This window comes from Glycine max, chromosome 6 (genome assembly GCF_000004515.6).
Source record: "Glycine max cultivar Williams 82 chromosome 6, Glycine_max_v4.0, whole genome shotgun sequence".
NCBI classification, from domain to species: domain Eukaryota; kingdom Viridiplantae; phylum Streptophyta; class Magnoliopsida; order Fabales; family Fabaceae; genus Glycine; species Glycine max.
The window spans coordinates 2,878,247-3,010,699 of NC_038242.2; the positions used below are offsets into that span (position 1 = coordinate 2,878,247).

The window sequence follows — 132,453 nt, forward strand, 5'->3', positions numbered from 1 at the left end:
TTTTAATTAATATATTTTGTCTCTAATTTTTTAAAAAATTAAAATTTTAATTTCCTTGATCAATTCCAGAGTTGTTGATTATGTATTTTTTTTAAACTTTTTAATAAATTAAATTTGTTAGAAATTAAATAATTTTAAAAAAAATATTTTTTACGTGCATAATAAGTAAATAGTTATCGGTCAATGTTTGAAGTTGATTATAAAAATTAAAATTATTGATTTTTTAAAAGTAAAAAATGAAATATCTTGATTAAAAAATAAAAAACTAAAATTATAAAAATTTTAAAAATGAATATAAAACTTCTCAATTAAAAAATATAAAAACTAAAATTATAAATTTTAAAAAAATAAGAAAACAAATTATATTTTAACCTAAATAACACTAGTATAGTATTACTATACCCACTATGCCTATCCTGATTATACGTTTCTGGTTCGAAAACCCAACTGGCTTTTAATTTCCTCATGGTTGGGGGGGGGCCTAGGCCTGGCTAGATTCCAAACTCTCATGAAGTTAATGGAAGTAACTGTGCCACTATTATAGGACAGGAAACTCATAATGAATTTTTATCTAACTTTTCGTAAATATTTGATAGGTAAAATTTTATCAAAATTTATAGTATAAATCGTTTTAAATTATTTAATAATTTTTTAAAACCTTTTTTTTCTAAACAAAATTGTTGAATACTTTGTATATTTATAAAATATTAACAAGATTAATATCAATAATTGTTTCGAATAGTGTGGCATATGAGTAAAATTAGAGGACTTGTCTTATTACGTTCTTCCTCATAGACTCTCTTCTTCCACTTACCCCATAGTTTTTTTTAAGGCAAAAGTAGGGATTGTTGCGGATGAAGGTTCTTGATATCCCCAACTATGTTGATACTTATAACCCCAAACCAAACCAGCAATCCCCTGAAATATATCAAATCAGAACGATGGAAGTATAAAAAATCATCCATGGGGGACCAAACTAGGACAAGAGTCCTACCAAAAAACTTACCCCATAGTTTACACTAGCGATTAGCGAACATATTAAAAAAATAATTAATCAGAAAACAACTGCATTAATCAAACAATTTTGAAGGAAAACTTGACCATCTTGCCGATTGTTTGATATAATTTATTTTTAAAGAGTACTATGATAAAGAAAAGAAAAATAACCAAGTCATAAACAAAGTTACATGAGTCCAGACTCCAGACCTTATTCTTAATGAAGTTAAGTTCAAGATTTAAATTTAATTATTGAAATGCATGTTTTTTTTAGACAATTTGAAATGCATCTTATTCTTCAAGGCACCCTTAAATTTAAAATACTTACTCACTTTAGCTAATTTTCACTACTAATTAGTAAGACGTTTTTGAGAAAAATAGAAAAAGCCAACCGCACTAAAATGTTGTAACGAGAGTCTGACACAGGCCCTATCCCCACCCCCTCCCCGGCATTTATATATGTCTTGATATGTTATTAAAAGTGAAGAGGATCTTGACCAAATTAAACTGCGCACTAAATCTGGAAAACAATTGCTAGTAAAAGAAAGGTGTATAACCATTTGAACCCCACTTAGATCCACTCGAACCTTTTTGTTATCACCGTTGAAAACAATTTCCCAAGAATTAAAAACGTTTAGTCAGATGAATCTGATGATTTTTAGTCCTCAACTTGCATATGCGTTAGGGAAAATTTTGAGAGGTTCTTGAAAATTTGGGTTGGCTCCTCAAGCTGGGGAAGTTGGTGGACAGAGACCACTAAATAGCGAAAAGATCGATATGTTCTCAGCAAAGAGCATTATTTATCTCGGTCACGTTATATAGTTTATTCCATGTTTAAAGAAAAATATTAAAAGTTGTTGAGTTGTATATATGATATTCTATAATAAATATCGATATCGATATGTGCCCAGTTGCCTGTGCAACGCAAAAGGCACTTATCTCTTTTAATTATGTCCCCGACGTTGCTAACATTGATTTATAAATTGTTCACCAAGTGGTTCATAAAAAAATATTCCAAGTTGATGTTTTATGTAGGCCTCACCAAAATAATTTATACAGTTATCTTTTAATTTTAAAGCGAGTGCTAGATCTTCAATATCTGACCATACTAAATCAAACCATTCTTATCTGGTAATTAATTAGATTGATAAAAAAAATTAGAAATCCCAATTTTGTTCCATTACGCTAGTTTTCTTTTCTTCTAAAAGCGACACAAAAAACGCTTGCAATAATCTTATGCCTAGTCAAAACAATTTTCATATGGTACAAGCTATATATATATTGTAGGAGCACTAAATGTAGGTCTAATCTTGTGACAAAATCTGCTACACTACTACACTCGATTAGTCTTTGAGGAGAAACCTTTGGTATGGCGTCCCTGCGAGCGATTCCTGGACCTCATCCCAGTTTTCAATCTGCTTCGATAATGCGGCTGTATGTATCTTTACTTGACGGCTCTCCAGATCTCTGTATGGCACCCTTAGAAATTCTTGAACATCCTTTAGTTTCTGCAAGATAATTGAAACTTTCAAATATGCATAGAAAAAAGTCATCAGCAACGACACATACACAAACACCCTGTTAGATTAGTCATATGACAAACCGGATAAATATTTTGTACGAATAACGTGATAACAAAAAAAAAAAATAGCCAGTCTTAAAGTGCGGTTGTTGACAAGATCCTCGTAATAGAGAACAATGTGGCCAGTGTTCTTAAAGTATGCAATGGCTTTTGCAGCTGTCTCCTTCGTTTGATTTAGCTCTGGTATCAATAATGTGATATTGAACCGCGTGGTCTATACTTGGCAAGAATGTTAGCCTGCATGCACAAACATAACTAAATCAGTTTTGCAATCAACACAAATTATATGAAGGAAGGAAGAAAAGGGTAGAGAGAGACCTCCACTCTAGAGTGCACGTGAGACTTGTGAGTTCCATTCAGTGGCTTGGCATCTTTGTCATAGGAATTCGCTACCACTGATATCATTCTACGGAGCAAGTTCCTTCTGAATAGGAATATCACAGAAACTCGTCTTCGTTCAAAGTATTCTACGATTTCCTCATGATGCTCCATCAAACCCTGTATTGAGACAAGTCATGAGAAACTAGGAAATTGAAAAAAATCATGTTAATTTACACAACAGAGATGCTCTAATAGTACATGGTTAACTTTATAACAAAACTTAATACAGTTCTTTAAGTGTTTTTGATACTGATGTTAATCAGAATTGAAATTTTATTTCAATAATCTACATAATAAATGCTTGCATTACAGATCAACGTAGGTTACCATGATAAAATTCCATTTATGATTAAAAATAACATAAAGTACCTAAAGAAATACATTTAAGTTTTTTTCTTTAATATATTGGTGTCTACCTGATTAAGCATCAACTTGAAGCCAACAGCCGCAGTGCACTCATTCTTGGAAGCACTAGAAAACCAATCAAGATTATATACACTTTATCCATTGTCTCCAAAATTGAAGAAACGTTAGCCCTTCTTTTGCCCACTGAAAATATTTCTCCTTTAGAGCTTACATTAATATGACTGTTCAAAAATGTTTCAAACCAACCGCTCCCAGATCTTTGCATTGACACAATGCAGAAAAACAGAACAGGATTGCAAGCACACTCTTCTCTGCACAATGTAGATTCGTCAATCACTCTATGTACATAATCAAACCAACCCGTAACTAGAAAAATTAAAATTAAAGACCGAACAATCAACAATCTATATATAATTTTTTTATAAAAAAAATTGACATTAAAGTATAGTAACCCCAGAATTACTAATGAAAAAACAATTTTCTGTCACTAAATTTACCAATTCGTTGATTTTAGTATTAATTGAATAATTGGACACAGATTGATTCTCCTCAGCATATACGTATATGTTACCTACTATAGATTTTGGGTTCTGGATAATGCAAGTAAGGCAGTTCCCATTCTTCCACACCAGAATGATTATAACATGGCTGCTTGAAGACAGTGATGCCTAACAACTTGGCACTTGTGTGTACACCTTTTTGCTCTAAAATAATTGTGCAAATGTATATTCCACAAAGCACGACCACGACTAAAATCACCAACCTCAATGTTAATGGGAATTTCTTGAAAGATTTTATATCCGGAGAGTCCTGTAAAGAGAAAAGTTACCGGATGTCATTCTCCAAGGAAAAATTAAGTAGTTACGAGGGTGTAATGTAAACCATGCACGTACGGGTAACTTTGACAGAAACAATGCCTAAAAGAGATAACCAGAAATTACTTTGGTTTCCATCTAAGATCTCCGTAAAGAAAATAGAAAAGAACCAAAGCAAAGAAGAGGATATTGAACGGCATTTGGTTTCATAAATTTTGTTTGAATGCTTGAGAGATGCATGGCGAGAGAAGGGGTCAGAGGGTTTAGCTGGCTAATTTCGATTGAAAAAATCAGATTAGCCTCCTAAGCAAGCAACTGCGCATCTAATGTATTTGTGAAGTTAGTAAAAAATGAAAGTAACGTAAGGGTAAGAAAAATATACACGGTAAATAAAATGCACACGTTTTTGGATTATTGAAGAAATAATATTTATTCCTCAACATGATGTGAGTTAAGCCAGAATATTTTAGCATTTTTTTTAGCAGAATATTATTTATAAAAATGAATACATGGTGATGACACGTAGTTGCATGCACATACTAACGGCAACATACTATACTATTAGTGTATGCTGTGGTATCAAGACTATATGTGTTGGATTATCAACTCTATTTGAGTGTCACGTCTTTACAAATATGTCATATTAATAATTTTTATTAAAAAGTTAATGACAGACTAACCATGGATTTAAATTGTTAAATTTTAAACACACGATAAATCAAATATGTAACAATATTTTCGAGGACAACACTTGCACAATCATAAAAATATAGAAATAAAAAATAAATTTAAACCTTTTCATTTTCACAAACGTGATTAGGATGTACGAAATTTATGCCAGCATGTTTGGATATACATTATTTTGGTTAAAAAATCACATCCGTTTTTTCTGTAAAAAAAAAATCGAAAAAATGATATTAAAAATAATGTGGCATGAAAATGTGTTGTGGTTATCTTTTGCAGGTATGGTTTTCATCTATGGAATAAAATACCAGATCTTCTCTCCTAAAAACATCTTGTTTTTTCCCATTAATTAAATCAAATCCAAATTGTCCTTTGTGGTTCGTATTAGAATTGCGTTTACGTGTAGTTCATATAAGAATTGCGGTGACGATATTAATTACGAATTTGCGAATTTAATTTTGAAATTATTACTTGCAATAAGGAAGTGCATTTTGGATTAAAGTAAGTTTGCAAAAATATCACAAAATTAGGTTCCGTTTCGGTGATTATAAGTTTTTGGTTTTTGATTTTTAAATGTAATTTTTAAAACAAAATATGTTTGACAAAAATAGAAATGAATTATTTTTAACTTAATTTCAAAATATTTTTATATTTATTATTAAAATCAAGAAAAAATATTTTATGAATTTGATTTTTAGTTTCAAAAAACACATTCTAATCATCATCATTCTACCACAACCATCATCCTCTTACCATCATCACAGTCTCCACTTGCTATTATTGTCTTCACTGTGATCATTCCATTGCAACCATCACACTCTATTGTTGTTGCTTCCACCACTACCATTGTTATCGTTTCTATGATTACACCACCATCATCACTATGATTGTCGTCACTATTTTGTCACTTTTATCATTGTTGTCACTCTCGCTATCACTATTCTAGTTCACCACTATTGTTGTCACCACTACCACCATTTTATTACTGTTATTGTCACTACCATTGACAATGTTATTACCACCATCACCACACTATTGTCACTATCATTGTCATTTCACCATTACCATCACCACCACTGTCACCTCCATTTTGTTACCTCCATCATTATTGTTGTCATTGTTGTAACTATTCGACCCCACCACTACCCTTAGTTTTAAATATGAAATTAATGTTTGACCTGATCAAGATATTTGATCACTAGGTCAATAGTGAAACAAACATATCACCAATTGACTCGTATGACCCAACATGTTTCCTTTCTTAGGCATGACTCTGCCTAGGTGAGTGAGTCACTGGTTTAATCACAAACTCATTCGGATCATACTAGGTTCAATGCATTATTAGTCCAATAGGCAATTCGATCCAGTTAGACCTCTCGATCAATGGATCATAGTTAACTCATTTTATTTATTTTCAATTTGTAGTATCTTTTTAAGAATTAAAAATAAAGAATAAACTAAAACCGAAAACTAAAGTTGATTTTGATTTTAAAAAAATTCAAAATTAAAAACAAAAAACCTCCTCGAACAAGACCTTAAGTTTTGTTTCTCCAAAACTGAATTCTCAACCAAAATTTTACTCACAAGCATATTTTTGATTGGAAATAAAACATGATTTCTAACTGATTTTAGCCTGAGCATACTTTTGAAACACTCATTCAAAATTCAAACATATCCATAGAGGATGAGACTCAACGCGGCCATGCTGGAATTCTTTAAATTCGTCGACATAACGATTCACTGACATTTTTAGACGTACGTACGTTTAAAAGTGAATAATAGTAAATCATTAATTAGTTTCTCCTCAATAAACCTCTTCATTATTCATTAATATATTAATTTAGGTCCGCGTGATGAATTGAGTTGAATTACTTGAGTGGGAAGACAAGACTCTGTCGTCAGCTACAGCAAGTTGCTTGGCATCATATTTGCATCTGGACGAACTAAAAGCAACGGATTAATGTAGTTCTATAGCATGTACTGTTACTCCAAGAAAAGTCATAATGGTGATGACAACAATCCTAAGTTGCGTGTATATTAAATTATATTAGCGCATACATTAAATTATTACGTGTGTGCAAGTCAGAGACCAAGTCCTACTCCACTAGGCCAAACCCCAGAAATTAATCTGCTTTAATCTTCCAATAAATGCTCCCTATTTGAGTGTTAATTTGGACCGTTTCTCCTTCAAGCTGGCTTCAAACCTGGATTTCAGGACGCGGGGAAACACATCAAAAGTTCCAATTCAAATTAAAATAGTGCAATGAGGCGATAGTTAATCCGTATGGTTTTTGCAAGTTCAATTCAGAACATTTTTGCATATAGCTCCCACGACAATAATTTGGACACTCTTAAAATATAGTATTGTCTAAAAATGAAAGGTGTGATATTTAAACATCAAATTAAAATATTCTTCCATCCATAAACTAATAGAGTGTTTCTATCAATTAGTAATTAGTTATTGGCTTTTGCATGTCCGTGTTTTACACTTTTACTATCAAATTTTTGTCATTTTTTTATTTATAATTAATAAATCAAATTTATGACATTATGGTTTTTTTTTTCAGATTTATGACATTATGTTTAGAAAAGATACTTCGGTGAATCAGGGTCGTGCTAAAAAATTTAGAACATTTCCTAAAATTTACATGCAAGGCCTAATTAATTTAATATAACTTATCAGTTTTTATTTTATTTATCTAAACTTGGTGAAATTTTATGTTTCACCCAAATCAAAAGTCATCATGACAGGTGATTCATATATATCCTTGCTGTATTCTAATTAGTTGATAGTTAATACAACTAAATGGTGTTATATATTAGAATATACGTACGTGAACTCCCCCAACTTTAAATTTTAATATATATATTAAAAATAGATAGAATTTATTTCTTAAAAAAATAAAAAATATTTTTTTTATAAGAAAGAACATTTTAAACAAACATATAAAAAACAAAAATTTATTTAGCTTATTTAAAAAATAAACTCAAACAAACAAGCCCTATGCCATTGCCGGTTTTAACTAAAAAGAAAATTTCTGACATCAGACAACCTAACATACATGTGCTAGCTCTAACCCATTGAGTGCAAATAAAGTCATACCACAAAGCAATTCCTACTTAAAAGACCCAAGCGATGGAGTGCTTGTTTTGTTACCTAAAATCAATTTTACAATACGGATCCATTATACTTAACGTAAAATTTATTACTAAAATTAATTTAGATGCATACTTTAATTATATTTAATTAATTCTATTAAAATTAACTTTATTCTACCAAAAAACAAAAACAACTTCACCAAAGTTTAATACAAACAGAAGAGGAATACTGGAATATGAATTATATATGAACCAGAAGGTGAAAATGCAACACAGTTCCGTATACACATCACCACATCTACCTGGCTAAACTGGACCAGTACGATCAAATTATCAATTGATTTATCAATAAATTTCTCTTTAATGCTTTAACTTTCTCATTGTTGAATTCAAAAGCTCCTATTTTAGATTAGAAGAATCCTTCGTAGCGTCAGGATTAATGCATTATAGTTCATTGACCCAAAAACAACCAGCATGATCTTTTATGTACGAAGATCAGTTCCAACTTCCATGAAGGTTCAAAAAATGGAAGATCAACTATTATATTTATTGCTTTTTAAGAACGTTGGACAGATTAAGTTTCTGACCAATGCATTAAAATTATGTACTCGTTCGGCCTTCATAATCTTCGTTCGGTTGCCTAAATATGTAGCTCGCGAAGCCATCTAATCTAATGTTCCGGTTGCGTGTCCAGCACATTAAACATGGCATATGTCACATGCACTGGGGTAATTTGCTTGTACTTATCATTTGGTAGAGTAAAACAAAATTGGGTTGATGAAAATAGAAAAGCTAAATGGAAATGAGTAAAAAATAAAGTGAAAAATAAAAGACAAGGTTTTGGTTTAAAGAGAAATAAAAATAATGAAGAAAACATATAGATAAAATAGAGTGAAAATAATTAGTGAATGCCATGTTTTTTAATTTATTTCTCTCCTCTCTCATTTTCCTGTTATCAAACACACTTTTTTTTTCATCCATTTTCCTTCTATTAAACACAGTATTTTCAAATTACTAAAAAAAAAGTAGCATAGGGATGTGTCACTAAAGCTTTTTCTTAGAAATTAAAATTGATGTACAAGAGATCATTCAATTGTTAGATTTTAAGTGAGGAGAAGCCAAATGCTACGATATCAAACTCATTTGTGAAACACATGTTTCAAAAATATTTTTGTATAATTTAAAATAAATATTTTTTTTCTTAATCAGTTTTTTTTAAGATAAAAACTATTTCTTATCTATTTATTCCTACTTTTTTAGAAATTGTGTTTGACTAAGTCTTTAATCTTTTGATCAGTTGGAGATTTTTATATATAATTTTCTCTCTCTCACGGAATACTAATAAAAAATGAATAGGCACATATACATCAAAATATCCTTTGTCTATTTTCCTTTTTTTATAAAATTATATTATATTATTATAATTATATGTTTTGGAGCATAATATTTTTTTGATTTGGGATTCGTTGAATTAACGGATTCTCATATTTTGAGAGATAGATAGATGCATATTAATTTATTCGATCAATGTGCAAGTTTCTCTTTAAGAATAATGCATAGTGTGTTTTAACTCAAACTTTTCTAAATTCTCCTTTATTATTTTATTTATTTTTAAATATTGTTATAAGAATTATTTGTGTACTAATTATATGTGAAATAATTATACTTCTATGTTTGTAATTTTAATTTCCTAATTATTTTTCTAACACCACATTCGTGGAAATTATTCGTGGGATAATAGTAGTCCTTTATTTGTCGTCGATCAACAGGAAATTAAATGCATGCAAAAGTCTACGGAAAATGCATGCAAGTCTCTAACTCATTAAGACAAAGTTTGGACCATAGAATATTCAACTCGGGACCTTAATTGACATGGTTTGGATTGGAGACATTCAACACTTTTACCGAGCCAGATACTGAACATCAACTATAGCCTTTGGCCTTTGCACGCATGACATCAAAATTCCCCTATATATAGGACCTTAAGGAAAGCCATCAAACAATATCGAAAAACTTAGAATCTACAATCTAGCCTTCATTGACACTCTTCAATTCCTCTGTAATTGCAAGTTTTCCACTGTGCAAACAATTCATAAGCTTTCGGCTTTTCTTTGGTTTCACCTTGGAAAAAATAAAACAAAAACTGAATCAAGCATATACAGACGAACTTTCAACTTTCCAAATATTCAGTGAAGTAACTTTGTGATTTATATATATGGAGAGAACATTGTCATCCCTTCTACAGATTCAGCCTCCAACCTATGGAAATTTAGTCACTATTCTCAGCATCGACGGAGGTGGTATCAGGGGCATTATCCCCGCAACTATTCTTGCTTTCCTTGAAGCCCAACTTCAGGTCTATATGCATCTATTTACATTGATGTGTGTGTGTCTATCTAAATTCTAATTATGTTTAAGGGCTTTGAGTTACCATATATACATGCGCAGTTTTTTGGCATGTATTAAAAAAAAGAGAGGCATGCATTAAACCAAATTAAAAATTGTTTGAAGTAAAAATGGATATTTAAAACCAAATATATCAAACAGCAATTCTTTTCTACACCATCAGTTTCTTAAAAATAATTAAAAACAAAGCATTGTGATAATTAGCATTTTCCTTTCTATACATTCATGGAAAGAAAACCAACAAGAATCAAGGATATATAAACCACATTATATATCTTATATGTTAATTATATAACTTAATGTAGTCTGTTAACAATTAACGATTTATATATACATGCAGGAGTTGGACGGTGAGGATGCAAGGCTTGCAGACTATTTTGATGTGATTGCTGGAACAAGCACAGGTGGTATTGTAACAGCTATGCTAAGTGCTCCAAATGATAATCAGCGTCCTCTATTTGCAGCCAAGGATATCAAGCCCTTTTACTTGGAACATTGCCCAAAGATTTTCCCACAACACAGGTATGTTAATTGTATACTCTTTTTTTTTTTATCGAACAAAAGAATTTTTATTAATCATAGACATATATCCTCATCCCTTTAATAACAGTAAATTATTGACAAATTTTAACTTTTTATCACGTGTCGATATTCACACACAATAGAAAATCTCTTGATAATATATGTATATTTACAAATGAGAAAATATTGTATCTGTACAAATTTTGTATAATAAAGATAGAGGGGAAGATGAGAAATAGTAAACTAGAAAGAAAGAAAAATGAAATATAAAGGAAAGTTGTAAAATTATAGACTATATAAAATTATAAATGTTAGGATTTTACCTTAACAATAAATATAATTCTTTACAAAATACACCATATATTATAGTTTAACTTGTACTCATTGAACACAGTGGCTTGTGGGGATCGGTAGGAAAGTTGCTGGGATCGTTGGGAGGACCAAAATACGATGGAAAATACCTTAAAGAAGTGGTGAGAGAGAAACTAGGGCAGACACGTTTGCATGAAACGCTGACGAATATAGTGATTCCCACGTTTGACATAAAGACATTGCAACCAATCATTTTCTCCTCTTACCAAATCAAGAGGTCTCCTTGCTTGGATGCTCGACTCTCTGACATATGCATCAGCACTTCTGCCGCACCTACTTATCTTCCAGCCTACCACTTCAAGAACCAAGATTCACAAGGAAACACGCACGAATTCAACCTTATTGATGGTGGCGTTTGTGCTAATAATCCGGTACTTACAAATAACTCTTTAACTAGTATTTTTAGGTTAAATTAATTTTTTTAATCTTTTAAATTATTAATTAGGTTTGATTTAATTCTTTATTATTTTTTTACTTTAATGATTTAAAATTATTTAATAATAATTTTAAATTGTCATAGAATATAATTTTTTAATACCATTAATTTAGTTTAATAGTCCCATCAAATTAAATTGATTTTAAAAATTAAAGAATGAAAATGAATAAAAAAAATCAAATTAACAAATTGAATTAGAAAAATAAATTAGAGGTCGAAAAACTTATTTAAACTTTTTTTATGAAATTGTATTTAGGAATAAATATTCAAATTTTAGTCTCTATTTTTTTTTAAATTAAGTAAAAATGAATTTTAAAAACATCATATAATTATTTAAACTATTTAGTAATATATATGTATTGTAAGCATCAATAATTATTTGGTTTTGGGACTTCTCGTGATCCAGACTTTAGTGGCGATGAATCAAGTAACAAAGCAGATAATTAATGAAAATCCGGACTTCTTTTCCATCAAGCCAATGGAATATGGTCGTTTCCTGATAATCTCTCTAGGCACTGGAACCCCTAAGAATGAACAGAAATTCAATGCACAAATGGCAGCAAAATGGGGTCTGTTGGATTGGTTAACCAATTCTGGTTCTACTCCCTTAATCGATGTGTTTACTCAGTCCAGCGCAGATATGGTTGATTTTCATCTTGCTACCGTCACTCAAGCACTGCATTCAGAAAATAATTACCTTCGGATACAGGTAATTAGCTATAACTCTAATATTATTTCTCCTTTATGTTTATTTAGAAGAGAAATGTTAGTGAGTTTCTTTTTTAATACATTTTTTAACATATATGTTTTCTGATACTGGTCAAAATTTATTAAAAATTATAATTTTTTTTAGTATTATACTTGTTATTTTATCATGGGCTTTCAATTTCGGTACTCAAAAAAAGAAAAATAATCATTTTTTTCCTTTAATTTGGGAAATTCAATCAACGTGCAGGATGATACATTGACCGGTACAGACTCTTCAGTTGATATTGCCACAAAAGAGAATTTGGAAAAACTTAGCCAAATTGGTGAGAGGTTGTTGAAGAAACCAGTATCTCAGATCAATTTGGAGGATGGTCTGTTTGAATCGGTAGGAAATGGGGAGACCAATGAAAATGCTCTCAAAAGGTAAGGTTATAATTGATGGGTCATTCAATGATTATGCCTAATGTACTTTAGTTATTATCACTATTTATTTTTTTGAAATCAGATTTTTTTTTTAAAATATGAAAATAAAGCCATGAGAAAGAATGCATGATGCATGTATCACTTAGGCTAGAGATACCCGGAGTTTTAATTAATTCCTAACACTTCAACCCAAGACAAATAGCAAAATACATGATGAAGATCCTGTCCAAAATGAAAACTTAGCAACTCACATAAATAATCCCAACAAATATATGCCAGCAAAGAAATCTTCGTAAAAGCTACCACATTCATATTCTTTGCCAGACTTATATTATACATATAAGTAAAGCTAATATTGTTGTTAATCTTTGTAGGTTTGCGAAAATACTTTCGCAAGAGAGGAGGCTCCGAGAATCAAAATCCCCTCACACTAAGAAGGTCCCAAGCTACTTTGCTCGTGAATTCTGAGTTTCCTTTCTCAAGCTAGCTATACGTTTGAGTGTTCTTCTAATCAATAAAATTAATTGTCGATTTCATGTATATTTTGTAAGAAAAATTATAAATTCTTCTTTTACAAGCAAAATTATAAATTAACATATATCGGTGGTAAAAAAAATCAGAATAAATTGAATCAAAATTATATCCAACTGTTGTAATAGTAAAACTTGTCTCTTATTATATGGTGCATTAGAAATCTTGAATGTGGAGTTCAAGGACCAACAATTAATATAGATAACTATTTTATCATTAAAAATACATTTAGTAGTCATTATCATTATAATTATAATGATAATTATTCAAAATCTGACCTTACAAATCCAAAACATTTGAACCAATACATGTTCCATTTGATAAAATAGGAGAAAAAATAGATTTGAAGGTTTTAACGAATAATGAATATGCTGTGTAAAATTAGATTTAAAGAATAACAAAGATGGCTGCAAAATTAGGATTCAAAGAATAATGAAGATAGAGGATAAAAAAGTAATGAAGGCAGATACAGAAATAGATAGGGATTCTGTTATTTTTATACAAAATTATATTTTTTTACGATAAAAAATATAAAAAAGGGGGCGTACTTAGTAAGTTGAGAAGTGAATAGCAAAAGTAAAAAATTATTTGAGTTGTAAGTTGTAACAAGATATTTTGGGCTATTAGTCTGAGGATTGAACTTGTTAATACGGGCTCTTAATGGGCTGTATTAACGTAACTGTAATATTAACACATACAATAAAAATCGTTATTCACGTTTTTCAGAGTTAAGATGCTCGAAAAGATATGCTCAAATAGTTCCAATGCCTTCTTATTTTATTTCTTATTCTCTTTTATTTTCCTTCCTCTTGGAAATGTTGTCTCAAATTATGTAATTTTTTTTAATCCACTAAGGTAAGTCCAGTAATGATGGGTTGAAAATTTGAAATAGACGCATAAAGATTTAAGTTTAACCTTCATTGCTATTATGCTTTGTTTTTTAGTTTAGAATTATGATATAGTTGTATCCATGAAAGGATAATTATAAAGATTTACTTACCTTTTTTTATAAAAATAAAATAAAATCAATTCCATCTTGTGTCCTTTCTATTTTTTTTTCTTTTTTTTTTCATCATCTCACTTATTAGTTATTATATATATTTTTCTTTGTATCTCTGTTTTCTCCATCTCAATCTAGTTTGAAATAAGATGCATAATTATAATTTCCTTGACGAAAAGATGGTAGGAGTAAATGAATAGAATGCAAGCCAAGGAATAAAATGAAATTAATTGTCCTTTTTGAAATTGTTTAAGATTTTGTGATAATTAAATAACCTAACTAATTGTTTAATTTCTAATTTGCTTCCTTTTTTTTCTCAAAAGATGGAATAAAAAATTAAAATAGTTCTTCACTTTTATCAAAGAATATTCAAATAATGATTACAATTTTATCTATTCCATGACATTTTATTTGACACGTCACGTCATGATCAGTGGATATCCTAGTAGGGCCTCAGTGATCAGCGATACAGTCTACAGATAAATGGCAACTCTTCGTTCAAACAATGTGGTACTAATCTTATGTATAATCTGCTTGTTTCTTTTGTGTATTAATGCAGAGTTATGAGGCTTTAAATCAAAGATCTGTGGTTGTGGAACCTATACATTCAGTGTTATATTAAAAGCAAGGTAATGTTGATGCTTAATTTTCTGTTGATTATAATCATCAACAAACTATGGTGTTGGCTAGGAAACACGACAGACAATTTCGACCTAGCCATCTGAGTAAACTGTATCTATCTAAATCGAGGTAAGGTTTGTGCAAATTCCATTCTAAAGCATAGCTTTTGCACTGTTTTAACTATCTTTTTTTATGAGTTTATCTTGACTTTTGTTCTTGTCCCTATTTTAGGTCCTAAATCCTGATCCATGACTTTAACCGACATCATTACTCCATTATACTAATTGATGGAAATCACGATGCATTATTGTTTAGCTTTTGTACCTTAAATGGGTGTTTGAACTTTTGTTTAAACAATAAAAAAAACGTGAGTTTACTATACGCTACAACACAAAACTTCTGCGTTAACATAATTTAAAGACACACTTTCAAACACATTGTTGTGTTAGTTGACAACTAAGTGGTACCATCTAGCAATATTCTTATGTTCTATTCTCTTCTCCTGACCCACTCTAGCTCTTATTACTGTGCCAAAAAAGCTCTGACCCTTATAAAAATTTCAGACAAAACTTAACATAATTAATTTTTTAAAATAAATATTAGTTATACATTTTCTGTAAAACACTTTATTATTAATTAAAATATAGTAAAAATTAAAAAATTATAAAAAATAGTCATAACATAAGAAATAAAATCTACAAAAATCTATGATTTCCAATAAATTTTAATTAATAATAAAATTTGTTAAAGCATAAATGATTACATGGTATAGGACTACCTCTGTCTCTACTAATATCAACGTGACACATGATTTAGTATTATTATTATTATTTTGTAAATTAAAAAACATAGATTTATACCAAGTAGAGATTGGTTGGAACTATAGTCATATACACACATGTGTTCTTAAATTATCTAATAATTTCACTTTCTAATTTTTTACTTCTTATATTATTTTTTAGTCAAAATTAACTCTAACCCCAGTAAAGAGCTACCTTTATGAATCCATGTTTGAGATTGCTTCTGCTTCACCTGTATCTTTGTTGCATGTTTAGATTACTGTTTGTAAGACATGATTTGAGTTTATGATTGGTTAAACATGATTTTTGCATTAAACAAGATGTTTGGATGTGTTAGAAACGTAATTCTAAATTGTGAACTCAAATCTCATTCAAGCACTTGGAAGTAATTTTTGCATCACTCTTAACTTGAATCATATGGTTTGTTATAAGTATACCTCTATTTAATATTGTTATTGTAGTTAAGCAAGATAAAACACAATTGGTAATTATATACACAAAATTAATGTTGATTATAAGTTTTCAAATAATACTGTGTGACAAAACCAATTTTTGAATATTTGTTATCTAAACAGAAGTTATGTTACTATAAACCCATGTTTACTTAAAATCAATTGTATAAAGTCACGTTAGTTCAAAATTAATTAATTTTACAAATGTATATCGAAAGCACACATTGATAAGATGCTTGTGCTCAGTATGACATTCTTCTCAATTCTCATATGTATTTAGTAAAATGTAGAAATATAGTCTTCCAATTGGCTCTGTTACTTTCTGGCTTTTCTGCCTCTCTGTTTCAAACAGGGATATTGTGGGCTTATGTCACGCATGCCTTATGTTCTTTTTTGACTGGAAATGATTCCTAATTTCCCTGACACTTTTGACATGTTAACAGAAATTGCGTACCTTTACCACATTTTTTTTTTTGCTTCATAACGTGTAAACTAGATAATAGAAATGAAAGACCGAGCTGCATGCCACTATGATTCTTTCTATACTAGAATTTACAACCTGGGGAGAAAATTGAAGAACGGATAATAACATTAACAAAGCACGAAGCCCACATACAAATTTATTTTATAGAAATTACAACACTGTCAGATAGTAATTAATAAAACACATGACAGTAATTATAAACAGGGAAAGAAAACAAGTTGTATGGATTTCCAACAGTGAAATACATTAAAAGAAGAGGCTTCCCAACCTTTGTTGAATTTTATTAATGGATCCACACACAACACAACACAAGAAAAAAGAACAAAATGACAGTAAACATTCAATGTTCATTAATGAAATGAGCAATGCGTTTAATCAAACTCTTTGCTTGCTCGCAGTTGGGGTTGAAGATGTGAAACACATGATCCTCCCCTGGAGTCTCGTGGAACTCAGCAGTTCCTCTCCAGTCACTGTTGCTCAACATTTTGTGATAAAGCTTCCCCCTTTCCCTCAGTATGTCTTTCTCCGCAACAGTAACAAGAACCCTATCGCAAGCAACCCCTTCAATACCCGGAGCCTCCTCCACAAAGGGGTTAATCAAAGGGTCATCGTTCCCTTTATCCGAAGGACAAACAAAACTCCACCACTTATCCACCATCTTCTTCCTCTCCGGATCAGTAATCTCCACTCCAATTGCTTCCTTTCCCCAGAAATAAGGGTTCACCATGATAAGACCCGCAACCTTGAAATCGAAACCATCATTTGTTGGAAAATTATTATTCAATTTTAAGGCCATGTAGTGTCCCAGGTTGGCACCTGCGCTGTCCCCTGCTAGGAAGACTCTGTCAAAGTCAACGTTGTCCCTGATCCAATCTTCTTGGTGGTGTTGTTTAGCACGAGAGGCGTCAGCGACCCATTGAATCGCGGACCAAGAGTCTTGGTACGCGGTGGGAAGAGGGTGTTCTGGCGCGAGCCTGTAATTGACGGAGAGAGCGACAACGTTGGCCTCGGCGACGAGGTTGTTGAGAGAGGTGTGGTAGAGAGGATCGGAGGCGGAGGAGATGCAGAAGGCGCCGCCGTGGAAGTAGACAAGTAAAGGGAGCTTATTGGCGGTTGGCGGGGTGGAATTGGGACGGTAGAGCCTGCCAGTGACGCCGGTTTCGGGGACGACGAGGATGTCTTTGGAGACAACGTTGGTGTCGGAATCGAGGCCTGCGGGAACGACTTGGGTGCCGGCAATTCTCTCGACCGTGCTGTCTTTGTGCACTCGAAGGTAAGGAGGAACATCAACCGAGATTTCCGGGCTGTTTGGAACATCCATGTGGGACTTGCCTCTCTCTGTACCGCAGTGTCCACTCGCACTAGACAACAACCAATTTTATGTTTACAACCTCATACCATTGATCTTTTTTCTTGGAGTGAATAGTGCAAATGGTTTTACAATTTCAACTAGTAAGCTGTCAATTGTTGTGGTTGTTTTCAATGCATCACACCATAACTTATTTAATTCATTAATATTAAAAAATAGTTAATTTTGTTGATAATAATAAATTTATATATTTTTTAAAAAAATATCATTATCTTTAATATTTATTTTTCTAAATACATATTAATATAATGTTTTTCTTATTTAATTAGAAGTATTTTTAGTTTAAAAATAATTAATGCATAAGATAATATAAATTAAATTTTATATAAAAGAACGAACAAATTTTAAAAATTTGATCTTATAAATAAGAAAAGGATAATAATATTTTATTATTTATATATTTTTAATATTTATAAGAATGCAAATTAAAAATATAAATTAATACCATAAAATAAATCAATATCTGTTCTCATGGAGTAGGAAAAAAAAAAAAAAGACCAAAGAGGTTTTTTGTTTTTTCTATCATGTTCCGCGTTTTATTATTAATTTAAAACAACTCTTATTCAAATCATTTAAATAATTAATTAGAAACAAATAACAGAGTGTATTGCATGATTGATTATGCATAGGCATTATTGAAGCTATAAAAGTTGGGACAATCTCATTATTTTTTCACATCACTTTAACTTTCTTTAGTCTATCTAATTAATTAACTACGAAATAGATTAGGGGAAAATTAAATTAATGAGAAGAATATACAATATTATACTATTCTATAAATTATAAAAAAATAGTATAGGATAAAGAAATGTCAAGTAAATTTTATTCAACATAAGGAGACAGGAACAAAATATATCCTAAAAGCTATTAGAAAGATTGATTAGGCATGCTTAATTTGTTTAATGAATGGAATCGTAGCCCCTCTTCTTATTCGCCGGAAGGTAGGCCCATCATTGATCCATGGGCTGTCTGAGCGTGATGATGTAAGTCACAAAATATTTGATCATTTGATGCATTTTATTTTTCTATAGACTCGTGATTCATGAATCTGGTTAATGGTTATACTAATGCATAATTCCATACGCTCACCTAACAGACATCATATTAAAGAGCGGAAACGAATAAATTTTGAAAAAAAAAACGAAATAAGAAGAAATGACAATTATTTTATATATAAAGTAAATTCTGCAAAAACAATGTTGGCAATACTCCAAGTCTCCGAATAAACTCTTATGTTATAAATTGCACACAAAAAAAACTCTTATTTTATGAATTTAAATTCTTATTTTTAATGCAATAATATTAATTTCCTTTTCTTTTTCTCCTCAAAACACTTTTATTATTATTTAATGCTTCTTTTATATGTTTTTTAATTTTAAAAGTTGTTAATTATTTTTTAATATTTCTTTTACCTTAAAATTCTGTTTTGTTTCTTTAAATCTCAATTTAATTATTTTTAATTTAAATTTTTATCTAGAAAGTTAAGTATTTATGCTCTATTTTTTATTTTTTTTGAAACGGTTATTCTTTTCTCCTTAAATTTAAATTACATAGACTTTTACTCATTTAATTAAATTATATATATCTTCACACACTACTGCAAAAACGACATTTTAAGTCGGTTAAGTAATTATTTTAACGTCAGTTTTGAACCGTCGTAATAGCCGCCGTCGTAAAAGGTGCAAGTATTTTAAAGATGGTCTTCTAAACCGTCGTTGTAAATAATATTTTTTACGACGGTTGCCATAAAACCGTCCTTATATGTATACGCGTTTTACGACGGTTGCCATAAAACCGTCTTTGTATGTATATGCGGTTTACGACGGTTGCCATAAAACCGTCCTTGTATGTATACGTATTTTATGACGGTTGCCACGAACCGTCGTTGTATATGACATGCGAAAATGAATTTTTATGCCGGTTATAAAATAACCGGCGTAGTAGGTGTAACATACTAAGACGGTTATACAATAACCGTCGTAGTATTGCTTTTTTTTTAATCTTTTTTTATTTATTTTTTGCTTGACTTTTTTTTTTGCCTTTTTTTTTAAGGTATTGCATTGGCTTTTTTTTTTAATTAATGTATCTATGAGAATTTTTAAAAAGCAGAAGTATAATGGAGAAACAACAATTAGAATAAAAAAAATGAGTCAAGAGTCAACACTAAAGAATAAAATACAAATTGTATACAGGAATCAAAATGGCCTACTAATTGATAAAAAGTGAAAAGTATATGCTGGATAAAATGATCAACAAGGTAAATATTAAAGCATTTTTTTCTTCTTGAGTTAAAGACCAGTCAAGCTTGAAGCCAAAAGGAAAAAAGAACTTGTAGCTGTTCAATGTACTCTGCATAATAAAGTGTGTTCAATGCAAAGTTACCACTCCATTCCATCGAACCTTGAGGATTGATAAAGCCATCAAGATAAGTCTTCATTAAAATTGTTCTTGAATATTGCTTCCATGGTCTTCGAAGATAAGTCCTAACCGGGTTTTGAAACAACAATATTCCAAAAAGTTCCTCGCATATCGTGATGGATGCTTCATAGAATCAGAAGCCTCTTGATTGAAGCTCTCCAGAAGATCACTTGAAGAGGTCCTAAGGATTCTGCATTATTTGTTTTATATTACAGTTGAATTTCCAATCAAAAGTATGACCCATTGTGTCAAACAAAAAGGAGTGAAAGGTCCAATATACCAAATAAACTAAATCCAACAAGACTGAAAATTGAAAACTGATTATGAAGCAATAATTTCCAAGAAAACATGCTAAGATGTACAAAAATGCACTTACTTTGAGCATCTACGAACAACTAGGTTTGCAACAGGAGAGAGCTCTCGTATAAAGTTCTTCCCAGCAGAAGGAGAATTTTCCATCTCTTCAAATTCTTCACCAAAGTAACTCTTCTTGCCAAGCAACCATTTCAATGATCCTTCTTTTACCAAACCTTCAAGCATATTTCTGGTTTTGCTAGCGACGGGCATATCTCTTTCCTCCCCACTATCTTATTGAGTTGGAATACAAGATACCCAGTACCTAATCTTTCTTAAAGTTGTTGCATTTACTGAAACATAAAAAGTTCACAAAAAAATCAGTCACACCAAATTGAATCCTCAAAACTATAAAATCAAACTACCAGGTACCAACCAAAAAGGCTCAACCTATCCACTCCCATCTGCATGACATATAGGTATTACAGTTGGAACTGAGTGATCAGACCTATAACTAATAAGCTAAAAACAATTCTTACAATTGTAAATAAACTTGTTAATAACCACTTATGGAAGAAGAAGAAAAATGAAGTAAACTTCTCAAATCAGATAAAATTAATTTATACATCTCAGCTTTTGGAGAAGTAGAGCGAGATAGTTTTTTTTTTTTTATAAAAGTTGAAGAACATAAGTTGAATTATGAAACTTTTCATAATCCTGCAAATTCTAAGATCTAGTACTGCATTATATTTCATATTGTTCCCTCTCTAGCTCTCTTTCCCATCCATGAAGTTCATAACTTGAAAAATACAATAAACTAGATAAACATAGCTTGAAACAGGAACATGAGTTAAGGAATTAAAGGTTAGGTTAAGCGTATACTTTTACTTTTCTGAATTCATGTCCATGTGGGTTACATTAATTTCTTATGATATTATGTTACATGCATTGTTTGCTATTGTGTTCCAACAAATATAGAAAATTGCACAGGCTGAATACGATTAAATAATCACTAATCTCTCTTGACTATGTCCAACACATGAGTGCAGACATTAATTTCAAGATCACTACATATCTATTAACTTTCCATCATGTAAGGTTAAATGAGAAATCAGCCCAATCATTCACAGATACAAGTTTGATACCCTCCTCACTCTAATCTGCATATAACTACCTCACGGTCTCTTTCTAAAACTAACTCGTACAGGGTTTTTAAGCTACTGATGGCAATTTTTAAAGGGGGGAAATTATCTGAAGGTAAGAAGAGATATGAAGAGATGTTGAGGAAGATAAAGTGTCCATTAACAACATACAAATGTGTTTTATGTTAAAAAATAGCAAACATATTTTTATTATATAGTATTACTTATTGTATTGACTGGATATCACATATAATTAAATTAAACAATATGATTTATCATCATATATGATGAACTCATCACATGTGAACTCATAGGGCTGAAGCAACTCTTCCAAGAGCTAAATTTTGTAAAGTAGGCCCTATGAATACCATAGGTGATAATCAGGCATCCTTGCACATGTGCATTTAGATTGACTGTCACTACACAATTTGTTGGTTCTATTCTATTGATTAACCAGCAGATCTTCACTAAATCTCTTTGTGGACAGAGGATATCATATGTATCAAGATAGATGAATATGAATTATAAGCATCGAGTTGGGGGGGAATATTGAGATTACAATAGGATTGTTGAGGTTATGATAGCATTGCATTGAGATTTTCAGATATAAGCTGAGATTGTGCTACAATATTTGATTTCATAGTAATTAATTCCCCTTTATTTTCTGTACATAATTAGCCAATTAGGCTGAAAATCTTGCAGATCTTTTATTCTTTCCCTAATTATGGGAAACCCATTGTATATTGTTTCACTGTTTCTATATATGATATGGATGACATGCTCACTCCCAAGCAAGTTTTCAAACAATCTCATAGTTTCCTTCAGATTCAAGTGATAGAACACACAACACAAAATTATGTTGAAGTGACAGTGCAAATAAGATATACCAATAATGTTTAACAATCTACTTCACACATGGATGCATACCCTAACAAGCAAATTACCTTTTAAACATAAATAAACACTTCTAATCAGGTTTGGCCATTCATACTTCATTTACATTATTGAGAATTTTTTAAAACCTAAAAAATGGCTACTTTCCTGTTTCACATTTAGCTTCCATTTATAACTTGGACATATGGAAAAGGGGAAAGTGAGGATTAAAATCAAAGCTAAGAATATTAAAAGAAGTCAATTATAAAGGCATTATTCTAAGTTCTAGAGTTGGTTCTAAATCACTAAAATGGGAGATTGAAGAAAAGTAATAATAACATAAGAGACTTACAAATGCAATGAATTCATGGTCTTTGCTCCTCTTTGAAGAGTTATTTCATAAGTGCGGTCACAAAGATCTTGCAAAAATAGTTCTAGAGCTTTAGCTGTAATGCATTCAAGAGCAATGTCAACAACATGTATATGACAAACAAACAACCAGCAGCCTGAAGTTAACAACAGAGTAAGTCAAAGCAACTCACAAACTAAAACAGGCACAGCGAGTGCTATCTTTCCAACATCCTCATCAGCTTGCATTATCTTCTTTATCCGAGCCTGCAATTTGAAGATCTCATCACATCAAATAAAGTGTTCTTTGACAAGAGCTCACTCCTTATAATACTTAATAAACAAGTAGAAGAATTTAACAGAGTCCAAATTACAAACTAACACCCTTATGAACATTATATAATTCAACTTAAAACTTGATTAGAAGTTTATAGAAGTGGTGTCTCTCTCTGTCTCCCTAAATTCTCCCCCCTCTTGAAGTAAGGAAAAATCATTATGTCTCCCAACTCTCTAATAGATGGTAGTTACTGTAAGTATTTTATTAACTATACATGATGACTCTGTATGCTGTGAAAGTATAATGGATTAAATTGCTAGATAACTGATAAAAGCAACACATTTTATTAGAGAGAAATAGGTATAAACCCCAATTACAAAGATCAGAATCACTCAGAAAAAATTACTGGAGGTTAGCCAAAAGAATATAACCAACTCCAGAAACATACATGTAAATAATTTTCCTTTTCCCCTTTCCTCTCTTTTTATTGCATTTAAATAACAATACTATATCTCAGGGCAATTAAATATCTTGTTTCTGCTGGCAAATAACAATACTATATCTCATGTTTACTTCCTACCTTGACAGAGCTTCCAACTTCCTCTAGTTTCTGCATTAGTAGCAGCTCCCCAAAGGATTAGGATCATGTTTCAATGACATTGATGGAGACATCTAAAAATCAAAGAAAACAACAATGGGTGAGAGAGAGAATGAGACAACAAGTAAGCAGCAAGAACAATGAGTTCTAAGTTCTAAGCGATATAAAGGTACATAGTCCTATTTTTTTATTTTTTTCCCACTCACCTAGTCTTATTAGAGCAAAACTGTAGGCACAATCCTATTTTTTTTTATTTTTTTTCCAACAAGAGCAAGTTAAACACAAACTAAAACTTAACACATTCAAACAACTAAAACATCATGTGTTTTCGTACTGTGGGGAATGTGTTGCTGGTGTAAGAGATGAGCAAAATAGAATCCCACCACTACACATAGAGTTTGGTCCACGCTTCTTTCCGAATCCCACCACTACAATCAAACAAAAAGCAAAATTAAAACCCATTTCACGAAATCCCCAAATTCACAATCTCTACTATTCTAACACAACAAAATCGAATTTTTCAGTAGAAAATGGGAAAAAAAAAGAAAAACTAAGGATGTTGAACATTGTGGGTATAGGCATCTGAACACAACCCTTACCTCTTGGAGCAGCAACAATATTAGGGTTAGGTGTTTTCGTTCTCACAAAAACCCTACCCTTCACCGGAGACGGGTCAGAGCACAGGTTGGGAAATGTCCACGACGAGCTTGTGGAGGTCAGGGCAGGGTGAAGGGCGAGAGTGAGATGTATGGAGGTCACGGCAAGGTGAAGGGTGAAGGGCGAAAGGGCATGCGCGTACCAAGACTGAAGCATAAATAATTAATAAAAATAACTACAAATGAGACAAAGGCGGTTTTCGTATAAAACCGTAGTAATAGGCTAACAAACAAAGGCGGTTTTTATAAAACCGCCTTCGTAATGTTTGTATCAAAAGCGGTTTACAAGACCCGTCGTTAAGCTTTATAAAAAGTTGGTATTAATTTCAAAATTGCCACCGCAAGCTATATTACATCGATTATTTCATAACCGACTTAGATTCAACGATGTTGAATCACACTTGTGTAGTAGTGACAATTTTAAAAAGTGTTATGTATTTTTTTACTCAAATTAAAAAATATTCATATAATACACAATATATATATATATATATATGTTGAGTTTTTAAAATTTGGATGGAAAAGTTCAATTCTTTATCTAGCCACCTTTCGGGTCTGAATTCAACCAAGCCTTCTGTAGGCTAATTTTGTCGATGGATGCAACCAAGCTTATATAAGTAATTTCTTGTCAAGCATATGAGAAATATATTATTGATATTTTATAGTTCATTCTAAACAAATGACCATGCTTGTTTAACAGGTATGTGTATTTATTAATTGGAGAAAGTATATCCAATGTTTAACAGGTGATTAGTTGAAGTATATGCCATGCTATAGTTTATCAGTATCATCATTATGAAATCAGCTTCCCCTTCCGCATTTTTGTTAGCTGTGAGATAAATGACAACTTTTAATGATTGTACTAATGACGCCATCATCTATTTACATACCAAGAAATTAATTGAAGGTACTATTTGCTTGATTCAGTTATTAGAATGATTAAAGAAAAAATAATTCCAAATCCTCCAACAAATCTTTCTACTAGCCTTTTATGATAATTAAGTAATAAATGTATTTTATATTTTCAATACATTAAATGATTTATTTTTTATTCAATACTTACTATTATAAGTGGTAGGATGAGGATTTATTGGAGGATATAACATTACTCTTAAAGAAATAGTTCGTGTCTAAATTTGTAGGTCGGTGTCACCTTTTATATCAGAACTGCAACACAATGTTCATCGTATTTTTGTTGACAATTTCGTGTTATAACAAAGCTCAGAAAACTGATACCTACTGTCATTATTTTTTTTTTTCGGAAACAGCATACCTACTGTCATGTGTTATTATGGAATAATAATATAAGAGTTCTTCATTTTAAATACGCACAACTATATGAAAAAAAAACCATCATCTATAAAAAATCCTATAAAAAGTAAAAACCATTGTGCTTCCGCCTTTCAATATTGATTACTCTGTGTGGCAGTTACAGTTCCTGAAAACAAAGATAAAATAAAAGTACTAACTTATCTCAAGTAAAAAATGGTTAAATAACCTCATAAAAGATAATTAGTGTAATTAATCATATACTATAATTCAAGATGGTCCAATCATATCTTTTATAAAGTTGTTTAACCTATTTTTACTTGAGATAATCTTATAAAGTAGCATAAGAGGTGAACAAATATATTCATGGTTTGTTAGAAGTTGGTTGCATTTTAAGCGACAACCATGACTCAGAAGGTGACTTGGGCAGTGGTGGAAGCAACACAGCTCTGCGGCAAAGACCAAAAGGCCATCCCTCGCAATGACAAAACTCCTGAATCACTGAGGGCCTCCTATATTTGGACAAGTCAAGTTCGTTCAAGCTTGAACATCGTGAAAGGTTTGTCTTCACAGAATAGAATGCTTCCCCCCCACTTGGCGAACTTGAACAGCGTGAGAAATAACTTTTAACTGACAGAAACTCTTCTCCTTCATCACTTTCTTGATCACTCTCCACCTTTTCTTGTGGTGCCACTGCCTGAGTAGTGAAATAAAGTTCTTTCGTTGCTGGAGAGTATACCCAAGAAAAGTTGTGTCTCAACACATTTGGCTTGTGCTTCTGTTTCTCCATGGTTCGGCTTATCACTGCTGAGATAAACAACTGGGGATGCAGATGAAAAGAACAATATTCATGATGGTCTTCCATAAGTGAAAAATTAAGAGTCTAAAAATCTGATTTTGGTTCAGGTTAACTGGTATTTAAAAATCACATTAAAATATTAATTTAATGTTGATCTCATATTAAAGAATTGATTTTGAATTAAAATAATTTAATATAACTTTTGCTTTAAATAAAAAATTTAAAACTAATTTATTTTTAGAATAAAAACTTTAAAAAATTAATTTTAAATAAAATTAATTTTATTAACGCTCTATGATGGAGATACTTACTTCTTGTTCCTCGTCAAAATCGCTCACTGGGTACTCATCCTCAAAACTTGAAGTTGAAAGCCGTGCTGCAAAACTCTGGCAACTGGAGAAAACTTCCTTAATAAAAGTTGCCACAAGGTATTTGCATCTCTTGGGATGGTTTGGTGGCTCTTCATGGTAGAACACACCCATGTGGAAATTAATTATCATCAATTTGTCAGATAGGAGCACATTTATATATCCATGGAACCATCAAATTCTGTAGATTTGATGTTCGAATTGACCTGCTTCGTTGATAGTGGCCCAGCAGCGTACTGGGAGCACTAAAAATGTTTTCTGTTCTTTAAGGTAAAGACAAAGTTAAAATGGCTTAAAGACATTTTAACTAATGGCTACAATATTCAATTTAGGATTCAAATGTTTATTTGACAACGGTTAAGTAATTTTGGTTGGAAAATTTTTATGTGCGCTAGGAATAATGGCATCAGATCAATATATAACAACGTGGCATGTGACACGTCTTTGTGTTTTGGACGTATTATGTATGCCTGTGGTACACATAAGAAATGTCTCCACCAGGTAACCTTCAAGGATTTGTTTATTTCTGAGCGTAGAGATAGTGCTTAATGAGTGTTACACTTTAAGTTAAAGTCATCGTTAACGGGACGTGCCACCGAATAAATACTGCTATTTGATAAATCTAATTGTATTGGTTATCCTCCAAATGAAGTTATATCGGGAAAAAACACAGAAAGGGACAAGACCTTCGGGACATGTTAATCTAAAATGACCCCTTATGGTATGCCTTGAAATTGACTCACATTCACATGGTATAAAGATGTTATAAAAATGTCTTAAGAAAAAAATGTTAGTAGTAATAAAAAAGGATTTCGAGTAAAAGAAAAGAGAAAGTAAAATTATTTCTAGAATTGATTCATTGCATTGCAAAACAACTAATTAGGGATCAGATTCACGTGCACGAAGTAGTCTTTTTTTTTTTTTTTTTTTTGCGATCATGCACATGTAAAATTTGGAAGACCCAGTTAAATTATTTAAAGTGTGTTGAGCTTAACTCTATTCAACATGTCAACCTAGTCTTCCTAGATGGTTTGGGGGCAGTTTGAAACTCAATTTATGAGCTTCAAATCGTAAATATGGGCCAGAGAGGATACAGTTTCCTAGTTTAGTTCATGGTTTTCTTCTGAGTGTTTGCCACTAGAAGTTAAATCGATCAAGTATTGAACATTTTGTGAGTATTCTAACAGTTTTAAATAAAAGTTTCACATTGAATAAATAAGAAGAAATAAATATAATTTGATTTTAAAATCAGAAAAATTGTTTTATCTGAAAATTATTGGATAAGTTTTTGACTTCGGATACCAGTTTCACTTGGTCAAACCATATCTTTTATAAATCACTTCCCTCTTTTTTCTTAATTCACTCTTATTGAAGCATATAGTCCTTCCCGATAATTAAGCGTAGGGTGCATTTGCGTAATTGGGGGTCTCTCAAAGTCTCACCATGTAAAACACCTCTTTTATGCATTATAGTTGGCAAGTATTATGAGTTAAATAAAAAGGTGAGATCAGCCAAAACTCATGTTTGACACGTGTTAGTCAAGACTCTAGAATAGCAATAATGGCGGTTGAACAGTTAAGCCTAAGCAGCGTAAGTTGCAAACTAAACCTAAGTAGAAAACAAAAAAGTAGGCTAGGCTCAAGAACCATATTTAACTCCAGCTGGAAAAAAAAAGGTTTAAACATGACAATTTTTAAGTCCAATCCTAACCCATTTTGATGGTTCTAGCCACAGTTATTAATTACCTATTCTGCTTGGTAGTATTTCAATCTTAAGTTGAAAATCTCGAGGATCGGGTTGACAAAATAAACTGGGTAATATAACTACTAAGTGAGACATACATAAACATTTTATTATACATGTATAATTGTAGGTATGATTATGATGGATAAAAGGAAGGGAAGCGGACAGAGAAGATTGATGATGAATTGATGATCATCAACATCACGAACAAGAATGATACTATGAGTAGGATTCTAAGTCCCACAGATACAATGAATTATGTTATCAGATAGCTTACAACAAAACAACATGCTCATCAGTTAAAAGTCACCTTTCCTCAGTGTTAGACCCGACCTTGGTGGAAAATCCTTGGCACTGAGGTGAGTCTGTCAAAAACCGCATTTTGACCAAAACAAGTCATAAATGAACATAGGGAAAATTCTTTGCTCCCCAGTTCATTTCTTTTACACAAAAAACATGTTGAAGAACAATGGTATATAATCCACGAGCATGCAAAGGCTTTGCTAAGCTAGCTTTGCACTCTTGTGTAGTCTACAAGGTAGCTCTGGTTGATCTCGTCACATTTGGTATTTGGTTATTTGACTCATGAACTGATAACTCCAGAGACCCATGGAACGATCACTGGTGCAGAAGGATGTGAATTTCGATATGATTCAGGATACTTATCCTTAAAATTTAGTCGAGGTTTCTCAGCCTGGATTCAAAATATCAATTAGAGTATATTAGCCAGCGAGAAGGAAAGATAAATGATCACAAGATGAAAATTTTCAAACCAGACAAAATATAAAACTCAATAGTATTTTCTCAGACCACAGAGAGAATAAAAGTATCAAAAGCCATTATGCAAGTACATAGAGAAGTTCTTACATATTTCAGCCAACATTCCTGATGTTTGTGCTGGTAGATATCTGGAGAATGACACCCAAACTCAGATGGGCAATAAACCCATATATTGCATTTCTTTTCCCCTTCTTTGGCATGTTTCGCATGGTCCAAGCAAGCCTGACAGCAATCAGCTGCACTATCTTTGTGGAAGGTAAGACCCCATCTTACTGCGGCGCCATCATAATCTGTGTGCAGTTCAGCATGGCACTCGGGTGAAACGGGTCTGCCAGGAAGGACCTCCTCCTCTGGAGAGAATGTATACTTGGTAAGTCCAAGAATAAATTTCTGCAAGAAATCAATATACATGCACACTACTTCCAGATTCTATCATGCATAATGCATTGTTCACTGATTCCGGGAAACCACTCAAGTGATGCATAAGGGGAAAACTACAATAGAAAAAGAAAATGGATATTACGACTGAAGAAACTGATATTACCAAACTCCTCTGCACCCTCAGGTTTGTCGTCATGTTCTTTATTAGAAACTTGAGCAGGTATCCAGAGGCCAATCTCTTCACAGAGCACAGCCCAATCAGACTCCAAAGCTCTTACTAGCATACCTAGGAAGTTGAATACAAGGTGTGAAAGGTTTGTAAAGCATCCATTACCAGTTTGCAGAGCATTATCTAAAAGCATCACACAATCTGTCACAGACACAACAGAAAATCAATGATCATACCAGCTTCTTCATGGGGGATGGTTGAATTGGAAGTCCCCTTCACAAGAGCTGACTTGACCTCTTCCAGTTTTTCTTTGCGCCAACTCTCAACTACTTCTGTATTATTGAAAATGTAATATCACCAAAATGAGCAGAATAACTTGTGTTACAGATAAGTTAGGAATACTTCCAAATTCTTTAAATTTTTTCATTTAAATGACACCACCAAATTTAATGTCTAAAATAGTGTAGCTTATAGTAACTCATTAAACCAGGGGACTAGACTCCTCATTCTTGGGATGAACTTTTTCCTCAGCACATTATAGAAATGGTCATGCAGTACAATATTAATCTTCACTAGAATGGTCATGCTATGTTACAAGTCACCTTTATCTAAGCTATGCCTTAAAATGACAATTAAATCATGAAAGCATAAATAAAACAATTCCAGATGGAAAGTTTATCCCCCTCCCCAGGTGAGAAAAGGAATAAACCAAACATTATACACCCAATGCAACCAAGACATTTTAAGCTGTTGATTAGTATCTCAAACAATGTAAGCCCCCTTTACATTTAAAATTACACAAGGCAAACTGATGGTCTCTCTCTATGATTCGGGATGACAAATAACACATTTAAAATACCAAGTTATGTGATATTGTGATGTTCAGAGATTTTACCAATTAAATACAAACTAATGTTAAGTAATTTACTTGATCTCTCTCTCTCTCTCTCTCTCTCTCTCTACTCTCTGGATATGGATACGATGAGCATTTCATACTTTCAATTTGAGTGACTAAAAACTCAGTCAATGTCTGCACTTCTTACTCAATATACACAGACAGAGGGATCAATTCAGTCAAAATCACTCTTATCCCCTTCAATAACTTTCTACTGGATAAATATATCCCAAACCCTACCCTTGGATTGGAAGTTTTTATCATATAGAACATATCAACAAATCTTAAATTAATTCAAAATTATTTGATACCGCATTAGCATGAATAAAAAATAATGTAACATTTACTTTCAAAATATTTTTAATTAAGAACTGTACAATTAGATTCTTATTGTTGCTTAATTTTTAAAAGATTGGCACAAACAACTAAGGTGATTAAATACAGTTATGATTTATCAGTTGGATTGGCAGAACTAATATTCTACATATGTTAACAAGTTATTGAAGGATGATGTGTGTTAAGTCTTACATCAGTGTAAAGTGTAAACTGATCTCTCCTCAGCTAAAATTAACTGCAACAATTTTCAAGTTCCTTCCTTATTGTCTCTAAAGTTATAATAGAATCTTCCACTCTCATTGATTAACATAAACAATTATAATTTAGCAAAGGACTTATTCCTGTAGCAAAAGAGAGATGCATCATGATAAGAACCTTAGAGAGCCACACCACAAAAGCTATTTGTTGTAGTTGGAGAGCCTAAAGCCTTACAAACTCCACACCAGAATTCCCATACTTCCAATGTGGGATTCAAGTCCTACATCCCACCATGCTCTACAGCCTTGACGCCCACATGGGCTGGATGTGCACTAACCCTTTTACTAGGTCCCAGAAGAACACTACAATGCTAGCGTCATCACCCACGCTGCTCGTTTGCAGATGAGAGACATGGCAGAAGGCTCTAATTCCAATTGATAAGAATCTTGGAGAGCCACACAACAAAAATTAGTTGCTGTAGTTGGAGAGCCCAAAACCATATAAACCCCACACTAAAATCTCATACTTCCAGTGTGGGACTCAAGCCTCATACCTTACAATTGGATCCTAACACATTATATGGACTGATCTAGATTAATGAGAAAACAGCAAGAACTTAAACGAAATTCCTTATCATCAAACTCTCAATCAGGAATAAAAGCTTAGACACAGCTATAAAACCAGCAGTTGGTGCACTTTTGTGATAGTAATGAGGTGAGCACCCGACGGCTAACACTTGCAGTTGGTTGCAAAGCTAAAAATTATGGTAAGGTGGTGGAAAATGCATTTTTATTACTGAAAAGCCAAATGCCAGAGTAGCAATACAAATCATATCTTATCCTATGTCAGCTTAGCTTGAATGTAAACACAATATTTAATAACTAGTGTTATCAATACACAAGATGCTTAACAATGTTCACAGAGATTCTTATCAGCAAAATTCACAAACATGCATTCACATTTACCTCGTTCCATAGCAATATCTGTTCTACTGGAATTCAAGCTCCTTAGTCTCTGCAAGATCTCATCAATTATGTTCTGTTTCAAATGCCAGGGCAACTTAACTGCCTCAGTTTCACTCGAAAACTCCGCTTCTAAAGCCTTCACCTATATTAGAACAACGATTTCACAACATTAACTTCAGCAAGTGACTAACGGAAGCAGATACAATACAAATGGTTCACACCTCTAAGTTCTTACCCACTTAATTAACTCCACAGGTTTAAATTCCCAGCGGATTTGGATTGATTCCTCCATTTTCCGAATCTGATCTGGGCTATACAACGCAGCTGAAAAAGAAAACCCTCATGCAGCAACCGTTATTATTAGTGTTAAAAGGAAACATAGAGAGGAAATTGATTGGTGTTAGTTAGTAACTTACCGTTGCGGGAAACGTTTCCGGAGTAGATGTAAAGAGAAGCATAGAGAGAGCGAAGAACGTAGAGAGCAACAGCAATGTTGAAGAAGCAAACTAAAAGAGTGGTTTTCTTGTAGGAACAAACCCACTTGCCTCTCGCCATGTTCCTCTCTTCTTCATCCCACCATTGCACGCTTCCTCTTTTGTTTAGAAAAGCCTCTTCTTTCGTACACTTTAATCTGAGATCGAAGAATCGAAGCAAACCTCAAGTGACAAGCTTGCGCTACCAATTTGAGATTTGCTTTTCCTATTCGAAGGTGATTTTATTTTTATTTAGCTTTCGGGGTTGTGTAGTTTTCGGCGGTGAATGTGATCAGCCTATGGACCATGGAGACATCGAACCTGGGTTGGTTCTATCGTACGCTTTTTGTCTGAGGTGGGAATTAGACGGAACACCTAATCATTTCGGTGATTCCACGATTATTATTCATGGTGGTCATGCTATACTGCGCACCCCATTTTAGACTAACGTGCGCCCTAATTTTCAATTTTTTTTTACTTGGTAGGAAAGTAAATAAAAATCATATAGTTTTTTCATGAGTGATAATGTACAAGAAACAAACTTAAATATGTATTTGATTTCTAAGTTTGTGTTTTTTCTATGCATGTAAGTTTATTATTTTAATTTTAGTTTTTATAAGTTAATATTTTTAAAAATTTTAGTTCATGTATATTTTTTAGTCATTTTTAGTCTTATTAACTTTATATTTTTATAATTTTAGTGTATTTAAGATTTTAATTTTTATTTATTTATAATTCCTATAGTTTAGGCTTATAAAGATTAAAATTAAAAAAATAAACTTACAACAAGTAAAAATAAATAAAATATCTTATAATGATTAAAAATTTTAAAAAAATATAAATTAACAGAAAATAAAACTAAAATACGAACTTAAAAAAAATAAAAAAATATTAACTTGTAAAAACTAAAAACGTATTTAAACTTACTTAAAATTTATAGGAAAATGCTTAAAGATACAAAATAGTTTTTGTTAAAATTATATGAGCAATTTTTTTCTCAAAATACGAAAAAAAGTTGATCCCTATGATTTTATGATTCGTATCTTTTAGTTCTTATAATTTGAAAGTATTTTTTTTAGTCTCTATCACTTATATTTTAATTTTCTTTTAATTCCTTTAGTTTAAAAATGATCTTTTTAATTTTTATAGTTTGTATTTTGATTTTCTTAGTTGAAAGTGATATTTTTAGTTTCCATAATTTGTATTTTTATTATCTTTTAGTCCTTACTATAAAAAATAAATAAAAATAATCAACCACACATTAGTTATAAATTATCAACTATTTTTTTATTACAAATTATCTTGCGATAAATTAGTTACGAATTACTTGTTAATATTTTTATAGTTAATTGTAATTGATAATATTATTCATATTTTAATAGTAAAGACTAAAATAAAATTAAAATATAAAATATAAACTAAGGGACTAAAAAAATTACTTTAAAACTATAAGAGATTAAAAAAATATAATAAATGATGAAATTATAAGGATCAAACAAAAAATTAAACAAAAATAATAAATAAGAGTATGAGGATCCGATAGGGATCTCCAAATTCTATTTCGCGAACACATCACTAGGGTGTCTTTTGCATTGCTAATTAGATGTGTGTCGGAGCGTATGTCCCCGCAAGCCAAAGACAAACTCAAACATGCATTAATTAAGAGTGGCATTGTCCCAAAGAGTTCCAATGACCCGCAACAGAACGGCCCAGACCTTAACCTTATACAATGAACCAAAATTATGAAAAGCTATACCCTGCATACAAACCCTATAATCACTACGTGAGATGGTGCGGACAGTATTGTGGTTGTATATTATTCCACACGTACAAGGATAAATCGAAGTTGTGGAATTTGGCCTTACACAATAACCATGCTTTGTATTTTATTGCTTCAGTGATAGCCTCTGAATCAATAATCTTCATGTTGAATATGATATCATTTTTGTGCAGCCAAAGTTCCCACACCACAGCTTCCCACACGGATCACCAAGCTAAGGTTGGCTTGTTCCTCTTGAGCGTGCCCCTATGTTGCCAAAAATGCCTAATACAATTTGCAGGCAGCACACGTATATCCCCTAACCACAAACAACAACACTTCCAAATATGTACGTTGTGCAAACTTGCACTCAAATAACAATTGCTTTGATGATTCAACATGCTCATTACAAAAATACACAATCTGAATTTGCATCCCTGGGAATGATGTTTCTTTTTTTTTTCAATTTATCCATATTTTGGATTCTATCATGTGTCATCCTTCAAATGAAACCTTTTGACCTTTGAATGTATTGGTAATTTCCATATTCAATTATGGAAACCCCCCTCCACCAAGTCTTCCACAGTGAGCAATTTAACATGTACCTCCTCGCCACATATTCCTTTCCCCATTGAGTTTCCATTCATTACACAATATATTTCATCAATCATTTTTTTTTCAATTAATATTTATTTAAAAAAAGGTCAATCATCTAATATTACTATTCGTGCTAGTTTCGCGTGAAAGAACGACTCTCTAATATATATACATTTTTTATATCATATTTTTCCTTAAAGAGCTGTTATTTCGTACGAAACTTTTTATTATTTTACGTTAATTCAATCTAAATATAAAAAGTGATTGTTGTGAATTTATGCAATGTATTTTATTTTTCAGAATCAATGAAAGAGCTCTACCATTAAATTTGAGTATTTCTAAGATATATGTCATCCATTCCTAACACCACAAATCTACAATCAGAGTGTGTTAATAAGGCATCTATACTCTGAACAATGTTATTCAAAATGTGAAAAATTACGCTAAAACAATATGCCAAATTATGCGAAATTACTTCAATACACAAAACATCATGTTATTACAGCACAGAAACATGTATAACAATTGGTTAATTCCGTTTTTACTTTTTCCCTACCTTTTTTCTTTATTATTTCCGGGCTAACCAATCAAATAGACCCAGTTCCTCCCACGAAAAGCTAATAAAAACACTTTGCATAAATATATGCAGTGCATACATTTCCTAAAGCCCATTTATATATATTGCTTAAAAAAAGCTCATTTATATTGAAAAGGCTAAAAAAAAAAAAAAAGACACTAGCCTTAACAGGTAAAATGGATAATTACTCCGAAATAATTTATTGGAATTACACAGTTGAATTGATGCTTGAAAAAAAGCTGAAAGTTTTTTGATACTGACAACTAGTGTAAGTTAATCCAACAAAACACCAACAAAAACTAGTATAAAGTTTAAATAAAAAATATCACCCACTATTATACCGCCACAATATATCAATTATCATACTCTTATTGTGCTTATTGATCCAGATTTGGCCGAGTTTAATAATCTTGGCTTTAAGTCAATTATTAAAGCTTAAAATCTTCCATGGAAAGCTACCAATCGAATAATGGACCTGGAATGGTGGAGGATAAGGACAACGATCATCAAACTCGACTTGTATCTATCTTCAAGCATTCTCATCTCATGTGCGTAATGCTTAGAACAAATCGAAAGGAAAGAAAAAAAAAAGTAGTGAAAAACAATTTTTGTGTTGAGAGAAAGACAGGACAATCGAGGTAGAGACTTGAGAGAATTACGAACGTATGTTTTGATACATTTTTTAAACACATTTTCATTTTATAGATTAAAAATTATTAAGATTTATAAAACTATGTGACGTGACTTGTGAGTCTGAAATTCTGTTTAACTATTTTTGTTTATCATTTTAAGATATTTCTTTGGTACAATTTTTTAGTACCATTTTAAGATATATAATAATTTTTTCAGTACCATTATAAATCTTGATCAACACTAAACAACATATATATTTAAAAGAATATATGTGAGAATGAATAAATTTTCAGCTTAGTTTTGAAATTATATGAATTGAAGATATATTTTTTTCAGTTTTATTGTTTTTCAATATATATGAATTGAATATTTCAAGTTAGTTTTCAATTTAAAAAATAATTTTAATTTTAATTTATTTTCCATTAAAAAAATTAATAATACGTTGATTTGAATGAAAGTGAATTCTAATTCATTAAGTCTAATATTCAATTCAAGTTTTTTGATAGAAAAAATGTAACTTTTAAGAAAATACTCAAACAAAGGTGGTCACTGAGATGACAAATACTTTGCAACTAGTAAAAAAAAATAAATTAAAACGAACATTAATTTATAATTTCGGTATAAGTACCAGAATAAAATCATAGGATGAAGATTAGATTACTCAAATTACAATATTATTTTTTATAAGCAAGTTTTTGAATCTTGATTTACCGATTCTAATTTGCTGATTGGATCATCGAATGCTTGATTATCAGTCTTACACTGTCGTAACCAATCCAAATCCCTTAAAAACGTGTTGAGAACTAATTAATAATTAATGACATTAATAATATCTCTCGTGGAAGATTTTGACTTTTTTGGGGTGAATCCCAAATTCTCGCTTCCCATCGCCACGAGTTGAACGCAACGCAACAAACACAAAATAAAAGGTGGGCAAACCAATAGAAATGTCCTTCTGTGTTGTGATCTTCGAACAAGCGTGAGCTCAAACACACAACAACACCTGCTTCTGGTTCAGACAACCTTAACTTTGGTCGCTCTTCGGTTCTTTCCAAGTTCCAACCACGGTGTTTGTGTTTTCCGCACGAGTGACGGGAACAGAGAAAAAGCTCAAATTGCACGTGCCTCTCTCCCTTCTCTAGTAAACTTTATCCATTTCTTGTTCGATTTTGGGCAAATTTTAGAGTTTTGTTTCCCCTTGTTGGTTCTCTGGAAATTAAGTGTTCGGAGCTCTGTGGTTTTTGTTGTGGCTAGATTAAGAAGAAGAAGAAGAAGAAGAATGTGGGGATTTGGTGGTAGATATTATTGGGAAAGAAAAGTGGCTTGTGAAAAAGTCGATGGGATAGTTGTGGTGTTCGCGTGGATGTCAAGCGAGGAGAAGCACTTGATGAAATACGTGGACCTCTATTCCTCTATTGGATGGAATTCACTCGTTTGCCATTCTCAATTTCTCAATATGTGAGTTCTATACTTAGTTCGTTATTGGGTGCCCCTCAATTACTTTTTTATATTAATTAATCATCTTTGTAGTCACAGACACTAATAGGTGATCTCTAAGTTGTGTCAGTCGACAGGATTTGATTCCTAAAGTGTACGGTGATAGCTTGTCAATCGACATTTGTTATCCATGTGTGTTCCTAGCACTCCTCTTTATCACAATTTCAACCCTTGATTTTCCAATTAAGAGGATTATCACTCCACATTTTGTCCTCTAAAGTGTACTTTAGAGACGTCCAACCGAAGAAGATAAGGTGTTACCTTATTCCACTTTAATCAACTCACCTATTTCAATTATAAGTAGTAACAAATATGATTTCCGCTCCTTAAATTTTGGGAGACCTGCACACCACGTGGATAAGTTCTGTTCGTAGTGATGTCTCACGCTATTTTTGTTCATGATCATTTGACCTTGCGAGTTTGAGACTGGGTCGTGGTTTCTGGTTTGTGATTATGGACAGCTAAAACAAAAAAAAATTCCTCCCCTTAAATTTTTTACCTCCTTAGTAAGAAAACCACTGATGAGTGACTAGTGAACCTCTGCCAGCAAACATACTGAAGTCTTGTTGTCTTGGCCATACATGGGATCAAGGACTAAAGACAAATAGCAGCAAGAGGATACATACTGTGAAGGGTGGTGTTGCAGAGGTAAAAACAACTCCAAAGCTAAATAGAAAACAGGAGTTACTACTACTAAAACCATATTATCCAATAGTGGGACTGGGGAAGGGCGCGGGGGGGTAAGTGTGGACATTTCAAACCAAATGATCTCAAAGCAGAAAAGAGAATGAGAGATTCCAGACTAAGAATTAGTTGTATGAACTACTAATACCTGGCCTTATAGTTTACAGGTATAATTGAATATTGAAGCCTGATTTCAGTTTATACTTTCCAAAAAATTGAGGTGGGGGGAGGGGGTTCCCTCCATTCAGTGTACCACTGTTTGGTTACTGATGGAACTGTAACATATTAGCTTCATGAAGTGTAATGAGTAGGAGTAGTGCCTTTGTCTTTTAGGACTCTAAAATAGACAACAATACCTGGTGTTAGCTGGTTGGCCTGAAGCATGAAATGCCACAATAATCTTATCTATGTATATGAATGTTGTCTTTAGCAGCTAAGCTTGCCTTGAATTGATCAATATGGTTATCATGACCAACAAATTAGGTGAAGTTTCTATCAATTTTTTTCTTCTACAAATTGAATTTTAATTTAAGCTTTATAAATTGAAGCATTTTAGATGGAAGGGGTTCTTATTCCAATTGTTGAAAGTTTGAGTGAGCTAACTATTATGTTATAACCTCGGCATTTAATTGATGAATCTCTGAAGGTCAAAGTTGTAGCTGTTTATTTGTATTTTAGTTGTCTTTCTTTTTTACAAGGTGCGTGAACACTTTGTTTAAAATTTTTGCTTCTATTATTTAGAAATTAGACTGGTGATGGGATAAGCTTGAGTAGTTAATCTTCAAATCTCTTCTTTAAGGGGTTTATTGGGTGCATGATAAACTAATGCTAAGTACGCTAAATTATTTTAATTGAAGTCTTTGTTTGGTTGTTAGATAAAATGATCTACAGGTGTTTGGGATTTTATTTATTTTCCATGAGAAATGAGGCCATTATTGATACTTTAATTCTTTGCACATCTCAATGTATACTAAATGATGATTATATCATTGCTATTATTTGCAGGTTCTTCCCAGAGAAAGCCACAATTCTTGCTGTTGATATTCTTAATGAACTTGTTGAGGTAAAATTTTTGCTGTAATCTCGATTTTGTAGGTTAGTCAGAATGACTTTATGTTAGTTGAAAACCTCCTTTAACTTATGAATTAATTCTGAGGTGATCTACATTTCTCTGATCTTGATTAAGATTTGCAACAAAATGAGTCTGGATGAGATAAAGAGCATTCTTGTAACACCCATTGTTCTTTTATATTCCATTGTGTAGAACCTATGTAAAGTAGTCTGAAGTGAAATAAACTTATTATATTTGTAACTACTGTTGAATTTGTAAAAAAAAAAAAATTGTCAAAAGTTGATCCATAGGTTCAAGCTTACAAATACTGCCTTTTATTCAATATACAGGTGCTGAAAATCAGGCCTTGCCCCATTGTTTTTGCATCCTTTTCAGGCGGTGCAAAAGCTTGTATGCAGAAGGTTCTTCAGGTATTCTATTATAGACTGTTTTTTTATGTTTTGACCATCATGCTATACAATCTTTTAGTTCTAATATCTGATGACTCTGTTTTCCTTTCATCCAGATAATTAGTGGCAACTCTGAAGCTCATAATATGGTATGTTTCCTGCCATTAGCAGTTCAGAACCAGAAGATGGCTGAGATACATAATTGTATAATTGATAAACTCATCATTGTCTTAAATTTTCTTAAATCATTTTGGTGTGTGAAATGAGGCATACAGTGTAGAGTCCATACCCTGCATTCTGTTTGTGTTCCATGATGTAATTGATCATATATTCCCTTTTACCCAGTGTTTTGGTCAAGTTCTTGTTACATGAACTTATGTACATTGGACAGTATTTTTTGTCCTTGTAACTCCTGTTCACACGCACAACAAAAAAATCTGTTCACTTATATTTTTGTCTTTTATTTTCTTTACCACTTCTAAACTATTTTCATGGCACAGGATGACTACCAGATAGTTAGAGACTGTATTTCTGGCTATATTTATGATTCAAGCCCAGTTGATTTTACCAGTGATTTGGGTGTTCGATTTCTTCTACAACCAAGTGTTTTAAAAGTGTCCCACCCTCCAAGATTTGCTTCATGGATTGCAAATGGCATAGCTTCTGGTCTTGATTCTCTTTTCCTCAGTAGATTTGAATCACAGCGTGCAGAATATTGGTGGACACTTTACTCCACCATTGTAAGTAGCTAAGAATCAATCAACAAATTAACTCTTTTTCTTTTCTCAGGTCTCTTGAATTATCTTCTTATCAAAAAATATTTTGCAGAATATGCAGGTCCCGTATCTCATTTTATGTTCAGAAAATGATAATCTTGCTCCTTTTCAAGTTATTTCAAATTTTTTCCAAAGACTAAAAGACCTTGGTGGAGATGTCAAATTGTTAAAATGGAGTGCTTCTCCTCATGTAGGTCAGTATCTTGACTATTTGATTCATTTAGCGAAACAACAGTCATTTATGTGCAGTCTTGGTAAAGTTGGTAACCTCTTTAACCATAAGATCTGCATTTTACATTCCAACACTAGTTTGCATGCTAGGTTGCACCTGAAGTTCCAATTACTTAAGTCTGCTAGCTGAAAATATGAATGATTTTGTTTCCTATTTGCAAGATGACAGGTATGCAATTATTTCTGTTGCATGTGTGTACAAAGGGAAAGAATTGGTAATTCCTGATATTTAAGTAAAATTGGAATGAGTATTGTAACCAAATCATTTTTAGTGCAATGCCAGTTGCCATGTAATATAAGTATGTTTGTAGATCAGGGATGAATGTATTCAATTTTTCACAGGTCATTTTCGGCATCATCCAATTGATTACAAGGCTGCTATCACTGAGATCCTTGGCAAGGCAGTTGCAATTTATCATTCCAAAAATAGTCGAATTGAAGACGAGAAACAGGGTATAGAAGGAACAAAAGATGAGATCACAGATCCGTTCTCTGAATTGAGGAAAGCAGCAATGTTCTCAACTAGTTTTCAGGGTTTTGCTCTTGCTCCAAGTGATAATTTGTCTTCTAGTTCAACGGAGTATTATGTGGGTAAAGGTGTTGGCACCATAGCAGATGAACGCAAAGGAGGGTTTATTCATCTCCCGAGCCGTCCTAGCATCAATGCAAATGGGGTTCTTGGCCAAATATTGTTTGATGTTTGTGTGCCCAAGAATGTTGAGGATTGGTGTATCAGGTCAAATTCCAAGAATGCACTAGTAGCAGGTACAAGGAAGCATGTTCCATTTAATCCGATAAAATGCATTCGGCGTTCAAGGTTGTAAGATTGTTGTGTTGACTGACAGAAGCTTAAGGAGAATTATGCTTGGAAGGTTGTGTTGTCTTCAAGGTTCAAAATTTTTAGGGAGATCTAATGGGCAAAAGAGATGTGTAGTAGTATTAATACCTGAAATAAGAGGCTAACGGACTATATAGGTTACCACCTAAGCTGTTCTTTTAGCACTGTGGACTTGGTAATGTGATTGAGCAGTTTGCCTTTTTCTTAATGTAAAATTGTACAGATACTTCAACAACAACAACAACGCCTTATCCCACTAGGTGGGGATAAAAACAATGTTTTGACTGAGATCACCTTGATAAGATTATAGGGGGAATTATAATTGTAGCCCCAAATTCTGATCGTAAAGAAAGTACTAATGACTGCTTCTGAGCTCAATATCAACCTCGCTCGTTCAGAATCAAGGGTGGTTGTTTGACGTGTTGAATAAATGGAATGCTCCTCGGTCTTGTACTGTAGGTTTTTTTTTTTTTTGCTGAATTTTCTTGTACAGTAGTTAGTACAACTTATTAATAGCACATGTGAATAGTATTGTTCCTCATATATATTTTTGATTATATTTTAGTATATTAAATTTCAAAAGTTTTATTTTAATAGTTTATGTTTTTGAAAATTTGATCGTAGTCTTTTATGTTATTTTTCGTTAAAAATGATAGGTTTTTTTTATTAATTTTAAAATAAATAATTTAAGATAATGATAACTAAAAAATGCTACATTTTTTAAAAATAAATTATACAATTCATCATCCAAAACAGATGCGATTCAATCGAACAATACAAATATGTTTCTTACATAATTTTTTATAATTCTTAAATAATACATCTGTAATAAAAAATAAAATAAAATAACAAATTAAAAATTTTAAAATATAATAAAATGCCCGTTTATCATATCATACTATTAGAAACTAAAAATAGTCACTTATTATTTCCGATCCATATTTATGCAGCAATGAGGAGAAACAAATTTCTTGTGAAAGCCACACAAATTTTTTAGACTTATTTCTATTCTGTCCCTCTCCTTTCAAATTTATTACTTTGGAGGTCAACCAAAACAAACAGTGTAAGACTACAGCGAATGCTTCAAGAGTTGAATCTGGATTAAAAGCATTGACCAGACCACCCACTAGCGGCGAATTGTGTAGCAAGGAAAGAAGCAGAGGCTGAGGAAACAATGAAGATATTGGTGACCGGCGCATCCGGTTTCCTCGGTGGAAAACTCTGCGACGCCCTCGTCCGGCAAGGTTACTCTGTCAGGGTTCTCGTAAGATCCACCAGCGATATCTCCGCCCTTTCTCCGCACATCGAAATCTTCTACGGCGACATCACCGACTACGCCTCTCTCCTCGCCGCCTGCTTCTCCTGCACTCTCGTCTTCCACCTTGCCGCCCTCGTCGAACCCTGGCTTCCTGATCCTTCCAAATTCTTCTCCGTAAGTTCCCCCAAACACTCACTCCTTCATCGCCCAAACTCAATTCCCGATCTCATTTCTCTTTCTCAATTAGGTCAACGTTGGAGGATTGAAAAACGTGTTGGCGGCGGTGAAGGAGACTCGCACAGTGGAAAAACTCCTGTATACGTCGTCGTTTTTCGCTCTCGGACCAACTGATGGAATCGTCGCCGACGAGAATCAAGTACAATTCAGATTCCTCTAGATGCTGTGTTTGGTGTGTGTGTGTGTGTGTTTGTATCATCAAGTCCAATTGCAATTGCAGGTCCATCACGAGAAATATTTCTGTACGGAATATGAGAAATCGAAGGTGGCCGCGGATAAGATTGCGGTGCAAGCTGCGTCGGAGGGGGTGCCAATAGTACTACTGTATCCCGGAGTAATCTATGGGCCTGGCAAGGTCACTGCAGGAAACGTTCTTGCACGAATGGTAATTAATGTTATGTTAAGTATGGTTTATGGCAATTTATTATATGACATTTGAATGAATTTGATAGATAGTAGAGCGGTTTAGTGGTCGATTGCCTGGTTACGTGGGGTATGGAAACGATAGATTTTCGTTCAGCCATGTGGAGGATGTGGTGGAAGGGCACATTGCAGCAATGAAAAAAGGAGAAGCTGGGAATAGGTATCTACTAACGGGGGAAAATGCGTCCTTCAAGCATGTTTTTGATATGGCTGCTGCGATTACTCATACTAAAAAACCACTGTTCAGCATCCCATTGTGGCTAATTCAACTCTATGGCTGCCTCTCTGTTTTCTTCTCTAGAATCACCGGAATGCTACCTCTCATCAGTCCACCGGTCAGCTCTCTTTCTCTCATCTTACCACTTTTTAATTCTACTGCGCATAATATATCCTAATGGTTTTTCTTTTTTTCATTCTTTGTTCTTATTACTGTGCAAATCTTGGAGCAGACAGTACATGTTTTAAGACATCGGTGGGAATATTCCTGCGACAAAGCTAAAAGGGAGCTTGATTATAGGCCCAGAAGCCTGAAAGATGGACTTGCAGAGGTACTACTATGGTTGAAGAACTTGGGCCTGATAAGATATTAGCCAGAACATTCTAATACTTTATTTCATTTTTTTGAGACGTCGTAGTACTTTCTGGGCTTCAGTGTTTCACCTTGTGGAATATCAATCAAAAAATAAATACTGTAATAAAACCACGATAAGACTTTTTTGGTAGAGAAAACCACGATAAGATGTAACTTTTACAATGAGTAAGTACCTATTCAGTCCTGCTAGTTATTGAATGATTGAATCATTTGGTGTGCGTTTGGTTTACGGCAATCCCACTTTTCAATGCCCATTAAACTGAACTTTATCTCACAAGTTCAAAGTAGAAAAAGACGTACGCAAATACCAAATACCCCCTTGATGGTAAAGGCTACCGAGAGTTTGCTTCACGTATAAATGAGTTAGGACGACTTCAGCGGATAAGCTTATCAAGTAGAGTTTATAGGATAAGAGTTTATCTAAAAGCTCTACTGTGAAAAACTCATTTTGTATAAATTATTACCTTCCTATTAATAATTTGATTATCACCTATTCAATTATTATAATTTATTACATACAAAATATAGTAATATCATTAGCCATTAATATAATTAATAATAACTTTGTGCAGGAAGATGTAAAATATAAGAATAAATATCCATTTCAGTTCTTGAAAGTGTCAGGTAACATTTCAGTCAATTCCTAAAATATAAAAAATTAAATTTTAGTCATTGATTGTTAAAAAAGTACAACAAAATAATCCTATCATTAACTCTTTAGTGTTAAACTACACGATTTTGATAGCACTTGTCGGCATTGGCCAGAACATAGCACTTATCGATGCTCCTAAGAAGAAAGATCTTGTTAAAGCCATGGAGGATGTTAATGTTAAGAACAAGTGGAAGAAGAGTTCATAGGGGCAGAAAATTCATTTTCAGAAAGAGAAGGGCCTCCCTCAATGATTTTGATAGGTTCAAGATAATGTTGGCCAAGATCAAGAGGGGAGCGGTTGTAAGGCAAGAACTTGCTAAGCTGAAGAAGAGCGCTTAGACAACTTCACATTATAGTCTTCAAATTTGTTATGAATTTGCATCCCTTGGATGTTATGAGATTTCTTGTATCATTGAACCACTTGGTTAAATGTTAGGGATTTATGTCAGTACTCCAAGTTTCCAATACTTTGCATTTGCTTGCAGATTTTTATAATATTATTTTTAAGATTAACTTATATTCTCAAGCTGTAAGTGAGAGTTGCAACTGTTTTCCCCCATAATTTTATATTTACTAAGTTGGCTTTGTGATTAGAAAAAAAAAAGACACTTGCAATTAAAATGGCTTTGGATGCAAAGGGCCTCTCTTCAAATGTCTATGTTGGGATGCGATACTGGTACCCATTCACGGAAGAAGCAATCTAGCAAGTAGGTTATCATGCTTTTTGGTCAAATGTAGCCTTTCTGCATCATTCTCATCATACATCCATTTTCTCCTCTCATAATTAAACGACATACATGACAATAAATCGTGAAATATATTATTTATTATGTGTTCCACTGTATCACCTTAGACTTGAGCCCAAAATCAAAAGCTTGTCTTGTGTGACAGATTAAGAGGGACGGAATAACAAGGCTTGTGGTACTACCCCTTATCCCCAGTTTTCTATATCCACAACTGGGTCAAACATCCGTGTTCTTGAGCATGTATTCAGGTACTGCTTATTGGCACTTTGTGAATACTCTTAGGTGATTCAAGGATTACTCTTAATCAACTGATATGATTTAATTGTCAGGGAAGATGCCTATTTTTCTAAGCTTCCTGTTTCCATTATAAACATTGTTTCGTCGAAGTTTGTAGCGACGAACTCGGCGCCACCGGCAATGTGGTCGACGACCTCGCGTGCCACTATGGGTTCTCCAGATGCGTGTGGGTAGGTGGATGAGGAAGGGGAGGGCATAATGGGAAAAGAGGAAGAAAATGAAAAATAAATATACCTTAGGAACAAATTAGTCTATTCTATTCATATGTTTAATTATATACTTGTTCATTTCTCATGATAATGTGATCTTCTCTGATTTCTTTAGCATGAACCATTCTTTTTCTTATAGCTTCCAAAATTCTCCTATTCTTCCTAAAAAGACTTGCTTGGAACAGCAAACATGAAAAACACCCTGACAGGTTCAAAAGTAAGAAAATCTAGCAAATGCAATGACCTAATACTAAAATACAAATAAAATGCATGCAAAACTCAACAAAATGCTATGCAAAACAAAGGCGAAACTGTAATACATCACTACGTTAAAAGTGTTTTATTTTTAGCAACAATTTTAATGGGTTAATCACTGTGCAATCGTTGACAACAGGGCCTTCCAGTTCATTTCTGCAAGAGCAATCTTCCAAAGGAGGACGAAGTGATGACTTTGATTGATGAGGATGGGAATGAGTATCCAACAATATATTTGGCACGGAAAACAGGACTTAGAGGTGGATGGAAAGGTTTTGCGGTTGCTCATGACCTAGCTGACAGAGATGCTGTAATTTTCAATTAAGTAAGCGCACTGCATCCAAGGTGATTAAATATTGATCATATTGGCTCATTCATGCTTTTTAGTGTTTATAACATTCATCATATTTTTGAAAAAGAAAAAATGTGATGTGACTAATAATCAAATCGTTGACTCTTTTTTTTTTTCTTCACAGAATCAAGTCGTTGATTCTTCTTTTGAACGTTAAAAAACATGCTGGCATATTTCAGTTCATGTGCTGTGGTTACTACTTATACACCATTATAGTTATTCAGTTTTCTTTTCTGTTGTTACCAACTGATTCCTTTTGTCTCAATATTGCTATCTTCTGCCATTTGAATTCCGGAGTTTATCATCTCCCGGTGCCACAGGTGTACAGTTTTTTTTTTGGTACAGAGGTGTACTGTTTGAATTCGCTAATCAAGACACTTACTGCGGTTGCTTTCAGGTGTACATTATTAGAGCGAATAACCCTTCAGATAAAAGTGGGTATAAAGGTCGATTCGATCCATTTAAGGTCTCACCCATAAAACTCGCATTTTAAGCAGATTGAATAAATCTGTTTCACGAAATAAATGGATTTTTTAAGTCTATATCCGATCTGTCTGTTATGTCGCCGATAAATGGACTGACCCACGGGTTCAATTACTAATTAAAAAAATATGTTTTTGTTTGTTTGACACGACCCAAGCAAGAGAGATGTGCGATATGGTGGGAGGTACAACGTATGCAAGTTGAGGAGGAGGAAGTGACCTTCTTACAAGGTGTTTGACCAAGGTAAGGGAAGCGTGGTGTGATGCTTGCCGAGGTAAGGAGGTCGCACGCAAGCTAAGGAAAAGAAAGAGATGTCGTGGGTCTCACAGTAGAGTAAGGGTCAGGGGGAATGAGATGCACGACGGAGTGAGGGTTTAAAAGGAGAGAATATGAAGTCTAAAGTCTTAACTCTCAACAAAAATACTCAATTTGTATCATTTTTATTTTAAAATTAATTTTATCTTATATGGAATACCCATGAGCTCATGAATAAAATTCATTAAGTATGCAAACTTAACAAACCTAACTCAAGTGTTGCTTATAATTATATGGATTTATAAAAAAAGACTTGTACCCCATTTAGTCTGTGACATTTTGGGATTGAGCCATTTTGGGAGTCGAGAGAAAATGAGAGAGGATAAACAACTTAGGTGAAGTGCAATGGGAGATTAGAGCTAGTAAAGTTAATCTAAGTATTATTTTCTACGGCATAACCAAATTATAAATTACATCAAGAGTAAATATACTTCTGTTTGGATCCAGTGATTTGGGAAGAAGAAAAATGAGAAGGAGTGAAATGGAAATGAGATGAAGAAATTGTGATTTTTTTTAAATTAAATATTTTTTATAACAAGAAAAAATTAAAATAATTTTATGTTAAGCAAAAAAATAGTATTTTTTAATTATTATATTAATATTTTTTTATATAATTTATTTATTTTCACTTTTTTTTGCTTTCCACTCATCCAAGCAAGTAGAGAATTTTTTTTCCACATTTTTTTTCTCATTCAAACAACACATATTTTTCACTCTATTTCATCAATTTTTATCCTTATTTATTTTCCTTCTCATTTTTGTATTCTCTATATTACTCCTAATTCAAAATATTAGAATAATTTTTTTGTTTGGAAACTTTTGATCAAGTTAAGGTTACAACTTGGGTCACTTTTGTCGGTCACTAGACAATTACTTTGTGCACCAATCAAATTGTTAATACACCCAGCACAAGATGGACAATTTTAATATTGTTCTTTCGTAAAACTGATATAGATTGATAATTCGTAAGTTCATTACGGATTGACAATCCGTATGTCATACAGATTGACAATCCGTAATGGGCTTTCGGATTAACAATCCGTTGGGCCACATGTGACTTTCGCGTTTTAATATGACCCTCTAATCAACTGAGCTAATAGTCTAATTATATTATAAAATAATTAATGTCGTTATATATAACACAAAATTTTTTAATGTATATTTAACGCACATATAAATTTACATAATAAATTTTATGACAATTAATTTTGATCTAATAATTAATTTGTTTACATATATAAATTATAAATAAAAATCATAGGTTTAATAAAAATTTATATATATAAAAAAATACATTATTAACATAAATCTACCAATGTATAATGCCATGGAAATTTGGTTTGAAACTTTAGTTATGAAAAATTAAGCAACAAGTCCGTAATGTTAGAAAAGGATATGTACATACAAATGACTAAAAAAATGCCTACAGGGGAAGAATAGAGACAATGATCCTTTAGAAGTTCAGGATGAAACAAAGACACATGATCCCTGGGGCTTTTGGACATCAATGCCATAGAAATTTGATTTGAAACTTTAAGAGATGAAAATTAAGCCACAAGTCTGTAATGTTGGATAGGATATGTGCATGGAGAACTATACAAATGACACAGACTGACTAAGAAAAGGCCTACAGGGGAAGAATAGAAAAATAAACGATCCTTTTGAGGTTCAGGATGAGAGAATTGGCAAAGCCAATCTGCTGCTCATTTAACAAGTGGTCTAGAATGGTTAAGTATTGTATAGCAATGGTGTGTGTATTGGAGAAACTATTGACATTAGTTTCTAAAAGAGATCATTGCCATTTGATAATTTTGGAAATTCAAAAAAAGGAATAAATAAATAAATCAGAAAAGCAAAAAATCTGAACGGTTGATTTAGAAAACGAATAAATCCAACGGATAATATTACTTTCCCACTATGGGAGACCTAACAGTCAGGTCTCCTATGCTAGCCAGCGTCGATACTTAGGTAGAAAGAATTGAGTGGGTTATGTACGGTAAAAAATGGATTTTTCCAACCTGAAAACTTCACCCAATTTGTTCTTTTGTTTCTTACAAGAATAAAACAATTTTTTTAATATGTTACTTACATGAGAATTTCTAAATCAATGGCAAACAACATGAACTCAAAGCATGTAGATGGAAACATACTGAATTGCATACAATCCGTGACACGTTTCAATATAATAATTTGATTTTAAACTATATTTGATCGAAACACAGAGTAACAAAATTCTTCAATCAATTTTAAAATTCACAAAACAAAATGAGAAAAATACATAAATAAGATTTTGTTAAAACAAAATACTTATATATAATTGAAACAAAATAAAGTTATAAGAACCTAACAAAATTAAGATGTCACATAATGAAACCAATTTGTTTAAACTTAAAATAAATAATTTTAAAATAAGTACTTTAAAAAAAATGCTTATTAAATAAACAAATAGAATTTTTTTTAAAATAAACAGAAAATATTTTTTTAGATAGAAACAGTTGAAATAAATACAAAATAAGTTTTTTCTATCTGTATATCTAAATCCAATTAAACCACCCCTTCCAGTAAAAACGAAATTCAAAATCAAATAGCATTTGCGGCTAAAGTTGATTTATGAATGAATGTAAATTCAAGGGCGCAAAACAAAGAACGGTAACCAAACTGAAAGAAAACATGGATATAAAGTGGTGTCGACAATGGTCTCAGAGAGGAGGTGACAACCACGACTGTCAGCGGTGTCTACCATGAGCTCATAGAGATATAATGCTAGTTTGATCATTAAGAAAAAAAAATTATGAATTTTATTCTTCTTAATAACATAAATTAATAATTAATATTTATTGATAAAAAAAATGAGCCCACAATTTAGAGAAGGTAGCAGGGCTAGGGTGATCTTTGGTGATTTTGATACGGTTGCTATGGTGTTTAGAGATGGAAGTGGTTGAGTTTGGTAAAATAATTGATTTGAGAGGAATTCACACAATCCGAGTTGGGTTTTGGAGAAAGGATTTCTTGTATTTTTTTAAATAATTTGTCATGATTTTTAATTTAGGAAAATTATATTTTTAATAAAAATTAAATTAAAAAATTATCATATATGTTCAGATTCATTTAAACCTACTTTCCATTAAAAAATAACATCATATAATTTTACAAAAAGAAAAAAAATAAATAATTTTTTTAAATGAACTAAAAATAAAATTTAAATATATTTTAAGGTAAAATGTGCAATTGTAACTTTTTTAACTGCAGAAATGAAATGAGGAAGCAAGCTGCAAGTGTCGAGGAAATGATGCAACGCATTGAGAAGTGGGAATGCAACGGTCGACTGCAATTGCAATACCATTTCAGTACACAACACAAACACCAAACCACATTTCTTCTATATAACATTATTCTAGGGATTGTTGTTGTTGTTGTTCTCTTGTCCAAAAAGAAAAAAAATGGTGGCAGCAATAGCATACGAGGAGAGTCGCCGCAAGAGAGTGGAGGAGAACAAGAAGAGGATGGAAGCCCTCAATCTTCCCCTCCTCTCTCAAGCTCTTCAGAAATCATCCCCTTCTCCCAAATCTTCACCGGTAAATAATAATAATAGTCCCTCATTTTATTTATTTATAATTCATGATCCATTTCATAAGCTTTGGTTGCATTGCAGCTGAAGCAGGTAAAACATCGCGCCATTCAGAAAGAGGTGGTTGTCGTCAGAAGGTCAAGTCGTGTGGCAAACTTGCCATCTCCTGTTTACAAAGAAGTCAGTTTTTTTTTTTTTTTTTAAATCTTCCTTCCATCAGTCACTTGTGGGGTACTTTTCTTCATCTTCCTTTCCCCTCCTTTTTTTTTCTGTTTAATAGATAGTTATTGATCGCGTGACAATGCCTAGAAGGTTGGACTTGGACTCTCTCGCTGGCTCGCCCTAAGTAATTTACATTTTATTATTTTATTAAGAAGAGAGGATGGATGACATGTTTTTGCATTGGTGTCTGTAGAAGCCTTTGTAGGAGTTATGATAAGTACAGGGATTATGCGAATCGGGTCTATGCCTCAGATGAGGCCAGAGAGGAAGCATTGGAGAAAGCAGAAAAGTTAATGTCCGGTTTAGAATCAGAATATCCAGCCTTCATAAAGTCAATGCTCCAGTCCCACGTGAGCGGCGGATTCTGGCTGGTAATATACTATAAAACTATTATCTTATCTACAGTTTTTTTTTTTATTGTTCCATCTGCATCCTCATTCATTCATGACTCGCCATTTTTGTGAAGAATAAGTAATTGGATACAGTTATTTTTGGGGTCAATAGTTGAGTGAGTTTGAGTGCACCATTGGAAAGAGAGTTGTGCACCATTTTTGGGATTAAAACACCTAATTAAATTTCTGAGGATAGCATAGAATTTTTCTTTTGTGATTTGTGTTTATACTTATTTTACATTAAATGGGTAGCTTGATTTCAGTGAAGCTATGCCCCTCTCGTTCAATGGGATGACTCGTTCTCTGCCTCATTCAAAGCGTCTCTTTATAATAGAAATACTAATTCCTAGTTATGTTGCATTAAATTCTAGGATTTCTCTCAAATTCCTAAGATTTTTTGTTGAAGGTGGGATTTAAACTAAGGTGAAAGGAAAATTGTTAGATTTATTCAAATGACTGTGTTTTGATAATCTTGGTTGCTTTCTTATTTATTTGCACTTTTCTATTTTGAATTGGGCACCAATTTGAATGAGGGAAAATGGGTGCAAAGTGTATATATAAAAGAATGGGTACTACTAGTATTTAAGGGGTGTTTATCTCGGTGTCAAAGGTTTCAATAAGAGAGTTATAATTTTGTTCATTCAAAAGTTTTATATTATTTATGTGTAAACGTAAATATATTAAGTTGAATCCAGATAAAATTTAGGGAAAATTGCACTTATCTCTCGTTAGATCTTCCTAAATGATTTTAACATCTCTAGTTTTTAGATCAATCTTACTTCTCCTAAATACTTGTAGCACCAAAGAAGGAGTGTGTGTCACTTTAATAAATAATAAGTAAAATAAGGGGTGTGTGCCACTTTATTAAATATATAAAGAAGGTGAATGGCTTGTTTAAGGTGTGAGTATTATTTAATAAAAAACTCGCAGGTGAGTGTAATTTCTCCAAAATTTTATATATAGTTTGTTTGTAATTACTTAAAAGCATTGTTTAAAACACACAAGGATTTGGGATACGTAATTCCTACGAAAAGTTGATCCCCTTATGACACCACCAAATTGGCTTAGCTGCAAATGTGTTACCTCGATACTGCTAAGAGACCCAGTTAAATGCATTTTGTTTATAGCCGCAATTTATAATCACCGTGCAATCGTTGACAACAGGGCCTTCCAGTCCACTTCTGCAAGAGCAATCTTCCAAAAAAGGACGAAGTGGTGACTTTGATTGATGAGGATGGGACTGAGTATTCGACAATATATTTGGCAGGAAAAACAGGACTTAGTGGTGGATGGAGAGGTTTTGCGATTGCTCATGACTTAGCTGATGGGGATGCTTTAATTTTTCAATTAATTAAGCGCACCACATTCAAGGTGATTGAATATTGATCATATTAGCTCATTCATGCCCTTGTGTTTAAAACATTCATCATGTTTTTCAATTATGTAAATGTGACTGGTATTTATAGGTTTGTTAAAAAGATAAAAGAAATTGTGATGCGACTAATAATTGAGTCCTTGACTCTTCTATTGTTACCTGATCCTTTTTGAGCTACTTTCTGCAACTTTAGTTCATGAATTGAGCTTCTTCTAGTGCCACAGTTGTACTGTTTGAATTTGAATTCACTAATCATGACACATACTGCGGTTTCTAATATTTCCTTTCAGGTTTACATTGTTAGAGCAATTTGTCCTCCGGATGATAAACAGCTCGAGTGAATTGCAGTTGGAGATTGGAGCCAGTAAAATTAATGTTGGTATTATTTTCTCCACAATCATAATCAATAATCAATCATAAGTTACATCCAGAGTAAACATAACCTTTAAATGAAGTGTGAATTCGGATGCAGTAACAACTTGAGGCACTTCTGATCATCAAATGCAGGTTTGTTAGTCCTGGGGCTTTTGGACATCAATAAGACTTTAGGGATGAAAAGTTAAGCAACAACTTTGTAATGTTAGAAAGGATATGCACTTGGAGACCTATATAAATTAAATGACAAGGATTGCATAAGAAAAGACATACAGGGGAAAAATAGAAAACAATGAATCTTTTTTGAGGTTCAGGATGAGAGAATTGGCGAAGCCAATTTGGTACTCTGTTGGCCTTTACGATTATAGGCATGCTAGACACTATGCACCATCCATTGGTTAAGTCAATTATATATGTGTATTGTATAGACTCTAGAATGGCATTATATATGTGTAGACTCTAGAAGATGTCTAGACTCTAGAATGGACTAGGTATTGTATAGCAATTATATATGTGTATTGGAGAAACTAATGGCATTAGGTTCTGGAAGAGATCATTGCCATTTGATAATTTTTAAAGGTAAAGCGATGCCTATGAATATACACTGGGTGAGAAAATGTCAAGGGGATGATGCTTAAGATATACCTAAGCAAGGCTTACTATGATACTTGAAAACATTAAGATTGTAAACGGTGTAGTTTTTTAACCACATTTATTTTCTTAAATTGGGTTTTTATTGAAGAAGTGAACATATTGTAATCATATATTGAGTTTCTTAGTTGCTTCCGAGGGTTAGGGGGCTAAGGTTAGGCACGCTAAATTCCAACTTTTTCCAATCACATTCTGTCCGGTGGTTGCAATCATAGTCATATATATTAAATTTTTTTGTTTGTCGTCTTAATGAGACATGTGGGTCTTATGCTTATGTCAAAGGGATTGTTATAGATGGTTCCATTTTTGTCTTAAATCAACGTTGTTCGTATTTGAGTCTTGAAGCAGTGAAAGTTTTCTTGTTTCAGCTTTAAATTAATTCAATTATTTCTGCTGGGATACTGCCAGAGTAGCATTTGAGTGCAGCTTTATTTAGGCTCTCTAATGAATGCATTATTTATTTATTCTTTTGCAGGTTCTCTTATGTGATGGAAAGTGGAAGGAACGTTTTGGGTTCAGTTTTTGGTCAAGTTTTAATTAAACTAATGTGAAGGGGAAGTACGTGTTTATATCTGTATGTGAAGGGAACTTCTTCAGCATCTATACGTACTAGTAAATAATGAATTGAATGATCCCATGACGGACTTTCTTGAATCTCATGCTCCATTGTTCTATACGTAATTCTTATACAGTACCCTTTTTTTTTTTTTTTTTAAAGAAGCGTTTGATGCTTTGTGAGGGAAACGGTTGGGATCAAACTTGTTGACTCTTAACAAATAGCTGGCCTTGCCCGAACTCCCGGCTAAAACAGGAGCACAAGGGCAGAAATTAGTCTTGTCGCACATGTGGCGATGCAAAAACATGTTACAATCATGTGTTTTCTCTAACTAAATTTACGAGTTGTTTATTTTTTATTATCAAAGTTCCAATTAATATTTTAATAAATATAACATTTTTCCCTCTATAATTTTTTATAATATGTTCACTAAAAACTATTTATTTATTTGATATGTTATTAAAATATTGCATCATTCAAATCATTCCATAAATCATAATTTATTTTATTTTGTGAAGATAAAAAAAGTGCATATATTTATTATTGTTTTTGTCATTTCCTTGTATTTCATGCAAAAAAAAAAGTAGACTTAAATAACTACTATTTTTGTTTAACAAGTTTTAAAAAGTAAAAAAAAAAAAATACAATTAGACATTAAAATATAAAGGAATACTCGAATCTTTTAAGTAAAATGTTAAGTTCAAATTTTGTGAATAAAAAATGTAAGTCTACTCAAAGTAATTTAGTCAGATTTTTGGTAGAGTAAAAAAGTTAGTTACCACCAAAATTAATAAATATTTTATGTAAATATGATGGTGAACAATACGCGAGTTACTTATTAGATATAATGAATTAACGCATGTTTGACAAGTTCATTTACCATCCAACTTCAGCTCTTGTTCGAGGATGGAAGACAAGTCTAAGTTAATTGTTGCAAATCGTAATAGGAAGACAATGTAGTGATTTTTGGCAAGTTGCATGGAAATAGCGCATGTGACGGAGGTGCAGTGAATAGCTGTGGTGGACTACGCGTATTTGAATTTTGATATATATATTATTTGACGGCAGCGCTTGGTTGGAAAGGGCAGGGTGGGGTGTTTACAGCTTGCAAAATCATGTACAACAACAATAAGTTCTCCTGGCTTTGTACTAATTTACAAGTTAATTAGCATCTTACTCACTCAGCCATGACTGAGCTGAGCCATCATTTTTATATTGATTTTTTTCTAGTGGCTGATTAGATTATGCACTATAATTTGACTACTTTCACGCGGACTTAAACTGTTCCATAACCACCATGTCTACCTGTTCTATTCTCAAACCCTCCTCACTCACGCTCACACCATTGCTGAATCTATCAAACAAAAAAATTAGGGTTCGTTTGCCTTGATTTCGGCGATGGTGTGGTGTGGACGCGCCCATGATAGTGCGGCACGGCACGGCACTAGTTTTGTTTCTCGGCTATACATACTATAACAAGTGCCGATAATTGCGGGTTCTGCGCATCAAATTCAAAGCTCTCTAGCTTCAGCCTTTTAAATTGCTTGGATTTATTTTTCGTCTAGGGATAAAATTATGTGTGGTCTCCAAAAATAAATAAATTATATATCGTAAATTTTTTAATTTTATAATAATTATCTTAAATATTATATTAATCATAATTTTTAACTAGTTATAAGAGTTATTTAATATAAGGATAATTTTTTCATATTTAAAAATATGATTGTTGCAATAATGAATCTTAATTTTTAGAAAGAAATTATTTTGGTAGTTATAAAATCTCATATTAAGTTATGAATTAGTTATAAATATCTTGTTCTCTCAGCAACCCACAACAAAGAAATCACTCTTATCCCTTAATCCCAAAGTTCCATAAATATTCTTTAAAATATAAAATAAAATGAGTAATATAATAGATTTTTCTATTTGGCATGATCTTCTCGCTGCATTTCCAATTAGGAGGAAAACCAGGAAGATAAAGATGTGCTTAGCAATTTGTGTGAGATGACTAGCTAACCACATTGTGCGGATAAGGAAAATCCCAAAAATAAAATGTAGGGCCTTCTGATTGTGGGCGAATCCGATGTTAGCAATGTATTTTTGTGTAGATGTAGGCTGGACCAGACCAGACTAGAGTTGCTTTTTGACGAAAGGGAAATTACTGTTCATACATAAGTACCCCAAATTAAACTGCGTCCTATATGGTGCAGGAACATAAAATACGAGGAGTTTGCTGTTCTGGCGTGAGTAATTATTTCAAAAAAAAGAATCTCAATTATTAAACTTAAAGAATAAATTTTCATAAATCCATAATATATTAATCACAATTTTATTTCTCTCTTTCAAATAAATCACTGAATTCGGCTTGGCGGAGGAGTTAGAGCGGCGCAAGAGTCAATAAAACGTTGACATTGACCTTGCCTGGCTGGCTCCAAAGGAAAATGGCTGGCGCCGAGCGAGCATATGAAACGATGTCGTTTTTGCCATGTCATGTCATTCACCGTCTTTGAGGGAAAGAAAGAAAGAAACGGTTGATTCATTGGATTTGTTTTATGCTTTATTGTTGTCTTGTGTTGTATGCATTAACCAACAAACCAATGCAAGTTCTGCAGAACGCCGGGATCCGCGTTTTTCGATCACTCCATTCCACCCTATCTTAACCCTCAAAACCTCCCTCCTTCTTCTAATTACCCACATTAGCACCTTATTATTATAAATGCCGAATTGCCGTTAAGGTAATTAGTTAATGTGTGTGATTGTGTCGTAATTTAGGATTCTGTTGCAACTAACGAAACAGTTAAACCGAGGATTAAAAAGCAGAAGGCGTTGGTTGGTGTGTGGTATTCGGAGAAATTGAGGTTGATCGGCGCCAACAATGTCTGCTCGAAGTGAACACCAATCGGTTCCTCTTTCGGTGCTGCTGAAGCGCGAGTTGGCGAATGAGAAAATTGAGAAGCCCGAGGTTGTTATTTTGCACGGCCAAGCTAGTGAGAATAAGAAAGGAGAGGATTTCACGCTATTGAAGACGGAATGCCAAAGGGTGCTTGGAGATGGGGTTTCTACCTATTCTGTTTTTGGGGTATGTTCATGTTATATTTCTTTCTCACACCATCACAACTTCTTCTTCTTTTTTTTTAAAAAAAAAAGAAATTAAATTTGGATTTAATGAATTGTAAATTTGTAACTCATAAGTGGATTTTAATGTGACTGTGATGCATCAGAAGTCAATGTGTGTGTGCGTGATGTGTTATTTTACGTATGATACTGACATGGCATTATGATAGGGAAAAAGTGAACAAGCTATGTCAGTGAGTACAATGCGTTCAGCTTGTTGACTAGCTACTTCTTGTTGAGTTACTTAGAATTTAAAGCCAATTATGTCTTAATTTTGCTTATATCTGATGTTTGGATCCATATCTCATGATGTTGTTTTTGACATTTAATGAGGAACTAGTAGTTAAAACTTCCTCATCTCCAACATGATTTCTTACTTTTCAACAGGTTTCTAAACCTGCTCTTAGACCATCAAAACTCGAAAAGTTTTAGCAATTTGCATATTGATGTTCGTAGCAACTAGGAAAACCATATTACTGTCTTGTTCGTTGACAAGGTTTTTTTTCCCCAGAAATGATTTTCCCAAGAGTACCCCCTCCCAGAATGATTTCCTAGCAAATTGAAATGATTGTTCACTGGCTATTTCTTGACAGCTAGCTTTTGTTTGTGTATATGTGAAAACAACTAAACTGTGTTTTCTTTCAAATTCACTTGTATTAGTTGAATGACAATAATATTTTTGCGGTTTATGCAACAAAAAACGAATGCTTATGTTATAACAAAATAAAGTAGTTTGTTTTTCTTTTCTTGGTTTTGGCTTTTTCTGTATTTTTTTCCTTGTTGCATTTGCATTCTCTGATGTAGAAGTTTTACAGCTATTCGATGGACACAATGGATCTGCTGCCGCTATTTATGCCAAGGAGAATCTTCTAAATAATGTTTTAAGTGCAATTCCTTCTGATCTTAACAGAGATGAGTGGGTAGCAGCGTTGCCTAGGGCTTTGGTTGCAGGCTTTGTAAAAACTGATAAAGATTTTCAAGAGAAAGGTATAACTAGTTACTTCCTTGTAGTGTTTGTTCTTGCCTCTATTAATTATTAGGCCATGAGGCAAAGTTATGTGTTCCTTCTGGGATCTTCATAGTAATAATGTAATATTACCAAAGAGTAATGCTATATCTCTTATGTAACGACCTCCTTCTACTTTATAAAGAAAGTATTAAGTGGAAAAGAAATGTATTTAATGTCTTATAAATATAAAAAGTATTCATACTTTTTCATCTAGTGTGTAGGGGGATTAATAGGAAAATATTGTAGGAGATTTTAGAATTATTTATTACAAAAATAACTTGTCAATATTCCCAATTCCCATAAGTAAAAAAAATTAAAGAGTAGAAGGTAAAAACATAGAAAACAGGTGGAATGCATGCTGAGCATGTTGACTATATCGGGAAACCTTGGTAATTTTTTTCCAACCTCTGTTGGCACATTGCTACTAGCCTAGCTCTTTTTGAGCTGTTTAATTGGATGTGCCAAGAAAATTTGAAAAATGTACTTATATTTTCATCAGCTTAAGCTTAATTTGTGTAATGCATACTGGGAACAGTTTAATATTGTTTAGCCATATAGACAGTTGAGTTAATGCAGCTATTTTATATATATAGTTGCTGGGAAACATACATTTTCTAATGAAAATTATTAAAGTTTTTGTAACTGAGCTGTGACTGGTAGGTCTTATATTTTTGAATTACCCGAGTTTTTGTTATATTTTTCTCAACTTGTATGCTGATTTTATATACATTATTTTCTTTGCTTGTACAGCACAAACATCAGGAACAACTGTAACCTTTATGATTGTAGAAGGATGGGTTTTAACAGTTGCATCAGTTGGTGATTCCCGTTGCATACTTGAGCCTTCCGAAGGTGGGATTTTTTACTTGTCAGCAGACCATAGACTAGAGAGCAATGAAGAGGAGTAAGTTGCTACTGGAATGTTTTGTTTGAACAAAACTGGTTGGAATTGCTTCATTTCATTGCAGCCCAGTCTCACCCTCTATTTTTCTGTTTCTTTCATCAGGAGGGTCCGCATCACTTCTAGTGGAGGTGAGGTTGGTCGTCTAAATACAGGAGGAGGCACAGAGGTATTTTTCCTTTTAATTGTGGTCCCTTTGAGTATGATGCTTGGCCAGTTAAACTACAAAAGCTGAGATTAAGAAATAAACTAGGTCAATTATACAATGGAGAGTTGAGAGGCAAGATAATTGATGCTAGTTATATGGTCATATCTTTAACTTAACAGTACTCATCCCATATGTCATTAAATTTTTATAATATTTTGGGAAAACTATTGCTTACATTTGGTGTTATACTGGTCATATGTGATGATATTTGGATTATCATCCTTTGCAATTTACTAATATTCTCTCTAGAAGAAACTTGCATTTGAGTTGTATTATGCCTGACTAGATTAATGATATTTGTAGGTTGGTCCTTTGAGATGTTGGCCTGGTGGCTTGTGTCTCTCACGATCCATTGGTGATATGGATGTTGGTGAATTTATTGTCCCTGTACCACATGTAAAGCAAGTGAAGGTCAGTCACTGCTTTCCTGTGTTTTATGTTTATTAGTTGCTTTTCTCATGCTTCCCTTGATTTTACTTTGGTGTATATAATTTGTTTATCTACTTAAGTATAGCTTCTTTTCTATCTCTGTGCTTCATAGGCAGAAATGGTGTCTACATTGCATGATTTTCTACCCATTTATAAAGAGCATTTGAATTTTCTTTTTTTCCTCTCTTAAGATTATCTATTGCCTTTTAAAAGTTGAAATGAATTTTTCTTGCTTCGTTTCTGTAAATCCTTTTGTATTTTTTTCTTCCCAAAGTGCTTAAATCCTGCATTTTCCACTCGTGTCTGGTTTTGCAGCTTTCCACTGCTGGAGGCAGGATTATTCTCAGCAGTGATGGTGTCTGGGATGCTCTAAGTGCAGAAATGGCCCTTGATTGCTGTCGTGGCATGCCACCTGAGGCTGCAGCAACCCATATTGTGAAAGTATGAACATCTTTTGCATAATTTTTTAATGTTATAGTTTCACCTAGTAATTTGTAACTTCTGTCATTTTGTGGTATGCAATATGCATTACTTGTTTCTGTTTCTTCCATTTATTCCTGTCTCTTTTCTTCCTTCAGGAATCTGTGCAAGCAAAGGGACTTAGAGATGACACAACCTGCATTGTTATTGACATATTACCCCTGGAGAAGCCACCTACTTCTGTGCCAACACAAAAGAAACCGGTGAAAGGAATGCTTAAGTCTATTTTTCGCAAAAAGTCCTCTGAATCATCAACTTTTATTGAAAAAGAATACCTGGAGCCAGATGTGGTACAGGAACTATACGAGGAAGGGTCTGCTATGCTTTCAGAGAGGTTGGTTTTGTAGCAAGTGTTCTGAATGTTAGCATATTGCTCTCCAGTTATGTCTTCTGACATGGAAACATCTTTGTCTGAGATGCAGGTTAGAAACAAAATATCCACTTTGCAACATGTTCAAGTTGTTCATCTGTGCAGTGTGTCAGGTAGAGATTAAACCCGGGGAGGGTATTTCCATACATGAGGGTCTGACTAACCCAGGAAGATTGCGTCCCTGGGATGGGCCTTTCCTTTGCTCAAGTTGCCAAGAAAAGAAAGAAGCTATGGAAGGGAAGCGAACATCAGGTATTTTGATAATTCTTGCTTGTTTTTATGTCCATTGATGTGTTAAGTTATGCATGTGTATAATTTAATTCTATCTTTCAACCTTTTGCTTTCAGATAGACTTAGCAGCGGGAGTGACTGATGAATTATCATGTACATTTGCATTTTGAGAATGACAGATTGTTTTAATGGGAAGGTCAAACTTCCACGCAACAGTGACCCCCCTCGATTACCTTGGAGGCTTCTCAGGATACGAATCTATTTTGGAAATCCACATGATAATCAATATGGAGTTTTGTGTTGTTCAGTCAAGAGATTAACCAACAATTGAAGCTTGTTAGAAGAATTCTGACTTAGAAGAGAGGAATATGAACCATCCAAATGTTGTAGTAGGTTGTGTTAAAAGTGGGAATGCACATTTGTATATAGGTCTTCGGAATCTCGAAATGTACCTTTAATGGAAGTGGTCTTTGTTGTTGTATTGTTCTACATGGAGGGTTTTCAATTTTTTGGGGGTCCATACAAGTAAGTTTATTTAGACGTCATATAGATCATTTCCACTAAGGCTTCTGAACGATTTTTTTATTCTTGTAGCCATTCAGTTTTGATAATTTCTTTTACCATTCCAATATTAACTTTATGTAATTGAAAATTTGAAATGTTCGGAAACCCCCACCTTCATAATCCCTTTATTTTCCCGAGTAACTGATCCTTTCAATCCATTTCATTGTTTTTCTTACGACTGTTAGATGCATGATCAGGAACTAAGGTGTGAGTTACTTGTACTGGTAGGGTTTCCATTATTGCATGCGCAAGAACTGAAAATTAGTTTTGCAAAAACTCTGAAGCATGTTACTTCTAAATGCCGAGCACGTACTAGAGATGTACCCGTATTTGGTACTCATTGGATACTTATGGGTACGTACTAAAAATATTTTTCAGAAAAAAAAGGGTGCATACATGAGTACTTTTTGGCGTACGTACTCATGTTGAAGAATTTAATTTTCTTGTATATTATACTTGTTTATGTTTGGTTGAATGATATCATACAACTGTTTTTTTTACTGTCCGTGCATAATATTTTCTCTATATATAATTCCTATAATAAAAAAGAATAAAAAAGTGAAATATGTGATTAATGATATGACAAAAAGAAAAAAAGGTTAAAGAGAAGTGGAAGTACTGTCTAAATATGGATATCATTGTTATCGTTGTATGAATATTAATATATTATTGTTTTTTCTTTGAAAATGAGTTAGATTTCAATAAGCAAAAACAATTGTCATCAGGGGAACCAAATAATTAGTGTGATCTTTGGTTATGATTCTCTTGTTGGGAAGGAATGCATGATAATTGATAAAGATAATTCAGTAGTCACTTCAACTGCTAAATCTAATTGAAAACCAGCGAGCAAACGGAGGACAATATGTGTTCATGCAAATTTGAACCAAAGATGCTGTAAAATAACGAACTGTTGGTTTTTAACATGATTATGGTAATTCTATTTTGGAACTACCAAATCTATTACACCATATAATCAAGACAATAGACTGTACCAAGAATAATAATAATCAAGACAACAGAGATACATCATACATGTGTCTAATAAATTGATGCTTTCGCGTGCAATTAGGTAATATAGTACACATGTTTACTCCTAGCTAAATTCTGGTAAGAATTATTATTGATATGCTTTTATAATTTTAATTTACATACCCAGAATTTGTAAATATCAATAATAAACAAATTATAAAGCAAGCGTCAGCTTAGTTGATTCTATCTTTTTCACATCTACTCAAACGTTGGATTTAAGGTTGATGCTATTAGATAATAAGTATTCACCTATTCAAAAAAAAAAACTTTCCACCTTAATTTGTGTTAGCCTTTTTGATTCGTAAAAATCTAAGGCAAATACCAAAAATTTACAATAACTTGTGCATTTTGTTTAACACACTGGATTGACGTTAGTTAATGTTAACTAACAAGAAATTAATACTAAAATTTAACTTCAACCAAATTTGCATCGATTTTGATATTGACACAAAACTAATGCTATAATTATATTTATTGTTGATTTTGCTCAGTTAGCATCGACTTTTTGACAGGGAGCCGGATCCTTTCCAGGGTGGTGCTCTCTCTGGCCTAGCTTAGTTTTTGTATTAATATTGAGAGAAAAAAATTGAATGGCAAAAGAAACGTGAGCCTCCATTCAATTTCCTAGTTTGCCATGTTTTTCTTTTAAAATCAGAATCATTGAATTAATTCAACAGCTCATGCATGCTTGAACTGGAGAGACCACCTCACTGGAGAGGATCCAGATTCCTTTGAGTGAGTCTAATTTAAATTATTCTTGGAATGTAAAAATAATTAAAACGTAGTTATTTAAACTGCGTGTTTGGTTATCCATCACGTCAAAAGAGATCCACCTCTCCCGAAGCACCAAATTAATGTTTAGCTTATGCGTCTTTAATTTGAGCATTGTTTGACGTGATTTTGCCTTTTTAACATGGATCCTTAACGCAATATCAAACACACTAAATGTTAAATCAATTATAATAAGGTGTGCACTTCTATTTTTTAATGGAGGCCCGGCCCGGACATTTTGTTGCAAAATATATGATTATTTATAAAGTTCACTTAATAATAAATTATGTGTTGAATAATATGTTGTTAGATTTTGTATGATTCATTAAATTTGTACTAGAAATGTCTACATAGATTAGTTCAGACAGAGAAGATTATCAAATAAAAATCAGAAATCTTCTGAGAAAATGAGAAAAAAAAAAAAAAGAATTAGATTCCAGCGCCCTATCTACTAACTCGTGAAAGTATGCCATTTTTTCAATGAAAAAACATAAAAGAAATTCAACGAGAATTGACATAAATGATATAAGCAAACTAAACTGATTCAATAAAATTTGGGTTGGATATTTGTCAGTGGTCCGTTTGCATGTCTCAAGACTGGCATAGGACAAATTAAAGGCTTCCCCTCCTACATGAGTTAAAGCATGTTCACAACAAAAGTCATCATAAACTAGTAAATATATAGTATGTTAACTAAAAGTAAAAGTTCAAACGAGCTATTTCCTGTTTGAAGTTTTGAACCATCAACTTCACTGTCGGATAGCTTGGGGGATACAAATGATTCGATATATTGTGTAAGGAACATTTACCTTACAATTTGATTAATTGAACTTGAGTTACAATTTCATAGGATGTGTATTTTTCTGAAATAGTATCTCGGGACCAATTAAAACTAAGATCTACATGTATTCGGTTCACCCAAACCTAAAACACTTGAAGCACAAACACCTTCAAGGGGGCAGACATAAAACGCATGGCCCGTGAACAGGTCACTAGAACTATGTCACCGTAACCGTTTAACTAATTTTTCCGTCCAAATTTGCATATATAAAGGGAATTCTAGGTATGAAGTTTAATTTAACTCTCATAATTTACTCTCGATCTCCTCTCTCAAACTTTGACTTGGGCTTCAGATTGTTTATAGGTGTACTTCACTGATATTGTGCACGCCACCTCCAACGAACATGTACATCAATTTCTGATGAATATGCATGGAAACATTACTTGAATTAAGCATTTGCTGTAATGGACAAAACTTAGATAATACTCCTAGTATTATCTACGTAATGGTTTAATCTCGATAATCTACGTAATAGTTTCTATTAAATGGTAACTTAAATTATTAAGATAAAACTCTTATTTAATTAAAAAATGACATCAAGAGCACCTATGATACTGTATCTAATTTCACGAAATATTGTAAAATGCAAATCAGTGTAATCTCTAGGTGGGTGCACATGCATGCTGAAGAAGATTCAAGTACTTTTTGTTTTCTGACAAGTTGAAACGAAAACAAAAGCGATCGAGGGAAGTGAGGTGATCCCTCGGTCTGATTCAAGGTTTTGGTGTGCTGTTTCATGTTTTGGAAAAAGGGGAGTGTGATTAATTGAGTTGAGGGATATTGAATGGCTAATATGAGAGGCGGAAACGCAAAAGGATCTCTATGTTGTTGGATGGTGAAGGATTTGTTTTATGCTCTCTCTTATCTCAAAAAAAAAAAAAAGATCGATCGAGAAATGTAGAATATAGTAATACAATATTTAGTGGTGAAAATGGTGAGGATGGTTCAGTCCAACCAAATAATGCCTCTATGATTAAGATGTTGACCTTAACCATGCATACAAAATTCCTTTATGCTTGCTTGAAGGACCACCACCGCATGCACGTGTGTGTGGGTCTCTCACCACCCCCACCATCTAACTATCTATATAATATCTCTCTCTCTTATTTTAATTTTCTTCTATTCTATTCTTCTTATTAACTATATTATATTATATGGCTATAGGATATAGCAGTAGTCAAATGTATGGTTGTGGACTTACACATATATAATAAGATAGATGGTTACGCAATAGGGTAGTGTTGGCCACCGTCGGATAAAGGGGCTCACATTCACATGACCACCCTTCCCTAAACGACATTCGCCATTCTGTTTCTTTGAGCTTTCGCGTTCATCAATGAATGAATGGGTGAACTGAATCATTCCCAACAGCTGGCGGTGATCATGTCCCTCTACTAATCTCTTTTTCAATTAATCAATTTCCGGCCATTTATTTATGTGATTATGCTAGAGGATCAAGTTAACATTCTTTTCAAGAGCATGTATTTTTTACGGTAACAATTATGTTTGAATGGAGTAAAATTATCGTGAGCAATAAATAACTTCTTCTAATATATTTATATATTTAAAATTTTCTTTTCTTTTTTGTACAACAATGACACGGGGAATTATTGAGTTTAACTTTTCAAGCCTCCAACTTGAAATCCCTTCTTAAACTAAAATAATTTTGGGTTAGTTGACTTATCTGTTTGGTGATATTCTTGCTAATATAGAACAAAATATGTGATGTTATTTTTTTATTGTTTAGTTTATAGGTGATTAAACTATAGTTTTAGAAATGAATTTGTAGAAAAATTATAGTTGTAGAAAAAAATGTAATAGAAAATAATTGTAGTCATTTTATAGTTGTAGAAATCAATTTGTAGAAAAATTATGGTTGTAGAAAAAAATGTAATAGAAAATTATTATAGTCATTTTATAGTTGTAGAAATGAATTTGTAGAAAAATTATAGTTGTAGAAATATATCTAACAGAAAATTATTGTAGTCATTTTATAGTTGTAAAAGTCAAATCGTAGAAAAACAATAGTTGTAGAAAAAAAATCTAATAGAAAATTATTATAGTCATTTTATAGTTGTAGAAATAAAATTGTAGAAAAATTATAGTTGTAGACAAATTTCTAAAAAGTTGTAGAAATCAATTTCTAGAAAAAAAAAACATAGTTTTATTTAATAATTTAATATGAAATAGTATAATTGAAGAGGAAAATATAATGGAAATTTGTTGTTGTCATTTTTTAGATTTGTAGAAGAAAAATGTTTTATTTAATATTTTGATAGAAAATAGTATAGTTGAATAGAAAATAAATTTGCACAAATTTATGTCGCGTAGAAAAAAATAGTTTTAATTAAATATTTTAATTAAAAAATTATAGTTCTGTAATAAAATTTAATTGGAAAAAATAGGTTATACACAATTAGTAAGTTTTATTATGTTAGTTTGTAGAAAAAAATAGTTTTATTTAATAATTTAATACAAAATAGTAAAATTTTATTTAATAGATATACATTTTGTGAATTTTTTTTGTGATTTTTGAGAAATGAGATAGGGAAAAACAGTTTCATACCAAATAGGTTGATACAAATTTAATATTATTTAAAAATCATTTTTGCCATTTATGAATTAATTTTTTTTACTATGTAGAAAAAAATATAGTTCTATACAATTTATTTTAATGTTGAGATTTGTCTAGTTTGTACAAAATTAGTAAGTTTCATTATGTTAGTTTGTTGAAAAAAGAAGATCTAATAATTTATTTTGTTGAAATGACAAGATTTATTATATTTTTTATAATGGCGGAAGTGATGAACAAGCACTTGTGTCTATTCAAATCATGCCTTTTTTGGCACAAGCTAGCCTTTTAGGCGTTGCACAAATCCCATTGTTTCTATACGATAACAATTTGATATCGGCACTAGTTGAGCATTAGAGGCTGAAAACCCACACATTTCACATGCCAGTTGGAGACTGCATAATCACTCTCCAAGATGTGAGCATTTAATTTTGTTAGGATTAATGGTTGAGGGTGAATCGATTACTACCACTGGTTGTGATAACTGGGCTAGATTATGTCATGACTTGTTGGGAGTCATTCCTGAAGGTTCAGATTTGAAGGGGGCTAAGGTGAAACTTAAATGGCTTCAACAACATTTTGGAAACATTAGAGACCATGCACATAGTCAAGACTAGTTAGAGCATTTTATAAGAGCTTACATTTTACGATTGTTAGAAGGGTGGATGCTTGCCTATCATTTGGGGATATATGCACCACTTAGGTTTCTCTCGTTGCTTGCAAACCTTCAACAAAGTGGGAGGTATAGTTAAGGGTCAACCTTGCTTAATAATGTCCATCATGAATTGTGCAAGCCAACTCGTCCTAATGCTGTTGAAATTGGTGGAGCATGTTTGTTGATACAAGTGTGGGCATGGGAAAGATTCCTTTTCGTAGCACCAACTATTCGTCAAGAGCCTAATGCGGTTATCCCATTGCAGCATGATAATGGTCTGCATAACCAACTTGTTATTTCACTATTTTTTTAACTATACTAAAATCATTATTATGTTATATTATAGGTATAATGGTGCTCAAAACCCCCAATTTCACTAGTCGTAGGTGGTTGGAGTGGATGGTAAAAAAATGTTCAGGATCTACTTACAAAATCGACACCACAAAATATTGGTATGGAGGTGCTTTTAACACACGCAATTTAGGCAATTTGAACATGTTTTTTGGACGTTTAAACCTACCATTGACGCATTCAACTCATGTAAGCCTATAATTCAAATTGATGAGACATTTTTTTTATGGAAAATATCAAGGTATCCTTTTGATTGCAACATCCCAAGATGGAAAATGGTTGTGTAATGCCAATTGGTTTTGCAATTGTTGAGAAGGAAACACAAAGTGGTTGATCATGGGTTTTGTCAAAGATATGACTACATGTCACTCAACAACAAGGCATATGCTTGATCTCAGATAGACATCAAGAGATCAAATCAACTGTTGTGATGTCACCAGAATGACAACCACTTAGTACTTTAGTGTTTATCATGTGTATTGTATTCATCATATTACAAATAATTTCAACCACAAATTCAAGAATGCAAAATTAAAACAAGAGCTAATCACATTGGGTAAATGTTCAATGTTATGTTTATATGGATTTATTGGTCAACCCATGTCACCAAATTATTAATTTTTTTTACACAATTCTGCAAGGTACACAACTTGTTTGTACTGATTTGAACGAAGACTGGAAAAACTTAAGGAGATTAGTGAGGAGATACAACGTTGGATTGGAGGCATTTCCAAAGAAAAAATGGAGCTTGACACATGATAAGTGTGGATGTAGATATGATCATATGACAACCAATTTGTCGGATGCAGTAAATCAAATTTTCAAAGGTGCCTAAAATATGCCCATAACGACCCTGGTTAAGGTTACACACGACAGACTGATAAATTATTTTGTGAGGAGAGGTGCACAAGATAGAGCAAAATATTGTGCAAACAACATTATTGCAAGAAGTTGCTAGATGCCCTTCAAAAAAATCACATTGAAGCTTGTACATTTCACATTAAAAGATAACATCAGCTGAACATAATTTGATGTTGTAGAATCGTTCAATCATGCAACATAAAGGGGAGAGAAACATGGTCTGTTATCTTAAACAAAAATTACTGTGAGTGTGGAGCTTTTCAAGCCTACAAATATTCTTGCTCCCATGTCATTGTAGTGTGTGCCCATGTTAACATCAACCGATACCAATACATGGATAAGGTCTACAAAATCAAGACCACCATTCAAGGGTCGACCCTATTATTGTGGGTTGACCATTATGGAAACTGGAATTCCCTTGGTTGTAAAGAAACCATACCTGAAAGAAGCTAAGTGACCCTATTATTATTTCAGATGAGTCCAAATTACATCTCAAGGGTCGACCAAAGTCTACACGCATTAGGAATGAAATGGATTGGTCAGAATCTCAACATACACAAACTTGTGGCTAATGTAGGCATAAAGGGCACAACACAACTAATTGTCCACAAAATTGACATTAGTTTGTCATGAATGAAAAAAATAAATCATTTCATCCAAATTGTCATTTTAATTATAATACATTTCAATTTAACTGAATTTTTGTTACGAATATATATATATATATATATATATATATATATATATATATATATATATATATTTGCTATGTAATTGAAAAAAACTATCAATAAATAGAAATACATGACCAAATAAAACCATTAATCCTAAACCCTAATCAATATCTCTAAATCCTAAAGACCAACAATTTATAAAAGTAAAAACAACATTAAAAACTAGGTGAATAAAAGCACATGACCAAATAAAAATAATTTAATCTAAAATTTAAATTATTAAACCCTAAACAATATCTCTAAACCCTAAAGACCAACAATTTATAAAAATAAAAACAACATTCAAAATTGGACGAAAAAAAACACATTACCAAATAAAAACAATTTAATATAAAATTAAAATCATTATAGCCTAAAGTCACTTAAATTAATTAATTTTTAAAATTACTTAAATTAATTATTAAAGTTACTAAAACCTACCTTAAAAAAGTGTTTAATGATTTGGTTTAAGGTGAAGCCACTCATAACCTAGGTGATATGCTATTGATTGACATCACCAATATTCAATATAACTTAAATCACCCACATCAGTATTAAGTTTCCAAAAGCCGCCTATTTTGGTTAATTACCCGTCTAGCTTCCTAAACTACTAGAGTTGGTGTACATCTTTCTTAGTCTTCTTGTAATTTAATTATGTACATGGAGTTGATTTATTTCTCTAGGGACCTTCTCACTTATTGGAAAACAAAGTCCAAATTTCTCGAGTGAAATCCGCCATGCCAATCCCATCTTCCTTCAGTGGCCAAATTTGGATGTTTGTGACCTCATTCCCAAAACCAGCACAACAATTGCTGTTGGAATTGATAGGGACCCAACAAAGCACACCACTACAACCCTTATAACACGCACGAGAAAAACATATATACCATCTCTTCTCATCTCATCTCATCTCATCTCATTCCTCAGCACCACCCTTCCATAAAACGCAAGTAATATAAGTGGGAGGAAAAAAAAATAAATATCCATTATTGATAATGCTTAATAATAATCATCGCACGTAAATAATACGCATACACACTAACACAGCTTGGTGTCTTATGAAAAAGTTTCAAAAGAAGACAGACCAAGTCTAACAGTGGTTTGACAAATACCCTCTCTTTCTTTCCATGTTTTTCGGTTCCCTTATCCCTCATAAAGCTTTGTTAACATCCATACAACAAAGAAAAGATCACAACACAACGCCTTTCTCTCTCTCTCTCTCTCTCCACCAAAAAGAAAAGATCATAAAGTGAGAATTTCACACACACATTAGTCTTCAAGACAACCTCAACTGTAATAATGGAAACACATCATCAACCCCAAAAGAACAAAGAAAACGATGTGCAAAAGAAAACTGAAGAAGGAGTAGTAGCAAAGCCACCTTCACCATCCTCTTCCCCTTCTCACGAATTCTCCTTCACAATCTCTCTCCACTCTACTTCTAACACCACAATCCAAGACAAATCCAAAACCCCACCTTCTCTTGCAGTTGATCTATCTCCAGCAGATGACATTTTCTTCCATGGTCACTTGCTTCCTCTACACCTCTTATCTCACTTCTCTTCTTCACCTCGCTTTTCCACCAACTCCGTGGACAGTTTCACACTCCCCATCAGAGAGTTCTTAGAAGATGAAAAACGCAACAGCAGCAACAGGAGCAACATCACCATAGATAGCATTACCAGCTGCAACAACAAAGATGACTACTACAACAATAGAGTCACAAAGGAAGAAAGTAAGTCCAAGCCTAGTTTCTCATTGTTTGGTTTATCAAAGGGGCGTAAAGGGTGTCAAGTTAGAGATAACAAAGAAGATAAAGAGGATAACATTAAGCACAAGAAGAAACTAGGGTATGATGTGATGCATGCACTAAAGAAGTACTTGAGAATGGTGCAGCCACTAGTGCTTTTCAGAGGGAGAAGAGAAAAGGGTCGGTTCCATGGACAAGCTTATTCTCATTCGGGGAATTTGATTAGGAAAAACAAGCCTGAAGTGAGAGGAAGAAGAGGTGAGTATTCAGCACCAGCTTCTATGAGAACTTCTCCAACAAACAGTGGTCTTCTTCTTGCAACTACTGCTCTTCCTCCTGCGAATGACAGCACCATGGAAGAGTTGCAAGCGGCCATTCAAGCTGCAATTGCTCACTGCAAAAATTCTATTGCCAAAGAAGAGAAGCTCAGTTGCTGATACAAACGTGGTAGATTTTTTTTTTTTTTTGTTACTAGTTGTGCTTATTATTGTCATAGTTTTTGTATTTTATATTTTAGTAATGTAAAATCTATTCCAGCTGAAGATTATTACACTTGGTTACCGATATGTTAATTATTGGTTACTAACATTTGTCCACTCGAAATTTATTTTTAAACTATATATATATATATAAACATTGATGATCGATAATTAACACATTTCTAACAAAATTAATGATATACTAGCATTAACTGATTAAAAAAAATTAACACATTGGTATCTGAATGTAACTCCAGTGTGGACTTTTACATGTGATATAATATTTCTTTATTTACGATTTTGCACCAAAAAATTTAGTATTTATATTTTAAGTAATTTTAGGCGGCACAAATCAGATTGGTGAGAGTTTGAAAAAAAGGGTAAGTGTAAGTGTAAAAAGTATAAGTCAGAGAAGATTGGTGATTTGTGTTTTCTAGTGTATAGTATCTCACAAAATTCTGAAAACTCTGGCTACCGAGTCTTTTTCCATGATGAGGTGATAGTAACAATTGTCCCTCACTAGGGCCTCTTGATGAAAATGGTAAAGAGTTGGGTTTTTCTAAGTAAAATTTAAGTTGGAGTCATGATCATGGGAAAAGATTTGACAGTAAGATAATTCTACTCTTTTAATGTTACTTCGTCCAAACCACTTAAATTAGTCAAAATTCAAAGTAACTTCCGGTTCGAAAAAAAAAACATGCATTGAGACTACACTAATACAGAGACTGGGATAAAAAGGGATGTGATGAGTGCATATTAACATTCATAGTAGCTGTTATAATTTTTTTAATAAAAGGCACTGAACTCTATACATGGGAATTCTCAATTCTGACATTCCAATGATAAACATATACTATATAGCAGCTAGAGACGCATCAGCAAGTTTAAAGTCTAAACTGCCTATGTATTCTCTGACATTCTCCTAGTAGATATATATATCCATAGTGACCAGACTGCAGAGTGTTTGTGCAAATTGATGGATCTGTTACTTTTCATTTTCCTCTGTCGTGGTTATTTTGTTTAACTTTTTCCTTCAAAAAAACATGTCCAATCGAAACATATTTGGACCCTATCGATGTACTAGATTCCCCGCCAAATAATCTGCTCTACCTTGTCACAATCATGTCCCCATTGTAAGAAAGACTGTATTCATGGAACCACGAAGCCGTGGTTACAACTGTCACTGACTTATATGTACGTAAAGGGTGGGAGCATGTTCTTTACAGGCTTAACAGTTAGGAAAGCGCAATGTAAACCAACCAAATTAAGCCCTATAGTCACAACAAGGAAAATTACATATCATTAATTATACTCTAGTTTCGAATTTAACTACTGAAATACCTACATTATAAAGTCAAAAAGGTCAAATCAACTTTTTAGTAGCTCCCTACACATGAAGACAATGAATGAAAAAGGTACTGGAAGGTAGGAGGATTTTTTTTTATCATAATAATGAATGAATGAAATTAAAGAACGGTTGTGAAGGGATAGGGATCGCATGGCCGAAGAACAATTAAGGGAAGGTCATAATAAAGTTCCAAGTACAATTATATGACGATCATATACTATAATTCACAGAAAATATATATTTCCCTACATGTAATTATAAAGTAGAGACAGTAGTGATGATAGTCATAAAGGTCATGCTAAGAATTAATGATAAACATAATGATGAGCTTAGAAATACATATGTTAGCTTTATGAAAGAGGACCACCATCTTCTTGCGATCGCTGTTGTACTATGAGTCAAATTAATTGGAACAAAATCCCATTCTATATGCAAGGTGCATGTGTTGTGTTTGACCATTCCACTTTAGTATTAAGCTACACACAACATACGTTACGGAGTAACCGTTCCCGTATCTAGTAATTAAGTTAAGGATATGACTGGATAAGTTCCACGGCTTCCTTTCTTGTGCATCAGGAACGCACTAATTATTCTCAACAAAATAAACTTTCTGCACCAAATGTTAAAATGAGTCAAGTTTCAATGATGTAAATACGTAGTAGTCTATATTTGCTGTAAATAAAATTATATTTTTTAGGTCAGGGGATTAAGATAAGGAAATGAGAAAAAAAAATACTGGTAGGCTGGCCCAGAAAACCTCACAAGCAAAGGTGGGTTGTTGCTTCTTGCACCTCCAAAAATTGCTTCCTGCATCTCTCTGAAATACTTTTTTATCTTTCTGATTGGTCAAATCCAAAATGTCAAAGATGTAATCAATTCCGAGTTTAAAATTACATTTTGATGGGTCAATCCAAAGCCAAAAGGGTGCAAGAAGCAACAGCGGCAAAGGTGAGCCTTATGACCCAATCCGACTAAGTCCACAAACACAAGGTGATAATATGACCATTTTGCCCCTCCTAAATGACACATCATGCCATGTTGTTCAATTTGTATTTAAGTGTGTTGGACTGAAATTGCAATTTGTTCCTGCAATTGGGCCAAGAGACAATGGACCAAAAGCCCAAGAAGAAAACTATATCTACTGAACAAAGTTCTGGTATTATTTATCAGCTAAACCAAGCAAGAGAGACTGAGGATGGAACGGAATTTGATAGAGGAATGATATTTGGACATTCCATTATTTTAAATGATAGAGCAATGATACCACCAAGAGAATTTGGCTCTGCAAACATGTCCAAATTGGAACTCCCACTCCTGAGCAATAAGTCTTTGAATGATGGAGCAGTACGTAACCCACATTACAGCTCTAGTATGATTATGAAATCCATCCGTATTAATTAATTCGGGTATTAGGAGAAGCTCGCCATGAATTTGTGTTTTTGTTTTTACGTTATCCTGCTTTCCAATGCACCTCAACTTGAGAGAGCCAAAGCTATAAATAGGCGTTCAAAAGACTGGAAAGTGGAGCGAAACAATATATGCTCTCCAATAAGAACATGTAACATTGATTCAAAACAGATAGAACATATCCCAAGTCATATACATGTTTTGTACGATTGTGTCCATTTGCATCCGCAGAAAAGTTTGGCTGTGGTCCCCTTCCTTTTCAAACAAAACAACAACCTAACATGACACATGAGAGAATCATAATCAGACTTCACTCTCTAGTGGTCCTCAAGCAATGCCATCTATATTATTATTAGGTCGATCATGATCATTGGAAAGTGACGGTCTTTACGTCATTTATTATTTCTAATTATAGAAAGAGAAAATAATTCAATTAAATATACTAGTATTGAAAACATTTTCTCAACAAGGATATCTATAATTATTCGTGAAATTCAATTGTGTCAAATTGGTTGATGAAAATAGCAAGAAAATAAATAGTTTTACATAGCCTTCTATTTTATACAACATTTTATCTTTCTAGTTATAAGCTATGTCATGTGTAGTAATACTTTTCCTTTCCGTGTAGGCTTGTATAATACTGTTATCTTAGGAATTAAGGATGAGTGATTTGATTTGTGTATGAAAATGGTGAGAATGAAGAAGCGTACGTGAAGCAAGCACTAGCGGCGGGAATTGGACATTGAAGGTTCGAACGGTGCGAAATGCGAAAAGAACCAATGAATCTGAAAAGCGGGCCCCACATCGAGCCACGTATGACATAAATCTTTCTTCTTCTTCGTCGTCGTCGTTGGTCTTCACCGCCAACAACCTCTCCTCCTCGTCCCTCCCCAATCGCAAAATTCAATCGCTTCTTCTTCAGCTTACACTACAGGATCGCCTCTTTCAAATCAATATCCATTCACAATTTATTAGAATATCCTTTTTCAATAATTCCGCGATCCACACTTCCCCAAAGTCCACGCCCTACGATTCTTTCTGAATTGAATTATTTATCCACGTTTTATTTTTTCTTAGATTGAGCGTTACGAAATCGAGATTGAATTTATGAGAGGGAATAGAAGAAGAATAATTAGGGAGGATGCAAGCGGTGGGTAGAATAATTAGTCAGGGCGTGGTCAGGTTTTCAGGGCCGTTTCATCCGTTTGGTGGCGCCGTTGATATTGTGGTGGTGGAACAGAAAGATGGTACTTTCAAGTCCTCTCCTTGGTACGTTCGATTCGGCAAATTCCAAGGGGTTTTGAAGGCAAGGGAAAAGGTTGTTGATATCTGTGTCAATGGGGTTCAAGCTGACTTCCAAATGCATCTTGATCATACAGGGGAAGCCTTTTTTCTCAGGGAAATCGATGCACAAGGACAAGAAGAAGAAGATGCTATTTTGATGTTTCCGTCTTCTTCCGCTGATGATGAGGCAGATGATCACTCTCGCTCTCACTCTCTCAGGTCCAAGAGTTTGAATTATGATGCTGCAGCTGCTGCTGAGGTTGTGGGAAGGACTACTAGTTCTCGCCGCTCCCGGATACTTGGCCTTGTCTTTGGGAGAAGGTCTTTGAAGAGGGAAGATGGTGGGGCTGTTGGTGATGGTGATGGAACTGAGAACAGGGTTGGTTCCTTGGAGCGGGCCCAGATTGCGGCTAACTTGTTAGACATCAAGTGGTCCACCAATCTCTCCGCGGAACAAGGGCAAGATGCTCTTGCTAACCCGTCTGGGGATGGTGAGGTGGTTGTGGAGAATGGTGAATTGAATGAGGAATCTTGTTTTGATGGTGAGTGTGACTTGAATGGGAAGGAAGTCATGTATGATACTGCAGGGTCTGATGTGCAAGTTGCATGTGTGGAGATGGAGGTTGAGGCATGCGTAGAAAAGGGATTGAATGGAGAAGAGCTTTCTATTGATGCGCCGGGTAAAAATAGTAATGAAACATCATCAGAGACTTCCAAGTTGGGCGTGGATTGTTCTAGTGAACAAGCTCACGGGGAAGTTAATGTCCATGTCCACGATGATGAAGTCTTGCATGGTTCTGCAACTGTACTGCTAGCTGAGGTAAATTAACAAATTCATGGACAAGTAGCCTTCACCAAGTAGCCTTCACCTATGGTTTTGGCTTGAGGAATTGGAGAGAACTAAATACTAGTAACTAAGCAAATAATGTTCTCCAATCAAAACTGGCTATATAATATATATAAAACCGGTTGCCAAGATGCCAATTTTGTTTACTGAGATGAAATTGATGGCTGCATTGAAGGTCAGCAGCAGTGGCCGGGATAAAATATCATACGGCCAATTTTGATTGGTGAATGACAGCACTAGTATTTATGGTACTATATTTAAGTTTTGTCCAATAAGAAATGATACTAGATTCTTTGCATGGAACTTTTTACATGTCAACTGGAATAGTTAAAGAATCATTCTCAATCCCTAAAATACTTCTACTAATCCAGTAACCCACTACTAACTATATGAAGAAAGTATTCAAACTTTTTATGTTCTTAAGGTATTAAATGCATTTACCTTTTTCATTTAATACTTTCTTACAAAGTATTAGGAGGTTCTCGTATGAGGGTATACCACTATAGCATTGCTCATAATTAAATCAAGAAAACATTTACTTTGTTTCGGTTGGCACTAACACCCTAAAGTTATCCTTTAGGATACAGAAGCTGAGGAAGTTATTGAGAATGCTGCTCTTGAGTTTTATTCTCGGGTTCAGCAAACAGCTAGTTCAGATTCTGATGATGTTAGGTACAATGAGGTGGTTGTTGAAGAGCAACCAACATCTCCAAAACCTCAAACTGTCAAAATGAGCCTAGGACATTATTCAAATGAGAAAAAAGTTGAGCCAAATTGTGTTATCAAAAATGTCTCTAGCACACTATCATCTCCAAGTAAAGCATCAAGGAGATCATCATCACCAAGTTCAGAGGACGAAAATTTCCTTTTTAGTGACCTTGACAAAAGTGTAATCAATGATCGATTCGAGAGATCATTCTCCCCTGAACATGTAGATAAAGAAGATCATGTTTCTTATGGGAATGACACTGAAAAGTTAACAGCAATATCCAATCCCATAGTCATTCCCAGAACCATAGCTGCGGTGGAGGAAGTTGTGCAGCTTTCGGGATCCTTGCCAAATATTTCTTCTGGTAGTGACATCATGGTCGAATACGATGTTCATTATCCTTTGAGTCAATCACTGGACTCAAATTCCACATCCTTGCCATGGGCATTTCCTGGAAAAGATGACTTGGAATGTCTAAAATCAGATGAAGACAAAAGAAACCAGTTACCACATGAGGAGCAAGGTGCTAAGGATTACAATGATTCTGGGGAATTCAAAGGTACTGTTCTGAAGCTTCCCCTTGCCAAGAGAACTTATATAAGTTGTCTTTCTACTGAATTGAAAACAATCCATGTCTTTAGATAATATTTCATCTCTTCTAGTAGTGTACTGAATATACTGTTTTTATGGAATGATAATTGTTATACATTTTATAGCAACAAGTTGTAAATTTCACTGAAGATTCAGAAGCGACTTTCTATTTTGAACAATAATTTAGTTTGAGTAAACTTGTGTATTTTGCCAGATCAAAATGAAGGGTTTTGTCATTGTTGTAGCTTTGAAAAAGGCTTCTCAAACATTAAGCTGTAGCCTGTAGGTAGTTACTATACTAATTTATCATTTATGCAAACAACAGTCACTGTAAACACTTGTTGTGTGAAGGGATGGGAGCTGACTGTAATTCAAAAGCATTCAATGCTGAATATCTGGTTGGTAAATAAATACTTCTTTGCATCTTGGGGGATAATAGGCTTGTTATTAAGATTGGTTATCATTATTTTCTATGGGATTTAGGCATGGTGTCTTTTGAAAGTCCATATATATTTAAACTGAAAGGCATGATACCAGCTGACCAAGTTGAGAAAAATCATACAGGAGATCCATCAACACACAACCCTTCCCCTGGTGGAAGTTGGAGAATTTGGCCTTTCTCCTTGAGGAGAGCAGGATCTAGCAAGTCTATGTTGCCGCCTTCTCCAAGTAATGCCAACAACGCTACTTTTGTTAATTCTCCAGAGAATACGACTAGTACTGATATGAACAAAAATGAGCTCAAACCCAATTTAATGAAAAAGAAGGTTAAGGAAATGACTCCAACCTCTGAACAGCTAGCCTCATTGAATCTGAAGGATGGGATGAATACTGTAACCTTCACCTTCTCTACAGCTGTGCTGGGGAAGCAGCAGGTAAATAATCATGAGTTTCTATAGTTTTATTTTAAGAACATGAAGTTTACTTCTCGTTTCCTTTTATGTACATTTCTTCTATTGAAAACTCTCTTCTACCTTTATTTCTTATTTTTTATGTTTGACTAACAGGTTGACTGTCGAATCTATTTGTGGAAATGGAACACTCGTATAGTGATCTCAGATGTGGATGGTACAATTACAAGGTGAGGATACATCTTTTTGAAAATGAAGCTGTTTTTAAAATAGATAATGCACTCAGACAACACTGGTGAATATTCATTCTTTTAAAGGTTGTTTTTCTTTGTCATTTTCTTTGTTAATTTGATGTTACCTACCAAATAAAGATAATTGGTATCTACCTAAAAATATGCTCCTCTGCAAGCTCATTTAAATCTTAGAGCTGGCTGACTTCTTTTTCTTTTTTTTTTTCCAATCAAATATGTCTTGCCTCTATCAAGTGAAAGGATATCCACAATTTGCTGTATTCCTCCATGAGCTTACCAATCCATGCTTTTCAGACCTAGGAGTAACATATCACACCAAATTTCTTTAAATATATGTCAGGATAAAATATATTCTGCTATGTATCAGTAAACTTCTACTATGTGATGTTAATATGGTGGTGATTGGCAAACAATTAGATTCTCTATGGATCTTGTTTCTTTTGAGTACCAAGTGTTTCTTTTCCCTATCCTGTTATCACTTGAAAAAAAACTAGGTATGGACTTTCCAACCTTTTTTTCAGTTTATAGTGCTAACAGGATTCCAACATCATAGTTCATCTGCCTGTTCAGCATGTTCAGTTGTTTGCTCCTAAAACATCATATGAATTTTATTTCGTGCTTTTTCCTCTATCATTTAGTTGCCTTTTTGTTTTACTTCCCGTCATACGCTTTTTAGAATTAGTATGTTCTTGCTAAAATATCTAATGAAAGCACAATACAAACAAAAATCTATCAACTTATCAAGCTTGGATTATAAATCCAATAATTTAGTATCATTATGGGGTACTTGTGGTAGATTGCACTTGGAACAATTATGAAGTAATGCGGGGCATATTTTCTGGAGTTTCTCTTCATGTTTGCTTCTTGTTGGTTGAATCTGCATACATAGATTTGTTTACTTGTGCTTAGACTCATTCTCTTATAAACTGAGCTTTTAACTTCAAAATTTGTTTAAGGGAAATTAGACATGTGAAATTTTTTAATGGTTTTAAAATACTTGGGTTTGATTTCTAATGAAGAAAAACTCTATGGGGCAGTTCTTTGATGTGTACTGAAATTTGATGGAAGAAATTTGACCATAATTTATGAACTACTTATTGGAGTTTTACATACCTGTAGAAGGAAAATGTCATTCACTTTGGGTTTATCCGATAATTGAGCTAGACAACCTAGGTTGGCCAGTTGCCAATCAACAACCCCGATTGTATGTAAAATATTTAAGTAGATAAAGATCCTTGTTTGGTCTGCACTAGTCAATACTCTTGATTATTGTAAAGTTGGCAGGTATAATTAGTTTCATAATTACCATTAGACATTTAAAGTTGAATTGACTGACGATTTATGGTACTATTTCTATGAGAAAATTTACAAGTTGTAGCAATATCTTGGCCAATTTTGAGTTGATAAGGTAAAGTTAACATATTTAAGTGATTTTTTTTTTGTTGGAATGCCAAAATACATTATGAGTAGTACATAAGAAAGTAAGACAAGATGGACAACACAACAGAAAATAAAATTGTAGAAATTGTTTGAATTTGAATACCCTTTCCTTCTTCCTGCAAGGACTTTTAACATCCTGATAAGCTTTTGCCTAATAGAGTCCATGTCTTTTGTTTCTCTTCTGTTATTTTCAAAAGATCTAACTCTAGTATGAAATTGTAATTTCTTTTTCTTGTTTCATTTCTTACAGGTCAGATGTTCTTGGTCAGTTCATGCCTTTGGTTGGTATTGACTGGTCACAGACAGGTGTTGCACATTTATTCTCCGCAATCAAGGTTTGCTTATCTTGTCCTTGAGTTTAGATGTTTTGAGACTGCTACAATATGATAATGTGGTTAAATCCTCTGCATACACTGATCATACACCATTGTTTTATCTGTTAAAGGCACTAAATTGTTTATATTCTAATATGATTAATTTTTTAGGAGTTTTATGATGGAAACTGTACCTATGTCCTGCCCATAACAACCATCCTTTGATCTCTTTTCACCCGTGTGGTGTCTCTCATGATCTTTTCCATTGTCAATCTCACGTTTACAGGAAAATGGTTACCAACTGCTTTTTCTCAGTGCTCGTTCAATTTCTCAGGCCTATATTACACGGCAATTCTTAGTTAACCTTAAACAGGTGATGTATAAATTTAGCAATAAGTTTCCAATCCATATGGACAAAAATATAAAAGGAAAGAAAGCCATTTGCATTTTCATTTTGTATATTGCAGGATGGAAAAGTTTTACCAGATGGTCCTGTTGTTATTTCCCCTGATGGACTTTTTCCCTCTCTATATCGAGAAGGTAACAACTCTGCTTGTCTTTGTTTTCTGCTGCTTCTTATTGTTCCCTTTCTTCCAAGTTGTACAACTTTTTTTGTTTTTCCTTCTTTTTTTATCCAGGGGGGTTAGGCACCACTTTTATCTAAAGCAATTGTTAAAAACTTTCTTTATTAGATGAATGAATGCAGATTGTCTTTGTTGATACTTGAACTTGGATTTCACAGACAGAACAAGAAAAGGGAACTTGGTTATTAAAAAGCTGTTTTTGAACGATCTAACACTTCACTGTGTCTGTCTTCAGTTATTCCCCCCCCCAAACAAAAAAAACAGTACTGAACTACTGATTACACCTAACTGAAACAAATCCTACTTGAATAATTAAAAAAAAATTCCTTTTTTCATGTCTTCTTGAAGAATGAGAAGTTCTTTGATGAAATTCAAGTATTTTAGCTAAAGCAGTCTGCAAAGCCTGCAACGAAAATCTGGAGTCTGTACTTTTGCGCCCTGTTTTACCTTAAGTGACAGATAGCTTTTGTACAAGAGAAAGTGATACATGGACACCCCCTAATTTTAAACACCTCACCAACACCTTTCATTTATCTCTCTCTCTTCCTATGACATCATAAATCCTATCATACAAATAGTTTTTCTCCTTTTTTCTCTCTCTCACTAGGTGTTAGATACCAATGTGGGCATCAAACATTTTCCTTTGTATAACAGGGTTTGGAAGGCTATAGTATTGTGCTAGGAACCTCTAAGAATAGTATAAATGGGCAAAATTGAATAAAATAAAAGCATTCAACTTTTATTCCCTTATATCACATGAAGACACAAGCTGTGTGGGCTATGTTTGTTAAAAGGATTAAAAGTGACTAAGTTTTGGATTTCTTTTATGGCATGATTTCTATTTTATTTTTTTTTGTATTCTAGTTCGTATAAGACACCACCATGTGGAGCTGTGGCCAATATATGTAGGATTCTTGTATGATTTTTTGAAGTTTTCTTATGACTCATTGACCACTTAATTTTGATGTATGTATACAAGAATGTGAGGATTCATCAAATTTTAATTTAAGTCTTTGTATGAAATGCCCTAGTCTTGCATTTATAATATTTTTGGACTAAAACATTTTTTTTTCTCATCTATTTCCAGTTATTAGGAGGGTTCCTCATGAATTCAAAATTGCATGCTTAGAGGTTAGTTTCCCGCTGCTACATATTATAATGAGCATATTACAGTCATAATGTTATTAAAGTCAATTTGAATTTTTATGTCATCAGGACATCAAGGCACTTTTTCCTTCTGATAGCAGTCCATTCTATGCTGGTTTTGGTAATAGGGATACTGATGAAATCAGCTACCTTAAGGTTGGAATTCCCCTAGGAAAAATCTTCATTATTAATCCCAGGGTAAATAAATCCTTTTTTTAAAAAGTAAAAATTTCCTTGGTGCTAGAAGTTCCTAAAATGTTTGAAGTTCGTCAAACCTTTCTTATTTTTTAAGTTCGCAGGGAGAGGTGGTTGTAAACCGTCGTGTTGACACAAAATCATATACTTCTCTGCATGCTCTCGTGAATGGAATGTTCCCCCCTACTAGCTCTTCTGAGCAGGTTTAATCTTGAAGAATCTTTATTTTTATTCTCTTTCTCATAATTTCAGTCTTGGGGATTGTGTTCCACAAATTTTATTGCAGTCTTCCTAGAATTTAAAATTCAAAGTAAAGCATGTTGAGTGTGAGAGCTGGGGTGGATCTTTTTATATTTGTCTGCTGTGTGATTTATCCTGGTTACGTTATTATGCTTTTAAACTTTAGTGCAAATTTCATTCTATTAAGGAATTTTTTTGTAATCTTGGTTACTTTTGGCCGTTTTCTTGCTTAACCTTGTTTGCAGGAGGACTTTAACTCATGGAATTTCTGGAAACTACCCCCTCCTGCCATGGATATTTGAAAGGGTCCCATGAATTTTTGGGCTCAATTATGCGGTATGGATGGGCGCAGGCTGTCCTGCTTCAAAAATTTTATGGGTAAATTTATCAGCTCTACATAATCTATCCAGACTCCAGGATTTAGTTTTAGTAATTAGATACTTGATCTATTTTGCATAGGTTTTTAACTCAAGTGTTTCCTTTAATTTAATCAGAAACTTTATAGGTAAATATCTTTACAATTTTCTAGTATATGTTCAATATTTCTCCTGGAACTGAAGTATTGAAGATATTAATTTAATATAATTAATTTTATTGTATGTTATGGTGGTGTACGTTTGTCACCACTTCGTTTGTGCAATTGTTCATGCTACTTCATTTTGTCGTTTTTGCTAATACAGGTTATATGTATCTGAGCCCAATGAGAACCACCTGATTCTGTTGATGACATGCACTGTGAATTGATTAATCGGAATGCATAGCAATTTGAAAATTTGGTGGATGGGATTCGTATGAAAGAGCAAGATGGAACTTCTTCCCTGTTTGACGCTGCGAGATCAAATCCATTTTTGTCGTTGGTTAGTTTTAATGTTAACCCGTGACCACCAAAGTCATGAAATCACACACACATTTGATATCATTTCTTGATTATAGATAGATTAGTACACAGCGAAGTCCTTTTCATTTGATTGCAAACTTGTATATGTATGTAATTATGTACTTGAGTGATGCCTCTTCAGTTTTATTATTCTACCATATAGAAAAGCTTATACTTGTTTTCATTCGTTCTTATTTTACAATAATTATAAATGAACACCTTAATCACATAAACACCTATTTAACATCTCTTATTTCTCTTTCTTTCTCATGTCACATCATCACTTCTATCTCTTGTTTTTTTTCCTCTCATGTAGACTGGTATTGAATGTTCACCCAACATTATTCCTTATTTTTATGTGTTTCTGTCTTCTACATGCGTAAGTTTTATGACTTCAGTGCAATGTCCATTATCAAAAAAATTTCATACAGTGAAACATACTGAGTTTATTTAAATTTATTTCTTTAAAAATATATTTTTTAATAAAATAAATATATTTTTTTTATTTTTTAGTGTGTTTGTTTAAATTATTTCTACTTATAATAACTTGTTTTATGTTTATTTTGATAAACAAATTCTATTTGCTTATTAAAAAAATGCTTTTTTAAAATAATTTGTATGTCATATCTATACTCTTTTTTTTTCTTGTGTCTCTCAAGGTTTCAACAAGCGCAGCGTGCTCATGCATCTTTATCCAAGAAATAAAGGTCTGTTTGTTTAAATTTATTTATTAAAAAGTATTTTTATTAAATAAATTAAGTTTTGTATTTTTTTGATGTGTTTGTTTAAATTGTTTTATCATAAAAATATTTTTTTAAGAAGCAAATTCCGAGTGGGTTTGTTTAAACTTTAAAATAAGTATTTTTATAAAAATATATTTTTAAGAGATAAACAGAATTTTTTTTCTTAAAAAAGTAAAAAAAAAATTGCTTATTTTAAATTAAAAACAATTTAGACAAACATGTCAGAAAATTATAATACTATTTTTTAAAAAAAGCACTCATTTTAAAAAATAAACTTAAACAAACTAACTCATATATATATATATATATATATATATATATATATATATATATATATATATATATATATATATATATATATATATATATATATATATATATATATATATATATATATATATATATATATATATATATATATATATATATATATATATATATATATATATATGCATATGCATGCGCACTCTTATAAAAATGTTTTTTATAATTATTTTTAAAAATTTAAACAAAAGGATAGTGAAAAAAGCAAACACAGTCATTTATTTTTTGGTGAAAAAAATGGTAAATATCTTAAGCAAATTTACCAATCACAACTACTCGACTATTCTTTGAATGTTAGGAGATCTAGTTAAAGAGAATTGCCTATTAAGTGAATGGTGTTAAGGAGAATCAAACTCACGTTCACAATGAAAATGAAAGTTAACTCTGAAATTTTAGTCCATTATAACAATTGGTAGTATATGTATTTATATTACTAGAAAGTTTATCGGTACATCTGAGCTCATTTGACCTTTATCGAAGAAAAAATAATTATAAATTTTTCTCCTAATTATTAGATAAAGAAACTATTAAATGTTTTAAACCCATTTTTTTTTCATCTATTTCTTTCTACAACGATAAAAAAAAAAAAAAAAAGAGCAGTGAAGAATTTTAAGGTATTTAATGTAGGCTTCAATCTTCAATTTTATGAAAAGTTTTCATCTTTGAAACATATACAAAGTGTTCTATTCCAGAATAATACTTTTTTCTGAACACAAATATAAGAAATAAAATTTAATTTATTTTAATTTAAAAAAGTTAATTAATGTTATTTAACTTTAATAATCTCATTTAAAAATATTTTTACTAAATTATTATTTATTTAAATTTGATATCAAGAATAAAAAAAGAATTATTGAAATTATTTACTCAATTAATTAACATGAATTTTGTTTTCTTTATATTTGAGCTCGAAGGGAATACTTATTTCATAATTTTGAGTCATTATTCTTAAAAATAAAATATTATATTTTATGTTAATATATATATATATATATCTTTTTTTTATTTTGTGACATGTCTTTTACAAAACTTTATATTAAATTAAATTAACATTTTTAATTAATTATTCAATTAAAATAAATTCTTACTTTAATAAATTTTAGTCAATACTTCAAAATTTTCAATTAACAATACATATAATGAAGTATCTATAAATTACTATAAAAATAATATTTAATTATTTAAAATATTTTCATAGGTTCATTTGGATTCTGATACGAGAGAATACAAAACTGAAAGAAAAATTAGGGGAAAATAATTTCTGAATATTATTCACTTCTCCAAATCTGAGTTAATCTCTAACTGCTTCAACTAACTAACTTTGTTTTCTTATCTATAGCATTCTTTTGATATTGCGATTTTCTAATTATTTTCCTCTTGGTGCCCTTATATATACTACATGTACCTCTATTTTACTATTGGGCGCCAATCATCCAATTAAAAATTATTCTTTATTACAGTTTCTATTACGTTGGGTACTTATACAAGTATACAACATTTTTTTAAAGTCTTGTATCAATTGTATGTTAAACTACACCCAAATTACCATTTTGTTTGTATTTGGGTATAGTTGTATGTATTATATTTTTGTCCTTTAAATGTAATTAATTGTCATTAATTAGCACAAAAATTAAAATGTTAGTAAGTTTAATTTTCAATTAAATAATCATTTCATTTTATCACTTTCTCATAATAAAAATAGAGTAAAGTATCAAATTAGTCATTCACTTTTGAAGGTGCTGTCAATTTGGTCCCTGAGATTTAAAAAATATCAAAATGATTATCGACGTTAGATTTCGTTTGCCACGTTAGTCTCTGTCGTTAATAGTCTCTTAACACCGTTACTAAATGTATGATGTGGCTGTCTAGGAATGTCAATTACGTTGTCTAACTATAGCAATTACAGTCTACTGCATCTGGCTGTCTAGGAACAAACTGATTTTTTGAATATTATCAATTTTCTGTAATAGAGGTTATTAGCAAAATTAAGTTTTTTATGTATAGACAAGCGCACCTGTTGCATTTGTTTTAGTATCTTGATATAGGTCTTCTTGTATTAGGGAGACTTTTGATTTTCTTTAACTGCGGGGTATGTCCCATTTATTATTGTATCATTTTGGATTTAATATAATTTACATTTTTCCCAAAAAAAATGTATGATGTGGCACGTTAAGTGCCACCTGAACGCATACGTGGAATTTCCACATCACTTTCTTCTACTTGTCACGTAAAGAGAGACTAAATTGACATTAAAGGGACTACAATGACATTAATTTAGGTGATTGTCTTTTTCTCCAACACATAAATATGATTGTTTCTGTCAAGGCCAACAAGTGAAAAAAGTTGTCCACCAAAATACCCCTTCAAAAAAAAGTCATCAAGTCCAATAAATGGCCTACAGCTAGTAACAAAGTCTTTCTTTCATGCATCAAGGCAAACATATAATCTATAGAACTATGGTGGCTCTTGTGGTATAGGAATAGTGTCTATTTTCAAAGCCTCTTAAACCAAAATCTCAAACCTTTCACTCTCAAAAACTACTTCAACGGTTTAAACGCAAACAACAATACGTTTGAATGATATAGTGTTAGTTCAACTACGCTGCTTCAACACGAGAAGACCAAGTGCAGTGAAAAACAAAACCCTTACCTCTATTGGAAAGCACCGATTGCGTCAATCAACACTGGAGGGTAACGATGATCGACGTGGAACACATAAAAGCACTAATTGCGTCAATGAACAGTGAAGGGTGGCGAAAAACGACAATCACCACCACTGGGAGAGCAATGATCGACGTAAACCTAGCAACGCTATCCTTCAACCATAGGAGGGAGAAAATGATGAGAGGGAATTCATCACGTTTTCAATTAGACTGAAAACTATTAGAGATCAATTTGACACTATATACAAAAATTGACTTTTCATTTTCCAATATAACATTTAAATTATATCATATTAGTCTCTATAACGTGACATTGCTTATTTCCCAATTACACTTGACACGTGTGCGTCCAAGTGATACTTAACGTGTCATATCACATTTACTAACGGTGTTAGAAGACTACTAAGGATAGTTACTAACGTGACAAACAAAATGTAAAGTCGATGATTATTTTGATATTTTTTAAATTTCAGGGACTAAATTGACGGCACCTCCAAAAGTGAGAGACTAATTTAGTACTAAATATCGAAACATAAGAACAAAGTTAAAAAGGAAAATTGTTAATCTGCATATAGTATGGAGAAGAATCACCCTTTAAGAGTACGTACAGTTTTTAGGAAAATGTTTTCATACTAATCAGCGTTTCGAATTCCCTTAAAAAAAAGGGAAGAATTGAATTCAGTGAAGAACAAGCGGAAAAACTAAACTAGCGTGCGATTCTGACATTGAAATACTTGTCTGCAAAGTGGGCAAGGTTTCTGAATTCGTTATCATCAATGAAACCGTCACGGTTGGCGTCTGCGGACTTGAAGGCTCGGCCACTACTACATGAGGCCAAGAACCCTCCGGTGAGGCGCACGGCGCGGCGCAGTTCGGCTTTGCTGATTCTTCCATCTCCGTTTGTGTCAAATGCTGTCATCAGCCACCGCTTAAACTGCTCCACCGTCATCACACGCTTCCCATCACTCCACACATTACGCTCCATGAACGCCATAATATTAATTAATATCAATGTGCTCTTTCACTGTGAAACTACGTATTTGTGTTATGTCTAGCTCTTGATCACCTTCCAAGCTTGCCTTCTGTATTTATATTGCCACTTTTGTTTTCCTATGTTGTTAATTCATGCACCTATGTTTATCATTAATAATTACGAAGATATATATTTATTAATTTGCATCCTTTGTGGGAGAATAAGAATCATATCCCTTTGGTATTTTGCTGGTTGGAACTGCATGCTGCTTAACAGGATCTATGTATAATATATAGGGGCGGCACAATGTATAAAATTGTCCCTTTTGCTATGTACGTGGTATATATACAGATAACCCTTTAGCCTTACTTCAATTATGGTTGCTTATGTTGTGCTTTTAGCCTTTCTCTTCTATTTTTTTTTATTTGGTGTATATATATATAAATAGTTATGTGTTTTATTCTCTTTGCAAGTTGGTATGTATAGAAAAATATAAACATAAAGTTATCCGTCCTCACCCTTCATATGTAGATCAACATTCTAGAATATTGTAAGCGTATATGATCCTCTTCATCTAGATAGATACGTGTTGACTTTTTATAATGATAGATTCAAAGACAATCTTAAATCGACGTAAAAAATATAAAATAATTATTTTTGAAAGATTTTTTTTAGTAGTGGTGGAGAAAAAAAAAAGAGCATGCATTTGAAATATTAAATCGGAAGCTTTAAATTAAACGTGCATTAATAATTTATGGTTTATGGGTCTGCCAACTGCCATGTTAAAGGCAAACTAGTTCTTTGAACAAATACTAAAATAATACTAGCAAGAATGTATTTTGTTTTATTAGATTATAGACACCAGGGAAGAACGATAAGGAATTGTGAACCTGTCCATATATAAATCATACATGGCAAAACTAATTTGTCATCAATGAAGCATGAACATTTAATTTGTATTAAACAATTATTAAACGTTCTCGTTATTTTTAAACTCTTCGGTTAAATAATCAATAATCTATACTCTTGTAAATTAGAAAGGAAAATAACACATGATATTCGATAAAAATTAGTCAATGTTTTCCATGAAGATTATTTTTAACAATACTATAGTCAGAAAAAAAATGAAAAATATTTTTCATTGGTGAACACCTAAAGTGAACACCTAAAGTGACATCTAAATAACATTGGTGAAGATAAATGGAAGACAAGGGAAGGTATGATAGGTAATATAGGGATATAAGAAGAGAAATACAATACATGTAAATGAAATGTTTGATGCATGGGTGTTCATATATCATCACTAGTTCATATCCGTCGAGTTGTCATAGTGATCAGATACTTTGCACTCACACGTTATGGAAACAATTTATATAGCAAAAAATCTTGAATTTGATTCTCATTGTGTGTGAAAACTTTTTAAACCAAGATCTAATACAATTATTTTATGATTAAAGAGGATCTTTCTCGAATTTTTTCTTGTCTAATTTTACTCTTTCAATTTCAATCGTTGAATTAAAAATTATTTATCGAATGACTTCTAATACATATTGGCCACTGGTACTCTAATTGTCATTGTATTATATTTGATTGTTTTTTTTTCTAGAGTCCAAGAAATATTCTTTGTTGGAATCGATTAAACTTAATATTAATGATTAAACTGAATCAACTGCACATCAATCCATCCACACACTTAGTGGGTGTACTAGTATTTGGGCGTTAAAAAATCGTAATTCTATTTATTATATTTGTGTCCTTTCAATGTAATTATTACCTTCTCATTTCATGAATCACACGGTGGATGCTTATCCAAAAAAAAATTAATCACAGGGTGGATGCATAGTGAACCAAAAACCTTCTCTTTTGATTGATACAAACAAATATAAAGTTATAAGGACAAAGTTAAAAGAAACTCCTTAAAAAAAAATGGATCGGATGAGAAGAAGTGAATTGAGTGCAGGAGAGAAGAAAGTGAAAAAGTTAGCGTGTGATCTTGACATTGAAATGCTTGTCTGCAAACTGAGCAAGGTTTCTGAATTCGTTTTCATCAATGAAACCATCTTGGTTGGCGTCTGCGGACCTGAAAGCCAGGCCACTATTCCATGAAGCAAAGAGCCCTCCGGTGAGGCGCACGGCACGTCGAAGTTCGGATTTGCTAATTCTTCCATCTCCGTTAGCGTCGAATGCTGTCATCAGCCACCGCCTAAACTGCTCCACAGTCATCACACGCTTCCCATCACTCGACACATTACGCTCTATGAATGCCATGTTAGCAACTCCTATTCAAATTCAACCCCTCTCTAGTCTCTAAGTATTTGTGTTATGTCTAGCTTAGCTTCTTATCACCTTCCAAACTTGGGTTCTGTATTTATATTGCCACATTTGTCTTCGTATTTTGTTAATGCTCTCATGTTTATTATTAATTACGTACGGAGAAACATGCAGTATATTCAATATATTAATTTGCATCCTTTGTGCAAGAATAAGAATCGTATCCCTTGCTATATTTTGCTGGTTGGTTGGTTCTCCTAGCTTCTTAATTAATAGGATGGATCTATACGAACTAAATTTTTAAATATATGTATGAAATTGTCTCTTCTTTTGCTATATACCATGTACGTAAGTTGTATATATAAGAGATATTATCGAGTCGTTTGGAATCATCATGATTCTCACTAATCTTTACTTAACATATAAGTAAATGTTTTAAGTTTTTATTTTGTAAATTATAAAATTTAAGGTTCCAAACTATATATCTAATAATTTCTCAAATGTATAGATGGAAAAATTTTGATGAACAACAAACACTTTTGTTTTTATATGACATGATACGATAAGTATTTAATATAAAGACGTTGTTTATATATCATTATTCTATAGGGTAACCCTCCCACTAGTGGGTGGTAACAATATGGTGATTTGGATTGGTTCTTATTTCAATTAAACAATATGGTGGCTGTTGTGCTTTTAGCCATTCTTTTTCTTTTTTTATATAATCTTAATTATGATTGATGTGTTTATTCTTTTGCAAGCTGGTATTATTAACAGAAAGTATAAGCATAAAGTTATACGTGTTCCTTCCTGTAGATCAAGGCTGTAAATGGCCCTCTCCATTAGGCATTATGTAGTTGGAAAAGAAGAGCATTTGAAATTAATTAAGGCGAAAAAACTATATAAATTAAGCAAGCAAGTTATTTATACAAATACTGAAATAATATTGGCAAGAGAAGACTATACAAGATAAAGATTGCATTTTTGTTCGCAATAGATTATAGTAGGACCTTCCATATACCATGCATGCACGGCAAAACTAATTTATCTTTCATGTCTCAACAAACATGCATTAAACGTTTTTATTATGATGTAATATTGTTTTGAAAATCCAACCGGATCAATTAATTCAACGAAAAAAAAAAAACTGGTTACGTGTCTGATCCAATACTTCCCCAAAACTAATACATCTTTACATAAGCCATTTAATAGGTAAACTTGAAAGATTGATCAATTTTTCTTAAAACTATTTTTTTATAAAAAAGAAAACCTTTAAAATGATATCATTTTGGTTTTAAAAAAAAAAATATTATAATTTATGATACTTTAAGTAAAGTTTAATTTTTATTATTAATAATTTATACATATTATGTTATCTTTTATTTAATATTATTAGGATATTATATTAAAATATCAAATAAATATTTTTAAATATATTTTAAGCCAATATTTTTACGGGTTTAATGACCAGTCGAGTTGCAAGAACATTATTTATTTGTTCACCTCATCGTATCAATAATGCCTTTGGTTCTATTCAAAAACTTGATAGAAAAATTTTAACTTAAAATTGAATATTAATTGATAAATTGTTGTATCCTCAGCTCCCCATATTCAAAGTTCAGAAATCCATAAGTTGTGTTTCAAATTTCAAGGGTTGTGTATTATTTAATATACAGATAAAAAAACATGCCTGTAAAAAAAAAGGTCAAAAACATCTTAATCTGGATAAAAAAGGAGAGATGATTCAGAACATAGTATATGAACCCTAATTATCTCTAATTGAAGGGGTTATTTTATCAACTTACTTCCTATTTGTTTTAAAGTTAGAAAAATAATTTTCATACTTTTTAAATATAAAAAAATACATTTCAATCTAAATATATAGTTCAAATTAATTCTCCATGAAAAATTAGTTTTAATTTAGACACATGTCTTAATTATATATGTTATAAAAAATGTATTAATTGTATTTAACAGTTCAAAATCAAGTTTTACCCACGTTTAAAAACTAAACAAAACTAGGATGCTTAGGCCATCTACAACCGTTTCTATTAGAAAAACCAAGCATTAATGCTAACCTCCACCAGCTCGATCTTAAAGTTTCTTAAGAAAACTAGGATGCGTCAATTATTTTACTGAGGATTAAATTTAAAAAGAAATAAAAAGTTGGATAAAAAATACAATTAAGCCTTTTTAAAATAAGTTTAAATATACCACTCTATTATCACTTAAGTTACATGACTTTATGAATTCTGATTTTTGAATTAAAGTAATTGATAAATTAATTTTTTTAATTGTTTTTACTTTTAATTATTAATAACGTAACAGTGTTATATACTTTCAAGAAATCGAATGGTGTTTTATCTTGAAATTAAGCTTAGTAACATTTTCAATCTTATATAGTCTTGTCAAATAGATGAGTCCTACCAGGTACCGATGGGGTTTGAGACTATTTGAGGAAAAACATAATACAGTAACAACATTGATTTAAAAAAAAAAAACATTGAAGATGTTTTAATTTAAGACTTGTGTATTTTTATATTAAATAAAGTTAATTTTGATAACATCAATTTTAGATTAGTATAATTATGATAAAAGTATGACAGTGAGAGAAAATAATTTTAAAAATTAGCCAAACAGGTCCCTAGAGATTGGACTCCAAAAAATGGTCCGGATAATCCCTAGCGGCCTGGGCACAAGGACGATTAACGGTTAAATAGATTTGGGGCGAAACTGAAGACTGAACTCCGAAGTGTTATATTATAAAGTCATGGGCCAAAAGTGATTAACGGAATAATCCATAACTTGTATGTATGTAGTTAACGTGGAAGGATTGGGTGAAGACGAAGGGTTTGGCTTAGACTTAGATGGAGTCGCGTGGACACTCAAACCCGCTTCTGTCATTTTCCAGCTTCATCCATCAACACTGCGTCCGCTTAGGGTCCGACCTCGCGACTCGTTTGGATGACACGAAGCGAGCCCTAGCTCAATCTCATCATAATCTTGTCTTCCCCAAACACGCCCTCGCCCACGCCGCCACTGCTACCCTGGGCTCCCAGCACGTGGCTAAGTCCCTCGTCGGCACCTCCGTTTTCACCGTCAGCAATTCCAACAATGAGTTCGTTCTTATCTCCGACCCCGACGGTGCCAAGTCCATTGGATTGCTTTGCTTTCGCCAAGAGGACGCCGAAGCCTTTCTCGCTCAGGTTTCTCCGCTCAATCCTATTCCAATTTCATCCTCTCTTAATTGCATTATCCTAATTTGTTGTTCACTATTTTAGGTTCGATCACGGAGTAGAGAGCTTCGAAGCAAGGCTAGGGTTGTTCCAATTACTCTCGACCAGGTCCTTTTCATTTTCTTCACTCTCTCGCTGTAATGCTGCTTTTCTTAAAGGAAAATAAATTCGAATGTGGATTTCTTCAACGATACCTTGGCTTTAGTTAGTGCTCTTTGAGTTGATGCATATGTTGTTGTCAAATTATATATATTGATAACATTATCTGCTATACTCTCAACATATTTTGCCAATGGAACCTGTATTCCATACCTGTATCTATCAAATGCCTTTGGTTGTGCTTGGTTTCTATCATATTGAGAGTCATGTAGGAATTGGGTAATCTATAATGAGGGGAGGATGTGCTACTGACTGCAACTATATAGTAGATAGTGTCTTCAGCTTGTTAATTATGGTGTTTATCCTGTACCTTTTACGTATGACGAATTCTTGTGCTACAGGTATACATGTTGAAGGTTGAAGGCATTGCCTTCCGATTCTTACCTGATCCTGTTCAAATAAGGAATGCTTTGGAGGTTAGAATCTTACTGTATACTATATAGTTCTCACGTACAACATATCACTTTAAGCAGCACCATTATTGTTCATCAATTTAGTCCAGTAGCAATGACAATAATGAGAGAAAGAATCTTTGACTATATACATGATAGCTGCTGTGTGGGAATTAGTTCTGTGACATCAATTTAAAACTAAACTATATATAAACATGTAGCATATATGTTGGTTGATCCGCTGAGCTGTTAGATTGTGTTTAATTTAGTTTCCATTTCACTCTTGTCAGCTTAAACCAGTCAACAAGGGAGGTTTTGATGGAGTTCCTGTTTTTCAGGTATGTTTTCTTTTTTGCTTGTGGGTGGGAGTTACAAAATGTTATGAGCTCATCTTTTGGTTTATACATTTATAAAAAGGGAACTATTACTATCAGTACAAACTTAACTTCAGTTCATTTTTTTTACTGAACTAACTGTCAACTGATTAACTGCAGCTGATTTGTGGCATATGATGTATACATTTTTAGAGACTGGCTGATTTTAAGCTATATAACTATTTTAGTATTGCCTCATCTCTGTGGTGGATTGGTACTATTGACTAATGATCATATGTTCTTACAGTCGGAGCTTTTGGTTGTGAAGAAGAGGAATAAGCGTTACTGCCCTGTGTATTTCTCTAAGGTTTGTCTGACTCATTGATCTACTTGTTATTTCAATTACATTATTAAGACACCATAAGTCACGTGCATGTTGCTATAGAATATATTTATAAAGTATTTTATCATTTTCTGGTTAAATGGACAGGAGGATATTGAGCAGGAACTGTCCAAAGTTTCCAGGGCATCAAGAGGACCTGGTGTTTCTCAGCATATAGCGGTCTAGAATCTACCATCTCTTTCTCTTTATTTAATACTTTTGACAAATCAATGTATTTGTCAAAGCTGCATACTAGTTTCACAATTTTTCTAATCCCCAAAAGCAGTAGCATATTTTATTGAACCCTCAGATAGTTAATTTGTGTTGCATATGCTTTATGCAAGACTTATCTTGGATAAAAATAAACATTTAACTACCTGTATGATCAACATGAAAACTTACTGAACATTTGGTTGAATCATAGTGGTTTGTGTAGTATATCTTATTGATATTTGATAACCATGAGATAAATTTATTTTAAGGCAGTGATTAAGGTAAGAAATGCTTGTGCTATTTAAATTTTTCTTTGAACCAAACTATATGGCTGTGGAAACAATTATGCTAATGGAATAATTAGTTTTCGTTCTATAAATGATTTGCTTTTTGTTGATGTCTTTTTCAATTTTCATGGGAAACAAAGCATCTGTTCAATGGCAATGTGGAAATAGAAATCTAAGGGATTTTTTTATCAAAGAAAATATTTTTGTTCTCATTTTTTTGTTTTCACTAGTAACTATGAAAATGCTATGTTGTTTTTATTATATTCCCTGTTTGCAAAAATTTACTATAGGAAATGATGAAAGGTTAGGTGAAGATCAAAGATTTGTATTCACCGATTTTTGTATATATCTTTGAAAACAGTTGACCAAGTGAAAACAAAGTAACTATTGTAATTCTTAGTGAAAATAAGAAAAGAAAACAAAGAACATTTTTTCAAACCAAACAGAGACTTAAATTCTATCCATGTTCAATTAAGCTCACGTAACTCTTGTAATCTGTCTTCCATGAAAAAGGTTAGAGGAAAAGGGAGAAACTTTTTTTTTTAAAAAAAAAAAAAAAAAACTGGATGTAAATTTGTGTGTGGATTTGAGTAACCACATACAAGATATTCTGGTAGATATCTAGTGTGTTTATATAATAAAATAATTTGCATGCTAGAGTGGAATTGTTTTTGAAATTTATCATTTATTTTAAGTTTGTTTATGTTTCTCTCTTTTTCTAATTTTTTAATAAATTAACAGGTTGGTAGCTTGGAAGATGTACTGAGAAAAATGGAGGTAGTTAAGTCTGCTTACAGGTTCAGTAGCTTATAAGCTTGGCAGTAATTTGAATTCTGATATGTTCTCTCTCCCTTGATACAGATGAGTGAAAGGAATTCAGGATGGGAGGATTTGATTTTTATTCCACCAGGAAAAAGTCGCTCTCAACACATACAAGAACTTAATGAATGATTCCCAGGGTGCGAATTTAAGCTAACCATGATTTCATGTGGTTTTCTTGAGCAAATTGGATGTTACTGTTGTGACAATTTAGTCGGCTGGTGAGATGCTAGGACCTCTGTCTTCAAATAGTTGTGCTCTTCCTTCTGAGGCGAATACTGCACTAAGATTCTCAGTGGATATAAGGTAAATGTGTATGTGAGAGGACGTAAACGCTAACATACATTTCAATTAAGAGGTCGTTCCACCATTTGTTGAGCATGCTAAATACCAAATGTATGAGGGGTGTTCGTACTCATACATGTACAGATAATTTATTTGTTTTGGCAATAGCTGTAATCCTTTTCCTTGAATTCTACTTTTATTAGTTCAGGGAAGAGAATGATCTTCATTTACATTTGATACCCATACTGTTTTTGAAGATGAGAGATCTAGAAATTTTTGTTCTTTCTTTCGATGGAGATTAAGGAGGAGGTTATCACGATTCACAACCCTTTTTGGTGTTTGGAAAGACATAATGGAATTGATTCACCACCTGAAGTGAGTGATTTACCATAGTCCTACAACACATTGGTCTCACATATTGTCCCCTCTTTTACGTGGTATGTTAATCGTCCATGGATGTGGGGAAATAAATGTGATAGTTTATCAGCTTAATACATACTGTTTACCTAATAATGGATAGTAGTTTTTAAGATCTTATTAACCTCTAGTACAGTGTTCAATTTCTATTGATGAAAAGAAAATCTTATTTACCGTTCCCTAAAAAAAATTATTAATCATAATATGCGTTATGTACAAAATTTAATTGCAAATAGTTTTTGTTATTTTTTTCAAAGAACTTTTCCATTTCATCTCCATAGGGAGTGTAGGCGAAGAGAAGACAAACGAACGGATAGTAATATATACTTTGCAATCATTTTTAAGCCAGCGTTAGAAATGTTTTAATTTTAAAATTGTGACAAATATAAATTATGTGCATTAATGAAAAAAGTAAATGATTAAGAAATTAAAATCGGAAAAAATATATCAAAAAATGGTACTAATATATGTCTACCATGATTTGTAATGTATTTTCAATAAAAACATTTATTTATTTATTTTTTAATCTGTACCCTAAAGTAATATGAAAAAAAAATGTTATGCAAAAATGTTTCATACAAACAGTTTTTTCCTGACGTTTCATAAAAGCCTTTATTTCCATCAAGTTATGTTTCACACAAACGAACAAACAAACAATAAATTAACATGTTAGTTCTATTTGTGTTGTTTGCCATTTGTTATCTTTATGAAAGCTTTTTCCTTGACAGTGGAAGCAGGAGGACACTCAAAATTATTAGTACAAGCATATTGATGATTTGAATCGTGGTTCAACAACTTATACCAACCAGGCAAACACCTCGCTTTTGCATGCGATGTGAAATAACCACTGTATCAGATTTAGATTTAGATTTACATGGCTCCAAGCTTAACCTGCCTTCGTTCCCATTGATGTTTTTTTTTTTTGGTTCAAGCTCGCATTGATTTTTAAGAAACCTCAATCGTAGCATACAAACAAAATTAGTTAACAGATTTCAATAAAGTTTCACATCCGGCAATATTTATTTTTTCTTTTTATTGTACCATGTCATTATCATCTTATCTCAAATTTTCTCTTTTATTTCTGTATCTTTTTCTTTATTGTATAAAAATCTGTACAATTTAAATTTTCTGTTAACTTTACATAATTTTTAATTAATAAATAAATTGTACTACACTTTTTTTTCGAAAATGTGTTTGATTTAAACATAAAAAAATATCAATTTTTAAATCAAAATAAAATATAAAATTTCTCTAATTATTTTTCTTCTTTCATCAGCAAGCAAACACAGCCTTCGAGTGTACTGCAAGTAAGAAACTTGAGATTTGTACTTACAGGAATCGAGGAGGTGTACGACTTGTCTAAGACTGAAAAAAGCGTGAGAAAAAAAGTAGAATAAAACGCGAAGCGTACGCGACGGTGGCTGCAAACTTGGGAAGCGTAAGTTTGCGGCACAAAGCCTCCTCCAAACAGGTACCAAACGCGACCTTATCATCCTCATAGACAAGTCCATCTCCGTTCCCCTATCCGAAGCGGGTTGGAAGATCAGAAACCCGAAAGCTGAGAAAGGAAGCTACAACGAATAGAAGTAGAGCAAGTTCATCGGCGAGGGTGAAGATGGAAGCCATGGCACTGCAAAGCAGAGGATGTACGCGCATGGGAGGAGGGGCTGCAGAGATTGTGTAGGTTATCGAAACGGCGTCGGAGTGAGTTGAACTGGCAGAGGAGGAAAGCCAGGAAGATGAGGTTGCCCGATGGACATTGGAAAATCAATATCACTGAGCCCAGACGATTTGGCTCTCTCTTGATGGATTAGATTATTATTAGTACATACTGTAACAACCATCCTATATAATCTAGGATGCTACTTCAGTTTAAGACCACAAAAGTTCTTAAAACGAATCAGATAAATTTATCTAACTCTGACAAACATTAAGGATTTTATTTTATCAGTAAACATATATATAAGGATTTTAACTTTTGATCCTTATGACCTGAGACTCCCAACTATCATAGCTCAAATTACCTTTGTAGAAAATGTGTTAATTGAGTGTTCTAAGTATGTGCTCTTAAAAAATATATATAGAGAGAGAGAGACCGATAAAGTTTAAATGAATTTTATGTTGTAAATTGAATTTACAAAAGTAATTTTCTCTTCTTTTTTTAAAAAACTGACTTTCTAGGCAAAACTCAGCTTATAAACAAATCTAAGTGAAACCTAAACCAGAAAATTAAATAAGAAGCTTTTTTTTGTGATAAAAAATAGAAGTTTTTTCAGTTTTAGGGTTTGAAAATTAGATGTATTTGATTTCTTCTCTTGCTTGGTATTTGATTGGAACAAGTTCTTGCACCACAAAAATTTTGCTATTGACTGATTTAGGCTGTTAGCTTTCTTCTATGTTAATTGCTGCGGCGTGGGCCGGGTGCTTAAATTCTAAACTTGTTGATAGATCATAAAATGGTGCTAAAATTATTTGAGGAAAAACTTGTTATTGTTGTGAGTGTTAGTTGGACCGTGTTCTGTATTTGGTGAACTTTCAAATATTTAATTAATTGTCTGGAAGGAATGGGCTAGGTGTGAACTGCTGCAAGCTAGGCATTTCACATTAGAGAAATCCAATGCGAAGGCCCTGTACCTGTGCTGGTGTAAATGAGGGAACAGAGTACAGACTAACGGAATAACTTTAAAAAAATAACATTTTTTATTATTTCAAAATTAAGAGAAAAGTAATTTAAAACCATGTATAAAACCAATTTTGCTGCTGGAAAAAAATAGCTTTGATGGAGATATGATTTAGATAATATATCGTTAGAAAACAATTCGTAATATAAAAATTTGTTATGTTTGTAAAATGAAAGAAAGTCCCTGATATAAAAGAAGATGATTTTAAAAAAATCAAAGTATTAAGTTAAATAAATTAAAATGACAATGGAAAATAAATAATAAAAGCAAATTAAAGCAATGGCCTTGCACCACCAAAAAAAAAAGAAGGTAAAAGCAATGCTCCTAGTTTTTATTTTTTTGGTTTGAAAGAAGAAGGAAAAGTTGACTATCTATGCACCAAAATGTATGACGACTCCTAATTTGGCGGAACCGGTGCACTTTGAAAATGTTAAGGATTTATGCAAGCATAGCACATGTGACTTGTGATCCTAATATTGGATTGATCATTAAGCAACAAAATAGTCCTTATTTTAGTTTTGTTCTTGTTTGAAGATATAAAAATTGAATATATATATATATATATATATATATATATATATATATATATATATATATATATATAAATCTGTTGTTCTCTTTGTAAAATAAAAACCCCTAATATAAATTATAAAAGATGAAAACTATTTTAAAATAAATTAAAGTATGAAGTTAAATGAATTAAAATGAAAAATTATAAACAATTCAAAAAAAAAGATAAAAGACAATAAATTGTGAAATATTCCCCGAACCGATTTTTTTCCGCCCTTCTTTTTTTTTTTTTGTATTTAGTTGAAAAAGCCATCACATACTTCTTTAACCCCACCTGACAATGATTCTCCAGCAAAAGCCGAAGTTTACGCAGAAATTAAACCCAACTTTAGTGTCAAAGGAACCTTGGACTTGGCACGATTGGGTTGGTAGGCCATAAAACCAAAAGAATAAATTAAACCTTGGCCCCCAAACTTTAATTTACACCATACTTCTAAGAAAATTAATCAGTACAGCAATTCAGAATATTCTTCCCCCTCAAATTGAACTCGATTATTTTCATTAAATGAATTTCGATACAGTATTTTATTTCTGAATGTCAATATTTTAATTGAGTTAAATTTCTAAATGATATAATTAATTTAAAACGAACTTTGAAAATAAATTATCTTAAACTTAGTTATCGTAGTAAATAAAATAACGGTTTTATTGAACCTAAATTTACAACAACCATAAAATGATCGAGAATCATTTCTTTTCCTCGTTTCACACCTTATTTAGCTTGTTTCCCGTTGAAGACGTCATCTGTCGAAACTTCAAAAACATAGTACCGTCACCATTAAAGACGGCATTATTGAGTTGGAAGTTTGTTTCAAATTTCAATAGAATTAATTTAAAACGATAAGCATATAGTTAAAATATAAACTCAACTCGTGGCTAGCTTGTGCAATGAATGAGCTAATAAAAAATAGCCATCACGTTATCTGGCAATTACTACTTGATATGGGCCCCACCCCATTCTACAACACCCAACGGATGAGAACGTGTTGATGTCTTTTTGGGCGTCGAAATCAACCAAGTCCATTCGTTCGTAGACTGCGTTACATGCCATTAGACTCAATAGTCAATTGCTAAAGAAAACTCATTAATTCATTTTTATTAATGATCAGCGCTGCATTTACACGCTTCCTCATGCCGGGACTGAATTTATTGGATAACTTGTCACCTTTGAAATCACGTTTCACTTCTTTAATAAAATACTACTACTACCAGGTAGTATTTCTTTTCTTTTTCACACGTCATCGTGGACAATACTCTTTATGAATTATCTTGGGATAATAATAAGCAAAGAAAGGGAAGTTGCTATGCAACACCAAGGTAAAACAGAAAACCAAAACCAGAAAAAAGAATTGATTAAAAAAAGAGAGAGAGAGAAAAATAGAATCTGGACCACCGACCAAGAAAAGGTATACAAGGTGGGTAAGCCAGTAGTGGAAAACTTTTGTGTCGCAATTGAACTCGTTTCTAAACAAAATTAACAGTTGTGTACTACTTTTGAGTTAACTACAAAATATTATTAATATACAATTTACCCGCATCAATTACAAGTTGCGTAAATATAAAATGAATTTTCCGTTATGAAAAGGATTGTGGTGGCGTAGCGGCGAGTGCTTCATAAAAGACGTAGATAGCGGCGTGGCAGTAAATAATGATACTAATAGTTATTTGTAGCGAAGAGAATAATACAAATAAAATGTAATGTGATAATAGCATAGATTCATTAATTACAAGGGAAGGAAATACGAAAACGAATAGAATATATATTTGATATGAGAGAGAGAGAAGAAAAGGAGGGTAGAGATGGATCTAATCTGTGCGATGAGGTAGGGTCCACTACTGTGTATCTTTCTCCGTATTTTTCTGTGTTCTAATTTTAGCTGCAATATTTTTCCACCTCCATTTATTTTTGCAGAACCTAATTTTAATTTCGTCCTCAAATTTTCCAGTCACAATTAGTATCTGCCTCCATCCATCGCTCGCCCCTTTGAATTTTCCACTTATTCTTATTATTCCGAATCCTAATCGGGTATGTTCTTTCTTTCTTCCTCTTCCTCTTTCTACTCCATAATCAGGAATCTTGTTTCTTCGTATAATTTATCCCTCTGTTTTGTTCTATTTGTTTGTGATCACATCATATAGCATGCAAGTGTTTGTGAGTATCTAGAGCGGGATATAACATGTTTTCCAAACGATTACACAATTATAGGGAGGGAAACAGAGCGTTTGAATATCAATTGCCTTTGCCAACTAAGATTAATTGACTTTTCCATATGCTTTTGGTTTTTGTTCTTCTTTCATCAGATTTTTCTTCATTCATGTATTTTCCCTGCAACCAACCGCATTGTATCCTTAACGATTGAAGTCTTTGCTTTCAAAAGGTTAGCCACAAGAGATGCTGCAATGTACAGGGTTTTTTTTTTATTTCTATTTTTTTGGTGATAAATAAGGGGAAAAGTTTATCTGGCTTCCAAATTAGAGATATGAAGTATTTATTTTCTGTTGTAATTATTATTTAAATTTCTTTCTTTCTTTCTTTTGCCTATTCGTTCTGTCTTATTGTTTTTGTCATTGTAAATTACGTTTTGATAGGAACATGTATGAAGAGGGAAGACATGTGAGCTTTCATGTGTTAATGTTATATTTATATGATTAATTTTTTCGTTGATCAATCATCAAGAGCTACAGGCTATAGGTGTGGTTGGAACTAGAAATAAAAGGAGATCTTTATATCTGTCAAAAGTACGGATAAATTTTAGGATGCTCTGTTTCATACCATTTAGACTTGATATATATTCCATTTCGGTTCATTTATTGGTTGTTTGTGAAATGAGAATTATCCATAAAGAATTCTCAATTTGTCTTGTGAACAACTGAAAACTTGGGAAACAGCTTTTCTTGATCCAGCCAATTGGGAAAGGAAAGTAACTAAATGGTATATATAGAATTCAACTCTCAATTTGTGGCTTGTTCTAGTGTAGCAATCCCACTCAAAATTGAAACTTATGCATGGTGATTTTTAATTTCCAATTCAATTATATTTTTTGAAAAGCTTTTATAGGCTGTAATTCTCTTGTTTTGCTTTTATTTTCCACTGATTGGTTTTCCTTATTATTATTTAGAGGTTAGACTCATTTTGGCGCTCCTGACTGCTCCTTACAATGGAGGATGTTGAAGACAAGATACCCCCTGTCTCCTCTTCAAAAATTGCTGAAGAGACACCACTGGTAGAACATGTTGGAGACAAGCTACCATCTGAATCTTCTCCAAAAATTGCAGAAGAGACACCCCTGGCAGAACATGTTGGAGACAAGCTTCCATCTGAAGCTTCTCCAAAAATTGCTGAAGAGACACCACTGGCAGAACATGTTGGAGACAAGCTACCATCGGAATTCTCTTCAGAAATTGTTGAAGAGACACTACTGGCAGAACATGTTGGAGACAACCAACCATCTGCATCCTCTTTAAAAATTGATGAAGAGACACCACTGGCTGAACATGTGATAGACAACTCCGAATCCTCTTCTAAAACTGCTGAGGAGTTGCCACTGGTAGAACATGTTATCGACAAACTACCCTCTGAATCCACTACAAAAATTGCTGGAGACATGCCACTGGCAGACCCCCCTGAAGAAAATACTGAAGTGATAAACCCACATGGCGACCAATCTTCCACTGAAGCTCCAACAATTCCACTTAGTAATGGAAAAATGGAGCCTGGTACTCATTTGCCAGTGGACGAGTTCTCTGAATTAGCAGTGTTGCCAAATGCTTCTGTTGATCAAACTTTAATACAAGATGCTGCAGTTGATGTCACAGAAAAAAGCCAGCAGGTAACTTCAGCTGAAGATTCTGAACCAGGTGCTATAGAAAATGTCTCTGACATGCATGAATCGCAGGATGATGTTTCTAATATCACTGCTGACAGTGATGTTGATAATGAGATTAGACTCTCAGCTTCTTCTTCCGAAACAAAAGATTTGCAAAGTGATCACAATGAACTTACAATGGCTATGGGAACAGTTGGCTCACTCCCACGTGCCAAGCTGTTTGATGCAAAAAGAGGCCATATTGATACCACAGCTCCTTTTGAATCTGTCAAGGAAGCTGTTTCCAAGTTTGGAGGAATTGTGGATTGGAAGGCTCATAGGATCCACACTGTGGAGGTATATATGTCTTGCATTTTTTTGTATGGCCATTATTTTCAATTTATCTTCCTCACGCTTATTATGTTACTCTTCTTAAATTTATCTTTTTTGTCTGTATGTCTTAAAATTTCAAATTATGTTACTCTTATTGCTTTTCAAGGAAATAATTCTTTTGACTGTTCTGGTTGCTTCTCAAAGTTAAACCAATATCCATTAAAGATAGGCAAGGGGTAAATGCTGTAATGGGTGGGAAAAGATGAAAGCAATAGTTTCAGTATCATTTTGACTAGCAGTGGCAAAGTTGGTAGTTAAGGTTGCCCACTAATGATGGAAGGTTAACCAGGTTGCTTTCGTGTTAATGTAAAATTATCTGTCAACACAAGTTACATTACATTACTAATCATTGCTAATGGGGCATGCACACATGTAGTAGAAACGTGGAAGTTTTATTTGCCAAAGCCAGATATACTGCAGCTAACATTAGTTTTTCCCTGGATATACAGAGGCGCACCCTTGTAGAACAAGAACTTGAAAAGGCACAGGAGGATATCCCAGAGTACAAAAAACAAGCAGAGGCTGCTGAGCAGGAAAAAGGTCAAGTACTAAAGGAGTTAGACAGCACAAAGAGACTAATAGAAGAATTAAAACTTAACCTAGAGAGAGCACAAACAGAAGAGCGTCAAGCAAGACAGGACTCAGAACTTGCAAAGCTCAGAGTGGAAGAGATGGAGCAGGGTATTGCAGACGAATCAAGTGTTGCAGCCAAGGCCCAACTTGAGGTTGCCAAAGCCAGATATACAGCCGCTGTTTCAGATTTAATAGCTGTGAAAGAGGAGCTAGCAGCATTGCACAAAGAATACGCTTCCTTAGTGACTGATAGAGATGTAGCTATTAAGAAAGCTGAAGAGGCTGTTGCTGCATCAAAGGAAGTAGAGAAGTCTGTGGAAGATTTAACTGTTGAACTAATTGCTGCAAAAGAGTCATTGGAGACTACACACGCTGCACATTTGGAAGCAGAGGAACAAAGAATAGGAACAGTCATGGCAAGAGATCAAGATTCTCTCAATTGGGAGAAGGAACTTAAACAGGCAGAAGAAGAGCTCCAGAGACTCAACCAGCAAATTTCATCTGCGAAGGAACTCAAATCTAAACTGGAAACAGCCTCTGCTTTGCTGATTGATTTGAAAGCTGAATTAACTGCTTATATGGAATCAAAGTTAAAGCAAGAAGGAGGCCCAGAAGAATCAGAGAAAAAGACACACACTGACATACAAGAAGCAGTTGCATCAGCCAGAAAGGAACTTGAGGAAGTAAATCTTAACATCGAGAAAGCAACTGCTGAGGTTACTATCTTGAAGGTAGCTGCTACATCATTAAAATCGGAACTTGAACAAGAAAAATCAACTCTTGCCTCCATTAGGCAAAGAGAGGGAATGGCCTCCATTGCGGTTGCATCTCTGGAAGCTGAATTGGAAAAGACCAGATCAGAAATAGCTTTGGTTCAGATGAAGGAGAAAGAAGCTAAAGAGAAAATGACCGAGCTTCCCAAGAAACTACAACTAACAGCTGAAGAGACTAATGAAGCCAACTTGCTTGCTCAGGCAGCTCGTGAAGAGCTACAGAAAGTAAAGGCAGAGGCAGAGCAAGCCAAGGCTGGGGTAAGTACCTTCCAAAGTAGATTACTTGCAGCTCAAAAGGAGATAGAGGCTGCAAAGGCTTCTGAAAATTTGGCAATAGCAGCAATTAAAGCATTGCAAGAGAGTGAATCAACTAGAAGCAAGAATCAAGTGGACCCGTCCAATGGGGTAACACTTTCTTTGGAAGAGTACTATGAGCTTAGCAAACGAGCACATGAGGCAGAAGAGCGAGCCAATATGAGGGTTGCAGCTGCTAATTCTGAAATTGATAAAGCTAAGGAGTCTGAATTGAAAGCCTTTGAAAAGTTAGACGAAGTGAATAGAGAGATAGCTGCTAGAAGGGAATCTTTGAAATTGGCAATGGAAAAGGCTGAGAAGGCAAAGGAAGGTAAATTAGGTGTGGAACAAGAATTGAGAAACTGGAGAGCTGAAAGTGAACAACGAAGAAAGGCCAGCGAGTCTGGCCAAGGAGTGGTAAACCAGGGTAAAAGCCCTAGGGGTAGTTTTGAGGGGAATCAGGGTGTAAATAATTTTGACCGCACTAGTGATGCAGGTAATCCTGCTCATTTCATGACAAGTCCAAAGGCCAATGTGCAAGCAGACAATGATGAAGGTGGATCATCCCCAGAATCAAAACATGGAAAAAAGAAGAAGAAGTCAATTTTCCCTAGGGTTTTGATGTTCTTTGCTAGAAGAAAGACACATTCAACCAAATCAGGGTAATCCCAAATTATACTGCAGTTATCTTGGCTCTCGTCCTTTTTGGAAATCTCTCAGTGACTTGAAATGCGGACTATTCAATTGCACTGACCTGTAAATGTTGGCAATTGCTGTGTGTATGCTTTGATTGTATTCTCTCTCACTGAAGGGTTGGTATATGGTCGCCTGCACAGTGTTTTACTTGGACATAAAAATAAGTTCATCTTTTGTGGGAAAAGAGAAAATTAGATGATTCTGTATTGTGTATAGCTTCTGATATATTGAACCTCGGCTTTTGTAAAGAATTTGTTTGAGATTTGGCCAATGAAAGAAAAGTTTTCCGAGTCTGAGATTTGATGCACTTTCCGAGTCTGAAACACCTCATCAAATTGAACAGGAAGAAGCTTCTAAATGACTCCAAACCAAAAGGTGAGATTAGTGTGAATCTTCTGATGCTTTGGTTCTGATTACTCGCCAAATCTTGAGTCATTAAGGATTTAGCTCCACTTTTCTGTGCTAGTTACACTTAACATCTCTAGGCTCCTATACCCAGACTTAATTTTTAGTGAGCTGTCAGTGATAGATTTTTTTTTTTTGTCTGTTCGCGACTTTGCATTTTCTTTCTTATTCAAAATTAAATGTTAATATTTTTAATCAATGACCCAATTATCTCCTTGGATGAACTTACTTAACAAATACTGCGTTATTTATAAGAATGATATCCTGATGATTAGGGAAAAACTGTTAAGTAGAATGATTTCATGTAGAAGTTGAGATAACTGCTGTCGCTTAAACCTGAACCATTCCCTATATCCTTAGATTCATCCATATATTTTAATAGGAAGTATAGAAAGAATTGGAGATTCGTGCAACATGCATTCGCACAATGTGTCAGTGATTGAGGCTGGCAAGAATACGCCCGTCTATTCTGGTTAAATTATTTCACTCCTGAGGAACGAAGCTTTAAGGGTAAATGATCCTTTTGTTCGACTTACATAGATGTATTTTATTTAAATTCTTATATTAATTAATCACGCATCAAACTAATTTAGTTGATATCCTATCGACAATTAAGTATCTTAATGTAGCAAAATAATTAGTTGAATAAGTTTGATGTTTAGTTGATCAATATACATGAACTAAAATGGAAAACTTCAATGTTGTTCATTATGTTTTTTTCTATTAAAAAAAAAATAATTTGCTTTGAAATAAAAAACATTTTAGTGATCACAGTCATTTCCCCAAAGCTTAAACAAATAATTAAATCAATTGAAAATGTAATAGAATGTGCTTCAAGACCCTTACATCTAAACTTGATCCTTGACCACAGTATGATCGAGGTGGAAAAATAAAAAGTAATTTCATTTTATGGATAAGCTCAAGCCCAAGCCACATATTCATACAGTACTTTCTAGAACTAAGAGCTAGAATTGGCAAGGGTCTGAATAATTGTTTTATGCCATGGATTGGAAAGATGCTCCACAAGATTATCAATTGGTCCAACATGAGTCACTGAAGCTTGTACAAAGATGCCAAGCATTGCCACCATTGCGAGTCGCCCTGAAAATAGAAGGATTTACAACTAAGGAAACGAGCTTTTGGAGAATTATACATTTATTGATAAATATCAAAGAACTGAGAAAAAAAGATACCATTCTTAATCTCTTTAAGCTTCCAGTCATGAGCGTTATTAATATCTTTAGCTAGGCCAAGAGGATTTAGCAGAGGACCCCCAGGGTACCTGTTTGAAACAAAAGCATACATCTCAATGTCTAAATGCAAGTATAGTAAAATCAAAATGCCCCGTGACAATTAATCCGCTGTTGAGGAGAATGCATACCCTATGTTTACCAATTCATGCTCGATATAATAGTCAAAGAACACGAAGAATCAGATTCAAAACTGAAGGAGAAAGATAAGAGAGAAATATATATTTTTGTTATTGGAAAATGTAAATACCCTGGCTCTAAGCCTTTCAGTGAAGCTTCCAATCCAAAGAAGGACCCCTCTTTAGCTTGAGATCCAGGACTAACAAAATCCATATACCTTTTAGTTTCCACAAACCTGTGCAAGTAAAAGTGATGAAGTCATACGTACAGGCCACTGAATTCTCGAGGATAATGAAATTATGAAAGCCCCAGTTCAAGACAAAAGTTCTACCCCATCAGAACTAGTTGAACAAGGAAGAGTGTCTTTGTATTGGCAAAGTCGTATTTTACCGCACCAGCTTCAAACCAAACCGGTATCTTACTAATTCCTGTGACGCGAAGTAGCTGCATAGATTTTACCAAGAAGTTCAGGCAAGGACTTCAATAGTAAAAAAAAAAAAAAAAGCAGCTTAACTTATGAAGCTTGATTACTGTTATCAATGGTGGAAAGCCAAAATTCCACCATATAAACATGTTATGGCGATGGTAGCACCCCCATTTAACAATGGTCTTGATTGATTTCTATCAATTTATTAAGAATACTTTTCTACAATCAATCTTTATTATTATATGCACATGTGCAAGTTGTGTTACTCACATCTGTCACTAGAATTCCGAAGACCCCAAGCATTGCAAAGCGACAATGAACCAGCTCTGCCTGCACATACCACCTTAAGCTTGCCGGATCCTCTGCAAGTCCAAGTGGGTCGAACCCAAAATCTCCAGCAAGACTGAAAAGCATACTGTTTATGTCAAAAACTTGAAAAGAGACAGTAGCAATAGCAGAACAAGATGCCCAAGAGAAGTGTACAGCCTCACGTTCCATCAAGATGAGGTGGGGGATCAAGTCCTGGGAGCCATGTAGGTCGCTGTTGCGCCCCAACACAAGTTTGCCTATAACGTGGAGTGGCAGCAGCACCATCCCCAAGCCACGATAATCTTCCAGCTGGTGAACCTCTATCCAAGCTCTTGTTGTTGAATAAAGAGCCGGGCTGAATGGAGAAGCTTCTTCCTATTGCTACGGCCATTGTTTTCTGATTATCTGCTCCTATTCCCGTGCTCAAATTTGCCTCTTTCACCACAACCACATGCATACATATTATTGGTTTAAAGGTAAAAGAAATGCATGGGCCCACTTATCCATTGAGTGTTGGATAACAAACGTTTGCTTCTAAGGCTCCATGATGATAACATAACAATTTCTTCCAACCTAGAGAGGTAAACATTTTCGAGGCCACTCTATAAATCATAAATTATTCTTTTTCAAAGTTCTTAAAGGAAATTAGATGTTACTTCAGCATCTTCCATAAGAACAAAGAGACCAAACATTGACAATTCGTACTGTCTGGGCTCCCTTTAGTTTCTTCAAACATTTTCGATTCATTTAGTATTTTAAAAGCCAAAACGCCCAAATCAATAGTGGAGGCTGAGCGCCTCTCCCACCACAGGGATTTCTAAGTAAGAGAAGAAAAAAGAAATTCAGATAAAATTGATACAATTCTTGGACCAACTAATAATATCTTTAGATAACTGAACATGCTGGTACAATGAGACAACCATCACTGATTTCCCTGTGTCATAAAATGCTTAATTAATATCTGAAATGATATTAATATCAACTACACCTTAAAATATTCTACATACAACTGAAATTTAAATGAAACATATGAAATGATATTAATGAAGATAAAAGAGCAACAAATAGTTCACTGGCTGTGTATCATCGCTTGCTGGATATGCTGAATGAGCTAACTTTCATTGGGGTAGCTATGACCAATGGAGCCTCAGGAGAATCAGTGACTGCAAACTTGTCATGCATAAATCGGCTCTCAACAATGGAATCATCCCTAAGGACTATCTTGTAGCAGAAGCAGCTCTTTAGACCCTGTTGGTTACGGTAGCACTCATGAGAACCATCCTTGACTTGTTGGAAGTTCCATATCACACTGAACTTCCCCACGGTGGCTACTATATGTCGCTCCTGTTTCCCATTCTCTGTCACCTAAGACACCAATAAAACTTGGAATTATAAAAATATATTTCCTTATGATTAAAATATGAAAGACACAGTAAAAACCAAGATATGTCATTTCTCAGCAGACGTGGGACAGGAACAGACACAATCTAGCTTCAGGGAAAAGAATAATCCTTACCTGAGAAGAGTAACTATATATAGCCAATCAAAGCTCAAAAGCTTAAACATTATTAAAATAATAATGAAGTCTATATTCAAGTTCGTGCTATTATCTGGAACCTTTGATTGGTTGTGCTTATTGGCACCATGCTCATCCATGAATTGCCAAAGGGAAAAACACCACGCAAACTTACTGTAATCCCCGTGCTTTCAGCAACAGTAAACATGACATTCACTTGAAAACCAACAAACATTTAACATGCTCAGTGTTATTATGAATTTGTAATCTCAACACTGGATACACTCTAAATAGAAGTAAAAAGCTCAGATAGGATTGAATTTATACAATAATTTTCTAAAAAAATAAATAATAATGTTTGAGTTATACATTAGCTTCTAATATGTTTGAGTTATTTGCAATTTACAATACAAGGATATGTTTCCTTATACACTCAAAACACATATACACACTCCTAAAGCTAATGTATTATCAATTATCAAAACCGCACACACTAATAAATTTTGACTCAAAACACACTTTGCAATAAAGGATTCAATTGAAAGGAACTACAAAATAATAATGATAATGATTAAATACCATGACAAATCACAGGCAACAGAGGACATCAATATCATGAGAAACAAAAATAATTTGCAAGATAAGAGCAGAAACAAAAATAAGCAAAACCGCCAAGTAAGCAGAGAATTCAATTCACACTTACCCACGAAAACTGAGCATTGCGGAACTTATTATTCGCTCCAGCCAAATGTGAATCAAGAGGGTTGAGCTTGAGCAACCTGGGAGCAGCAATCCTATTCCCCATCCGACCAGAAAAACCAGTCTTTGTTGTTCCATTTTTGTCAGTAAAGAGGGTACAGATAAGAATCAAGTAGGAATCAGTAGTACCCACAATCCACTTTCCATCAAAGGTTACATCCACATGAGTAACCGGCGAACCAAGGCCAGGAAAAGCCGTCTTCGCCTGCCTCATCGTGTTCACCGAATACAGCCTTATCTTCCCATCCAAAGACCCCACAACAATGGACCCATCACCAGTAGTAGCAAAGCACTGGAAGTTAGTCCCCCTCGAAAACTGATGCCCTTGTGCCCAATTCAACACGGGGGCATTGGAATCATCCAAGTTCTGAACCATCCCATTACGATCCCTCATATCCCACCTACAAAGCCTGTTATCATCCAACCCTAGAAAAGTTGACCCAGAAGGATCCAATTGAGCCCCTTTACTATCATTTGTAATATCCCTCATTGTAATCTCAGTCCCATCCTTCCCAAACATCCATTCACTCACAACCTTCCCAGTCTCAATATCAAGCTGATGAAGCCCAGTGGAGTGAAGCTTCCCTCCACCCATTGGACTCATCAGAAGCATGTTGGTCTCAGCCCTCATCAGAAGTGTCTTCTTAGGGGTACAATAGGAAGAACCACCACCCCCTTTTTGATACCCATCACTGAAATTCACAAAAGCACCCTTCCCATGAATCCCATGTGCGAAATTCTTCACAACCTGAATCCCATTATCACTCACCAAGAAACTGTTGTCCAAAGCACCCAAAGCAAGGCTCTGAATTCCACCGTTGGAAGCTTCTTCGAACTCTTCTTTTAGGTCTTGGTTTGACCTAACCAGTGTGGGGCTTTTGGTGAAGGCTTCCTCTGCGTCCTCCCACATGGAATCATCGGCGGTTTCGGGTTTTGCCCACGCCGCGAAATCCTTGCCGTAGATTTTGAGTTTGTTGGCCTCCGTGGCCTCGACGCCGTGCGTGTTCTCGAAGAGACACTTCTGGAAGGAATCGATGAAGTCGATCTGGTCTTGGTCGCTGAAGAACTTCATCGCCCAGACGCCACGCACCACGAAGTCCACGCGCCGCTGCTCGGGGAAGCTCTTCAGGCCCATCTCCGGGCCCACCTTGGATCGGATTTTGGAACCAACTTTTAAAACCCAGAAAGGCTTTTCGTTTGATTCGTCGTAGTCGTCATTGTCGTTGTCGTTGTCGGAGTCGTCGTTGTTGTCGATTTCTTCGTCGGTATCGGCGTCGGAGTGGGTTTTCACGAAAGAATAAGATGTGAGTTTATCAGAAGTTACCCATTTGGCTTTGGGGGTGTTGCCGCCAATGTGGACGTAGAGCTTGACGGCGTTATTGACGGCGGGGGCGGAGGAGGAGGAAGAGTATTTAAGTTTTAGGGCCTTCAGCTTGGCCTCCACGTCATCGAGGGATGACGGCGTTGACGGTTTCCGTTCGGCGCTTCCTTCGGTGGCGTCTTCGAAGGTTTCATACTCCTCTTGTTCGGAGTCGGAAGATTCCAAGAGATCTTCGCGACTGTGATTGGCTCCCATTGAATTGAGATTGGGAAATGGAAGTTGGAGAAGAAGATGAATGCGTAACAGAGCGCCAATTTCGAAATTCGAAAACGGTGTGTGTTTTCTTTAGGCCTTAGGGCACTAGGGCTAGGGTTTTTAAAAGCCCAACGGATACAAACACGTGTGATAATGACTACGTTAATTAAAATTTTAGCTTCATTAAATTGAAGACACATTAACATGTCTCTAATTATCTCGCTAATATTTAGTAACACTTATTATTGTTTTCATTTTTTTATTTCTAATCAATTTATATCACACGTTATATTTCTTTCTTTTTATTTTTTAGCTCAACTAAAATTTGGTTATTATTCTCATTTTCCTTTTTAGTTTTATACAAAGTTTAAAAATTTAACATTACAGTAAAATCATAAATTTAATTGTAGACACGATATCTAACACCTCATGCAATAAGTTAATACATATATAGTATAATTTATAAATATATATATATACACTTAACTTGTTATATTAATTCTCACCTAAATTATCTTTATCTTCATTCTTAATCTCCATCAAATATAGAAAATAGTTTTGTCTAAGTTGGGAATGAATTTCGTTGTCTTGTTCCCCACCACCTTTACAATTTAAAGTTTGTAATTTTTTGCTTGTTTTTGTCACATCTATAGTTACAATTAACTTTGTGGCTCATAAATGTTGGTAAACAAAAATCTACACTCATTCATTAAGGTACTCGTTAGTTTAACTTATGGAGATCAAACAAGAGGTAAGAATAGGGCAATATGACTAAAGAGAGAGGCAAATCCTCACGACTCTCTTAGGTTCACTTCACTTTATTCATTGTTAATAATTAATCGGTGAAAGAGAAAACAAAAGTGAAAAAAGAGATTGTTGCACAACTAGGATTTTTATCCAAGGTTGTAAATTTTAGATTGAATAGGCTAGGTACTGAATAGTGAACAATGCAGAAGAAAAACAAGAGAAATAAATGAAGATCGCATTAGCAATATGAGCAAACAATTTTACATTTAAAATGAACAAGAGAGAATAATGGACAATAGAATGTGAAAAATGAAGAAATAAACATGAAACAATAAGATATTAGAAACACAAGAACGTGCACTATGGTGATATATGCTTTATATGAAATAAAGAAAAGAAATACAAGGTTACACTAAATGTGTGCTTATTGGACTTATAAAATTAGTTTTGTTGGTTTGTGAAGGATAAAACAAAGTGAATGAAGACATTTTTGCACAACTAGGGTTTCATATAGTGTTGCAAAACTCAAACCAAATCGATCAAGAACTAGATGATGATCGATAAGGTCAAGCTATCAAATTGGATATGCTCATAGATCAGTATTAACATCATTAAATTGGATAAGAATCATAGTGAACCAACCTAACTCGGAGCATCAATAGGGTAAAACATAACAAAAAATGAAAAGAAAACACAAGAAAAAGAAACAAGAAAGAAGAAAAAGAAATGAAGATCGCTAGAGCAATAGTACCAAACAATCTGCATCTAAAAGGAACGCGTGAAAAAAAATAATAATAATGAAGTATAGAATGTGAAAATGAACCAAGAGAAAAGAAGAATCACAAGAATGTGTAGTGCAGCGACTATATATTTTCTTTTAAATAGAGAAAAGAAATATAGGGTTATATTAAATGTGGGCCTGTTGGATTAACAAATGAGCTTGTAATTTCATCCTTAGTGAGGTAGAAGAAAGGTAGATATCAACATTCTCGTGTGTGTATATATATATATATATTCTTAAGTTGATTTTTTATTGTTATTTTGTATATAAAAATTTATTTAAATGTGTTTTTAATTTCAAAAAAATATGTTTTTAAGATTAATCTATCTTCAATATTTTGGTTTAAGATTATTAAGTAAATAAAATTATTTACTTTTACTTCCTAAAAGTACATAAATGATATGATAAAAGTTAGAATTGGTAAAATAGATTGAACCGATGAGTCATGCCGGCCAAATTGGACCTAAAAAAAGTGGCCCTCATAGAAGATCAATTTGGCACAACCATTGGTATAAACAAGTCTAAAAATATATAGCTTCAAATTCAATCGAATGTCCAATGTTATTTTACTTTTTTAATATAAATTTAGATTAAAAAAAAGTAAAATGGATTAATAAAATGCAGTCCATAGAGAATTTGGGCCAGGATGACCCAACACGCATTTTTCACGTTAGGCAGGTGGGAAGAGATCGAACAGTCCATTTTGCTAGCTATAATAAAAATACATTTTTCATTTGAATGCAGAATAAAAAATAAAACAAAATAAAAAATCATATTCTAAAAAATATAAGTATATTTATATTTTAAATTTTTTGTAAGATTTATATTTTATGTCTAATAATAATGTAGACGTATTAAATAATATATTATATTAAAAATTTATTTTATAAAAGATAATAAAAATCAAAATGATCAAACAATATACATCCTACTTAATTTAAACTGTAATAAATAAAATATTAGGAAAACATCATAATAAAAATTATAACAAAAGTGATTTATTCTTTGTATTTTAGCCTTTTATTTATTATAATTCTGATTTATGCTCAGATGACTGAATTAAAATGGTATTTTAGTCTAAATAAAATATTGTGAAAACAGCATAAATCAGAAACCACAGTGCGTGGATATGGGGAGTGCGTGTCTTCTTCTCATTCGAAGTTTTCTGTGCAGAGATATGGCAAAACCGCGCTTTTTGATTTCGACGATTCCTCTGTGTCTGTCAGGTAACTCACTCTTCCTCTTCTTCTCAAATCAAAACCAAACCTTACCCCTTCCTTTCTCATTTTCCCTTCGTTATTTTTTCTGATTCGTTTTCAGTACTTCATAACCATTTATTTGTTTCATTTGCCTCATTTTTCACTTGTTTATTTTTCATTTATGTAGTACAACTCCCGTGAAGTTAGAATTGGAGTGAATGCTAAGTTGACCTCACTAACAGGTTTAGGTTGCGTTCATTATTGGTTGCTATTATAACTAACAATTGCTCTGACCTTGGAAATTGGAATGAAATAACCTTCGTTTTTACTTAAAACATCTTTCCTCACTCTCAAAAGCAGGGTTGAGTGGATGTGCAATGTCATAAGGGTAGTCTCAAGGCTCTGTTTGGCTTCCAGTTTGAAATGCTTACACATCATGGCTGTATCTAATCTTTTTGTTTTTATACAAACATCAATGTCCATTGAAGCACAACCATTTATAATCATTTCTCCACCTGCCAAATAGTCCACATTTTAGAAATTGTGCTTGTCCTTTTACTAGATGATGCTTGTATATAGTATTGGTACCTTATCCCTTAGCTCAGACAAGTGCCCAAGAAATGCGTGAATCAATTGAAACCCATTATTCTTTTCTATGAGGTACCACCAGCTATCGAAATTTTCTCTCCAAAACTCTTGATTATGAGCAGTGTAAGATTTTTCATGCAAAAAATGCCGCAGGTTGTCATTTCTGGGCAGAATAGCAAGTCCTTTGTCAATGTTAGACTAGACACACAGAAAAAAGTTAAGTCTAGAATTTCCCATGTAGTTTTCAGCCTGGTTCCTAGGCACAGTCATGGCAATCTATGTTTTGGTGGGACAAAAGTTGAACCTCTAGTAAAAATCAGGCACACATTCTTCCCTAGTAGGATAAGAGTTGCTGAAGAATATCAAGAAGGTTTGTCTGATGAAGATGATGATCTCTGTCCCGTTGAATGTGTAAGAGAATTCACCACTGATGAAGAGTTCAGCAAAATTCTGGACAAGGCTAAAGAAACTGGATCTTTGGTTGTGGTGGATTTCTTTCGCACCTCTTGTGGAAGCTGCAAGTATATAGAGCAGGGTTTTGCAAAACTGTGCAAGAAATCTGGTGATCATGAAGCTCCGGTAATCTTCCTAAAGCATAATGTAAGTATGCTATCTGTTTAGCTCCTGTATTTCAGCTAAATATTTATGTTTCTAGCTTCTTTATATAAGTACTTTTATGATATTATTTTTCATACACTACTAGGTAAAGATTTTTAAATAAGAAATCATTTTATGGCTTATAAAATAATTATTATAAAAATCAATAAACTTATTATATATAACTATTTGTGATTGGATGAGAATATAAACAACTTTTACATTATTTTCAAACTGTAGTTCATATTCCGATTTATTTGAGTAAATAGTATACATGATATGACAGTGTAAATGATCCATACATTGCTATTCAATCACAAACTATCATCCATGATAAATTTATTAACTCTTATAATAATTATTTTAAAAATCATACCAATAAAGGCTATTGATTAGTTGACAATGCAAAATTAGTTACACTAAAAGTCATAAAAATAAAACTCTTTATTTATTGTTAGTTTCTATATAAATATAAGGGCTTAAATATTAAGTCTATCAGGAACAACATCAATATGCTCGTCCTTTCTCCTCTATTTTGCAAAGTTCTCTTTAAGCTGTGGTGAAGAAAGTCATGATCAACTAATATTTACTTTATCTCTGCTTCTCAAACTAGAGGTTGTATTTGATTGCTTTATCATGTCAATAAAAATTTATCTATAGAGACTCTAATTACGCTATTGCTTGCAGGTAATGGATGAGTACGATGAGCAATCCGAGGTTGCTGACCGACTTAGAATCAGGGTATTTCTCTTCTATTCTATCGATTACTATTTACTGATCGAGTATCAAATAAAACTTAATCTGTATAAAACTGACCTGCCTCCCTTGGAGGCAGCTAAGTATCAGCCATCAGGTTAATCTAAAATGTTTGTTGTCCAACTTGTCTTCAATGTTCCGTGGTTAGAGTCTTCATTTGCTTGATTTCTCTAGTTTACCCTAATTAACTGGTGCACTTGCCATTTTTGTTTTGGTTCCGGTTTATCTTGTCATTTCTTGTTATGTCTCTCTCTAAAACTATCTTTAATTTGAAACGGAAACAAACTGATGCAGGCCGTGCCTCTTTTCCACTTCTACAAAGATGGTGTCCTGTTGGAAGCATTCCCAACCAGAGACAAAGATAGGATTGTTGCAGCCATACTCAAGTACTCATCTCTTGAAAGAGAAGATATCTTAGGTTAACTTCAAGGGATGGTATGGTCACGGCACCCTCCGAGACAGTGGTGCACTGCAGGGAAATTAGTCAAGTATTGTACGTGACAAAGTTCGTTAAACATGTTGTATACTCAAAATAATAATACACTTCAGGGCTTGCCAACCTAATTCACTTTGTTAGGATACAATATTTGCTTGCAAAGTATCTAGTGAAGAGTTTAATGCTAACTATGATACTCCCTTCTCTTTCCCCAGAGGTCATAAATAAAATTTTCTTTCTGCTTATTTGTTAAGCCTTATATTTAACCAAAACCTTTAAGTGCTTGCAGATTCTAGTAAGGAGCCGGGCGCTGCCTGTGTCTGAATGGGATTCAAAACTAAGTCGAGTGTATGTAAGTTTAATTCTACTGATAATTAAGGCGTGTTTGGACAAATTTTCCATAAGCACTTTAAGGAGAGAAAATAAAAAGAAAAAAAGAAAGAAGTTTCTCTTAAGAGTATTTCAGTGAGAGTTATTTATGGGGTTCTTAAATTTTAGAACGAGTATTTATGTGATTTTATTATTAGAGCAATGAACGTGACAATTGTTAATATTTGAACGATAACCAAGCAACATTGGTACGATTGAACTAGAAGAACCAGAATGCAACTTTTTTGTATACCAAAGTCTGACCGTATGATTATGTCCAAGTTTAAAAAAAAAATGGAGATATGGAGTTAGCACGCAATGCCAATATAAGCCATCAAAATCTCCATCAGCATTAAAATGCTTTTACTGAACACCAAAACTAGTTATGAATTTATTCTAAATGTTTAGTTTTTTTTTGGGTGATATCTACGTGTTTAGTTTACTAGAAGGATTTACTAGTTTCAATCAAAGACCTAGCTTAAAAACTTATATCATATAGCCGACATTTTTCTCCTCTTCCGGGCTCTTCGTTTCTTATCATTTGATTTTTATTTGTACAGTTCTACTTCTATGTGCCATCTCCCCTTAAAATTCCTTTTACATTATGGTTATTTTCAAGATTCAAATCTCCTACTTGTATAGTGAACAAACTGCAAATTTCTGCAGCGAAAAAATGGCAGTTATTGTACTATGAAGTCAACATAGACACAAATGCTGCCAAGTGCTTGTATTCAAATAGACCTCACTCGGGCACAAGTTGTTATTGATGTCTCTGAGGGGTGTCACTTCAATAACACTAACACCTGAAGATCCATCTCCTCCACTGTCTCTCATCATATCCCTCACCCTTGCTACGTCATCCCACCTCCCAACAATCGCATAAAGATTTGACAATGATACATAAAATCCCCCGTTTTTGTAATTCAATAAAAACAAATTTTTGGCCAAGCATTCCCCAAGCTTTACTTCCTGTTGAATCCAACAAGCACTTAACAATGCCCCCCATACAGCAGAATCAGGCCGAATTTCCATGTTGTTAATAATTTCAATTGCTTCCTTGAACAACCCTGCCCGACCCAAGAGGCCAACAATGCAAGCATAATGCTGCAAAGTTGGCATCAAACCATACTCTTTTCTCATGATACGAAAGTATTCCATTCCTGCGTAGACAAGTCCTCCATGAGTGCATGCTGCTAAAACTCCCAAGAAAGTGATTTTATCAGGTTCTAGCCCTTGTTCTTGCAGTTTAGAAAAACAACCGAAAGCTTTGTGTTCAAGTCCATATAAACTGTAACCCGATATGATGGAGTTCCATGTTACCAAACATGGATCATTGATGCTATAAAATATCTTTTCAGCATAATCTAATCTTCCACACTTAGTATACATATCTATTAGAGCAGTTCCTGTAAAATCTTCAACTTTCACATTGTTTCTAAGGATATAGCCATGCAGCGTCTCTCCAATCCGCAAGTACCCAAGCTGGCAACACCCTGATAGTAGACTAGCGATAGTAATTGCATCTGGTTTTTGTCCACACATGTTCATTTGGCAGAACAACTCCATGGCATCACTTGATTTTCCAGCCTGAACGCAGCCAGATATCATAGAATTCCAAGTGATCAACGGTTTTTCACTCCTGTCAAAAAACAAAGACAAAGCAGCTAATATCTCATCAAATCTTGAATAAAAGCTTATTAGCCCATTTGCAACTAAGCAATCATTAGTCAGCCCATTCTTCAACCCATAACCATGGAAAGCACATCCAATAGCAAAATGAGAAGGATCACTAATTCCATGAAGGACACTAATCAAGGCAACTGCATCTGGTTTTATGTCTAACTTCAGAGTTTGGATAAAACACTCAACCGCAGATTCTACCTCGCCCTTTTCAGAATAGCTAGAGATTATCCCAGTTAACGAAATCAGGTCTTTGGTGGGATAACATTCGTAAAGCAATTTTGCCATATCAGTGAACCCTTGCTTTGCATATAGACAAACTAGTGAGGTAACAACAGATGCATCACCGGTGAAGCCACATTTGATAATATAGCAATGGACAGTTTCCGGAACTGCATTAGCTGACATAAGGTTCATCATTGTCACTGGACTGGGTTGCCAACCTTCCTTCAGCATCTCTTTAAAGCACAAAACTGCCTTGTCCTCGAAACCATTTTGGCCATAGGCACCAATCATGGTATTCCAAGAGATAACATTTTTCTCACCCATTTCTTGAAACAAGAGTTGGGATGCTTCCAAGTCATCACATTTAGCATACATTGAGGTAAGTGCATTACTCAACTGAGGATCCAAACCCAGACCAGCTTTGATTCCAAATGCGTGAACGGATCTACCTTGAAGGAAAAGTTCACGGCGACCACAAGATGGTAACAAACTAGCAATAGTTGTTTGGTTAGGTCTGAAACTCTCTCTTAGCATGTGGACAAAGAGTTGAAGGGCGTCATGAGGATGCCCATGTTGTGAATATCCACAAATCAATACATTCCATGAAACAACATCTGCAGAAGGCAAATCTTCGAACAGTTGGCGTGCATGGGTAGTGAAGCCAAGTTTCATGTAGAAGTCAATGAGAGCGGTGTTTACATATAGAAATTGGTCAATGCCCCGTTTCAACAACTGGGTTTGAATCTGGTTTACTTGTAGCCAGGCAGTGGGTGATCCACGCGAGAAAGAAGAAGAGGAAGAAAGGCACGCTTTGATGAGTAAAGAAAAGGTAAGATGGTTGGGGTTGGCACTAGACTGTAAAAGTTGTCGAAAGATGAGGAGTGCAGAGCTTGCATCATGGAATAGAGAGTGAATGAGAGACAGATTAGGTTTCATTTCATGACCAGGGACCAATTATCATCCTTTCAGACTCCCAAAGGTGTATGAAAATAATGTATGGTCTCAAGAGAGAAAGCAACAAAACGCTTACGTGGAAAAAAAAAACACATACAGTTCTCAGATTTTGGCTTGGAGCCAGAAAGGAAAAAATAAAATAAAATAATATAAGCCATTGATTTAAAACTTAATATATCTAACGGTAGAAACTCAAAAGATTGGCACAGGTGTAGGATCTCGTTTCATATATTGTGTAAAATTCTTGGATATGTCACAATCACGCACCACATTAGTCTTTAGATATGTCTTTCCCATGCTAGCATACATGGAGCACTCTCCCACCTTAGTCTTCACCATAGTTTTGATCGAAAAACAATATTTATGACATTGCATTTAAGTTTGTTCATTACAGAAAAAAGATACAGTATTTGTCTTTAATACTAGTATTATTAAATGTCAGTTATTGCAGTCTTCGTTTTTGTAATTTTATAGTCTAAAATGTCATCATTTGATACTGTCCGAAACCGAAATTTAAAATGACTATCACTTGGTAATTATAAGAATGAGAATAAGAACGAGACTTTTATAATTTAAAGAGCAAAATAACCAATAACTTCAAAAACTGTTTCGATGCATTAATATTAACTTGCGAAAGACTATTTACACTGGTTTAGTATGTTAAATGAGGTTCTGTCAAGTACAATGTCTAGAGGGAAAGCAGGAAACTATATACGAGATCTCAAGTATTTTACAGATGTTCTGCTAGTAGAATACAAAACTACAGAAGGGTTTGTCATATTTACATCATGAACAGCGGTTTTTGCGGCAAGTATTTTATTATTTTTACTTTTAAATGTATTGAGGTTTCTTTGAATGTGACTCATTCTTTTACCATTAATTATTTGGTATTCTCTGAAAATAGGTCCAAAAACTTCGAGATTGTTCGCAGTATTTTGTAGAATTCATCTACATGTAAATTACAAAAATCACTAGGGATTAGAAAGAGAAATGATCAATCATTTAGCATTGAGCTGCCAAACAATAAAAATACGCCCAATTGATGCAGAGACTATAAATTGACCTCAACTATTATGTTCTTCAAGGCAAGAAACTGGTGCAGAACTTTATGCCCTTTTTCCATACGAGTTTTCAAGGACCCGCACTTCCGGTCCATATATCAAACGGCAACGCTCAGTAAATGAACCAACCATCCTAGAGGCTACCTCCTTAAAGAACACCGATGCAATCTGATCACCATTAAAGAACTTTGCATTAGTCATTACAAAAATAAATAAATAAATACAAAATGTAACTTATACAACTACAACCTGTGTAGTCTTAACAGTATTTCTGTTATGAAATGAGTTGTGTAGGCAATTATATGAATACAAATGCGGGTGCATAGGAGGGAAAGTAATGCAAAAGTATTGGTAATGCCTTAACATAGACACGTTTAAGCGAATGAATAGTGAGGACAGTACAGAAAAGTGAAAAGTGAAGAATGAATAGTGAGGACAGTATAGAAAAGTGAAAAGTGAGGACGACAAATGACATGCAGGGTTCGGCGCTAGAAAATGAGGACAACATAGGATTGTTTTTCCAATCAAAGCATAAAGACACCAAAAAGCAAGTTGTGGAAAATAGATGCATTATAACAGAACTATACCTGTCTGTAAAGTGGAGACTGAAACTTAAAATCCACCAAGAAATAAAGATCGCAACTTCCTGGAACAGGGCCAGGGTTAAACTCCCATATGTTTATCAAATGCTCAAACAGGGTACTCTGCGACACAGTTGTCTAGAAACACAAAAGAATATAAGCACAACAACATAGCAATCAGTGGAAATGAAGAGCAAAACTCTGTGTGCAAAATTTAAAAAAGAGAGAAAGAAATGAAGAGAAAAACAAAGATCCACATTCATGATCAACCAGTTTGAATCACATACTGGTTTGTGAATAAAGAATCTAAAGCCCATATATAACATACAATATTCTATTAGAAAGGATCAAAGCCAATCGGCACTCTAATAATTATAAAGATTAGATATGAGAACAATCATAAGTAATTAGCAACAGCAGAGATAAACTCAGCTGTTCAAATCTGCATCTCATATGCCAATGCACACTTCAGCACATATATCATGGTGGCTAGGCCATAGAAGTTTTCTCCAAAGGATTTAATGTTGCTCATGCATCACAATTTGCATAATGATACAGCAAAATAATACTGTAAATCCTATCCAAAGTTGCAGAGAAAAAATACTATCATAAACTACTAGGAAAAAATGTCCAGGCTTGACTTGCCTCATCTCATAACAAAAAAATCAGGATTGAGACAAGTGAGAAGTTCATTTACTGAACAAGCCGAGCTTGAGAGTTTTACTATCTTGCTCATTAATTGATCATATGAACATAAAGCAAGAACAGTATATATGTTATATGAAAAAACCAGAGAAATTTTTTTATTCCTTCAGTGAGATATCTAATTTTGTTACTGGGTATTCAATATATAAAGAATATATTTCCAAAAATAACTCCCTGATGTAAAAGCTAATGATCAGGAAAACAGGATAAATTAGAGCAAAGAGGGAAACAGATACCTAAACTATTTCCTATTAATTAGGAAAGAAATATGTCCATGAGATGTCAATAACTCTGAATTGATGTGAACAGCAATATATGACATTTGTTAGAATACTATATACTATCAGTTATCTCAGAATATATAACCAACCATAATTGTGTTGATTAGCTCCTGGTTAGGCTACAAGTTAGATACTGATTACTAAAGTATACCATGCAAGGGAGAGGAATAAAGGCATGGGAGGAGGAGTGGAGGAATCTGTCCTGCATTCCCCAACAGAAGGGACACATGGCAGCAGGAAACTATGCAGCAATCATGAAAGGGAACATTAATATGAATGGAAAGGAGGGTGCAGCAGGGTGGTGCCATCTACAAATCTTTTGGGTAGTTTTGGTGTGGCTGATGCCACAGGGCAGAGTAGGCACTCCTTCTGTGAGTGGCTTTTTTAACAGTCTGTTTTTAAGTTTTCGGCTATTTCCATTGTAATTAGAACTTGGTTCTCTTTTTTTTTCCTGCCATTTCTACAGTAATATCATATCAGTACCTGTAACACTCATTTGAAGCTTGTTTTATTACCTAGGGCTCATTTAGGCTTGAATTTGTTTATATAGAGTAGGTATACACGTATAGCAACCAAACTGAAACTGACTGAGAGTCTGAGATTAAGCTCAATTTTTCACTCATTAAGACACAAGTTGAACCTTTGCAGCATATTCTATAAACAAGCTGAGCCCAAGCCTGCTACTTGACAGCTTGACCAACCCCAGAAAAATGTAAGACATTGCTAATACATATAGTTACAGTTTTGCTTCGTCTAGTTTTTAAATGTTTCACTTTCCCCTCTAAATTTCAAATTGATGCTACTCTGTCCATCGGAGTGATGCTCATAGGGCAAGTTTATTGTTTAGGAGGAACTGTGTAACATAACATCTCCACATCAATGATACAATGGGAAGGGGCCTAATTATATCAGTTTGAATGATAACCAAGCAACATTGGTCAGATTGAACTGGATGGAGCAGAATGCAACGTTTTCTTTATACCAGAGTCTGACCATCCATATGTACAATTAAGTCCAAACTAAACAAAAAAAAAAAACAATAGACATGTGGAGCCAGCACCCAATGCCAATATAAACCATCAAATTTCCATCAGCATTAAAATGTTTTAACTGAAAATGAAAGCTACAAATTTCTAGATAAGATGGACGCTGTCTCTAACTCATTAACAAATATTGGCTTGAATGTGCCTACAGATCTCATTATTTATGGAAATTTTAAGTTGTGCACTAACAAGTAACAGCAACAATCAAAAAACATCTGACAACCATGATCCTCCTGAATGCAAGCATAAGGTAACTACAAAATACCATATACCAGAGGAGGTTGAATACCTTTATACGCTTTGGTTTGTCCAATTCAACATGAGAAACATAACTTTCAACGAGGAATTTAAATCCAATCTCCAACTCAGCATCAAATGATCCGTCTGGATAGTGTCTAAGTATGTCCGACCTTTGACACCATGGGACAAAACCATGATAGAAGTCAACAGCAGAAACAACTTCAAATAATTGCTCTGTAGAGTACCTAATAATTCATAAGTATATCAGTTAACAAATAAAAAGAATGAAAACAACGAAAAAGAATAATTATTCTGAATTCAACAGTAACGTATACAAAGCCCAGGATAAGGGGAAATTATTAGGTAGCCCTGGACCTCACATGCCCATGATCCTGGTCAATCTCTATCTATGTGACATGTATTTAAGTTTTTTAATTTACAAAAAGGAATTAATAACACTTGATTACATGTCAGATGGGGATTAATTGGGATCATGATTGTCCAAGACTACCTAACAATTTCTCCGGGATAAGATGATGATTTGTACACTCAAATCCATAAAGTGTCTTTTAGAATCCAAACATCAAATATTTATCATATAATCTCGGTACACGAAGTGCAAAGTTAAAAACAAGCTTTAAACCACTACTAGAATATATGCTAACATAATAAAACTATTTAGACATCACAAAAATCAACTTTCTCCTAAGGATTGAAATAAATGGTATAGGACTAACAATAATGGGAACAATTCAACAGTCAGCAGAGCCATCTATTGAAAAACTAAAATTTCATTAAGAAAAAGTTTTGATTATCAATTTATCATAATAGAACACACCAGCTCGGCTTCACTTAAAAATATCAACATTCTAAATCATTGTGCATGGAAATAATATAAAGTTATAAAAATCTACAAGAAAAAATAATAATAAAAATAAAATGCAAATAGAGCCAAACACATGCCAGCATAAACAAAGAGAGATGAGAAAAATCCCGTTACCCCAAAACGCGCCTCTCCTCGTAAGTTCTGGATAGAATACCTTCTTCACCATCTCCACATCCAAGAAACCGTCTTGATTGAACAACATTATAATTATAATAATGATTATTGCTATTGCACGATCCTCCGATGAGAGAGGAAAAGCCGATGCGAGAGACGGAAGGATGATTGTGATGGCCGCCGGTAATGGCTGTAGTGATGCATCTGCATCCATCGTGCTTCCCACTGCTCTTGCTAGACCTAATCAATTGACTACCACCGCTTTTGCGCGATGCTAAGGAGCAAAGGGCCTTCGAGGTCGACAAAAATGGCGGCATCGTAACCCCCAAAAAAAAATCGAGATACCTAATAATCTGATTAAATTGAGAAAATCTGAAATACAAGTGCAGCTAGAACCGCGGATTGGGATCCGGAATGTGAAACCCTAGGATTTCAAAAATATTTGAAGGGAGGGATATTCTAATGAAAGGATACGCAAATGGGGAGAGGAAGAAGAAAAGGAAAATTGGTATGAGATTGCGGATTTATTGCGTGTGTAGAAGTACAAATTTGAAGGGGAAAATTTTTATTGTTCAAACATGTAACGGCCACGTGGTTGTTTAGGCCATTTTAGTTCTTTCTTCACACGACACTGCGTGAACTGCCACGCGACATCGTTTATAGAGTTCACCGCACACGTGTCCATTGTCGCCGATAATATGGAACCCCGTCGTCCGCGCCTCAGCCTCCCTTGCCCTTTTTTTTTCTCGTCTTAGTTAGGATCATGGTTTAGCGGTGGTGCCTTGCTATTGCACCCCTCATTGATATTTAAACTCTCGAGAGAATTGGAAATTATAATTTTAGTTTCTTTAGTTTCTCAAATTCATGATTTTGATCTCTTAAATTTTAATTTTAACATTTGTCTTTTCTAGTTTTTAAATTAGTAATTTTGATCCTTCTAATAAATTGTTAACAAATAATTTTGATTGATTAAGTTATTACATTAATTATAAATTAATTAAAATTATTAATTAATAATAAAATATTAATAATCCTAATTCTTTACAACATTGTGTTTCTTCTCTTTTTTGAAAACTCATTTTCCATCTTCAATGTTGCATGCAACTTGACTAGCAACAACACTACATTAGGATTAATTGTCTTTTATTAAAGTTTTTAATGAATAATTATTTTTATTTAATTTATAATTAATTTAATGTGTCTAATAATCACAATTATTAGTTCATAATTTATCAAGGGGACGAAAATCGTCAAATAATAAAATAAGGGAGACCAAATATTATAATTAAAAATTAAGGGAACCAAAATCATAGATTTGAAAAACTAGGAAGACCAAAATTTTAATTTAGCCTATTATTTAATGTTGTAAAAAATGTCTCCTTCACCATGAAAGCATGTTTTTCATTGTACGTCTAGGTGAAATACACAACAAAAACTTTGTTTCAACGGTATAATTGAGTGTCTGCCTATATATAACACAAGTTTTTATTGTATAATATTTCATTGTACCCCCTACTACACAACAAAATAAAAAGTTGTAATTTGAATATTTTTTTTGTTTTGTTTTGTTTTTAAATGAGTTGAATTAGGAATGCAATGATATAGATGTTTCAAGTAGGATTGTAGTATTGAAGGGTTAGATGCTCACAAAACCTCTTTGTTAAGGGGGTTAGTAGTCTATGTGTTCTCAATCATTCGTGTCTCTTCATCTTGTGATATTCTTGTCTCTTCCACCTCAACAACAACAACAAGTTCAATCAAATGCTCTAGCTTGTCGTCCTTATGCATGACAACTTATCACTTTTCTATCATTACCACATCTCTTTACCTACTACCAAATTTGTTGAGGGTACTTGTTTAGTTATGTATGGACTTAGCTTGTCTTCCTTGAAATCGACTTTACCATGAGGTGTACCATATCGTGTGGGTGAAAACTGATAAATTACATTGAAAACTACCTCATGTTCTACACTTGGTTCATCTCACACCCAACAAGGTATATACATTACCCCACTAGAGCCTAGTTGTATGGGAGGCTCAAGTGAATCTCACAACAGTAATAGTACCTTTCTTATCAACTAGGAAGCAACTTAAAAGACTCGCATTATCCCACTAAATAATGACATCTAAAGGTGATCACATTACCTTAATCCCATTTATCAAGAAACACCTATAAAATCCAACATGGTCTTATAGCCCATCTATGTCTAATCCTTAACCATCTTGTATAAGATGCATATTGACTTGATCATTTAAGACTTTGCATATGATCGTCCCTCATCGCTCTAACTAAGATTTTAGGGATCAAGGCATAGCTCTTGTTTGGGTAAAATTATCTCGAAAGACTTCTAGAAAAGTAAATTAAAAAAATGAAATAATTTTTTTTGTTGGCTTATTTTTAGAGCAAATTATTGATACACCCCCTCAATTATACTTTGGAATGACACTAGATAGGTCGGACATGAATAAGGACTACCTATTACTCACCTATTGGAGAAAATTCATGCCCGTTACCCACCCATTACTTGTTGGGTATTCATTTGAAAAATACTCACGGATTTTTTTTATACCATGGATACTTCAATTTTCAAATAAAAAAATATTTTTTTTAAGTTGATTTTTAACTTCAAGTAAAACTAGTGAAAGTTAAAAATCAAGAGCAAAAAAGTATATCAATACAACATAATTAAACATTAAATAAGTACCTTTTAAACATAAATTCAAAGTACAGGAAAATTTACAATATCCCATAGCATAAGTTCAACGAAAAACATAAGTAAAAATAAATTAAAAATACATTATAATTTCAGTATCCGTGAATACCCGCTACCCATGATGTTATACAAGTATCCTTTATATATATAAAATTTTATCTATTAACGAGTGGGTAAAAAATATCAATATTCATGGATAACAATACCTATTTAAAGTATCCAGGATTTACTGATGATGAATTTTATATACGGATATCGGCGGGTACATATTTTTTTTTTCATCCATATAGTTATACTCTAATTACACATGTTCCACTCCTCCTTTTTTTTTTTATCTTACATAAACCCCCCAAACTTTTAGTTATTCATTACACTTGCACCTCGTGGTCCCTTAACATTGCTAATTTGTTAACTCCACAATATCATGTGTTGGACACATATCTTTTCACGACTATTTTTTTTAATCTAAAATACCCTTATCATCTTTGTGGACACCCATTATAAGGATACGAACCTTTCAGTATTCAACAATCCAAATAAACACAAATAAAATTAATCCAGAAACAAATTCAGAATCAATACAATTCATCTTTCTTGTGACTCTAAGAAAATGTTTGGATAGAAAATTTTAACGGAGGAAAGTAATTTATCTGAAAATTTGAATTTTTGTAGTCTAGAATTGTCTGGATTATTTTTTGAAAAATTTAAATTTTTGAAATTTTAAAACAGAATTTTAAATAACTAAAAATGTGAAATTTCAATTTTCTTTTAAAATGTGAGAAATTAAAATTCTTTTTTTATAAAAGAATCTTCTAAATTCTTAGCGTATTCCCTTATTTCATCTCTTGTACCTGAAAATTCTGGATCAAAATCCTTAAAATATTGAAAATTTATAACTTTAATTTCTTTTATCCAAACACAAAAATAAAAAAATATCAATTGAAATATTTAAAATTCATAAATTTTAAATTCTTCTATCCAAACATACTTTAAACAAATTTTTTAAATTCACAAGTTCCTCACTAACACAACTAATAGATCTCATTCCCATTTTTTTTCTTTTCAAATTTTCACCAATTCCCACTCACATTGAACCGATTCATTTCAGCAATAAATTAGCAAGCAACGAAAACATATAGAACCAACCAGCGTAATTTCAATAGCATGTATTCCTTTTCGATTTAATATCGAAGCATGGGGAATTGAAGAGGCGTAGGAAAACCCAACATTAAGGAAACCCTGGCATATTCAACAGCGTCCTGAAGAATGATGTTGTCTTGCCAATACAACAGCTTCCATGAAACCTCCCAAATTCACTCCCTCTCTTATCTCAAATGCGGAACTTCAACACATCTTCCCCTCCATACCCTTCGCTGTGGACAACGCACCGGAGCCACCGCTCCTGCACACGGCGGCGACTTTGTTCCGGCGCGCGAGCGGGTGACGAATGATGTTGTGCGTGTGGATCCGAGGACCTCGACCCAATTGGCGAAGCCGGCCTAGGTGTCGGCTATGCACCCGTCGAGGACGTAGATCTTACCAGCGGGGAAGGACGCCAACAATGGCGAACTCGCGGGCGACGCGCATGGGGTCAGGAGCCAGCTGTAGAAGCGGTGGACGCGCATCGGGGCCGAGCGCCTTCTCAAAGTCAAGCTGAGGAGGGTGAACCAGAAACACTCCTCACAAACCCTAGCTAAACAATTGTAACTATGTAAGGGTAACTTTGGGTTTCTCTAAAAAAAATAATGGAAGTTGACACTATCTAGACAGAGGGAATGTAAAATAAATGTCTAAAAAAAGGAAGAAGATGCCTGTATAATTTAAGTAAATGTATGGAAATGTAACTATAATTAGCTCTATTTTTAAGTATGCCAAAAAAATTTAAATTAAATAAGCTTGATCATATAAATTAATCACATAAAAAATAACAATTTAGTCTCACAAAAGTTACTTTACACATTATAAAAACAACTAGTATGCAAAGTTAAAAACCTTAGATTTTAAAGACTTAAATAACGAATTTGTTCCACAAATTGTATTAAAATGTTTAATTTGATTTTAAAATTTTTAAAAAATTTAATATTTGGTCCCTAAATTATTTTAAAATAAACCAATTTAAGTATTTTTTGTCGAATTAAGCTGAGGTGTTGATAAATTCTAACGTTTTTATTTAAAAATAGTGAAGGTTTTTAACTGTTATTATATTTATTATTATTTAGCTTTCCCCCAAATTCCCCTCACACTATTTAAAAAGAACTTGGTCGACGAGAGGAATGGCGGTGGCTTCAAGCGTGAGCAGAAGGACGAGCAAAAGACTGTCAAGTGCGAGCTCCTCCACGCACAGGAGGAGTTGAAGCGGATCCAGTCGGTGCCGCTCGTCATTGGCCAAAAACAAAACAATGTGGGATCTAATTACTAC

The 132,453-nt window shown here is 33.4% G+C and overlaps 20 protein-coding genes, 1 non-coding gene and 1 pseudogene across 34 annotated transcripts; 10 read left to right on the top strand and 12 right to left on the bottom strand.

Moving 5' to 3' along the window:
- Nucleotides 1-2,339: 2,339 nt before the first annotated feature.
- LOC100783367 (uncharacterized) lies at nt 2,340-5,671 on the bottom strand (annotated as a pseudogene).
- Nucleotides 5,672-9,949: 4,278 nt separating this feature from the next.
- LOC100783909 (patatin-like protein 2) lies at nt 9,950-13,283 on the top strand. The gene is made up of 6 exons (XM_003527665.4): nt 9,950-10,279; nt 10,670-10,851; nt 11,246-11,594; nt 12,066-12,368; nt 12,615-12,790; nt 13,165-13,283. Exons 1-6 carry the CDS (start codon nt 10,139-10,141, stop codon nt 13,256-13,258), a joined length of 1,245 nt encoding a protein of 414 aa, XP_003527713.1. The 5' UTR covers nt 9,950-10,138; the 3' UTR covers nt 13,259-13,283.
- Nucleotides 13,284-16,765: 3,482 nt separating this feature from the next.
- Nucleotides 16,766-18,107, bottom strand: LOC100786377 (probable carboxylesterase 2). The gene has a single exon (NM_001317647.2). It carries the CDS (start codon nt 17,997-17,999, stop codon nt 17,019-17,021), a length of 981 nt encoding a protein of 326 aa, NP_001304576.2. The 5' UTR covers nt 18,000-18,107; the 3' UTR covers nt 16,766-17,018.
- A 1,685-nt stretch (nt 18,108-19,792) lies between these two features.
- On the bottom strand, nt 19,793-21,100 carry LOC102660662 (uncharacterized). The gene is made up of 2 exons (XM_006581173.4): nt 20,842-21,100; nt 19,793-20,655 (listed from the first exon to the last, which is right to left on the bottom strand). The coding sequence occupies exons 1-2, from the start codon at nt 21,030-21,032 to the stop codon at nt 20,484-20,486; spliced, it is 363 nt and encodes a 120-aa protein (XP_006581236.1). The 5' UTR covers nt 21,033-21,100; the 3' UTR covers nt 19,793-20,483.
- A 2,026-nt stretch (nt 21,101-23,126) lies between these two features.
- Nucleotides 23,127-24,931, bottom strand: LOC102660797 (class 2 transcription repressor NC2 alpha 2). Of its 2 annotated transcripts, none has more exons than XR_414564.4 (5): nt 24,597-24,931; nt 24,332-24,425; nt 23,980-24,071; nt 23,317-23,389; nt 23,127-23,220 (listed from the first exon to the last, which is right to left on the bottom strand). It is a non-coding gene; the product is annotated as a class 2 transcription repressor NC2 alpha 2 (transcript). The 2 variants fall into 2 exon arrangements; XR_414565.4 differs by having other exon boundaries at nt 24,381-24,425; nt 24,597-24,929.
- A 1,094-nt stretch (nt 24,932-26,025) lies between these two features.
- LOC100784436 (uncharacterized) lies at nt 26,026-27,479 on the bottom strand. The gene is made up of 2 exons (XM_003527666.5): nt 27,033-27,479; nt 26,026-26,742 (listed from the first exon to the last, which is right to left on the bottom strand). Exons 1-2 carry the CDS (start codon nt 27,219-27,221, stop codon nt 26,287-26,289), a joined length of 645 nt encoding a protein of 214 aa, XP_003527714.2. The 5' UTR covers nt 27,222-27,479; the 3' UTR covers nt 26,026-26,286.
- Nucleotides 27,480-29,033: 1,554 nt separating this feature from the next.
- LOC100789577 (uncharacterized) lies at nt 29,034-33,407 on the bottom strand. Its single transcript, XM_003528209.5, has 7 exons — nt 32,973-33,407; nt 32,792-32,880; nt 32,557-32,698; nt 30,399-30,494; nt 30,157-30,279; nt 29,700-29,962; nt 29,034-29,526 (listed from the first exon to the last, which is right to left on the bottom strand). The coding sequence occupies exons 1-7, from the start codon at nt 33,109-33,111 to the stop codon at nt 29,416-29,418; spliced, it is 963 nt and encodes a 320-aa protein (XP_003528257.1). The 5' UTR covers nt 33,112-33,407; the 3' UTR covers nt 29,034-29,415.
- Nucleotides 33,408-37,413: 4,006 nt separating this feature from the next.
- Nucleotides 37,414-42,430, top strand: LOC100791690 (uncharacterized). Of its 2 annotated transcripts, none has more exons than XM_041016252.1 (8): nt 37,414-37,736; nt 37,850-38,053; nt 39,782-39,839; nt 40,178-40,258; nt 40,354-40,386; nt 40,738-40,977; nt 41,066-41,207; nt 41,587-42,430. In XM_041016252.1, exons 2-8 carry the CDS (start codon nt 37,875-37,877, stop codon nt 42,066-42,068), a joined length of 1,215 nt encoding a protein of 404 aa, XP_040872186.1. In that variant the 5' UTR covers nt 37,414-37,736; nt 37,850-37,874; the 3' UTR covers nt 42,069-42,430. The 2 variants fall into 2 exon arrangements, with proteins under 2 accessions (XP_040872186.1, XP_040872185.1); XM_041016251.1 differs by having other exon boundaries at nt 37,441-37,712.
- Nucleotides 42,431-43,053: 623 nt separating this feature from the next.
- On the top strand, nt 43,054-44,798 carry LOC100792747 (putative dihydroflavonol 4-reductase). The gene is made up of 5 exons (XM_003528213.5): nt 43,054-43,514; nt 43,588-43,716; nt 43,798-43,962; nt 44,030-44,335; nt 44,450-44,798. The coding sequence occupies exons 1-5, from the start codon at nt 43,257-43,259 to the stop codon at nt 44,588-44,590; spliced, it is 999 nt and encodes a 332-aa protein (XP_003528261.1). The 5' UTR covers nt 43,054-43,256; the 3' UTR covers nt 44,591-44,798.
- Nucleotides 44,799-51,180: 6,382 nt separating this feature from the next.
- LOC100794327 (B3 domain-containing protein At5g42700) lies at nt 51,181-55,138 on the top strand. 2 transcript variants are annotated; one of them, XM_003528215.5, is made up of 7 exons: nt 51,181-51,476; nt 51,554-51,649; nt 51,750-51,781; nt 51,885-52,062; nt 53,248-53,454; nt 53,749-53,837; nt 54,960-55,138. In XM_003528215.5, exons 1-6 carry the CDS (start codon nt 51,342-51,344, stop codon nt 53,797-53,799), a joined length of 699 nt encoding a protein of 232 aa, XP_003528263.1. In that variant the 5' UTR covers nt 51,181-51,341; the 3' UTR covers nt 53,800-53,837; nt 54,960-55,138. The 2 variants fall into 2 exon arrangements, with proteins under 2 accessions (XP_003528263.1, XP_006581238.1); XM_006581175.4 differs by having other exon boundaries at nt 51,182-51,476; nt 53,749-53,833.
- Nucleotides 55,139-57,423: 2,285 nt separating this feature from the next.
- On the top strand, nt 57,424-62,451 carry LOC100796959 (probable protein phosphatase 2C 12). Of its 3 annotated transcripts, none has more exons than XM_006581177.4 (9): nt 57,424-58,119; nt 59,065-59,141; nt 59,914-60,067; nt 60,170-60,233; nt 60,576-60,683; nt 61,017-61,142; nt 61,280-61,515; nt 61,604-61,803; nt 61,903-62,451. In XM_006581177.4, the coding sequence occupies exons 1-9, from the start codon at nt 58,091-58,093 to the stop codon at nt 61,950-61,952; spliced, it is 1,044 nt and encodes a 347-aa protein (XP_006581240.1). In that variant the 5' UTR covers nt 57,424-58,090; the 3' UTR covers nt 61,953-62,451. The 3 variants fall into 3 exon arrangements, with proteins under 3 accessions (XP_006581240.1, XP_006581239.1, XP_003528265.1); XM_006581176.4 differs by having other exon boundaries at nt 57,427-58,119; nt 58,970-59,141; XM_003528217.5 differs by having other exon boundaries at nt 57,441-58,119; nt 58,970-59,141; nt 61,899-62,451.
- An 8,722-nt stretch (nt 62,452-71,173) lies between these two features.
- On the top strand, nt 71,174-72,534 carry LOC100784967 (BRI1 kinase inhibitor 1). The gene has a single exon (XM_003527667.5). The coding sequence runs from the start codon at nt 71,439-71,441 to the stop codon at nt 72,324-72,326; it is 888 nt and encodes a 295-aa protein (XP_003527715.1). The 5' UTR covers nt 71,174-71,438; the 3' UTR covers nt 72,327-72,534.
- Nucleotides 72,535-75,675: 3,141 nt separating this feature from the next.
- Nucleotides 75,676-84,636, top strand: LOC100785499 (phosphatidate phosphatase PAH2). 3 transcript variants are annotated; one of them, XM_006581178.4, is made up of 12 exons: nt 75,677-77,227; nt 77,835-78,522; nt 79,119-79,429; nt 79,562-79,635; nt 81,347-81,431; nt 81,697-81,783; nt 81,878-81,950; nt 83,082-83,125; nt 83,210-83,338; nt 83,440-83,538; nt 83,821-83,911; nt 84,256-84,636. In XM_006581178.4, exons 1-11 carry the CDS (start codon nt 76,265-76,267, stop codon nt 83,875-83,877), a joined length of 2,610 nt encoding a protein of 869 aa, XP_006581241.1. In that variant the 5' UTR covers nt 75,677-76,264; the 3' UTR covers nt 83,878-83,911; nt 84,256-84,636. The 3 variants fall into 3 exon arrangements, 1 of the variants encoding a protein (XP_006581241.1); XR_414566.4 differs by having other exon boundaries at nt 75,679-77,227; nt 83,821-83,953; XR_414568.4 differs by lacking the exon at nt 84,256-84,636 and having other exon boundaries at nt 75,676-77,227; nt 83,433-83,538.
- A 3,997-nt stretch (nt 84,637-88,633) lies between these two features.
- Nucleotides 88,634-89,239, bottom strand: LOC106799125 (polcalcin Phl p 7). Its single transcript, XM_014777121.2, has one exon. It carries the CDS (start codon nt 89,173-89,175, stop codon nt 88,888-88,890), a length of 288 nt encoding a protein of 95 aa, XP_014632607.1. The 5' UTR covers nt 89,176-89,239; the 3' UTR covers nt 88,634-88,887.
- Nucleotides 89,240-91,003: 1,764 nt separating this feature from the next.
- LOC102662531 (polcalcin Phl p 7) lies at nt 91,004-91,492 on the bottom strand. The gene has a single exon (XM_006581179.4). It carries the CDS (start codon nt 91,420-91,422, stop codon nt 91,135-91,137), a length of 288 nt encoding a protein of 95 aa, XP_006581242.1. The 5' UTR covers nt 91,423-91,492; the 3' UTR covers nt 91,004-91,134.
- A 2,600-nt stretch (nt 91,493-94,092) lies between these two features.
- Nucleotides 94,093-97,755, top strand: LOC100802286 (protein TIC 22, chloroplastic). The gene is made up of 8 exons (XM_003528222.3): nt 94,093-94,631; nt 94,707-94,769; nt 95,162-95,236; nt 95,503-95,550; nt 95,834-95,893; nt 96,017-96,088; nt 97,150-97,185; nt 97,270-97,755. The coding sequence occupies exons 1-8, from the start codon at nt 94,293-94,295 to the stop codon at nt 97,357-97,359; spliced, it is 783 nt and encodes a 260-aa protein (XP_003528270.1). The 5' UTR covers nt 94,093-94,292; the 3' UTR covers nt 97,360-97,755.
- A 5,111-nt stretch (nt 97,756-102,866) lies between these two features.
- LOC100786543 (protein WEAK CHLOROPLAST MOVEMENT UNDER BLUE LIGHT 1) lies at nt 102,867-108,319 on the top strand. Of its 5 annotated transcripts, XM_014777243.3 has the most exons (5): nt 102,867-103,003; nt 103,127-103,206; nt 103,482-103,558; nt 104,300-105,343; nt 105,829-108,319. In XM_014777243.3, exons 4-5 carry the CDS (start codon nt 104,339-104,341, stop codon nt 107,683-107,685), a joined length of 2,862 nt encoding a protein of 953 aa, XP_014632729.1. In that variant the 5' UTR covers nt 102,867-103,003; nt 103,127-103,206; nt 103,482-103,558; nt 104,300-104,338; the 3' UTR covers nt 107,686-108,319. The 5 variants fall into 5 exon arrangements, with proteins under 5 accessions (XP_014632729.1, XP_014632728.1, XP_014632727.1 ...); XM_014777242.3 differs by lacking the exon at nt 103,482-103,558; XM_014777241.3 differs by lacking the exon at nt 103,482-103,558 and having other exon boundaries at nt 102,975-103,003; nt 103,093-103,206.
- A 578-nt stretch (nt 108,320-108,897) lies between these two features.
- On the bottom strand, nt 108,898-110,922 carry LOC100804934 (photosystem I chlorophyll a/b-binding protein 5, chloroplastic). The gene is made up of 6 exons (XM_003528224.4): nt 110,409-110,922; nt 110,188-110,320; nt 109,822-109,934; nt 109,621-109,725; nt 109,314-109,402; nt 108,898-109,221 (listed from the first exon to the last, which is right to left on the bottom strand). Exons 1-6 carry the CDS (start codon nt 110,681-110,683, stop codon nt 109,079-109,081), a joined length of 858 nt encoding a protein of 285 aa, XP_003528272.2. The 5' UTR covers nt 110,684-110,922; the 3' UTR covers nt 108,898-109,078.
- A 168-nt stretch (nt 110,923-111,090) lies between these two features.
- On the bottom strand, nt 111,091-114,177 carry LOC100807600 (protein CYPRO4). Its single transcript, XM_003528226.5, has 2 exons — nt 112,446-114,177; nt 111,091-111,591 (listed from the first exon to the last, which is right to left on the bottom strand). Exons 1-2 carry the CDS (start codon nt 114,075-114,077, stop codon nt 111,310-111,312), a joined length of 1,914 nt encoding a protein of 637 aa, XP_003528274.1. The 5' UTR covers nt 114,078-114,177; the 3' UTR covers nt 111,091-111,309.
- A 2,524-nt stretch (nt 114,178-116,701) lies between these two features.
- On the top strand, nt 116,702-119,426 carry LOC100809735 (atypical Cys His-rich thioredoxin-like). Of its 3 annotated transcripts, XM_026128703.2 has the most exons (5): nt 116,702-116,831; nt 116,992-117,046; nt 117,165-117,992; nt 118,677-118,730; nt 119,040-119,426. In XM_026128703.2, the coding sequence occupies exons 3-5, from the start codon at nt 117,507-117,509 to the stop codon at nt 119,166-119,168; spliced, it is 669 nt and encodes a 222-aa protein (XP_025984488.1). In that variant the 5' UTR covers nt 116,702-116,831; nt 116,992-117,046; nt 117,165-117,506; the 3' UTR covers nt 119,169-119,426. The 3 variants fall into 3 exon arrangements, with proteins under 3 accessions (XP_025984488.1, NP_001351129.1, XP_040871953.1); NM_001364200.1 differs by having other exon boundaries at nt 116,706-116,831; nt 116,992-117,992; XM_041016019.1 differs by lacking the exon at nt 116,992-117,046 and having other exon boundaries at nt 116,741-116,831.
- A 106-nt stretch (nt 119,427-119,532) lies between these two features.
- LOC100787089 (pentatricopeptide repeat-containing protein At2g04860) lies at nt 119,533-123,244 on the bottom strand. Its single transcript, XM_003527670.5, has one exon. The coding sequence runs from the start codon at nt 122,389-122,391 to the stop codon at nt 120,247-120,249; it is 2,145 nt and encodes a 714-aa protein (XP_003527718.1). The 5' UTR covers nt 122,392-123,244; the 3' UTR covers nt 119,533-120,246.
- A 33-nt stretch (nt 123,245-123,277) lies between these two features.
- LOC100816152 (coenzyme Q-binding protein COQ10 homolog B, mitochondrial-like) lies at nt 123,278-127,717 on the bottom strand. Its single transcript, NM_001255041.2, is given in 4 exon segments — nt 123,278-123,638; nt 124,058-124,189; nt 126,370-126,565; nt 127,321-127,717. Coding segments are annotated over 4 exon segments (768 nt in total). The 5' UTR covers nt 127,638-127,717; the 3' UTR covers nt 123,278-123,515.
- Nucleotides 127,718-132,453: the final 4,736 nt, after the last annotated feature.

Bases quoted from the DNA above. Each gene is read 5' to 3' on its own strand.
- LOC100809735 (XM_026128703.2), top strand. From the start codon at position 117,507: ATGAGCAGTGTAAGATTTTTCATGCAAAAAATGCCGCAGGTTGTCATT. The intron at 117,993-118,676 runs GTAAGTATGCTA...TATTGCTTGCAG, and splicing joins TAATCTTCCTAAAGCATAAT to GTAATGGATGAGTACGATGA. The intron at 118,731-119,039 runs GTATTTCTCTTC...AAACTGATGCAG, and splicing joins CTGACCGACTTAGAATCAGG to GCCGTGCCTCTTTTCCACTT.
- LOC100804934 (XM_003528224.4), bottom strand. From the start codon at position 110,683: ATGCATGTGGTTGTGGTGAAAGAGGCAAATTTGAGCACGGGAATAGGA. The intron at 109,403-109,620 runs GTATTTACATTT...TGTTTCAAACAG, and splicing joins CTGAAAGGCTTAGAGCCAGG to GTACCCTGGGGGTCCTCTGC. The intron at 109,222-109,313 runs GTATCTTTTTTT...TTCTATTTTCAG, and splicing joins GCTTAAAGAGATTAAGAATG to GGCGACTCGCAATGGTGGCA.
- LOC100794327 (XM_003528215.5), top strand. From the start codon at position 51,342: ATGGTGGCAGCAATAGCATACGAGGAGAGTCGCCGCAAGAGAGTGGAG. The intron at 51,782-51,884 runs GTTGGACTTGGA...TGGTGTCTGTAG, and splicing joins CGCGTGACAATGCCTAGAAG to AAGCCTTTGTAGGAGTTATG. The intron at 52,063-53,247 runs GTAATATACTAT...CGTTGACAACAG, and splicing joins TGAGCGGCGGATTCTGGCTG to GGCCTTCCAGTCCACTTCTG.
- LOC100787089 (XM_003527670.5), bottom strand. From the start codon at position 122,391: ATGAAACCTAATCTGTCTCTCATTCACTCTCTATTCCATGATGCAAGC.
- LOC100807600 (XM_003528226.5), bottom strand. From the start codon at position 114,077: ATGGGAGCCAATCACAGTCGCGAAGATCTCTTGGAATCTTCCGACTCC. The intron at 111,592-112,445 runs GTAAGTGTGAAT...TTGGTGTCTTAG, and splicing joins GCAATGCTCAGTTTTCGTGG to GTGACAGAGAATGGGAAACA.
- LOC100791690 (XM_041016252.1), top strand. From the start codon at position 37,875: ATGTGGGGATTTGGTGGTAGATATTATTGGGAAAGAAAAGTGGCTTGT. The intron at 40,259-40,353 runs GTATTCTATTAT...CCTTTCATCCAG, and splicing joins GTATGCAGAAGGTTCTTCAG to ATAATTAGTGGCAACTCTGA. The intron at 40,978-41,065 runs GTAAGTAGCTAA...AATATTTTGCAG, and splicing joins GGACACTTTACTCCACCATT to AATATGCAGGTCCCGTATCT.
- LOC100789577 (XM_003528209.5), bottom strand. From the start codon at position 33,111: ATGGCGAGAGGCAAGTGGGTTTGTTCCTACAAGAAAACCACTCTTTTA. The intron at 32,881-32,972 runs GTAAGTTACTAA...TTTCTTTTTCAG, and splicing joins CGGAAACGTTTCCCGCAACG to CTGCGTTGTATAGCCCAGAT. The intron at 29,963-30,156 runs GTAATATCAGTT...CATTCTCTCCAG, and splicing joins TGAGGGTGCAGAGGAGTTTG to AGGAGGAGGTCCTTCCTGGC.
- LOC100796959 (XM_006581176.4), top strand. From the start codon at position 57,916: ATGTCTGCTCGAAGTGAACACCAATCGGTTCCTCTTTCGGTGCTGCTG. The intron at 61,516-61,603 runs GTTGGTTTTGTA...TCTGAGATGCAG, and splicing joins TCTGCTATGCTTTCAGAGAG to GTTAGAAACAAAATATCCAC. The intron at 61,804-61,902 runs GTATTTTGATAA...GCTTTCAGATAG, and splicing joins GGAAGGGAAGCGAACATCAG to ACTTAGCAGCGGGAGTGACT.
- LOC100783909 (XM_003527665.4), top strand. From the start codon at position 10,139: ATGGAGAGAACATTGTCATCCCTTCTACAGATTCAGCCTCCAACCTAT. The intron at 10,852-11,245 runs GTATGTTAATTG...CATTGAACACAG, and splicing joins AAGATTTTCCCACAACACAG to TGGCTTGTGGGGATCGGTAG. The intron at 11,595-12,065 runs GTACTTACAAAT...CTCGTGATCCAG, and splicing joins GCGTTTGTGCTAATAATCCG to ACTTTAGTGGCGATGAATCA.
- LOC100792747 (XM_003528213.5), top strand. From the start codon at position 43,257: ATGAAGATATTGGTGACCGGCGCATCCGGTTTCCTCGGTGGAAAACTC. The intron at 43,963-44,029 runs GTAATTAATGTT...TGAATTTGATAG, and splicing joins GAAACGTTCTTGCACGAATG to ATAGTAGAGCGGTTTAGTGG. The intron at 44,336-44,449 runs GTCAGCTCTCTT...ATCTTGGAGCAG, and splicing joins TACCTCTCATCAGTCCACCG to ACAGTACATGTTTTAAGACA.
- LOC100784436 (XM_003527666.5), bottom strand. From the start codon at position 27,221: ATGATAATTAATTTCCACATGGGTGTGTTCTACCATGAAGAGCCACCA. The intron at 26,743-27,032 runs GTAAGTATCTCC...CTGCATCCCCAG, and splicing joins ATTTTGACGAGGAACAAGAA to TTGTTTATCTCAGCAGTGAT.
- LOC106799125 (XM_014777121.2), bottom strand. From the start codon at position 89,175: ATGGCGTTCATGGAGCGTAATGTGTGGAGTGATGGGAAGCGTGTGATG.
- LOC100786543 (XM_014777243.3), top strand. From the start codon at position 104,339: ATGGAGGATGTTGAAGACAAGATACCCCCTGTCTCCTCTTCAAAAATT. The intron at 105,344-105,828 runs GTATATATGTCT...CTGGATATACAG, and splicing joins ATAGGATCCACACTGTGGAG to AGGCGCACCCTTGTAGAACA.
- LOC100784967 (XM_003527667.5), top strand. From the start codon at position 71,439: ATGGAAACACATCATCAACCCCAAAAGAACAAAGAAAACGATGTGCAA.
- LOC102660662 (XM_006581173.4), bottom strand. From the start codon at position 21,032: ATGCCCGTCGCTAGCAAAACCAGAAATATGCTTGAAGGTTTGGTAAAA. The intron at 20,656-20,841 runs GTAAGTGCATTT...CAAATAATGCAG, and splicing joins GTTGTTCGTAGATGCTCAAA to AATCCTTAGGACCTCTTCAA.
- LOC100785499 (XM_006581178.4), top strand. From the start codon at position 76,265: ATGCAAGCGGTGGGTAGAATAATTAGTCAGGGCGTGGTCAGGTTTTCA. The intron at 77,228-77,834 runs GTAAATTAACAA...GTTATCCTTTAG, and splicing joins CAACTGTACTGCTAGCTGAG to GATACAGAAGCTGAGGAAGT. The intron at 83,126-83,209 runs GTTAGTTTCCCG...TTATGTCATCAG, and splicing joins TCAAAATTGCATGCTTAGAG to GACATCAAGGCACTTTTTCC.
- LOC100786377 (NM_001317647.2), bottom strand. From the start codon at position 17,999: ATGGATGTTCCAAACAGCCCGGAAATCTCGGTTGATGTTCCTCCTTAC.
- LOC102662531 (XM_006581179.4), bottom strand. From the start codon at position 91,422: ATGGCATTCATAGAGCGTAATGTGTCGAGTGATGGGAAGCGTGTGATG.
- LOC100802286 (XM_003528222.3), top strand. From the start codon at position 94,293: ATGGAGTCGCGTGGACACTCAAACCCGCTTCTGTCATTTTCCAGCTTC. The intron at 94,632-94,706 runs GTTTCTCCGCTC...TCACTATTTTAG, and splicing joins CCGAAGCCTTTCTCGCTCAG to GTTCGATCACGGAGTAGAGA. The intron at 95,551-95,833 runs GTATGTTTTCTT...ATGTTCTTACAG, and splicing joins ATGGAGTTCCTGTTTTTCAG to TCGGAGCTTTTGGTTGTGAA.